The following is a 144,179-nucleotide window of genomic DNA, read 5'->3' on the forward strand; positions in this document are numbered from 1 at the left end:
CAGTGTAGTGCCATATTCGCTTCGGACCCCAGCCTGATCTACTCAGTCCTCAGAGTCAGTGTCCCAAGGTTACGGATCTGTCTTGCTAACTTCTCTTACCTACATTATTCTATCGAGTTGAGGCTGTTCACCTTGGAGACCTTCTGCGGATATTGGTACGGTCCGACACGAAAATTGCACTCTCTGCCTCGTATTTTCAAGGGCGCTCCAGACTCCACTACAGGCGCAGTGTTTTACGAGGATAGCATAATTCATAATTCATACATGTAAATTAGCTGTATGTGAAGAACGTTGCTTTTGTTTTTTATGAAAACCCCAAACACGAAAGGTATTGGAACTTGCAATACCGTAGATTGAAGGCTGAGAAGACAAAAGAAACTTGTTGAGATCAGACTTGAGTTTCTGTAAATTGTAAATTTTCAAGAAATACATGTGAAGGAAGGTTGAAAACCTTCCTTATTCCTTATCTCTTCAACTTCTATTCCAGAAAACAGGGGTTAAAGAGAAACGAGGCATCTGTGTGTTCGATAAATGAGGATGAAGGAAAGTTAGTTCTGTGAGTTTGAATTTGGACAGTAAATGGATGCTGACTAGTTGCTGCACGTATTCAGACTGATTTGGAAGAAAGTAGGGCTATCACAGATGCCAAGTCGGAAGAACAGTGCCCATATAAGTATCTGCATAAAGGGATGGAGCAGAAACAGAACGTCTATAAGACAAAGATGGAGAGACTTGGTAAGAGATGGATCATTAATTAACCTGACTGTCCTTTTTTTGAATGGATCCAGAAACCTGGAAGAGATTACTAAGGGCATCGTCACAGATGTGGGAACAATATTCCGTGGTATTAGTATTAGTAACGGCCGTATGGTGCAAGAAAGCCTATGGCTTATGCTGCACCAGCCAAAAAAAAAAAAAAAAAAAATCCGAACAAAACAATGATAAAAACAAAAATTAAATAAATAAATAAATAATAATAATTAATAAATAAATAAAAATAATAAAATGAAATTAAAAATTAAATAAAAAGGAAATTAATCCTATCATCCTATGCGCTTCCCTTACCCGGAAGTACTATCCAGATGGCCTTTGAATTTCCCCAAACTGTCGGCCTCTACCACCCATGAAGGCAACTTATTCCAGTAATTTATAACTCGCTGGCTAAAATAAAACTTCCTGCAGTCCAATCTAAACATTTCCCCGCGTAACTTGAATTTATGTCCCCTAGTTCTAGCATCATTTATAATCTTGAAAATTTTGTCCTCATTCAGTTTACTGATGCCTCTCAGAGCCTTAAACACCTCAATCAAATCTCCTCTAAGGTGTCTAGTTTCCAAACTCTGCAACCCACATATTCGAAGTCTTTCTTCATAAGGACGCCCTTTTGCCGATCTCACCAGGCGAGTTACCCTTCTTTGCACCCTTTCAAGAAGCTCGATGTCTTTCTTTAGGTGCGGTCTCCATACTTGAACACAGTATTCCAAGTGTGGTCTAACATAGGCCTTATATAATGGGATTATCACGTCCCTATCTCTACTTGCAAAAGTTCGATAGATCATCGATAGGACACCATGGGCCTTCCTTGCAACCTGTTTACAATGCTCAGAGAATTTCTTGTCTGACCGTATCGTAACACCCAAGTCCCTTTCCTCCAGTACTGGGTTTAGTTGAACTCCACCAAGTGAATAAGTTTTTTTTGGGATTACTGTTTCCCAGGTGTAATACCTTACACTTTGTTGGATTAAAGCACAGCTGCCATTTTTCTGACCATTCTTGAAGTCTATCTAGGTCTCTCTGAAGAAGCTCAGCTTGACAGTGATCATTAACTACTCTACCAATTTTAACATCATCTGCAAATTTAGACATCACGCCCTCTATCCCTTCATCAATGTCGTTTATGAAAATTAAAAACAACAGTGGTCCTAATACTGATCCTTGGGGAACCCCACTTCTTACATCAACCCAATCTGAGGAATAGCCATTTATCACAACCCTCTGCCTCCTGCCCTGAAGCCATCCTTCTATCCATCTAAGGATTTTCCCAGTGATTCCAACCTGTTCCAGCTTATAAAGCAACCGCTCATGTGGGAATGAGTCAAAAGCTTTGCTGAAATCTAAATAAACAATGTCGAAATTATTCCCTAAATCCAGCTCGTGAGTGACCCTTTCGAAATAGCGAACCAGATTTGTTAAACATGATTTTCCCTTTACAAAACCATGCTGAGTATCCTTGAGAATTTCAATTCGATCCAAATGATCCTGAATTCCACCCTTGATCAATGCCTCCATGATTTTCCCTACTACTGAAGTCAGACTGACAGGTCGATAATTTCCCACTTCACTTTTAGAACCACCCTTATGTATGGGAGATACATTTGCACATTGGTAGGGCAGATCTGTGATTTGTACAGTGTGAGTAGTTGCTTAGAAGAAAAGTAACGCTGACAGCGAAAGAGAAATCCCAGTTTTTTTAGATGCAGAGGAAGCAATATTTGTGATGTGCTTATGTCAAGAGAAATTAATAGTCAGGGTAATCCCCATTAGAGATATGTGATCTTGTCTAGAAATCAGAGTATCATCGAAGATAAGCATAGGAGTAGAAGAATTCTCTTTGCGAGATATAAGATAGAACTGAGTTTTAGAAGGATTGAAATTAACTAAATTATCTTTGTCCTATCGGAGAATTATCTTGAGATCAGCATTTAAGGAATTTATGGTGGATATTTGAGAAGTTGAAGCGGATTGTGCAGATCAATGTTTCTCAAACTGGAAGATGCTATCATAAGCAGAACTATGGATGGGCTTTCTAGTCAATGAAAGAAGGTTATTAATATACAACAGGAAAGGAAAGAGAGAAAGAACCTTGAGGAACACCAGCATTAATGGAGGAGTTAGAAGACAGAAAGTCATCTACCATTGCCTGCAGAGAGCAATCAGTGAGAAAACTGGATACCAATTGCAAAAAAAAGAAAAAAAATGCGTCTTATGGACTGCGGTCAGCAGTCCATAAGATGAGAGCTTGTTTAGAAGACCTTTGTGCCAAACTCCATCAAAAGCTTTAGGAATGTCAAGCGGTATTGCTTGAGTTTCATCAAACTTTTCCATTGAATTTGTGTACAGGTGGCTAACAGAAGCTAATACTGTATATATCATCAGTGGATGGGCATTGATGGAATCCGTACTGGCGATCATTGATTACATGGAAAGTTTCGAAATAGTTTAATAGTTGATGGATTTCTTCAGCGATAATTGAATGGAAGAGACTTATCATCCTTTTTTTCCAGCTGGATATAAGCAAATTTACAAGAAGGAAAAAACACCTGTGAAATAAGAAAGCCTAAATGGGCAACAAAGAACAGGAGCAAGCTCAGAGCACACGTTTGGAAAACAAGTGGAGAAATGCCATCAGGACCGGAGCTTTCTTGGTTTCAGGAACCGAGACCACGTATGTTTGTGAAATGAATGAAGAATTTTTGAGAGGTTTAGATCCTTTCGCAGTTAACTTTGTTCTATTAAGCTGACTATTCATGACACATTCAGTGGATAAAGTAAAGTTAGAAAGGGGGGGATATGCTGTATAAAGAAGCGAAATTTTTGGATATGGCGTACACACGGCAAAAATATATCCAGAACCATGACATGACCTGAATAGTCTCTCGCATACACAGTACTCAGACTCCCTCCAGTTATTAGCTGGTGGAGAACAGGCAGCGAGAAGGTTGCTTTGTTACAAAACAACTTTCGTATCTTGTAACCGCATGAGGTAATTTTTTTGCTATTTTGACCTTTGGATTTTACTAAAATTCGAAGTCGGTGGTACTCATCCGAATTTAGGAAGATTTATTAAGATTTTCCATCATTTCTCCCTAAAGGCTAGATTAATTGGCTTCAAGAAGCAAGATTTTCCCCTGGGTATCCCTACATCTGTCTTTTACCCTTACTCCGATCTTGAACAATCAATTTACAAGAAGCTCTGTGCAGCACAGAAGGTAATAAGAAAGTGCTCCATTATGTCCTTCACCAGAGAACTACTGGGATAGTTTGTGCAGGAGGTCACGGGCTCTCAATCATGAGAGAGCATCAACAAGCAACATGATATTAAAGAAACGCCATTAAGAAAAAAAAAAAAAAAAAAAAAAATAGAAGTCAGTTGAGCAATCACAAAACTCACTTTAATAATACTGTTCACGGCCATTGACTGATGTCAGAGACCACTGTATGCAAATATTCTATTGTTATCAATAATGGCCCATTGTTGGTACACTCCTAGAATTTTAAAAACTACTTTTAATTTCGAAAGTGCTCGAAATACTGAACTCTTCCATTTCCTGTCCTTCATTAAATCTGTCCAAGGAGATCACAGCACTTGATACTAAACATAGGTTAGAGGAAATGAAAGTTTTCTTTAACTTTGATTTAATGTGCCAAAAGCGTGCTTATTTCAGCTATAAATATTCAAAACTGTAACAGAAAATACATTAACAAGCTGGAGTATCGGATATCTTTCAAAGAGGATGTTAAGGGAACTTCTTGTTTGAAGCAGAATTATATTCTTTTAATGAGCATTTATAGCGGTCGTTCAAGTTAAAAAGTTATTTATTACGGGCAAACACGTAATCTGGGTTAGGGTTTTCATGTATAAGAAAGAGAGGAAAGAGTATTCTACATCTTAAAAGTGAAAGCTTTTTACTCTTATTGCTATGAACCATACAAATAGAAACATCTCTAAAATCATGCTATCGTTTATGAGCGCATGCGTGTTTGACTTCGATCATGAAATGTAAATTAACTGCGCTCAAGGTATTGCATAAAAGCCTTCGAGGAAGTATTATTACTTAAACAGTGAGCTCTTCTCACCTATAGTCTAACCTGTAAAACTAATTCTGATTAAGATGCATACACGTACTCTAACTTTCTGCTGGGTTTACCTCACTGCTGTGTAGAAAATTCTCTTATGGTAAAGTAGCTCGACAATCTTTATTTGATGTTTCTTTCGTTGTTATAATGCCTCTGTATTTTATTCGACTGATTATTAACTTTTGTACAGTTTTGCTTATCGACATTTATATCTTTAAGTCAAGTGCTACCACATTTAATATAATTGATGACGAAAACTGTATTAAACTCCTGAAAGAATTTAATACAGTTCAGTATGGCAGAATTTTTTCAATGTTACGTTCCTTATTGCCCGTTAACCAACCCGCTGGATTCCTCCCCTCCTTTCCCCCCTTTTTTGTTCGAGTACATTTTATTTCCTTAATATTATCGCTTCAGGTTCCCAAACACAGTAATAATACGAACCAATCTTATCTTAGCGACCATTCATTTTCTTGTATGAGCAAATGGTTGTTCAAACTGTGCCCATACTGGATAATTTAACGACAAAACAAACAGGTGTGGATTAATTTAATAGGCAGATTGTTGGGAACTTGTTCCAAGAAACAACCTTCCCCAAAACGACGCCAGCGTTCTTCACACATGACGTTAAAGTGACGTTCGTACTTCGGTGGTCTTCGGTTACGTTCGTATACCATATTTGGACATCGACGCTGTTTCGTCGTGAGTAGTGAGAGAGAATTATTCGCAGTACAGCACGAGGTCACAGCAGTACGGTGTGCTCCGGATTGACATCTTAACGGACGAAACGGGTAGAACGGCTAGTGTCGTCGCGATATTTAGCGTGCGGGTGAAGGTTGGCAGCGAGAAGTGAAGAAGGTGGTGTTCGTAGCCGACTGCAGAAGATGATAACAGTGTCGGCTGGCGTCTTCAATGAACGAAAACTTTCATGTTGTGACGTCATTTTGACGTTCATGTCGTCATGACAAACTGCACGTTCCTGTCCTCTGATTGGTAAGACAGACGTTCTGACTTGCCAAATATGGAAGAACTCACTAGATGTCCTTCATTCACTAACAACGAACTATAAAGACGAGTTGTTCACTGAAATGACGTGTTTAAGGTACTGGTACAACATGCAATGCTGTATTCTTACATCTTCAGAATATTACGAGACATTAACCGCCAGGGACGGGAAGTTGGAAAAGAGGTGACATAGTTTTAGGGACCTTGGTCTTCACCACTCCATCCCCCCTGACTTTGGTCACGACCCATATCACTGTGCTGGATGATTATACAGAGAAAGCCAAAAGCATGATTATGGACGGTTTAGGAACGTTATCCCAAGTCTCAACGGACACACAACATTTCAGCATCAGTTTCGACACGTACAGGCCTTCGGTACATGTGTCGACTGTGGGTGCCGATACAGTCGAAACATGTGATGCTGATTCCGAAATGGCTACTGTGGATCGCCCCACCCACACAGGTGATGTCGAAAGAAGGAAAAGAGTGGATGACACTCTGAATACTCCAGTTTCTACTAGCGCTGACGTCACTACTTTTTTCTGTGCAGATACTGCGATATCTGACCCAGTTCCGATTACAGGTAAGTGGGATGACGTTAAATGCCGTTAGCTATAAAGACTTAGTTTTGAATTCAGAAACCGTTGCGGCAATCCTACTGGTAATTCCAGTTTGCTGCTACATAACGAGCTGTTAATTAGGAGGTGTTCCTACGAGACAAAACACGGTTTTAACTATTTATGCCCTCATCTAGTGAAGTTTTATTTATATTAATATTCTGAATATTTGGTTAAATAATAATATACGCCCCTCATCTGTGCCCATCTGAAACAGACTTTCAACTGGTAATGAAGGTCCTAGGAGTTCCGAAAGAATATGTAACTGGTCTCTCCCTTTCTCCTTGTGCGTGCGTGTGTTTGTCTGCGAGAGATGGTATGGGCGGGAGGGGAGAAGTTATAATTTATTTTGGAACCTTTCGTTTTGTGAAGGAAATCGGTGGCATATATGGGGGAAGAAATCTTTTGAACAGATTTCGGAGAATTGCCAGAGCTTCAATTAGATCTCACCTGCTTAAATTACTTTAACTTAGCGAGCCACATAGACCTTGCAACGTGACACTTTGTTACTAAGTTCGCAAGTTTCTTTAGGTGCTGTTGAAAACTACCAAAGATGCCAACTTAGGGTGACATTTGGAAGGTCGTGCATTTCGGGTTGAAAAAGAAAAGAAAAGCAACGAAACCACAAAAGACTGTCTACTATTTAGACAAAGCGAAATACGACATCAACCTGAATAAAATTTAATAATCGTAGCAGCAGGGTGTTGATATCTTCCATTCTTTATTTTGAAGAAAGTTTGTTACGTCACCTTTGCTGAAAGTCGCGAAGTTTCATTTTCATCCCAACCCATACACGCGAACACTCGCCTGCATTTCTACAATTTCCCTTTATTTAGGCCTCATTCGACCCCTTAGTTGTATTCTATTTCAGAGCCGTAATAACTAGATATGTATGGACAAATAAAATATTTTCGCCCCTTAAATAAATATTAAATGAATAAGATCATTAAACACCTTTTTATCAAGTGAGCGTATTGCTGAACCAGCAACCAGTTTGCTTACAAGGAACAACTGTTACCTGTATATAAATAAATACATTAATAATTTATAACTTCAGGTTTAAGCAGAAAGAAGATATAACTCAGATGGCAAACTAGTAATTAATCATTTTGTGATAATACCATACATGTTTTATTTATTTTGATTTAGCGACTAAATAAATAATGAAATACTCCAAAATTCGTGTAGCCTCGTTAATTTTTTTGACATATAAAATACAAACAAGTAATAATAAATAACTTTTAATTCTTTGTTTTTTGCCCTGGTTTTGATGCGCCTGGGACGAGTGTCCCGCTTGTGCCTCGCCCTGGTTATGACCTTGTTTTACGTCCCGTCAAATGGAATCTGAAAGGTTCACTCGAATCAAGTATTCTGCTCTTTATATATAAAATAAAAATTCGTTGGTGGTTATAAAATTTTTAAATAATTTCAGGAGCGCGCTTGACATTTAATATAGTATTTACAGTTTTAAATAAATATTAAAAAACTTATATTTTATTAAATATGAGTGTAATCAGTGGCAGACTGGATTTTATGATATCGAGTTTTTGTATTGTAGTAGTAATAACGGCAAATAATGCAAGAAAGCAAGCTTATATAGCATCAGCCAACAACAAAAAAAAAAATAAAATAAAATAATAAATAAATAATATAACCTCTACACAGTTCACCCATCCATACTCTCCAAGAATTTGTCTAATTCTTCCTTGAATTTATTCAAACCATCCACTTCCACAAGAACAGATGGACGCCTGTTCCAACAATCAACCATCCGCTGGCTGAAGGCAACACATCTATCCTGCAACTATCCTTACTCAACTTAAATTTATGCCCCCTCATGTGTGTAGTCTCAGCAAGTGGAAGAATGCCATTAACATTCAGCTTACCCAGTCCATTCAAAGCTTTAAACGCCTCTACCAGATCCCCACCCACAGGTGCCTAGTCTCGAGACTGCAATCTATGCGGAGCAATATGGCCTTAGTTGCTAATGCTCCTAAAAACCAAATAACAACAACTGCAATCTACAGAACTGAAGCCTTTCTAGGTAAGAGCACCCTTTTGTTCCCTTCACCAATCGGGTTGCCCTTCCAGTAGATATACATCCTTCCTAAAATGAGGCCTCCAGACCTGTATACAGTACCCAAGATGTGGTCTTATACAAAGAGATAGTCACCTCCTTATCCATGCTAGCAAAGTTTCTGTTGTTGTTGTTATTTGGTTTTTAGGAGCATTAGCAACTAAGGCCATATTGCTCCGGGATATGCGGTGGTCATTCCCTGACCTTTCCGCATCCTCTATATTTGGTGGTGACGGGCTCGAACCCCGGTCTAATCAAGAAGCGTGTGCTACGCACTGCTGCTCCTTCCCACCTGGCTACGGAGGCGCCTCCAAAGTTTCTGTATATCATTGACAGAACCTCATGAGCTGTCCTGGCAACATGTCCGGAAGCCTCACTTTAGGAAGGATGTAGCGATATACATTTAATCATATATGAAAACTATTTTTTTTTTTTTTTTTTTTTGCCAATGATTTGTGCTTGTTATCAATATTTGAGGGTTCTGTCATTATTGTCCAACAGTATTCTGCGAATACCATTAATTCCACCTCCTTTATACAAAATGTCGAAATATATTGATAAAATCTTTTTCCTTATTCGTCACTGATGTCCTGAAAAAAAAGTTTCTAAAATGGAAATGCAAAAATTGCATTTTTAATAATTCGTGCATTATATTTCTTATAGGCTTCCAAGACCTCTTCAACTTATTGTTCATAGAATGCAGCTTTATTAGTTCACTGATTTTTTTTTTTAGGGGTTTCTAGTATCAGAAGGATTAGCAATTTGAAATCCGCTTATAAATTACATAATTTTTTTTTTTAGTAAAACAGCGTTTTTGCCATAAACGACTGTAATATTCATCAGTAGGGATTATGGAAACATTGCTTTTCAAATAATTTTTTAAATATCGAAATTAAACCTTACAAAAGAAAAATATGAAAACTGAAGATCATGCAGTTCATAAAGGCCTAAGTGTTGATACTTGATTTCGAAGAGATTTATTATGCAGTCTTCCATTATTAAACAGTATCACAAAGTAAATATAAAGCCAGCTTAAGAAATAGTTTCCAGTCTGCTAAATCATGTGACCACAGTCGGTATTACATATGTGCAATCGATGTGACTGCACCGGGTATTGTGCAAATTTGAACTTCGTATGAATTTACTTTTACTAAAACATGAACCTGACTGAAATAATTTCCAACCTACACTGAAAAAATCAAAAGTATGATCGACTAAGCACCTGCACTAAATTCTCTAAAATTATGGAATAAAATTCTCACTGTCCTTCGCTCAGAGTCAGTAATATATCTCCTGTCACTCCCCCTTAACATTTATTTTAAGAACAATTATTTTTAGACGTAAATTGCAAAGAAAGAAATATGAGCGAAAAAAGAAATAAATATAAAAATATTTCAAATACGTAGCATATAGTTTCATTTAACCAGTATTTGCGTAATTGATAAATTTAGTAGCAAGTTTAGGGGGAGGCAAAGAGTCGCATTTTGTAAATCTGAATAGCTGCTATTTTCTAGATACGCAGCGGTTTCTCATTTCTTAAAAAAAGTAAATAATTTTTTTAGTGGTTTTTCAAAACCAGTTAGCAAATGTTCGGAATACCTCATTCGTCAGTTTGTAAGCGAGCGAGATCGAATGGGGTTGGGAAGGGGTATTTAAAAAGGCTGCTCTGGGTCTAGTGCCAGCTGTGTGGGTAACGTATGGTTTCAGGAAACTCACGCTGCCAATCACACATTCCGGTCTTATACGAAAGAGAAATTGATATACTATTAGGATCTGTGCCATCAGTTCTTCCCCTTTTATTTATTTATTTTTTCTTACTGACAATCCGTGGCCTACACTAAATGTCAATCAAGATGACCGACCGAAGAAATACGTTATTGAAAGTAACATTGTTTTTAATAAGAGCTATTTTTGAATCTGCCGGCCTTTACTGGATGAAAAACTCTGGGAGGGAAGAAAGCAGGTGGGGTGCAACCCTCATCCAAGACTAATCTGGCCATAAAGCGAAGAAAAAGTAAAACTGATGTCTTAGAAAAAGAAAATGTATCTGAATAAATAGGCGTTTGGTAACTATCAAAATTTGGTTTTCTTTTGTGGTTATTTCCTTTGGCAGCTACCATTTGGAGTGTCTACGTGCTCAATTCATTTTGTCCCCTAAGTCATCATTTTATTATAAATTAGCTCTTCTTTTAACTCAGTGAGTATTTCCTTTTTTTCTCTTAATCAGTTTTGTGTATCCAGCAGCCGGTCTCAGGAAATTAACCTCAGCTGCCCTTACTTTGATCACCTGCTTTGTGTCCCTGCCTCGCAGTCATACTGTAGATGTCTGTATTGCCAGAAGCTGTTCTTATGCATCTTCTCTTTGAGTTAAAATTATAAAATATTTAGGATGTCTTGTCTTCTATAAATTATACGTTGCTTTCTTACACTCCTTTCTATAAATTGTAAGTTGAGTCACTTAAAGGTGTTTTATTGTTAAATTTTTTAATGGCCATGTTATAAGGATTTCTGCGTTTTCCATTCTTCCACCATGTTATTTATACAGATAAATATATTAGACAGAAAGACTGCGGCTTTGCCATACTCCTGAATTTATCTATATGAGGATGATAATCCAGTTGGGATTTTCATGGCCCACTGTTCCCTGCGTATATACCTTTTGAGTATTAAAGCAAAGATTCGATAGTTTGATAAATTACAAGAAATAAAGATCGGATTTCAAATCGAAAAGTTTCAGTTGCAATTTCTGAATTTTAAAAATCGGTGTTTTTAAAAACCCGATATTCAGAAATGGGTATTTAATATTCAACTGAATGAGCAAAGAATGAAGAACAATTTGAAGAAATGAAACTTGCGAAGTCTCGCTATCATTTTTGTTTAAAAATGTTTAGAGACATAACAAGTATGTATTTATTTATTTTCGTTTCTTATAGTAGATTTTAAAAATTTTACGTTTTTGTTGCCATTTTACTAGGATCAACAACTGGTGAGCCAATTTGTTTCGTGAGGGGGGGAATTTAACCAGATGTACCTGAGTTAAACAGACATGTGACTTCTTAAAGGGAATTTTGTTAAATATGATGTCTCTCTTTGCTTGAAACGCAGACTGCAGTACCCCATTTTGTATATCTTGTATTGGTGTCGTATTTAATTCTTTGTTTTATGGTAATGCCAAACATGAAAAGTTGTTGAATCTATACACCTAATTCTGTGTCCTCGCTGCCAGCACTGTTGGTAGAATTTCCTCCATCGCCACACTGAGTGGAAAAGACCTGAGGTTGAATCCCGTCGATGACGTGAGAAATTGTTACGGGCCTTTTTCACAACGTGGCTGGTTTAGTTGGTCTCAGGCGAGGGTAGCACGGTTTTCTCTTCCGGAAACTCGGATTTTGCACCTAGCAAGCAGGCATATCGACCCAGGAACGCACGCAATTTGCAGACATATATATACACGCCCCAATATGGCCTAAAACCCCTACAACAAACAGACTAGTGCTGGAGATAGGGTTCCTCGTTGGGAAGACAGAATAAATTTGTTATGGTAAAAGAAGATTACTCTAAAGAATGCAAGTCGAGAGAGACCAAAGAAGAGAGAGTTGAACTGTGAATGTATGCATGGCAGATGTTCGCAGCAGTTTTTTAATCTATTTATAATAAAAAAAACAAAAAAAAAAACTGAGGTTTAAAGATGCATCAGGATCAAGGATGCATCGAGATTAACTATTTCCAAAAGGAATGTTCCTAAAAGACTAATCCAGTAAAGTGAAAATATATAGTAGGAGAAAGATAATGTTACATAACCTTTTGTTTTACAAACCGTATTTATGAATACGTACTGTATATACACTATCTTCCGACATGTATTGGGACACGTTATCCCTGGGAAGTTATGATTAATTTCAGAGGTTATAAGGCAGATGGAGGAGGAGAAATCTTGTCTTTGGCATCCCAAAAAAGTGAGTATTAGAATTTGGTGTTAAAGCGGGCCAATGGATAGTATTACTTCCTATACCCCACCTCCAAAACGGCACTACGCCGAAATCTTATCTATACCCTTTCAATAATTTCGCTTTATATATACTTTAGAATTAAGTACAAGATATAATTCCGTGTTCTTAACTTTAGTTCTGCCTTATGATCACCTAGCTATATCGAAAACCGTAGGTTGGAGAATTCCAGCACGTGATCTCAGAAGGTTGACATCCCTGTTTTCCAAAATAAACAGGCTCACCATTTTCAAGGTTCACCTTAAGAATGTTGTTTAAGTATTCTTGAGAAATTTCAAGTAGACTTTGACCTGTGGTCAACGGAGTGTAACGACAAGTGGATACACTACAGCAGTGTTTCCCAAATGGTGTTCCGCGGAACGCTGGGGTTCAGTGAAGTGAAAGTGTGGGTTCCGCCAAAAAAGTTAATTTTATAAATGATTAAAATTTGTAATTAGTAATAGTATTAAAAGTATTATTACTTTTGATCCATACTTATTCTGACTTATTTTCTGGTTCCTTATATTATCTACGCATACCATTGGGGTTCCTTAATTTTTTAGAGATTATGAAAGGATTTCGTGGCCAAATTAAATTGGGAAACACTGCAATATAGAAAACTAAACGACTATAATTGAAGTTCGTGTGGTATTTTTAAGCCATTCGTGTGAAGTATTTGCGGATATTGCAATGACAGCTCAGGCTTATTATAAGTGACTATTTTCTTATTTTGAAGAATTCAAAGCGGACTTCGGATCATTGGTGCTTTACGTGGTGGACGTTTTTCATTAAAATCCCTTGGCAGTTATACTCGATATTAAAAGTTTCTATTTTTTAACCAGGTGTTTCTTTCATTTAGTGTCCCAGTAAACAGATGTATAGAAACTTAAGCCTAAAATATAAACTACAATACATAAAAGGCCTAAAGTATAAAACTGAACATAATATAATTAATTAATTACAGACATTACAAAATATAGAGATTAAAATTAGAAACTAAGAACCAACTGAACCATTATTTTTCCACACAATTTCATTTTACGAACTGCAATAAAAGATCAGCTATACGGCAGCCATCCATCTGATCTGTCCTCCTTCGCCCACCAACCGCCATTAAAGTATCGGTTACTTGAAGTATTTATATCGTCATATTTACAAGCCATCCATCTGTTATGGTATCCAAAAAAGTTCAGAAAGTCGGTGAAACTTAAAACAAAAACTGGATATTTGTAGAACCCTAGGAAACGGTGAAAATCCAATGTACTCATGAAGGAGTATGATCTTTGCATTTCAATAATTGGCGATTTAAAACCACAATCGGTGATTAGTTTTCAAGAAATATGAAAATATTCATTTGAAATTAAGCCAACGGAAATAAAGTATAATGTAAACAATGGTGTGACTAAGGAATTTAACTTTAAATTTAGGTATATAGGGTAGGGATTATAATAATAACATCAACCCTATTATTGAACGATCATTATTCTTATAATTAATATAACCATCAGTGCGATTAGCGCTCATCCAACTTGTAACTATGTAAATGGCACTCTCCAATCGTCCATAAATTCCAAATAATTGGACTTCTATTGTTAATTCCGTTTTTTCCAGTTTCTAGGACAGGGGTCGGCAAGAGCCATTTTTGATCTAATTAAAAAAAAAAGAATCAGAAGAGCCGTGCCTCAGCTCAAGAGGGGAGGGGGGAGTTTTTTAAGAAATGGAATAGTGGGAAGATGTTTTATTAAAAAAATATATATATTCTGAAATATTTATTAATACTGAAAACACGTAAAAAATATCCAATAGGTACGAATTAATGTAACTTTTGCTGCAGAACTTCTTGACTGAGCGAGTCTCTCAATATCAGGCGAGTATGCCTTAATTTTTACCTTTAAACATGCTGAGAGACTCGCATTGTTCAGAGGGTTTCTTGATTTATTTTTAATATAGTTCATGTTCAAAAATGTTTGCCCGCATAAATTCGTCGAATCAAAAACTGAGAGAAGTCCAAACGCAAATATTTTCAAATTTATATACGTGTCCGGTAATCTACTCCACGCATCGAAAACAATTTGGTCTTTCTTTTTCAACTCATCTATCACCATCCATTTGTGTAGAATTTCAAGGCAGCTTTTTACCCCTCCAAATCCCCACTTTCAGTTTTAGGGCATTTTAGTCGTGCACTCTACATGTCCTGGATTTTTTTCCATTTCAAATTGTGCTTCACGTGGGCTAAAAGGTAGAGCCGCAGGTTGTCGACCCCTGTTCTAGGAGAATAAAATCATTCAACTCTCGCATGAGACTGACTAACTCAATCCATAAAAGTTCCTCGAGTCATTGAAAGGAATTCGAACTCGGGATTTTCCACCAGGCCGTAGACCAGATGGGGGTCTGTATACCTTAATTAAACCCTCGCGTTGGTTACAATCACTGGCCTCTCCCATCGCATAGAAAAGGCCTGGGCTCGAAGGCTTACCGACGCAGGAATTTTTATAATTTTCACATGGTGGCCTAGTTAGTCGATTTCTGACGAGCTTAGTGTGCGTTTTATTTATTTATTTATTTATTATTATTTTATTATTTTTTTTCCTGCCCAGTTAGGCGTCTTACAGCACAACACCGATTGTGAACGTATGGTCTGAGAACCGATCGGCTGCAATCCAACCCTACATCTTTGGGATTAACTTGAATGAAGAAATTGGGAAAATCCTAGAGGGCTCTCTTTAGTGCTGTACTGCTCACTTTTGTTCTGCACTCCTCACGAAGGAGGAGTGCAGCACATTTAATTTTGAGTAAATATGATTTATTCCTAAATACAAGTGACTTATGACTTACTCGGCTACGTCAAGTGGCTTGACGTAGCCGAGTGGTCAGGAGCGAGTGTACATAGTATGCGTTCCTTGAGTGGATCGGGGTTCAAGCCCGTGATTACTAAATACGATGAATATTTGTATTGACGATTTATTGTAAACTCTACTGACTTGGTTGTCGTCCCGGAGTATAAACAGAATGTTTATTTATTTTAGTAGGACAATATACATTATAATAAGACCAAGCTGCAACTGTAAGACTAGATGAATGTAGATATTTCACATATGACAAGAATTGCTTTCAAATGCTAATGTTTGGCCAGCCGAGTATATTGGTTTCAATGTTCTGCGCTTTATTAAACGATTTATTTTCTTTAAGTTCTGTTGGTGGTACGAGTATATTACTGGCAATCCACTTTGAGGAGAATAATCATGTATTATTATTAACATCCTTTTATTTTCGCATCAGTGGGCACCTCCGGAACAGCCTGGTTCAGCTAGAAGGGTGTACATTATGCAAATTCCAGTTGATTGCATTGATTGGAATTACAAAAAAAAAAAAAAAAAAAAAAAAAACGAAAAAACACGTCCAGGGAAATCCTTCCACATAATGATTATTGTTCATGTACCTGATCACGCACCAAATTTATTTATTTTTTAAAATTTTCTCTTCCAAAGTTATGGACAAGTATAGAAACGCAGTCCTTTGATACATGATCAGGTGTAGTCCCCTGATGAAATACCTGATCATGTATCAACTTTTATTTTGCTGATATCAGATTTATTTGCCCTTTTTCCTTTTTGATCTATAGCCAGATTTACTCACCCTTATCTGATACTAGCTACTGTTCCTTTTAATTAATTATTCTTTTCTTTCAGCTTTAGGCAATCTGTGTAACCTACATTTCCATCATTATATTTATTAAAAATATTATAAATGTGTGCATTTACATTCTTTGCTGCTACTTTGGTGTATTTGCCATATCCTATTTATTTATTTTTATCTCCTCACCTTTCCTGGTTTTAACTCATTATTATCGTTATATATATATGGCTGTTGAAAACAATACTGTTCATCAATTGAAACCGAGGTCCGTGTGCGAGATCACATTTTCAATATTACCTTATCATGGATGGTTATATCGATTTTCTTTGGGTATTGGTTGAGAGAATATCAGACAAGCCATCTCGTGAATGCAACAAGTTCATATAAAGATATACATGATTAAGAGTATGTGGTAATAAGTATAAAATGAGTAAGTCTGAGGGAAAATTAAACTGTGCATCATTCATTGAGTCTCTCATGTATCAATGACCTTTCGTCAATTGGAATTGCAATGCATAGTTTTTCTTACTCTCATTTTGTAGTTTGACCAGCCATGACCTGCACAAACACTTCTAGATTGCTTTCATCCAACGCAGTTCATTGCATGCCTATTTCCAGGTGAGGTAAACTTAATTTCAGTTTTTCAAAAATTGATCCTGTCTTATCTACTGCAGAAAGAAATCTTTCATCTGTGCTCATCTTTAATAACCCCAGATGTCTAGACAGAAAGCATTTTTTAAACTTGGATTAAACTAAACTTTTAACCTTTTTGGCATGAACGTACTAGTCAACCTCGCGTATCAGTTGACTTTCCATTAACTGTTAATTCCTTCCGTAGTTTTCTGACGACAGTACTTTGCACAGCCATAACTATTGCTTCCTTTTCATTCAAATAATTTTTCTTCCTCCCAAAGTTTCTGCTTTCTGATCTGTTTTAGCTCAACTCATATGAAATCCTCTCTACTTTGGTATGTTTTTTTTTTTTTTTTTTTTATGAAAACCCAACGAAGTATCAGCACCTATAGTACTTAGTACCGTATTTGAGTTGGTGGTTGCGAAGATAGGTGTGATATGTGATACAGGACCAAGGTATGTCTACCAAGGGCAAAGGTTGATGACGTTAGAGCAAATATCATCTTTTAAGGACACAAAAGGTGATATTGTGAAAAGACACGATAGGAGGGAGTATATGATAAGAGCCTTGTGGATCAATTCGAGATTGTTCAAGACTCAAGGGGAAGAATTTTTCGCAGCTTGGTCTGCGCTTGTTAACAGGGGAAACTGCTTCTACAGAGATGGGATACACTTAAATAGAAAGGGTGCGAGAATATTTGCTGATGTTATCAAGGCAGTGTTAGGTGGGTCAGAAAACTGCTAGCTTGGGGAGGGATACACGGGCTAATAGATTAGCAGTAGCCGCTGGCAGAGGTGAAAGTGATTCTTGCACTGCTTCTATTAGAATGAGCAGCAGCCTGGAAAACAAGGCATAGGGATTTCCAGGACTGTTGGGAGTCATAGTGGAACAAGTAAATACATGGGGTGTGTGTTAGGGTAACCAAGAGTAGAAACAGGTGCATATACTTGCACCTGTTCATAAATAGAAACAGGTGCATATACTTGCACCTGTTCATAAACACAAACAGGTACATATACTTGAATGTATATATACTTGCGTGTACACCAATGCTAGGATTTTGGTAAATAAATTTTATGAATTTGAGGTGTTGGTCAAAACATCAAAGGCGGATATTGTTGGGATAGCAAAGACGTGGTGTCACACAGACATAAGCAGTGCAGAATTGGAATTTGGGGAGTACGATGTGTACAGGAAGGATGGACAAGAATTGGAACTTGGGGAGTACGATGTGTACAGGAAGGATAGACAGGACAAGAAGGGAGGAGGGATTATGCTGTTAGTTAAGAAACACATAAAATCCAAGGAAGTACAGTCAGTCGACATGGCTGGACAGTGCAGTGTCAGTTTGGTGTGACATAAGCACTGGGAAATCAAAATTGAGAGTAGGAGTGTGTTATAGGCCTAATGACTTTGATGATTATAATAAACAAATGTACAGGGATATAGCGTGGGCCAGTAAATTATAATGGGGGGGGGGGTTATTTTCCGAGATATTGCCTGGAATTTGTGGGTTGGTCACTTACACACTAGCAAGGCTTTTGTGGATTTATTGGATGATTGTTTTCTGCATGAGCATGTTCGGGAGATAACTAGAAGGAGTAATACTCTTGATCTGATTATCAATAGTGATTCTTCAGGCAGATAAAGGAACCACTAGATGGCAATGATCACATTGTTTGTTTGTTATTTGGTTTTTAGGAGCATTAGCAACTAAGGCCATATTGCTCCGGGATATGTGGTGGTCATTCCCTGACCTTTCCGCTTCCTCTGTATTTGGTGGTGACGGGCTCGAACCCCGGTCTAATCAAGAAGCGTGTGCTACGCACTACTGCTCCTTCTCACCTGGCTACGGAGGCGCCTTGATCACATTGTGCTGAAGTGGGATTTACTCAAAGAGGTAACTACCACCAGGGGTAAAGGGAAGGGTTATTTGCTTTCATAAAGGCGACTACGGAGGTCTGAGACAATATTTAAATTCTATGCGGTGGGACCAACTGATGATGTTACCAACTGCAAATTCAAAATGGGAAGCATTCAAAGAATTAATCTTAGAAGCTACTAGTCTTTTCACACCAACTACGAAATATTGTTCAAGGTTTAGACCTAAGTGGATGTCAGATGAACTAATGAGACATATGGCAGAGAAGAAAAAAGCATGGGATACGTATAAATTAATGGCTGGTCTGTAACCAAGTCAGAAAGGACGTTAGGCAGGCGAAGGCAGATTACGAGAAATCTTTCGCAAAGGATACAAAGAAAAACAGCAAATAGTTTACTTATGTAAACTCTAGAGGAAAAGGGATGAATCAGATTGGTCCACTTTATATCGATGGTTCAACTGTTGATGATCCTGCTCAGATAGCTAACAAACTAAATCAGTATTTTTCATCTAAATTCACACATGAGGAGTTATTTAGAGAGGGAAATGCGAGAGGTGAATTAAACTGTGGCGGCGAGCTAAGTGATTTTGTAATAACTGAGAGCAAAGTGGTGAAGAAATTGTTGAAGATAAACACAAGAAAGGCACCTGGGGTGGATAGGATCTATCCAGTTATATTAAAGGAGGCAACAAAAGAAGTAAGCAAACCCTTAGCTATAATTATGAGGGTTTCCTTGGACTCAGGGGAGGTACCCATGGATTGGAGATGTTCAAATGTGACCCCAATTCCCAAAGGAGGATCCAAAGGCTACACAAGTAATTACAGACCTGTTAGTTTAACTTCTGTTCCAGTAAATTAATGGAGGCACTGGTTAAAGAAGCACTGGAGGATCATCTAGACAAGACAAGACTTCAGTTATAGCTCGAACACAGCCTGGTTTGTTAAGGGGAAGTCTTGTCTGACCAATTTGATTGGATACTATGATGTGGTCACAAAGGAACTGGATGCAAAGAATAATTTTGATATCGTATATTTGGATCTTAGAAGGGCTTTTGATACTGTTGCACATGGAAGACTGCTGCACAAATTGGAGCAGTGTGGCATTGGAAGCAAATTGCTGCTATGGATAAAGAGATGGTTGAGTGGGAGAAGACAGAGTGGTAATCAATGGACACTGCTCTTCGTGGACCAATGTTATTAGGGAAGTCCCTCAGGGTTCAGTGTTGGGTCGATTGTTGTTTTCTGTATTCATTAATGATATTGATGATGGTATATCGGGCTTAATGTCCAAGTTTGCAGACGATACGAAGGTCGGCAGGGTTGTTAATGACAGTACGCTGCTGCAACAGGATCTAGAAAAGTTGAGCAGATAGGCTGAGAGGTGGCAAGTGAAATTAAACATTGACAAATGTAAAGTAGTACATATGGGAAGCAGTAACCTCAGAGTAACGTATCAACTCTGTGGTACTCACTGACAGTGGTAGAGAGTGAAAAGGACCTGGGGGTAATTGTGCAGGCGGATACGAATTTTTCTGAGCAGTGCAGACGGTCTGCAAGAGTAGCTCATGGTGTGTTGTCAATGACATACAGGAATTTTTCTAGCAGGATAAGGATGTGATTATCTGAAGCCCTCATTTTAAGAAGGATGTGAAGCTGTTGGAAGGAGTACAGAGAAGGGCAACAAGATTAGTGAATGGAACAAAGGGTTGCTCTTACGAAGAAAGGCTTAAGTTTTGTAAATTACAGTGTCTGGAGACTAGGCACCTGAGAGGTGATCTGATTGAGGTGTATAAAGCCTTGAATGGTTTGAGCATGCTCAATGCTGATGGGATTCTTCCTCTTGCTCAGAATAATCGCCTGAGACTGCATAAATTCAAATTGAGGAAAGACAGTTGTAGGATAGATGTGCGGAAGTTTGCCTTTAACTAGCGTGCAATTGATTGCTGGAACAAACTTCCATATGTTGGGGAAGTTGATAGCTTAAATAAATTCAAGCAGAACTAGACGAATATTTGGAATGAATGGATCAGTGGAATGGGAAGGTTTTTTTTTTTTTTTTTGGCTGATGCTGCAATAAGCTTGCTGTCTTGCATCACATGCCTCTACTTTTGCTAATGTTGCTTCCTTAGGGTGATGTCACCAAATTTCATAATTATACCAAAAACAGAGCAGTCCTGTCCTCCTGCCATATGAAAAATTCGTTCGGTATCTTGCTTTTTTTTTTTTTTTTTTTATTCGTGTTCTGTCACTTAGAACACGTGCTGTAATCAACCAATCCATTCGGTATTCAAATTTACAACCTGCCAAACTAACTTTTCTTTTTCTGGATTAATTCCCTCAGCTTCTCTTCTCTAGAATATCCAGTTGTACGCAATTTTATATTTTATTTCTTCACAATTATAAACCACAAATTTCAGCAAACTTTCGTGTTTTGTATCATCATTAAATGCGCTATGTGCAGTAGAATTGAATACGCTATGTGTATTAGTGCAGTACTCATACACGTGTGGTAAAGTCCTGCGTTCGGTTCCCGTTGCCTGGCCAAGTGCAGAAATACTTTTCTCCAGGATGGGAACAACTTTTATGGGTTTATTCACACCATAGTTGAGTTAGTTAGTTTCGGACAAGGGCTCTCATTTTTTTTTTTTTTTTTCTTTCCTACAAACTCGAGTTTTTCATCCACAAAATAGGCCACCAACCATGGATATGTGTATTTCTTATGCAGGACGGCCCCTAAACGTTAGTTCAACTCCGCTTTATTATTCTGTGATGGTATACAAACCTCTGTAAAAAGGCTAGAAATGAGTGCAGTGCTATGTTTGTTCACTATGGTGTTTGTTGTTTTTGGCTACTTTGCTACTGGGAAGCAACGATCACCAGGAAGGCCTTCTCAGACCAACTAGCCATAGAAAACATGCAGTTACAAGCACTGTCCACTAATACTTCGTTGTCTTAATTTCCTCGGCGCAAGTTCTAAACAAATTAAACCACACCATCGAAATCGTTGCTCAGTACAACTGCTTTTGTTGCAAAATCATAGTAATTTCCCTTCTTATTGCATATCGGTTTTGATTAAATAAGTACAATTAAAACGGCAAAGCTTAGCGTAGTTCGTATGTTATAAGCTAGAGCTTCATGTCATAAATTTAATAACATCATACTGGGAAAAGTTTATTCTTACGAACTTTCGTACCAGCTGTCCATGTAGTGAACAGCACGCTATGGCATATGGTTTTCAAAGCAAGCGGACTTAAACTGAAAATTGGACATCTGTGGCAATTCGGAAAGAATCACCAAAGATGAAACAGACGTTGGCATTCCTTATATGGGAAAAGCTAATCGCTTACAATTTATGGCATAGGACGCGCGATAGTCAATTACGGATAAGGATTAGGAACTCCTAATGTGGTATCGAGAGAACACTCTCACCATTTAAAAGATTCGACAACTAGAATGGAAGTTTTACGAATTTCAACAGCCAAATAGCAGGCGCTTCTGTAGCAAGAGTCATTATCCGAAAGTCACATGTTTGTCGCATGACCGCATAGATGGAAGTAACGCCATAATATGTCGACCAGGCATATCCTCCTGGAAACGTAGGTATCTGCCTAACTGATGTTTTACCAGAAAAGGAATTTTAAAACGTTAAGCGTTAACAGGTTAGATTATTTTCCACATGATATAATTATATAACGTTATTGTTGATTTATAAATCGTGACTTAACCGAAAAGGAAAGCAGACGAACCTGTCATGTCTGAACTAATCGATCAGCATGATATGACCCCTCTTTTGTCGTTATTTGCTCTTACATGTTACCTGCATTTCATCTTTCGCTAAACGGACTATAAAATCTAGTTCTGGTTGGAACAATCGAAGATTGTTCCAATCGAAGATTGTTCCAACCAGATTTCGATACGATTTGTATATTTTGAGTTATTAATTTTTAAAAGTGGAAAAGGTCTTTATACCCACCTCCTACTTTTACAATACGAATCCTGATTATTTTCCACCGCTCAAAGTTTTCACTATGTCGGCTGATATTCGTATATGAAAAAGACAGTTCAGAAATGAAGATGTTAAGTCTAATAAATGTGAAAATGATTGGTCATATTAAGCTGAGCAATTTCTTTCCATCTCGTAAACATAAATGATGATTTGATTAGAAGGCATCTTCCATTCTATCATTTTCTTGCACCTTTCCTGAAAAGACTGTTTATTGGGATGTTAAACATTAATTGCAGCGTTAATTAACTCCAACACACAATTGGAGACGCTCTGAAAGGTACGGCCCTCAAATTTGCATTTCTAAACATAACTTAAGAGGCTAATTACTCAATGTAATAACTAAAACTGGTGATTTTGTTTAGCAATTTATATTCGCTTTCAAACAAAGGTAATGACTGCATATTTTTCTCGATAGAAGTCACGATATTTAAATTAGACGTGTTTCCCTTATCGCTGGCTTAACCAGTGAAACGATCATTTATTCTTGCTTTTGTTCTCTGTTTACCTCGCTGGATTGGATCTATTCATATTCTCTTACTGGGAGACAAGAGGCAGTAAATTTACCAATGAAGATAAAAAGTGAGCAGTATGTGGGTGAACTGCGTAAACAAAATGCAATGCTGGATTTAAGTCTGGGGCCCTGGTGTCCATATGTTTAGAAGCACTAAAATGAGATTATAAGGGGGAGACTGCAGCAATTGCGACATTGCACCACTCTAAAACCGCCTTGTTCCTTGGATATCTATACATATAATCAATCTTTCAGCAACAGGTGTTGCTTCTGTTATAAACCAGCGCCTGTGAAAGAAATTGTTCTTGCTACTCGCGCGTTTGATCTCGAAAACGTGGACCTTTTTGACAACGACGTGGTAGTGAATTAGTGTGGTAACTTGGTGTAAAGAAGAACTTGTACAATTAAGTTGCGAAATTGAATTGTCTAGGGGATAGTTAAAATTCAAATATCTAATAAAGAAAATTACCTATCGCTTGGTGAGCGACTGTGATGTAAAGTGGGGGGGGGAGGGTTCTCCCATTGTGGAAACGAGTTAACAGATTTGGACATTCTCTGTGTGTAGCAAAGCGGAATACCTTATGGGCACGGACCGACTGCCGCGTCTTTCGTTGCCATACTGGTTGGCATAGTAACTGTGAACAGCCAATTTCATAGTATCTTGTTGCCATAGTAATGGAGCAGCGTTTTACCTTTCCTTCTTATGGAAAGAAAGGTAAAACGCTATAAGGTGAAACATCGTTTTGGAAACTTAGTGGGTATTCCATTATGATGCACACGTACATCATAACGGAATACGCATAAAGCTTAATTCGTTTTTGGAAGTTTCCAAACTGACTGACATAGCTTTGGTATCCTATTTTACACTATTGGTATTATTACGAATCTTAACACGATTCTCAACACGTTTCGATTTCTTCTCGTTGTGAATCGAAATTGGAAACTTCTCATCGAAGTTTACAATTTCGATGATTTATCAAATATTTTTTACCGTATTTAGTGGCGTAACGTGGATTCGAATATACGGCGTTACCACGCTGACCACTCAATTTCGCCCAATAAATGTTGAGTCATCGATCCTCTTAGTCGAATATCAGATAAGCACGCTTTGGATCTTTTATACGCCCAAGATTCCATCGGCGTACTCTTCAAGAGACATTTAAATCATATGGGATAGATTATGGAGTACTCGCATTCAATTGTGAACCTTTCATTCTATGCGACTTTCATTCTAAGACAGATTCCCAGTGGGAATCTGTCTTAGAGTTCTCCGAATTATTTTCTTTTATGCTATGAAATACTCGCATGGTCTTATTTTTATTTATATTAATTCGAAGTGTCAGGAAATTAAGATATAAACCGGAACAGTACGAAAGAGTTTAGTTATTTAAATTCTCTGTATCAACCAGATAAAGGGATTTCCAAATCATTTTAGCAATTTTAATTTCCTTGGAAAGATTTGATGTCAATCGGATCTGATTCTCAAAATTCATTATCAAAATTCCTCAATGTATTAATGTAATTATTCTATGATGTACTGAGTCATATTTTCTCTTTTATAAATATGCATTTATTTCATTTCTAGGGCAAATATAACTTAAACATGGCGAAGTTATCACTATCCCATTTTTTTAACTGTCCCAAATTTTGAGTTATAAAACGTCCTTTTGCCTGGTTCCTGCAGTCAATGTGGTTATCCTATTGTAGTATTATATAGGTTTACTTGTTAACTCCTCGAAAGAGATCATGGCTGCAGCAACAGCGTCTTATCTTGCTTCGCGCCGCATACAGACGCAGCAACGTTTAAAGCGGTACGGGCGTGCGGCTATGGCACAGCTCCCACATATCCTTAAACTGGTGGTCAGCAACCTGCGACTTGCGGATCAGTGAGTGACCTACCACCACGAGTTGAATCTACTAATTTAACTCTTTAAAAAACTTAATATTTTAAAAATTTAAATATTGGAAAATAATAAGAATAATATGAAGGTAATACACTAGAGGCTCTTGTGAAAACACCCTAAATGTATTCTTCTTACATGGTTCAAACCGGATTCATTTATTATTCTGTTTATTCTAGCAAATATTTGCTTTCACCCCTTTTACACAGTCGACCTGCTAAAAGGGTGTTAAAAAAAGAGGAAAGAATAGCAATTATTTAAAAAATGCAACTGACAATATTACAAGACGCAGTTATTTACAGTATCTTGCAGAAATAAAGGTTCAACAGTAATTATGTTGCATTAAGATTTGATTACTTGCTTATTACATATTTTTATATTATTTTACTGAACTCGCTTATTAATCATGCATTTATGGAAAAGGCACAACCGTATAAACGAGAATATTCTTTTCCATTGACTTTTTTTCTTTCTAAAGATTAAAAAAAAAACTCCATGCATATCCGAGTGACCTCGCTGATAGTAAGATCCTCACATCGCTTACATAACGTCAGTTAAAAATGAACATAACCGTCTCGAAGTATAAAATTTATTATTATTATATTTTTTAATACGCGACCAGAAATATACCATGTGATGACAGTTCCTTGAACAAACTGGATAACTGCTACTTATCCAAGCATGTCCGAGAGAGTACAAGGTGGCTCTAATATCCTTGATGTGGAGCCTAAATGTATCAAAAATTTGGCAGTGGGTAACCCAACAGTATGCAGTGACCATAAATGGGTTGTGTCTGTTGTGTCTAAAGAAACCTATCTGGTCAAAGGTAAAGGCGAGAGCTTCAATTTCAAGCGAGGAGACTTTAATGGAATGTGATATTTATTGGGCTCTATTAAGTGGAGAGCTGTCGGATACAAATACGCCGTGGAGGATATTCAAAGGATTTATCATTTATTCTCGAAACCACAAGCATGTTCGTATAAGTGGTCAAGTTCAGTAAACGTAAGGTATCAAAATGGATGAAAAGTGAGATTAAGAGTTTAATTAAACTAAAGAAACAAGCATGGTACAGTTACAAGAAATCTCACGATTGCGATTTCTTGTAACTGTACTTGTAATTTGTATGAATATTATAAGAGAATATGTAACCAAAACCACTGATGAGATAAGTAAATGAAATAGGCGCCTTAACTGGTTGCAGTGAAACGTCCACAGAAAGCCCAGTAGAAATAGCAGATCAGTACTTCTCAACGATGTGTGGTCGGAAGCACGCTGGAATCTCTCGTGAATGTTAAGGAGTCGGACTGCTGTAAACCGAGTGATATAATGCACTCAGAGAAGTGTTTTTAGAAAAGCTACCGAGGTTAAAGAATTACGATATATATTCAAGTATAATTAAAAATGCTACATGTAAATGTATCAAAGCCTTAGGAATGTTAATTATTATACTTCGGGAAGAACTCGTTGTACTGGACAGTGTTAATGTCTCTCCAGTCCACAATGGAAGTGCTGAAGAGGAGTTGGGTAAGTGGAGACGAACGAGTTTAACTTTTGTTGTAGGGAAGACCAAGGGGTTTGTGGTTAAGGATGCGATTCAGGATATGGCGCCCTGAACGGTATTGTAGAGTCGTGGTACCTGCGTGTACCGGCGAACCTTACAATAAAGATCTTATTTATGAATGGAATCTTGAAAGATCCCAGCATCGGTTTGTTAAAGGAACGGCATGCCTGACAATCTGATAAATTTATATGTCATAAAACAGTTGGATGCAGGTAAAAATTTTATATTATATAGCAGACTTCAGTAAAGCTTCTGATACTTTCCCACGTGGAAGGCTGCTAATTTAATCATGACTGTCCAATCTGGCAAATACACATGCTAAGAATGACTTCGAAGGTGTGGACTGAAAAGCTTCACAACTAAACATCAAAATGGGAGATCTAACTGAGGTACATAAGACACTGAAATGGTTGAGTAAAAGCAATGAAGATCTGTTTCCCCTCGTAGGTGAGACAAGAACCAGGGAGCACAAAACAAAATTTCAGAGGATGACAAAAGACCGGATCTCATGAGATTCACTCATCGGTTGAGGGTTGTCCAACACTGAAATGAGTTGCCTCCCAAAGTGGCACAGGCAGTGAGTCAGGCAAAATTCAAAGCAGAATGGGATGGTTACCGTTTGGAAATGGTATGAATATTTTGTTTTATTATTATTATTTTATATTTTTTGACCGATGCAGAAATTCCATTTTCTTGCATCATTTGGTCTTACTAATACAACGTCACTATCACTACAGGTTTCTTGAAGCCAGCTTTATACGAGGCTTTCATTATTAGCGTACAGTTGGCCCTTTCATCACTATCTTCCCATTTATTACTGTTCATTGATGTTTATCTTTGCGGAGGCTCTAACTTGTTTGAAATATTGCTGTCAATTCTAACACACAAGCAAAACCCACGCGATCCAATAAAGCACGCATTCTATGCCAAATTGCTACGTTGCCATTTTGTCTCCCACTACTGTTTGCCACCGTAATCATCCCCCAGTACATGTTCTTATAAAATACCCCGCGAGAAATGGATGTAAAAGTATTCTGCGAGAGGCACTTTGCTCCGGTCTCGTACAAAAAGGAGTGAGGTGTACGCCGTTATGATCCTGTACCGTGATCGTGCAGAATGGGAGGGGTGTTCCTGACCAATGCCGCCCATAGTTGCTAGGACAATGGGATAGGCCAACCGTGGAACTGGCGTGGCTTCGTAAGATACGGTTACTTTACCTGTGAATTCCCACAAGAGTACAACTGTTGTTTAAAGTCAAGTCGAAAAATGTATCGCTTCACTTCTTGAAACGGGGAGTAAACGCTGAGGATAAATTTCCAGACCCTTCGTAACAAATCGATTGAAGCGCCATTAAAATTATTTTCAAATTTCTAACTGTATGGATAAGGTGGACGTAAGAGGTTCATTTATAAGTCACCCCTGATTCACTTGTGTTTATTATGGCAAGACCTCGGCCAAGACCTGTTCCTCCCCTACCAAATACCCATCATCGGCCACCACGAGCGCTGCCCTATTATAGGTTTCCAGGTAAGTTCTTTAATGGCTGACCAGCTGAAATCATTAACAGTTATTATTAATTACAGTTTTCTCCCACAGCTGCAGTGTGTGTGTTCAGCCTTGTCTGTCCGAGATCATAATAAGCAAAAAGCAATTAAGAACATGCTAAAAGCAATAAAAACATGCAGAATAAAATAAGCTAAAATCGCAGATAGAAAACTCCCAAGGCAGAGTACCTCCTTATCAGGTTGTTGCAATTCTTACTGAGCATATTTGCCCCTTACGAATTGTATTTAACACAACCCTCATTGCTGGGTTCACAATTGAACGAGAGCTGTTAACTGCTAATATTTAAAGAAAGGTCCCACCCACAAGGGAATTGGCTTTAACTGGATTACTTTAAACAAAATTAAATTAAGCGTATTTCAATAATTAATTAACATTTGCTTTAGAACTTTTCATATCCCATAATTAGTTATCAACGATAACTAACAATAACTACTGTCCTGTTTCCTCTCTTTGGAGTAAGATAAGTTTCATAAACGATTATAATTCTGCACCCACTTTTGAAAGGGGAAAAACAAATAAAATTAAACTTGAGATTACAAGTCTTATTCACCATTCTGAGTATACGTTGTTGAAAAATGGAAATACGTATTTCATTTATTTCTTGGTATCAGTTTAATACGGATATGAATTTTCTTCAGTAGAATTAAAAGTATTGCTAAAATTACACTTAAGTCTCCTCATTGTTTTTCCGGTTGTCTTAGGTATTTATTTTTTTGTAGTCGTTTTTGAGGTAACTAAAGTTATAAAGCGACAATATATTTAGCTTCTATTGTCGATCTACCTGTTTTCGGGATGAAAAAACCCGGGTTTCCTGAGACAGAAAATGCATGCAGCCCTCGCTGATTAACTTGTGCAGGGTGTTGAAAGGGCACATATATTTCCTCCCATCTAAGTGGGACTTGAACCCAGGCCTTCCCCCACGATGTGGCACGAAAAAAAGCAGTACAGTATCAATTCTCTCCTTCATAAAATTCGTCTTATGGTATGTAATTTGGGATGAAAAATGGCAGATCAAAGGCATTCAACAAGAAGAAATGACAGCGTATCTTGAAGTCCAAGTACAACATTTACTGAACAGACTAATACTCTCCACGCCTTCCCTCTTCCGACATCCGCTTCTCAAGTATCTTCCGTGTCTGTAGATCACCTCGCTTTGTATTTTTATGAGAATCTAACTTGTAAACAAATACTGACTATTACATGGGTATCCATTTATCGCGTAGTCCAAGTGTGTTCTGAGGTAACTATGGCAACAGAGTACGTCAACTGATAGTGACCAACATGTTTTTGACCGGTGCCAGAAGACGGTTTCATTTTTATGGTTGCGCTATTTTAGAAGCAAAAGAATATTTTTTATGCGGTGCGTAATACGAGTTTTTCCCGAGCACAATGTGGGTTTATTTTGGAACATTATTTTGCATCAACATCATTTTCGCGAAGAGTGAAAAATGTCTGCACTAGCGAAGTAGATATTCCAGCACATTCTGTAACAGTTTTAATTCTGCATTTATTTTTAATTTTGATTAGGAGGGCTACAAATATATAGATGAACCAAAAATTACACACAGTAATATCTACAAATATATATCATTACATTTATATATATAGTTGTATAAAGTGTTGCATAAACTGTTTCGCACAGTATGAAAACCACGTGTTCCTGGAACAGAAAAACATGCCCAGAGCACTGAACTCAGCTACAAATATACATCATTACATTTACATATGCGAAGTTATATAAAATATTATATAGACTGTTTCACACAGTATGAAACTTATAGTATTCCTGTAACAGAAAATAAGGTTACACAGAATATTATACTCGGCAACTGGTTAGAGTTGAGAAATTCTGTATGTGTTCCTTATTAGATTGTAGTAAGTCGTGTATGCGCGGTATCTCGGCATCAGTTTTTTGTTTTTTAGTTCAAACTACAAAATTTGTTGATCATTAATATTAACAAACATTATGGGATAAAAAAAGGGCCATATACAAACTGTATATGTATATTTATCAATTGTTAAGCGATTTAATGAAATATTTTTAAAAAAAGCACAGATAATATAATTTTGCTCTCATTTCGGAGACAATTTTTGAAATTTAATTTTTCTTCGTTTAGAATAGATGTCGCTCGTTTGGAGCGAATTTTGAGAAATTCTTAATGGCTGTTAAATTGGGGCTGTAATTAGGTTATCGTAGGTGGAGGGAATAGATTTTTCAGGCCTCGTAGCATGCAAATCCAGTGACATTATTTTTTTTTCAGTTGTTGATTATATTAGTTTTGAATCCATTAACAAAATAATTGTCCTCTTCGGCGAAGAAGACAAAACAATTATATTGAAAGCCAGTAGAGTGAAGTATTACCCAAGAAATTAATAGCATATCTCTTATTTTGACAATCTATTCCTTCATTTTATTTCGTTTATCTAGAACAATGCCACACAAACGTTTTTGTCCCGAATCCCTTTGGTTCCTAGCATTGGACAGATCCCCAAAATATCATGTCGTTTTATTTGTTCTCAATGATCAATATTGTGATCTCCAAACAAAAAATATTAATTTAACTTTCCTTCGAAATTTGCCCTTCCATGTATGCAGATTTTAAAAAAAATAAAATTAAATACTAGATACAATAGTTCTATAACTCATTCGAAATCCATGGTGTCCCCTGACCACTACTTTTATGAGTTTCGTACTAATTTCTGAGTTAATTTCCTAGAGTGGCTTAAAATTGACTGCGGCAGTGCTTCAAAATTTTTACTATTCAAAGCCCTTGCCTCATTGACTTCTAATTTTCGCAAGTGATTCAGAAAACGCAATATTTTATCATATATTGATTGTAACAAATCGAATCGTTCAATTAATTCTGTTGTGTTCCAACGAGTTTTCCAATTGAACTGTTGCATTTTACTTTTTCTGTAGCTTTAACCAGACTTTGAATAGAGCTGTAGGCAGTGATGAATTTCCGAATAATTTGATTTGCATACAATTTTGTAGATAATTTTATTTACATACTTTACGATAAACATATTCCTCTTCACTTTCATGCTCAAAAAAAAAAAAAAAAAAAATGACATCTTGGATTCATCAGCTGAATCCTTGCTGGATTTCTTATTTTTTCCATAGCCAATAGCGTTATTTACGTTAAACCAGGGGTAATTTTACATTTGGCATGGTCCTAGTTCCATCACTTGTTTTAGAAACGACGTGTTTGTCAAAAATAAGCCCGAAATGTTTACGTTTTGAATCAATTTAGTTGGTTCTTCGCTGTGACAAGGACTGGATCTGCGATCTAGTTCTTGCGATTTCTGCGACTAAATCTGCGATTTCCTAAAATAGTCCATTCATCTATGGAAGTGCTAAACTGTTTGTTTTTTACTTTTATTTCATTATTATTTAATATATTTTGTTCGATTATGTGACATTACTTACACATTAAATCACTACATCGAAGGGACGTTCCAGCATTGTGAACCACGCGATTGTGGTTTAATGCAAAATCACTTATTGAGATACTCGAGATAATTTGAGGAACGAGATTCTCACGCTTTTTAAAAATTAATTTTCTCCAGAAACGAAAGTCTGAAACAACAAAACATTCTCGAGAATTCTCCAACATAATCGAGTTGTAAAAGTTATTTTACAAAATTATCATTTCCGACATTACCATTATGATTCATCCTCAATGTTTGATTGTTTTCTTGCGATCATTTCCAGAATGAATAATTCAGTTTCTTGGCGCGTTCATTCTGACGTTGATTGTATTCGAGTCTATCCTTTCTCATTCTGTTACCACTGTTTTGGTTTTTATCCACATTGTATTTCTTACAATCCTGGTATAATTTCATAAATACTGCTTGTAGTTTTCTTCCCATCTGTCAAGATGACTATCGTTGTATATTTAGTACGGTTCGGGTTTGCTCCATTTACGAGGACGCCCTCAAGCTCGCTCAATGTTTCTTTTATCATCTTGTCTAGAAAGATGTTGTACGGACAGATAGCAGTCTTGCGTGACACTTTTTTTTTTTTTTTATGGCTGTTTTTTCCGTCTCCACGTTTCCAAATTTAACTGTTCCTTCCGAGTTGTAGAAGTTGCTTAAAAGTTTAGTATCTGTCTAGACCGTTTCCAATCAAAAATTTCAGCAAAAGGTTTCAGTTCATTCAGTCGAAGGATTATTATTATTATTATTAAATTATCATTATGTTAACAGCACTCAAGCGTGACTTATATCCATATAAATATGTTCTGTCCGTTGAAACGTGTGTTCAAAGGCCGATTTGCATATTATGCGGGATGAAAATCTGGAATAATGAAGGGAAAATCCTACTCCCTTCGCCTAATATTGGCTAACTACCCTTCAGTTGAAGGGATTTAGAAATTCCTCCAGTCTACGATGGGAATCGAACCCGGGCCTTTCCAAACGAATGACCAGTCGCGAAACCTCAGTATTAGTGCGGGAACAAGGCATTGGTGCCAGTTCAAAAAAACCTCAGTAAGAATACACTATGGGAGTAGGAAACTTTCACAGACGTAGCATGGCCCTGGTCTCGGACACTGCTCAAAAACGGTGGACGTAGAAGAACTGGAGGCAAGTTGGTCCAATGAGTCACCAGTGGAGGAAACCACACGGAACCATCTTGTTGCGTACCAATAGTACAGGCTGCTAAAGGAGGTGTAATGGTGTTTCGTGGCGTTGCCTTGTTCTTCTAATCCCACTGGAGGGCACGGAAGTAGCAAAATAATCATATGCACTGGCAGTAAGTAAAAGTAAAGTAAAGTGCAGCCATTATCAACCCACTGCAGGATGGAAGCCTCCTCAACAATTCATGTTGAGGGAAATGGACCATAATCTGCCACGCTGGTCTAGTGCGGGTTGGCAGATCGACCGTATTCAGCAGTCAGGGGCTTGAACCCCGGTCTACTCAAAGAGCGTGTGCTACTGCACTCCCGCTCCTGCCCACTCGGCTACGGAGGCCTTGCACTGGCAGTGTTGCTTGTTATCGCTACGGACAGAGGTACTTTCAAGATGACAGTGCAACTGCCCGCCATTTCAGATGTGTGGAAGGATGGTTTGAGGTACACGAAGAGGCCGATTCCCGGATATCAGTACCATTGAGCATCTGTGGGATGAAATGTAAAGCCATGTTCGTTACAGTCCTCTGTTCATGTCATTTCTGGAAATCAGGGCAGTTTAGTTACACGGATGGTCTCACTATACTGTGGTATGAGCGATTTTTTTGCCAGATGTAGAAAAAATCCACCTTTCATCATTTAGCTAATATTAATTTCCTCGTCACACCATAATCCTCAAAAAGTGAGAGGATATCTTTTTTCAAATTTTCATCCTGTAAGTTTGTATCTACAAACACGTCATTCGATAGGTCTTGAAGAGGATCGAGTTAATAATAATAACCACAATCGAATAAATAAATTTTTAATTACGTAAGTGGATGAGATAGAATCACTTTCGCCTTAAAGCAGTTTCGTAAATGTCTGCTTGAGTATTAGGTGTGGCAGCTAATCTTAATGAGTCTAAATTGATATCAACTTATTTAATGTCAGTTAGCAAAATTCATTGCGTGGATGAATGAGTTCTGGGCATATTTTTCCTTTAGACAAAATCAAATCTTAATGCGAACGTGTTTCTCTTTTCCTATTTTTCTGAATTCTTTTTTTTTTTATATAAAAAAAGTTATTTAAGTGGAGTAATGGAATTTAAGTGGAGGAAGTAATGGAGTGAAGATATTTCAGATGTAAATGAGGCCAAGGAAAAGAGTTTTGGATTAAACCATTTAACTACTGAACGTTAAAGCAAACTATTTTAAGAAATAAATTATGTAAACGTTTGTGCGAAAATGTTATACTGAGGAACTATTTATAATTTAGCCATTTAATTAATATAACGTAAGCACTGGGTTACATTTCGTGCGCGTTCTGTTAGTTAATTGAATGTTTTTCTTCTGTGATTAATAGAGATGAAAAGTAAATAATTAACTAACTTGAAACCAATTAGTTATCTCAATTAAACCAATTTACTGGTTATTATTGGTTAATCGATTACTAATTGGTTAACTGTCTTTTATATTACCCGATATAGATATTGTATTAATCTGTTATAATTGCCTTTGCCCTTCTAGCATTTGATTGCTGTCCAGGGGTGGATGTAACTTTTCCATTACCTCAATCAAATAAAATTAAATAAACTAATAATTTATAAAATTAATCGTTTCACTTCACTGCACAAACCTCACAACGTAATTTTCGTTCAATTTTTTGTAATACTTTGTAATCACAACTCACGAAATGAAACCCCCACTGTCATATCCAGATATCATCGTAAGGGGGACATGAGGACCAAGTTTTTCAGTGTCTTTTAGATAGACCTAGGAACACTTATTTGCATACACTTATACGCATGGCTAACGGGGGCATATGCCCCTTTTGCCATCCTCTGAATACGCCCCTGGCAACACCTGTTTTCTTCTCTACCACGCATAAATTAAACAACAATTTTCAGATTTCAATATGTTAGATACTACCATCTATGGTGAAGACATTAGGCGTATTACGCATATACATGCAAACGCGCCTAAAATTTTTTTGCAGTCTAATAACAAGTTGGGTTTTAGACTTTTATGCGTGAACCGAGAGCATTTTCTTTCTTCGTTTTCGCTACACATCCCATTCATTTGTCTAACAAGCGCAAGGAAACAAACGTAATATCCAGTGCTTCAGCTACAAAATGCGGTATCTGGATAACCTTACGTGATATCCTGCACAGTTATACAAAGCGAACGTTGCTGCTTCCTGGGATTAACAGTACTTTAAAGTTGGTTCTTTATTGATAAGTGTCCTCCTAAGGGTTTAGGCATGGTTCAAGCGAGGTTGCGATACAGGTTCTCATGGATTGCTATTTTGTATGCCATATTTTCAGTACGTTTATGAGTCTATGTCATGTTCATTGAAATATTTTATGGTGTTCTCTAGAAGCATATTGTTGAGACAGGCAAGGTTGTTAACTTTCATTTTTTAACGGAAAGATAGGATTTTCTGTTCCTGTGACGATATCATTTATATTAGGAACATCAACTGGTTTGTATAAATTACCCAACTTTCGTCAGTAATTAAGACGGAGCAGCGATTGTGCTCCTAGAACTAGGAGCTTCCAAGGAGTCATGTCGATGTTAGCGTGTCGTTCGAGATGTAGTGTACGGCATTCCTCTTAGTCGTTTAGCCATCTTAAAATCCAATATTCGATGCCAAATACACTTTCTTGATGGCATGCCGTGCAGAGGACAAAATCTGTGAAGTATATAGGGGCAATGGGTACGAGCCATCTTGTTATTTATTGCCATATTAGGGACACGTTATGACAACCTGTTAACTCCTGCCGGATTGCCCAAATGCCGCATATGTTTTCTTTCTTGTTTGTTGAAATACTCCTGAAAAATGAGGTTCTCATCCCAGGTTAGGCCAAGGTCTATGTGAGATGAGCCTTTTGTACTATATTGTCATTTATGGACGGATGGCTGGATATTGTTTTAAATTGTCATTTTGTGAAAGTCATCTGCAGTTCTTCATGGTTCATTTGCGGCTCAGCCATTGCAAGATATTTGACAAGATCTATTTGTACAGAGAGATTATGACTGATTTCCGATGCCCCCGCCCGTGTGGACTATCAAAAGTGACAAATAGCTTTAGGTCATCTGCATAGCAATTGAATTGGGGATATAACGCAGGGAACGGCTATAAAACTACAGCAATGTCAGGCGGAGCATCCCTCCACCACAAGGAGGGATGACATTGATAATTGCTGAGTTTTGGACCCCATGCAACGATTAATTTCTTCGATTCTAGCAAAAAGGTAAGGCTCTTAAGTAGAAGAGCAGAGTTTTAAAGTAAAGTAGGGTGTAGATGGACACATTATCGAAGGCAGCTTTGATATCAAAAATTACATCAATCTGCGATTTGTTGCGTGTAGTTCTCTCTATTCTGAAGAGAGTATCCCAGTGATTGAAAGCAATGGTTGATTATTGCGGGTTGAAAGAGTTTTTCGTAAACATTTAGTAAGTTGCATCCTATAGAGATTTTGCGGAAATATCTCAGTGATTTTGGTTGATTGCGTTTAGGAACAAGTTTTACGTTGTAAATTTGGCAAATCAATGGGACAGACCAAGTTTCGAAAAATTCTTGATAGATGTGTACCAAAATATCGACAATATACAGTATATTGAACAGATTTTAATTGCAAAGGGTGAGAAGCCTTCTGGCCCCACTGTTAATTTGTCGGATAGATCTTTTATCACATTTATTAGAGGTACTTCGAGATCACAACGTTGTTCATCATGCTTGGAGGTCCAACTGCTCCGTTAGGTCGAGTAGAGGAAATATACTGGTCATCTTCTCATTGAAAGATTTATACAGTCTTTGAAGTTTCTTTTCCATGCTGTGCAAGTATTCTGAGGTTATGGTGGGCTGCCGTTTTTCGATTTGAGAAATTTTGCCATGTTTTTCCCCCTCCGTAATTCTTGAAAAGCTATCCTGATTGCCTGCTTATAAATTACCCAACTTTTCCCTGTCCAATACTTAGCATTTTTCAAGTCGTGTTAGTTTCTTAATGTCATGCGGGTCACCTTGTAATAGTGCCGATTTTAACCTCCAAGTACCCTTTCCCAGTTCTACTGTGATGCCTAGCGGCAAATCCATCATAACTAATTTATGGTGCGTTATAGAACGTATTCACGGGTAAGACATCTCTTCTGTTGATGTATCTTACCCGTGTCACCTTTTCTGCCGCCTCCCTCGGGATATACATCCAGTCAATACGGGTCCCTACGGTTCCCCTGGGCCAGGTAGCTCTGTTACTTATAAGGTATTTTATTTCAATCTCCATACATCTACCAGATCATACTTTGAATACAAACTCTTAAGCTCTAGAGAGCCCCCTGTGCCCCTTGTAGGGTCACCCATGCCTGTCTTGATATTATGATTTAACTCTTGATATTATGATTAAAACTCTTAATATTAACACAAGATCATGCAGTGAAGAAAAGACAAGAAAGTTAAGGTACTAAGCTAATGGGGATTTCCAAAACCAGTAAGAAAGCAATTTACACAATTTAAAACATCCAATTATTATACTAAACATCCAGCAACAACTAAGTTAAACCAGAAATCACTGTCTTGTGATAATCGGATAACCTCTTTATCCCCATCACGACAGGTCAACTCTATTGAAATTTGATCTAAACCTAAGTTATAAATTTGTCAACAAAGAGCTCAATATCTATCTAATTAAATTTCACAGAGATTTAAATTTCAATTTAGCAAGTCAGAAATCCTGATCTCACAACAAGAAAACAGTAAGTCAGATAATAAAATAGACTATACCCAAAAATACTGTAACCAATCTGAGATTTCGGCATTAAGAAGCTGCAAGGCAAAATTTTCTTTCCAAGATCTGTCATCATCCCGTGTGGGAAGTCAGTTCAGCAATTATGTCCAGAGCCACCCAGAACACAAGGACAACCATTTACAAAAGGCCAACTGCTTGAGCACACAAGGTACTCATTTTAAAATTTTCATAAGTTCAATATATTTTTTGTCACCAATCTTTAATTGACTCGATCCAGTCTCGTCTATAATTAAGCAAAATTCAAAATTGCTGCAAACCTCAGCAATGAAAGCGTTATCATTAATTTCTAATTAAGACAGTTTCAATTTTTTTTTTTACACAATTTTCCCCAAGTCTTTTGAGGAATCAAAATACCAAGCACAAGCTCTGTGCTCAGTACAAACATAATGGAGAACATCATGTTCTCAAGGGACACGAGTGTTTTTGCTAAGGATCAGTTCCATTCAGAGTAAGTGTACTGAAGTCTTGCTGTTTATCCTTCCATGGATGAGAAGTTCGTTCTTTTTTTTTACATTTTTTTATTTTAAATACCCGGTGTGGCATTTCCGACCACAATTCCTTCGTCAACAACCTGATTCCAGAGATCGGTAAAGATATGATCATTAATTAAATGCTTTTAGTTATTTTTTAGCACATCCCCACATGTACTAGCCAGGCATGTCAGACGCCAGTAAGGATTGTGTTCATCTAAACCTCTAGTGAAGAGTTTCAGAGCTCTTCAGACTGAATAAACTTAAGTCACATTTTCCACTGCCATTGACGACACAGTAAATTTTAAAATTCTCCCACTCAAAAAAAAAAAAAAAACCCTGCAGTATAACACAGTATTACAACATTAATGCAAAGCTGTTTTAACATTTTGTTTCTTAGTATAGCACTTTTTCTTGCAACTTCGACGAAAGTTTCTTTGGAGTTTAAAGGACAGGCCTTACTTGAAGTAGTCCGTTATAGCGAGGTTTTACTGTACATAACGATGAGGTGCACATACAGCCAAAAGCTGGAGACTGGTTTTTTACAAATCAGTCTAGTGGCTATGAGACCAAATTGTGAATCCTTTGTTTTGTAATCGTGGTCGTCTTCATCCTGCTAAGGATTGGCATGACTTTCAACATCTGAACTGAGACTTTGATTTTTTATTTTTTGTTATTTTTGACCCTGTCATCGCGAGAGACCGTGTAGGATCTTCATCTCTGTAATTGAAATAAATGACGATAGTAAATGGGCCTCTTCCACTGAGCAAGGATGGTAATCAATAGGATGCACACTCTGCACCCTGCTCGGCTGAGAACCATGAACAACATAAACCTATGCTACAGTGCACAAGCACATTTAAACATATTCACTACTGTATTTATCGGCTTCACTGGGTACAGCACCTTCATAAGCACACGGTGGATTGCCATAGTTCGGCTGGATCACCTTACGCGAGAAAAAAAACACTACACGGTTATTTTCACTTTGTCATATGGAGGAGATTTTCTACGTGGTAGCTGTTCCATAAGGTCTTTTTTTTTTTTTTATTATACTACCCCTTCCACCCACCAGATAACTAAATTTTCTCAGGGGACATCTAGATCTGTGAACATAATTGTCAAAGCCCTCTAATAACTACACTACTTTCATTCCAATCGTTCTCCAATGGGAATCACTGCGAGTACTGCAGTTATGATAAAAACAATGATTTTTAAAAATCACTTCAAACTAAGTTGCGCTGTAGCACTGAGGAAAACAACTTCCTTAAAATCAGTACTCTAGTAGTAAATTAATCACTGTGACAGAGGTCAGACCATGTATCTACGCGCTGTTTTGATATCGTACATAAGTTATGAGTCTCTATAGTAGAGAATATCTTTAGGGCGATTCACTAGCTGTTCCACGACGCATTCATGCTACAATTCCACCCTTCTCATCGATAAACTGTTGGTCTAAGAAACGCACTGCTTACATAAGCAGTCGGTACCACGAATTGTGGGTGAAAGGTATACGGAATGAGAGAGAGGGCAGCTGATGAATGACCTTTAATCGCTTACGAATATTTCTCTACTATAGCATCTTTTATTAGGAATTCTTGTAGTGCAGAACTCGATGAAAGAGAGAATTATTGTACCTTATTATTAAGGGAAACGAGGTCGCAGAAAGCCAGCCTTATTTTCACTTTTATGAACCCCCACACGAATCTTTTCTTTTGTTATTATACGACGAATAATTTAAAAAAAAAATCGTTAAAGGTGATAATTTAATACACTTGTGGCCATTACTGTATGGCCACTATTGTACGCGTGCTATAAGTTATTTCTGGAGCTTAAGCAAACAAGGAAAAGCTTCCAAGGTGGTTAACAGGAAAAGTAAAAGTACAATGTGGTGCGAAACTCAAGGGCGAACGATAAATTTGCGCAGAAAAAACAAAAAAACTTATTTTATCATTGCGTATAAGTGGTGAATTATTTGCTGTTTAATTTCCAAAGAAATTTATTAAAGAAATCGCCCATCCCTCACGAACATCTGCGAGGATCTGAAATTCCAATTGCAGTAAAGCTGCTGAAACACAGCAGCTTTTGTAATTACAAGAAACTTAATGGTGATGCTTTAGGAGGCTTCCGGGTCAGCTAGTGAATAATCACGCTGCCACTACCCAGCCAATGTTCGTGCTTGGAAGGGGTCTCAGTAGTGGAATGCAGAGGCCACGCTTTGTCGAGGAGTTGGGTATACTGTTTCTCTCCATATGTACAGCATAAATAAAGCTTTCACCACTTAATACGTCACATCTTTCTCTCCACTTTAATCCTCTCTCTTAATAAACCACAAATAACGTACTAAGAACAAGCAGACAACCTAAAAAAAAACAAAAAAACTTTCAAATGCACAATATACTGAACAGTACACTTACGTTTGCAGTTTTCCCTCTACTTTCTTCGCTTGCCATTCGTGTCGAAAGCTCTAGGTTGGAAATCTAGTCGGAGACTGGAGGAATTCTTTAAATCCTCTTCAATCGGGGTTCTAGTTAGTCAAAATCTGATGGAAGGACTCCTGCCGCGAGTTATTTCAGCTCGCACAACATGCTACTTAGCTCGTGAAGACGCATTTGTACAGACAGATATGTGACAAACAGAAATGGTGCACTGTGGCGCTCGATGCCTCAAAAATATCCAGCAATAAGAACTTATCTCCCAAATACTGTCTAAATTCCTTCCGTTGATATCCACGACCATCTTGCTTGTCTGAAAAGAACTCTACAGTTCCTTTTGTCTTCAAGGTGGAATTTGTGCGTACGTTCGTTCTGATATTTAACCTCAGATGCAGTCTAATTATTCGATTTTTCTCTTCCAAGGGGCGGAGACTACATCTTTTTCCAGAGCTGTCGGGTCTATTTGCTGCCTCTATTCTAATTCAACAAATAAATCATTCTGGACAATTTTAACCTTATTTCCTCAAGTGTAGCTTTTTTTTTTTTCGCAGTCCGATCTTCCTAACAGTGAAGTAATTTTTCTCAAAAGAAGTTTCCTTAAAGTAATTTTCCTTCATGGCAGCAACTTACTAATGTCTCCATCTGTGTGACTTCTGTTTTTTTTTGTACTTTTCACTTTCGTTGTCATCTAAATGTTGGTTATTATGAGTGTATTAAAGCTTATAGCTAACTTGCATGAAATGTTTTGGTATCCTTTTCTACAGAAACAAAAGTTTATTTGCAGATAAATTATATTAATAATCTCAATGTTTTCGAACTGTATTTGAAATTCATTAAGCAGTAGTTTGATGAACAGTGCTTATCTACGCTTCAAATTAGTTGGTCTTATTTTTATCTTCAAGTTGGGATATAAAGGACTTAGGTATATCAGCCACAAGTATGCACTGTTATAATAAGATGAATTCCGAATGTGGTTTGTGAGGCCACACTGCAGGACTCCAACAACTCACATCTCACCATAAGTGTACCCTCACTGGCACCTCATCAGTCCAGGGTTAACTGTTTTTGAATTTTTGTTAGACAGAGATCAGCAAAATCCTAATCTTGTTACTGAGAAGCCTTCTGGTCGCCATTGAGTATCTCCAGTTATTTTAAAGATTCTGCTTCAGAGTTAAGTTTTCTCTTGGCTTTGTACACTCTTCTATTTTACTTTTTTTCTTTTTTTTTTTGAAGCATATAAACAAGCCGGTATCCAGCCCTTAAACAAAAAGGGAAAATAAACCTTCGCGAACACTAGTAATGATCGTCGATCAAGTCTTTCTAAAGTAATGGAGAAATCCATTAACACCCAGTTCCTAAACTATCTTGAAACTTCCCGCCTAAATTAATGATTGCCAGTACAGATCCCATCGCCGTCGATCTGCAGGGAATCTTTTCGCTTATGTCATCCTTTTGGACAAGTGCCACGAAAAAAATTCGTAGAAACTCAAGCGGTTGCTGTTGACATTTCAAAGGCGTTTGATCGATTATGGCAGGAAGAACCTCTTAGTAAGATTCCATATTATGATTTTGTTTTTTACTTTCCTGCGTGTAATTTTTCAACTAATGCTGGAGTACCACACGGATCTGCTCTTCCCCTTTTTTTTTTAGATATTGATGATCTTCTTCTGTTGACTGTAAATCCTATCCACAGTGTCACTGTTGCAAATATTTGGCATTATTTTTTATGTGATAACCCTTGTCCAGGACAACTCAAACTCGTTAAATATCCTATGTGGTATCATAAAACGTTTATCTTTTGACTATTTTCCAATAGGCTTCGACAACTTTGAATTTCAGTGCTAGAGACTTTCAAGCATACTCTTTCATCTCTTTAACCTATAATATCCTGATTTCTATGAAGGGTCGAATTTTTCTGTGTGAAAGAATATTGACCTTACTTATCATACACATACGAATATTACAATTACTTCCTCTGTATCTTTTCGCTCTCAACTTGGCTTTTTTTGAAGGACTACTAATTTTCAACGAATCTCATATCAAACTTGCCTTAGAACTGCTCTCACATCTCAAGTAGTATTTCTAAGAAGTACTCCAACGATCGTTGATACTGAACGAACAGAGCAATCAGATAAATCAATGAACTTGGCACTTCTGGTTCACTCAGTATCTTGGAGAAGTTCACGTTGTACAACACTCTTTCGTGATAGTATATTATAGCGGGCTCGCCAAGAGAAGTCTGGGTTCGAATCCAGTTGGAGATGGAAGGAAGTCATATAGACTTCTCAGACAGGAAATGTAGCTGAAAAATTTTAAAATAAGTTCGGTCCATATAGAAAACAGAAAGAGAAAGAAAACGCCAAAAATAGTGAAACGGTATATTTCTTTGCAGGTCGAGGATTGGTCGAGAATGAATGGAAGAAAATTTTCCAGAAGTAAAACTCCGGAACACCAGTGAGACAATATGCCTTCTTGAGCGGAAAAAGTTGTCACAAGTTGATATAAAATTTGAGAGAGAGTAAATTGAAAAAACGTAGGTCGCCTATTGAAGAATAAACGAAAATACTTTAAAAGAATGGAATTCGGCTGCCGATGTTCCGTATTTTAAAGGGGAAGCTACAAGGCACTCCAGCGGGCGAAGGACTTAGTGTTACAATAACCTTACAACCCAGAAGAGTCTGAGTTGAGTGGCTGTAGCCCCGACACTACACAATCAGTAAACAGACACAGTACAGGCAGGCGAAGTCCTCGAAGCTGTGAAAAATTAAATAGATAGAAAACATGCCAACAGAACAAATTGCACAATGGTATAATCATCGTCTTCTCTACAACAGATGGAAAAGGCCCGGGTTAGAGTCTCATGAATGGCGCGAGGAACTTTGATGGGTTTTTATTACTTCGTGGCTGAGTGTTAGTTGGTCGCAAGAGTGGATAGTTAAGTTTTTACCCCCGAAAATTGATTTTTGGTCAGCAAAAGGGACATATCGACCAGAGGACATGTGTCACTGTTAAAGGTGGTTCCTAGAAGGTCACTTCAATTCTTCTCGTGTCACTGTAATTTTACCGACCCTGTAAAAATGGGCCAGACATGTAGTAGTGTGTGTTTGATTAGTTAGTGTGTACTGTAAATATAAATATTTCATAAAGTATTTATACTATACATATTCTTATTCCTTATATAAATTATTAACTATCCATTCAAAATTTTTACAACACACTAGACTTCATCGTGTTAGTAGAAATTTTTACCTTTTAAACACCTGATTGGTGAACACATGAAGCGCATTTAGATTAAAGGGAGTTTCAATAAGTTTCGTCTCTTGACCAGGAGAAATTGTTCCCACAACGGTTTCAAGTTCTATCCTGATGTCCAAATAATGTGGACAATCATACAAAACATGGCTCCAAATCTCGGCCTCTCCACAACAGCAGTGAGGTGAATCGCTCAATCAGAACTTTACAGTTTCTAATTTAACCAGAGAACTCATGCAGTTTATGGACATATGAGTTAGTTTTTGGGCCGTCCTCATATGACAGTTAATACTATGTTGGTCTTTCACCAGCTGGAGAGCCTTGTAGCTTCCCCTTGATAGGTGGGGTAGCCCAATTCCTCTTCTATTCTTTTTTCAGGTATTTTTATTTATTCTTCAGTAAGCGACCTTCATTTTTCAATTTGCTGTCTCTAAAATTTCATTTCCGCTTGTGACAGCTTTTGCTAGCGGAGACATCGTCTCACTGGCGCTCTAGAGAAAAGTAAAATGTCTTGTAAAATCACGCTAAAACAAGTCAGTGTTGTCGAAAAGAAATATTTATCGTATTTTACTCCGGACTCTTAAGAAAAAGGGCCATTTGATAATCCTCATGAGTTGTTCTGGGTTTTTCAGTCCACGCAGCATGCATATGACCAAAGCCGTCGATGTGCCAAAAACAACAAAGACAAAGGTAAAAAGTTGCACGTTTCTCTATTGATTTATCTATGGGCATTGTCTCTCAATTAACGTCTATAATTCTATCTTTCTTTTTGAGGTTAGTGGTTCTCAAACTTTAGTGGTCCCCCTTAGTCATTTCTACTAATGCTGCTAATAGTGATTTGTATGGTGATTTATAGTTAATAGTGATTCTTACGATACTATGGCTCATGTGAAAGTACGTGACTTGTTTTCTTACGTACTTGGTCGTGCTGACGATTTTCACATTTCTAAGCTCTTTCGCTAACTTCTAACTATACGCAGGACACAAAAGGATGAGTTCATAGAACAGGTATGGACAAAGAACTGTAAGGACTGTGGAGTGTCTAAAAAAGAATTCTATGAAAATGTTGAAGTTGTCTCAATAAATAGTGCAAAGACTGGTAATGTGTCAAATCGGATACTGGAGGTCAGATCGAGGCTGAGAGAGAGAATGAGAATATATATTTGCCAAAAGGAAATATTCTCAGTGGATATGGACACGTATCTAAGTACTGCAGAAGAGATACTGTATGTGGATATTGTGCTCAGATTGGCCATGCATACAAGGACTACAGCAAAAGGTGCGATGGACCAGTAATTGTAAGAATAGAAATAGGAAGTGTGACCACACTGCTGTTGATAAGGACTGTCCTAAGTACAAAAGAGCTTGGAGCTATATAAGAATAAGATCAGATGTGGCTGAAAAACTTAGTGTATTGCAGCTAAATGCACAAAGAGAAAAAGCTGTGGCCACTCAAATACACTTCGAAATGGAGAAGGGAACATGATGTGTCTATTGCAGGAACCTTACAGGGAACCTATTGCAGGGAAGTTGTACAAATGTAAACCCCTGGCTTTTTGGCCGTGAAGGGCATTAAAGATTATCTCTCTCTCTCTCTCTCTCTCTTACGAATTAGAAGGCAATATACGAAGATATCCAAAGACTTAGAGTCCTATCAGATGGTGATCATCCTAAAGTTGCGATAGTGGTGAGGAGGCCTGATTTGGTGATTACTAAGATTTTAAGTCTATCAAATGAAAATATGATTTGCATCGAGATCATTGGCGAGATTGACAGAGTATATCTGGTCTCATTGTATTGTTAGCACTCTGAAAGTATAAATCCTTAAGTAAACTGTTTGGAGAAAATACGAGATATACTCCAAGATTGCCATATTGTAATTGCAGTGACTCCAATTCTAACTCCATTCTCCGGGGTAATGGGAACTCAGATGACAGAGGCGAGATCGTTTAGGACTTCCTGTCTGCCTCGGGGATGGTTGTTGTCAATGTTCCAGGACATATTCCCACATATAGCTCTGTTCACGGCTAGTCCTATATTAATGTTACTGTGAGTACTCTGTCTATGCTTGATAAGATACGTAATTGGAGAGTTGTAAATCAACTCACTGCAAGTGATCATAATGGTATTTTGTTTGAGCTGGGTTGCATTGAGAATGTTAGAAAAATAAAGGAATTAGATAGATTCTCTGTAAGAACTGCAAATTGGGCTTGCTTTGATCAAGACTTCATTGCCTCAGTGAATGAAATATCTTGGGATTCACTGTGTTCAAGATTATGTAAATAAATTACAAGACGCTATTTATAGAGCCTTTGATCTTAGTATCAGAAAGAAGGAGCTGAGATCAAGACCGGTTATGTGGTGGAATGAAGATCTACAGCAGAAATTGGAACTACGAACTGTGGGAAAAAGATTTCAACATTATAGAAGAGTTTGATGCTCAAATGATCGAGTTGTATAGGACCTTAAAGAAGAACTTGCGTAGAGAATATGTTAGAGCTATTAATGTGTCCAAACAGACTTCTTGGAAGTCGTGTGTGTCGGAGAAAGGTTCGAGAGAACCCTGGAGTTCTATTTTTAAGCTGATTACAGAAAAATATATTTTTAATTCCATAAATTTCACAGTGAGAAATGTTGACACTCTTGGTTGAAGTGAGTCCATGAACATGGTCCTGGATGAGTTGGTCCCGGATATAGATTTCCAAGAACTAAGTCAGGAACAGCATAGCATGGTTGAAGGCAATACTGCCTATTGTTCTGTTCCAATATATGTGAGCCAGTCTTCTCTTTGAAAGAGATACACAACGCCATTATGCAGGTAGTGGATGGCCGATCACCTGGCCTTGATCTAATTGAAGAAAAGGTTTTTGAAGAGGGTGTTTCAAATAAGATCAGATTTAATTGTGAGTATGTTTAATAAGTGTTTAGAGTTGGGTTCCTTCCCTAAGGCATGGAGAGTGGCCGTTTTGAAATTGATTATTAAAAGTCCAGATAAGTTACCAAGTGAACTGGATTAGTATCATCCCATTGCCTTACTTTCTGTGATAGCTAAGACTTATGAATGACTGTGTATCAGTTGATTAATGATTAAATATGATGAGAATCATATGTCCTCAAGTAACCAGTTTGGTTTTAAAAAAGGAAAATCGACTGAGGATGCTATTGTATTGATATGTTTTTGTACTGGCTGATTAAAGCCAACTTTAGGTTTACCTATAACAATTCACACTAGTTATAATTGGTGTGAAAGGCCAACTTCCTACTTTAATTCATTTTCTATTAGGGCCTCCGACTGCTGAGGAAATTCCAAATTCGTTTTTGAACACAGAGTAGGGTGAAGCAACTTACACTAGACAAAAGTATAATTTCAGGAAGTTTAATATAATCATTTCAGACATTAATTATATAACATCTCAAATGGGCAATTTTCTCCTCAGTAACACATATATATGTATAAGTAAATACCTTCTTCAGTAAAGTTAAGCATCCTAATATTTATAATTCACACAAGAATTATTCACATTAATCCAAATCTTAATTCCGCGCACACATCAATAAAATGATTTTTATAATTTCAATCTCGGGTTACAGTTCTTACACTCTAAATTGATACATCCTTTACCAGAGTTCAAACAAATAATCCTTAAAATTTAACTACAATAAAACGTAATGAGTACACAGGAACGCTGATCTCTTTCTAGGGAATTCCTTCAAATGCTTAATTCTGCTCCTCTGGACATATTTTTGGGAAGAAACTGTATACGGAAAATTTTTACTTACGGTTTCCATCAGGTCGGGCCAGCTTACTTAACAAAGGAGATATCTTCCATTTTGGATTTCCTGGGACTTTTTCTGCTTTTTCCACTTGTCTCCAGACCTCCAATTCGACTCAGATACTGTCAGGCTTCTAATTGTTCCTCATAATTTTTCGGGTCCAATTCCCAAAATATCGCTACACTTTACACCACTAACCAAGACACGACTCCCCACCAAAACGTCTCTACTCACTACGTCTATACACCACCGCACTTCTCTATACCAAACGCGACTCCAACAAAACTCTAAAACAGCACACCAAAATCGCCAAGGTCTCATCCGAAAGAACGAACCTCTACTCAGCTCCTCATATATCAAATTACTCTCCCATTTCTCCTCCACTTATTTTTCTCTAATATCCATTATTCCTGTGGCCCTTGACTTGACTATCTAATACAATTTCTGTCCATTTCGCCGTATAATTCCCCTGGCTCGGCCTTTTCTAGGAAATCGGTCTTGACCTTCTCTGGATCAAAGTTCTCTTTCCTTTCTAGGAAATTTGCCTTGCCTTTTAGGCACCTTCTTAAACAATTACCAGTTTCCTATTTTATTCAATTATTTAGTGTATTCAAATAAATATTTGCTAAATTAAGCTAAGCTATATTAAGATGTAGTACCCAAAATATATATATATATATTTTTCTTTCATTACTAAGTAAGCCACTATCTATCAGATCGTTAAATATGTACAGGGCTACGAGGGGCAGTATATCCTGGGAATCTTTGTAGATTTTCACGGCGAATTCGACATGCTCTGTGGGAGGGCATCCTCTCTAGAATTAGAACGATTGGCTGCTCAGATAAACTATTCAGTATTTAGAGAGCATTTTTCCAATAGAAGTATTGTTAGAACTGGATCGACGAGATGTTAAACGAGGTTGTCCACAAGGCTCAGTGGTTGGTCCCGCGCTTGGACGATTGTAATGGATGATTTCTTGTGTAGGAATCACGTTGGTGTGAACGTGGTGGCATACGCCAATGACCTGCGTATATTAGTCTATGGGAACGCAAGGCCTCAGTTAGAGACTCCATCTTCTCAAGTAATGGAAGAATTGCTAAAATGGTCTGATTTATATAAATTGCAGATCTCTAAAACAAAGACTGTGCAATTATTACTGAAAGGCTGATTGAGTATGAATAGATGTCCGGTACTACGGGCATCGATATATCAGATATCAGTACGATGTGTTACTGTTGTCAAGTATCGTGGGGTGTGCGTATGTGCGCGAATGAGTTTTGTTGAGCATGTTAACTATTTGAGGAGCAAAATACGAGTTTTGTATTTCAAGCTCAGAAGAGTGATAAGAACTGACTCGGGGACTACGGGAAAATCTTTGAATCTTCTCTATGATTGTCTGTTTGTCCCCATTGTTACTTACTCTTCTGTAGTTTGGCTGCACAGAATTACAAACACAGTAATAAAGAAATACGTGCTCCACGCTCAAAAGTTCGCTCTCCTATGCACAACCCTTGCTTGTCGTACGGTTTCCACTGAAGCCCTTCAAGTAATAGTTGGACGATTACCAGCTGATTTACAAATTATATTATCACCGTTAATGTATTGTACCAGAACAATATTTGGAAGTCTGTGTTGAACATAGTCTCTTGTCCTGATGCTGAAATGTTCTATAGACAGGACTTAAAAGAAGAAAAAGTAAGGATTAAGAGTGAATTGGTGGTAGATTGGCAAAGAAGGTGAGACTCGACTGAAAAAGGGCGAGTTACCCATATGTATCTACCTAGAGTAGACATTTTAGATGTCAAAAAGAATTCTTGGCAGCAATTTGGATTGTATGCTATGCTGCTTTCTGATTACAGCACACAGACTAGCAAAAAGACAGTTAGGATTGGTTGATAATGACTTACTGTCTTATAACCAACAAGAAACAAGTGAGCACGTAATGTTGAATTGCAACTGTTATTCAGATTTGAGAAATGAATTGGAGCTCTGCTTTGGCAGACTTGAACAACAGAATCTATGGATCATGCTCACGGATAAAAACAATTTTGGGTACTTTAACAAATTTGTTAATTTTTTGTTTAAACGGAGAGCACAAATAAGGCTAGACAGAATTACCTGCCCCCTGTTGCTGGGGATGGAAACTTAATCCATTAGGATAAGTGGAATAAGAGCTAGCCGATAGTGTATTCTCCTTGGTCATGGCCAAGAATTATAGTGCTCTCCTTTTTGAGTTGTGTTGAGTTAGTTCTTAAAATAGTTTTTGATAATTCAAGTGAAAGGTTTAGTTGCAGCTAGGAATTGATCACTGAAGTAGCATTATCCACATATAAGCTTCGGCTTGGGAGGTAGGTGTGCTCAAGGTGTTTCCGAATATGCCTAGGACACTCCATGGAACTCTGTTTACAATTAAAATATTCGTTTCAAATTTCTCTCCTCGTATTTGCTCCCTGTCTTACAGTTATCTGCGACAGGGTTTAACACGTGGCTAGTTTGACATTCCACTCTAATGCTCGCAAACGGTTTGTTGCAGACGTCTATCGTCCTCAGTTCCCGACTATGATAACGACGTTGACATCTTTAGCCTTCTTCAGATTAAAAAAAAAAAAAAACATGCAATCGAAGTGCTTCTTAATCATTTTTTATTGCCGTTATTTTATAAAGCATGTTTTGCCTTTTGTCGCTCTTTTATTATATTTCACATTATTTAAGCTTTTTCCCTCGCATTTTCTATTTCATTTGCATGTCATTTTGTCGCCCTTCATTTTGTCATTAATATGAATATATCAGTGTTACTATTAGTATATATGAGTGTTAGTATTAGAATAGAAAAGGTCATCGATCAAGATCAGTTTGGCTTCAGAACTAGACGTAGGACAAGGGAGGCGCTTCTAGCAATGAGAACAATTCTTGAAAGAAGAATGGAAATGAATAGGAGAACATACATTGCTTTTGTTGATATACAAAAAGCCTTTGATAACGTAAATTGGAAGAAGTTGTTCAGAGTCATGAAAAACTTTGGCCTGGACTGAAGAAACAGAAGGCTTATCCTGCGTCTGTACAAGACACAATGCACTGAAATAGATATTAATGGTACCATAAAGGAAGCAAGGATCAGGAGAGGAGTGAGGCAGGGTTGCTCTTTATCCCCGTACCTTTTCAACATGTTCATCGAGGAATCCATAACAAAAATGAAGCAAGAAGCAAAGGGTATCAAGATTAATGGACAACTGATTCACTGCATCAGATTCGCGGACGACATAGCATTATTAGCTGACTCAGAGCAGGAGCTGTGTAAGATGTTGGAAAGGCTATCATTAAGGCTACAAGATTCACATCTAAAGATAAATGCACAAAAGACTAAAATACTTGTCACTAAGAATGAACAACCTCAAACAAACATCAAAATGGGGAATAACAAAGTAGAACAAGTGAAACAGTTTTGTTATTTGGGGAATTTCATTACCCAGAACAATCGGTGCGCTACAGATCAGAAGAAGAATCACCCTTGCCAAGCGCTTTCAGTAACAAGCAAAATATTCTAACCAGCAGACACATCGACAGGGAGACCAGGAAAAAGTTTGCTAAGTCATTCTTTTGGAGTATGCTGCTGTATGGAAGTGAAACCTGGACATTATGCAAGCAAGAGACTGGAGGCATTGGAGATGTGGGTCTGGAGGAGGATGTCGAGAATTAGCCGGACCGAGCGTCGATCCAACGAATCTGTCTTGAACGAGATGCAAGAAAAGCGACAGCTACTCACGACGGCGGCAAAAAGACAATCTAAATTTTTAGGACACACCCTAAGACATAACAAATTTTTAGTGAATATCTCAGAAGGAAAAATATTGGGACGACCAAGGAAGAAAATTTTGGAAAACCTAATGAGGAAAATGAACTTTAGAGGATATGAGGAAATGAAACATTCAGCAGTAGACAGAGATGTATGGTTGCAGCGACAAGGCGAAGCCTTTAGAGTTTGATGATGATGAGTATTAGCCATATGGTGAAAGCGAGCTGAAGGCTTCTGCTGAACCAACCAAAAATTAATTAAATAATAAAATAAAAATCTTTTTCTGCCTCCTCGTCTATGTTTCTATCCAGCTGACCTGTAAATTTTCCCCAAGCTGCCAGTGTTAACCACCCATGAAGGTAACTTGTTCAAGTAATGAACAACTTGCTGGCTGAACAACAGCTTCTTCCTACAGTGCAGTCTAAACCTCTTTTCCCATAATTTGAATTTATGGCCCTAGTTCTAGTATGATTTAGTATTTTATATTAGTATATCAATCATATTAGTATATGATTCTAGTATGTATTATAGCAGTGAAATTTCGCTCTTCTTCATTTTACTGTTGATTCTCGAAGTCTTAAACATCTCAATTAGGCCTCCTCTAAGGTGCCTGGTTGCCATGCTCTGTATGCAACATAATCGAACTCTTTCCTCATGCAGTTGCCCTTTTGCAGATATTGCCATGTAGGTAGTCAGTCTTTGGTTTCAAGAAGCTCGATGTCTTTGGTTAAGTGCGGTCTCTATACTTGGACACAGTATTCCAAGTGCGCTCTCACAACTGCCTTATATAGTGAAATTAAGACAACCCTATCTATACAAGCAAATGTTCGATAAATCATCAATAGGCCATCATGGGCCCTGCTTGCCGCCTTTATATACTCCTGTATATCATCGCGATTCCCAAACCCCTTCACTTCTCTACTGTTTTTAATTCATGTTGCCAGTCTCCAAATATACAATCATAGACATGTATAGTATCTTATGTAGGACGGCACCTGAACGTCAGTTCAACTCCAATCATATCATCTTGCCATTTGTTGCATTAAAATATGGCTGCCACTTTTCTGACCATCCATGAAGCCTATTCAAGTAATCTTGAAGGATCGATGTTTGGCGCTGATCATTATTAGTTTTAAATTTGTGATCTAAAAATCATAACTACCAATTACGTCTTTATTATTCTATAATATTCGTGCCATCCATTTTGTTTTTTGTACACATTTACTTCGTACATATGTTACCAACATCGGTCTAGTTGTTGATGATATAGGGTTATCCAAATATCTAAATCCCATCGAACACATATGGGACGCTCTGGGGAGACGCCTAGCGGCACGTCCACACCCACCAGAAAATGTTCACCAGTTGAAGATGGCGCTGACAGAGAAATGGACGTCGTTACCTCAAGAGCTTATCAACAACATTGTTCTTAGTTCTAAGTATGGACAGGCGGTGCAAAGCCTGCATCGACGTTAGGGGTGGCCATATCTCCTACTGAGGACCACCTCTTCCCTTCATTCCATCTTTGGCAGTGATGCATCTGTATCGTGGCAGCCAGTGCTATGTTGCCATTTTTGAATATTTGTTTCCGTTGTTGTGTCGATGTTGTTTCCTTCATTTCTGTACCTCACGAGGTTCCTTTGGTATGCTTTTCCCATATCCAGGCCACCCTTCTGAGAAGCTACAGGTGAAAACCTGACTGGTCCTTAAATTTTGCACACCAGTGTAGTAATTCCAAAGAAAGCGTAGAGCACACTCCATTTTTAAGACATCGTGCTATGTGACATGCATTTCATATACCTAAGTAGATAATTAAGGAGGAAATAGAGGCCTGTGATGAAAGCCAGAATACAGATGACCCGCGTAACAACGAACACCGCAGAGTTTAAAGAGAAATATCCCTAACGAGTGATCCGAGACCTTGAGATGGTAGTCGATAAGGGACGCATCCTTTTCCAATATTGTAGTAAAGTGCGATGGGTCAGTAAGAATTGTTTGAGAAATTTGATTTTTAATATGTCCCCAACTACTAAGACACCATTTATTCTCTAAAACAAAGGCGGCTTTGTGATACTTCCACTGACAATTAAATTATGAATGCCAACAAGCGTTCATTTGGAACGAAGGTAAATTTTTAATTTAGACTAAATAAAAGGGGGTTAAAAAGAATAATTCATTATACAAGACAGGCGTTAATATTTTAATCGGGTGAAATGAAAGTAAAAACATTTGCTGCAGATTTTTAGACAATACAGAAAAAAAAAAATATATATATATATATATATATAGTCACCGTGTTATTCCTCCATTGCGTATATATAATTACTAAAATGAATGAGAGTGACCCAAATTTGCTGCACTATATGACAATATGCAAATGATGTATTCGTTCTTCTTTACATCGAAGCACCCTTTGCAGACAATGACAAACTGGGTCAATAAATAAATAAGGGATAAAGGAAGTGTGAATTAAACTTGTTGTAGAAATGTTATTGCAAACTAAACTCATTTACAACGACTCCCCTCCCCTAGAAACTGTATGCATCTCTTTAAGCTTTCGCAAATTACAGGGGTCATTATTCAATGTGTCCTGTGGACTTCCGTTAAAAAGATGTCAGAAGAATTTTGAACAATCTTTATGCCAAGAAAGCTTTAGGTCTTGATGGTATTTCTCTACTAATTCTCAAGACCAGTGCTCCTAAATTTGCTTCTGTTCTTTTTGTACTTTCTTATTCCACCAGTGTTTTCCCGTCTGCTTGGAAATTTGCTCATATCCAGCCTGTTCCTAAAAGGGTGACAAATCCCTCACGTGCAATTATCGTCCCATCGCACTTACCTCTACTCTTTCCAAAGTAACGGAAAAATCCATTAACCGCCAACTCCTAAACTATCTAAAATCTTGCAATCTGATCAATGATCGATAATATGCATTCCGTTTGTGCAGATCCACTGATGATATATTAATTTATGTTACTACCTGTGAACAGAGTCAATGGAAAAGTGTGAAACTTAAACAGTTGCTCTTGACAATTCAGAGGCTTTAGATCGTGTTTTTTTTAGATAGTAAGTCTTATAAACAAGCTCCAATCTTATGGATTGTTCATTGCCTTTTGTAATTGGGTATCCAGTTTTCTCTCTGACAGTTCACTGCGAGTGATGGTAGACGGCTTTCTGTATTCTAACTTCTCCATTAATGCTGGTGTTCCCCAAGGTTCAGTTCTTTCTTCTACTCTTGTCCTCTTATATTCCTCTTATAATGATCTTCTTCCGTTGACTGGATATCCAATCTATAGTTTAGCTGATAGTACATCGCATTCTAGTTTGAGAAACTTTGATTTGCACAAAGCTTCTTTTTTAATATCCACTATTAATTCCTTAAATGTTGATCTCCAGGTAATTCTCCAATGAGGAAAGATAACTTACTTAATTTCAATCCTTCTAAAACTTGGTCCTGTCTTGTATCTCTCAAGAAGGATTCTTAAGCTCCTGTGCTTATCATCGATGATACACGCAGATTTCTAGACAAGGTCACACATCTCTATTAAAGATTACCCTGATCTCTCTCTCTCTCTCTCTCTTTCTCTCTCTCTCTCTCTCTCTCTCTCTCGCGTGCCGTAAGCACATCATAAATATTGCTTCTTCTGCAAAGAAAAAACTGGATTTTCCCTTTCGTTCTTGGCACTATTTTTCTTCTAAATAGCTACTTGTTCCGTACAAATCTCGAATCTGCTCTACCATGAGATATGGTTCCCACATTCGGGGCGGTGCCCATAACCACTCCCAGCCTTCTAGACTTTATTAAAAAGAGGGCAATTAGGTTAATTAATGACCCATCTCTTACAAAGTCTGCCCACTCCCTGTCTTATGGAAGTTCTGTTTCTGTGGCATACCTTACTTTCATTTAGGTAAAAAATAAATAAATAAAGACAAGCGGAATAAGAATGTGTAAAACATGATTTAGAACAGGAGCAAGCACAGAATTTTGAACAAATGGAGACATGCCTGGAGCTGGAGCATTTTTTTGGAATAAAGATTGTTCAGAATTCTTCTAACATTGTTTTGTCGGAAGGCCATGGGAGGCGTTGAGTGGAATGTGTTGAGTATGACAGGAGATGGTTTACCAAGGTCGTCGATTAATAACGAGTTCTTTCTGGCCACTTTGTCACCTGGAAAGCCTGTCGAGTGTTCGTCTACACCAGGAGGTGGGCCACAACTATGCATGTACTGCAGCGGACCTAGACTAACTCATAATGAATGCCCAAAACGAGGTTGGGATCATTCAAAGAATAAAAGAACATAAAAGAATAGAATATCAGATTGTAGCAGAAGTGGGAGTACAGATGGACAGATCGGCCAATATCTTTGGTAAGAGATCAAGAATGCTCTCCTGTTTACCATTTGGACAAGTTGAAAGTTTCTACTCCCAGCCTGTTCAAAGTCGAGCTTGAATTATTAATAACTGTTTTACAGTTGTTGTGAACTTTAGTATAAGGAGAAAATGAAGCCAAAGGGCTGTATACATCGATGACCCAAAATGTTATGACCACCTACCTAATATGATGTTGGTCCTTCGTGTGCAGCCAAAATAGCTGGTACCCGGCAAGGTATGAATGCTACAAGATTTCTAAATGTGTCGGAATTTGGAGGCCACGGCAATACCTGGAATTCTTCCTCATGTTCCGCGAACAGTCCGGACAGTGTGGCATGGCGCATTATCCTGCTGAAAGAGGGTACCGCCAGAGGGGAAGACCGGTGCCACGAAAGGGTGTACCTAGTCAGCAATGATGTTTACGTAGGTGGTAGACGTCAGAGTACCCTGCACATGGACTGGACCTAGGGTATCCAGGCAGAACATCGCTCAAAGCATGACACCGCTGCCACCGGCTTGTTTTCGTCCCATGGTGCATCCGGGCGCCATCACTTCCCCAGGTAAACGACGCACACGAACCCGGCCGTCCACATGGTGCAACAGAAAACGTGATTCATCGGACAAGACGACCTTCTTACAATTATTCAGATCCAGTTTCGATGCTCGTGTGCCCATTTTAGGCACTTTTGCCGGTGAACCGTGGTTAGTATTGGCACTCGGAGCGACCTGCAGCTACGCAGCCCCATTTTCAGCAGGGTTCGATGTACTGTGTGTTGTGACACATTATTCTCCTCACCAGCATTCCAGTTACCGGGGGGATGCGCCACAGGCGCCCTTCTCTTGCCATGTACTATCCGGGAGAGCCTTCGCTTACCTCGAGCATCGATGAGCCATGGTCGTCCAACACCTCGCCCGTGGTTCGTGGGTTTCCCCTCCTCAGATCACTTTCGGTAGGTACTAACCACGGCTGACCGTGAGCATCCCAACAGCCGTGCCGTTTCGGATATGCTCTGACCCAATTGTCTGGCCATCACAATTTGTCCTTTGTCAAACTCGCTTAAGTCCGCTGCCTTTCCCATCTGAAGAACAAGAGTAACACTGATTAACGGAGCTCAGTATCAGGTGTTTTTTATACCGTGTCCCCGCACGCGCCGTAGTTCACCTGCAGTTGCTTCGATTTGCATAACGACTCACTGGTCGTAATGTTTTGGCTCATCGGTGTTCAAGCTAATGGTCATATGCTGGATTGTCATCTTGAACAGCCTTAACACTTTTATTGAAACCAAATAAAAACAAACGTTTAGAAAGGACCAGATTTCAGCTGGAATAAAGGATTTCGTTCATACAAGAAAATTATTGTCACGATCTGAGCAAACGTTGGGATCGTAAGAATGAAAACAATAATCCAACTAAGGAAAAGAAGAATAGAAATCGCGCTGGTGATTTCTATTCTTCTTTTCAACTAATATCGTATTCTTGTAATGCCAAAATACAGGAGGCTGAGAGTGTCCACGAGAGAATGGTTCCATGGAGGAGATCATCAGTGTTGTGCTGAGGGGCACAGAGGACAACTGACCTGAATCGTGTACTTTGAGGGTAGTTCGTGAAAAAAGTCTAACCATATTGCCTATCAGGGTCCTCATAACTAGAACTGGAGTCGTTAAAATTACCTAGAAAAATTTCCTCACTGTTAGGAAATTAGGAAAGTTAGACTGGAGAAAGTCAAGTTTCAATGAAAGGAAATCAAAGAGTTGCAAGAGATTTTGAGTCAATGAACAATAAAGGCAACAGACGAATTTGACAGAATGGAGTAGAGATTTTTTAGCTAGAGAAGGTTATCTAAGAGGGAATATCAGAACGGACATATGCACAAACACGAAGTTTGAAGTGAAAGGAATCATACAGCGAATTAGGACAACTCGGATTTTGCCAGAAATTAGTAAGTGGGAGTTCGCAGCTTGTAGGTGTAAGTGGAAATCATCGAGATTGGAACTGAGACCATGTACATTTGTGAAATAAATGGAGTTTTGGGAAGGTTTTAGATCTTTTTGCAGATAAGTTTGCTCTATTAGTTTGACTATCCTTGATGCGTTCTGTAGATAAAGTAAAAGTAGAGAAGAAGATGAATTAACGAAATTTTGGATATGGTGTTTGTTTGTTATTTGGTTTTTAAGAGCATTAGCAACTATGGCCATATTGCTCCAGGGATATGCGGTGGTCATTCACTGACCTTTCCGCATCCTCCGTATTTGGTGGGCACGGGCTCGAACCCCGGTCTAATCAAGAAGCGTGTGCTACGCACTGCTGCTCCTGCCCACCTGGCTACGGACGCGCCGGATATGGCGTGCATACAGCGAAAGTATACTTAGCTCCTTTAGAAAACGTGGCCTCGACAGTACCTCCTCATCACACTGCTCAGACTCCTACATTCGCTAGATGGAAAAGTGAACACGGCGAGGTTATTATACACTAGTTGATCCGAGTGCCACCTAGGAAGTTGTCAGTGGTTCGGTCCGGTGACTATCTAGCAGCCTGCTTGCGAAAACCGTTTTAGTGCCTTTCCCTCGAAATGTAAAGAATATTGAATCTCGCAATGATGTCCATCATAACCTCAGAAAACGTGATTCATATTAAATGATATAAAAAATGATGGGGGGCAGTTGTTGAGCTTCGCTCTGGAGACTAAACATGGATTCCCCACTTCAAGCCTCCAATAGGCAAAGTGGTAGTACTGTGTCGGATTCATCTATCACCATTAGGTGGTAGATTATCTGATGACAGAAGGGCGGAATTCCTTTGTGTGATTGTCGATATGCAACATCTCTACTCCTGTTTAGGTTTTTTTTTCACATTTGGGTGGTCAACTGCGGTGTTTTAGACCTTGCACAATGGGGATATATCCAAGGTTATTAGTAGTGCCACCGTCGTGAAGGTGCTAGAAGAGGAACTGGTTGCCGCAGAACGACTAGATTTCATAGAAATTCGATGAAATCTGGTCGTGCTTGACTCAAAGTGAAACTGAATATCAATTTCGTCAGCCTTTTAGACACCCACGTAACAAACCATAGCTGTCATACCTGGAAGAATGTCTCTGAGAAGCTCGTGCACCAAAATAGTGACTAGACTACAAAGCTTAAATTTATTGCAAAATAACATCACTTATTTTACGATCCAACACAAACTACCAAAGAACAATTATAAAGTTTATGGATGTCATCCAACTACCGAAGATGAGAAAGACTCCGTGCGTCCATGCATGCCCACGTCATCAAATCAATGTCTCGATATCTGTCTATTTTGTATTGTGTATAGAGATTATAGCGATTTTCCTGTTCCTTCTAGATGAAGTACTGTCCAGAATTGGTCCGTACTACGAATCTTGATTCATGTGTGAAGAGTACACAGTGGGCTGTTTTCTTCCGAGTTGAGTCGTTGACAGCTCCATCTCCATTTGGGCCTGTTCTTTGAACAGGTTATAGAATTGTTCAATGAATGCAGATGATTTTATACAGTTTGTCACGCATAAAAATATCCTTATTAGAACTTGTGAATAGTCTTCCTCGAAATAATCTTTCTTGTAGTGCCAATAAATCCCAGTCCACGTTGATGTGCACTCTAGACCCTACAGTTTTATTCGGTTACAACAGTATCTGTTGTCCTGTGGCGAAGTGACTCTAGGCCGGCCTTGGACAGGTTTTAACTATCCATTCCCTGTTTTATGGAATGCTTTCTATAATTTCCTGTTACACTGAAGTGACATTTAGCCACTTTTTACTCTTCTACTTAGGGTTTGGCCTGTTTCCATTCTCTATCTCAGAGAAGGATATAACCATGTCACCTTGACATTTTCAGAAATTCTTATGTGAGAAAGTTGGCAGTTTGCACTTGAAACGTGAAACAAAGACAGTTGATTTTTAAAGTATTTTCCTATCTCCTGTTTGGCATGCTTGGAAGAACTTTTATGCGCTGTGTATCGATGCAATCGACCTCTGTATATTGAACTTTTTTTTTATTTTCTGTATTCCATTATTTGTATTTATTACTTTCAGCTCATAGAATTATTGGCAGAATGCGTTTTTGCCTAACTTTTGGACATTGTGATTCCAAACGTAAAATTTATTTAAACTAATTATATTCTAATACCGTGATTGGTCAGCATGGCACTAGCGACTAACAACGTGGTAACGTGATGATAATAACGCACTCAAACGTACCTTAGCTTAATTATGTTTATTTTCGATATGGAAATATGAACATAATGGAGTCAAACGTTTTGATATTTTCTTACCACTTCTTCAGTGACAGCTGTCTTTGCAATATCACCGTCCAAAAGATCACTTAGGTCATAAGAACTAATAAATTTTTGTGACCTAAGTGATCTTTTGTAACGTGAATCTTAAGTGATCATGTGGTAAAGGCTTGCGTTTAATAATACCACAATTAGAAGAATCTAAAACCCACTTTTCATTGTATCTTAAGTCGCTGTGAGCACAGGTTTGCCTTCTAGACGAGAGAAACTTTTTTTTAATGGAATTTTTTCATACTGCGGTCAAACTACTCAAGGAATGAAGTCTTTCCATCCCATAAAAGTTGGTCATGGAATATGCACAAATTATTGACACAAATATACTGTCGTTTCATGACCTTAGTTGACTCCGTAAAATATCTAAAACAAAAGAAAAAGATTTCTATCCAACAACCAGGCCTTTCACTTAGCCTTTTCTGCATATGCTTCTGAAAAATTACATTAGTAGTATATGAGTACTGGAATGGTTAAATGATAACTAATTTTTTCTGAATCTGCTAAAAAAAAGATCAACCACGTCGTGTTCTCCATCAAAAGAGTAACCATCCAATTCTACTTTGAATTTAACGAAAATGTCAGCCTCGGTCGCTTTGGCAAGTAATTTTTTCTAATGATTCAAACAAGCTGACCGAAGATGAACTTCATGAAGTCGGACCGTCTTACTCTCTAATTTTTATTTTTATTTTTATTTATGCTTCTTGGATTTTGTCTCTGCTGCCAGTGAAAATACGCTTCCCTCGTTCTTTTAACTGATTCCTCTCTGGGCCTTTATTATAAATTAACCAGCTAATAGATCCTCCGTATTTCAGCATTACTACTCCTCATCTCATATAGTCAGCAGTATGAAAGAGTCCAGGGATGAACTGGAACCAAAGTTTTGAGTGCAGCCAGTACGATTCTCTTTTGAGGATTGAACACGAATTCCTGCTGCCCCTCACAAGGAAGTGGCCAAAGAATTCAGCGGAAGATAGATGTCTTTGAGGATAAACGTAGACCTGTAACTTAATTTGTTCATCAGAATTCGTCTATTTCCAAACATGATGGCGTCCGAATACTCTTGCAGGGTAGCACACAAAAATTATGATTGTAATTTAGGATTATCTTTGTTGGTGTTAATTTTTTACATCTGCAATGCTGCTTCTCTTAGTCATACAACAGCCTTCAGTTAACTAAACGGTTTCTTATTTGTGCTTTGTGGATTGCTTTAAGATAATATTACGCCTTAAGTAACCCCATATATTACGAAGTTGGGTTTTTAGGCATGTAATTTATTTCGGTTTTTCTGTCTGTTTTGTTACCTTCGTGGGTAGCACAGGTGGTATAATCATCGTTTTCCCACACCGGCTGAAAAAGACCTGAGTTCGAATTCCGTCAACCAATTCCAATTTTTATGGGCCTTTTTCACAACGTAGCTTAGGTGGTGATAGTATGGTTTTTCCTTTCCGGAAACTCTAGTTTTTTGTCCACAAAACAGCAAATTGACCACAGAACCCTACGATAACCAACCCTCTTCTGTCTATTATATATGCTTTCCTCTTTCGATGTAATTTAAGACAGACAATTTCTGTATTGAAATGTTTTGATTATAAACGATTAGTTCTTCTATTGATACAGGATTTTATTGGTCTTTACAGACACTGGACAAAAAATTGCTCACTTATTGTATTCAGGATATATGTATAATAGATTGAACACGTTTGACCTCTAGGCTTATTTGTTTACAACACTAAAATTAGAGTATGGGATTAATCCGTTTTCTCTGTTTAGAGGTATATCAGCTGTGATTGAAGAAGCAAGGGTTTTCACCACGTAAAATGAGGCGCAAAAAGAACGTTAGTGATTACAAAAATCCGATAAGTCTAAAATGCACTTCCTTTTAAAATTTGCTGGTGTTTCAGAATGAAACAGTAATAAGAGTTTTTAAGGGATGATGAGCCGAAATCAGCGGCAGAACTGTGGTGGAAAGTCTGTTTTAAGTAATCGGCGATGAATATCTTGTCTAGTTAACGAAAAACGATTATAAAGAAGAATAGAACTGCTGCAAATAGTTAACCTAAGACCTCATCACAGAATTCTGACATAACGTTGCGATGAGAACTGAGTAAGATTTCTCGAAAAAGACCATGTTAACAGTTGCACATTAAAATTATCTGCTAATAAGCTAAAAGATACAAAAGCTGGACTGTTGATGACTGGAAAGCTGTGATGCGGTTTGACGAATTCAATTGTATATCCTGTAATGATGACAGCCACGAGTTCAGAGGAGTAGTGCCCTCATGGGTAGCGTAGTTGGTAGAATCGCCGTTGTCCCCATACCGGGTGTAAAGGACCTGAGTTCCAGTTCTATCGATGATGTGAGGAATTTTTATGGGCCCTTTTCACAACGTGGCTGAATTAGTCCATCTCAGACGAGGGTAGCATGGCTTTTTCTCCCGGAAATTTGGTGTTTTCCAGCAAACAGAAAATCGATCATAGAACACACGCAATTTACAATGAGGCATTTCATCTAGACTATGTGCAAGATGGTATACAAGCAGGTGGTGGGTCAGTGATTCTTTGGGGATGTTTTAACTATTATGAAGTGGGTCCCCTACTTGAAATACCAACCTAGACGAATCAGGCTGGTTATACAAACATTATGGATGATCAGGCTGTGCCTTTTGCTGAACATATGAGACACGCTCATCGTTTTGATATCACAGAGCCTCAACTATTATAAACTGGTACTTGGAACACGAAGGAATGGTAACTCATTTAAACTGGCCAGTCAGGTTACCAAATTTAAATCCTTTAGAGAGCGAAGGGGACTATTGATTAGAAAGTGAAAACACTTTCATAACACTTTCACAGCATCCACGAATCCTGAATGAATTCCTGATTCAACTGTTTTCAGAATGGCCTGATATTGATGAATGATTGATATTGAAGTGGCATAGTAGTAATTCTACCAAAGAGAAATCAGGTTGTTAGGATTTCAACTAGACCTCTTATGAGTGATTCGTGCTGAAGGTGGGGTTAACATTATTAATTGGAAAATTACATCGTGTGAATAATTTTTTGTCCTGTGTCTGTGTTATATAATATAATACACGCGATTATAATTAATAATATATTATGTAATATAATATAATAGTTTAATTTAATTTATGTAAAGGCGAAATGGGTTCCAAAGAGGATTTTCTCTTAGGGGCTGCGAAGTGAAGCCTTTTTTTGTTTCAAAGATCATTGCCATTGAGAGAAACTAGTATTTTTTAGTAGAGATATAGATTTATCATTAGGTTAGCATTAGTCCAGCTGTTACTCGTATTGTTCTACTTAAACTTCTTTTTCTAGACCTTTAGAGCTCTCTATACTTCTTTTTTTTTAATAAAAGCACGTAATTAATGTATGAACCAGACATAATGGGAATTGGAGAGAGCGAAAGGCATTTTAATGGTAATTGGTTTTTATCACGAAAACAGTGCCAATGAACAAAAATAATTTACTTATTATTAAGACTTGAACCTCAAAAAAAAATGAAAAATATGTCGTTCATATCAACGTCCTGTTGGCGATGTCTACAGATCATTGATTTCTGATGAATTCACCAAGTAGAACAACGGATTAGATTATAATAAGTAGTACTGCTGTGAATTCATTCCTAGATTATTATTTTTTTTTCTTATCTCTATTAAAACAGGTTAATGAAGTTGGAAACAAGTTTTCCTTGTGCAGGTACTTCGAAAATACGTATTATTTTTCAACATACATGTTACATTAAAAAAAATAAGTGAAATCTTGAAGAACACGGTGAGAAGAATGGAGCCATCATATGTACTGTACGAGTAACGTAGGTAAAGTATGCTAACACGACCTACGCGTTGGTTAATCTGGCTCTTTCTCTTTGGCGACTCACCAACAGGACCAAAATAGCTTCTCCAACAGTCATTTTCTCTTATTATGTTAAAAGCTTCTAAAAACGGAATGTCAATGATCATAAACTTTTAAAGATAATCAACAGTATTGCGTTCTTTTGAGTTTTAATAAAATAGTGAATGCTAATCGCTTCGACTACGATTAAAATAAAAACAGTTGTAAATGAAAAAGGTGACATAGTGAAAGGTGACAAAAGGTACACTGCTCAAAACAATTATCGGGGGATATTTCTAGACTCAGTTAATTTTGCAATAAAATCTATGCTCTTTCTCGAATATGAGGCTGAAACTAGCAGTTGCGCAAATCTTTCTGTAACATTTTCCAGAGGACTCCAATAATTTGGCCACTCATGTGTACTGTGTCTGGAAATCACATTCGCAAGTTGCTTATCTGCTTACTTATTTATCACTTCTCACTTACTTATCTGCTTAAAAGGGTTATACATGTGGTCCATAATCGCTGAGAGTAAGATTGTTTATTAAGAATGAATTCAATATTTTTCATATCACTTTATACTAGGGCTTTCGAAAAGTAATTAACAGATGTTTTTGCGAACGAAGCATGTCCTATAGTGAAATGTGGAATGAATAAAGGCACATCTGTAACTTGCATTTTCAACTCGTAACCAGACAATATACTTTTTTTTTGTTTGTTTATATAGAAAAACGTGAACTTATGAAGAAATACACACAACCTTCTCAAAGGAGAAGGATGAAAGAAATAGGCCTAAAATAAGAAGTCAGTGTTCACTAAGCAACATCGGAACAGGCTACTTGGGCTAAACAGCACCAGCAATGGTCTGAAGAAGAGCAGCAGAAAGAGTTGGTTAGTGATGAGACAAATTTAATTTTTCTGGCAGAAATTTATGTAGAATTTTCTGGAGTTGCAGTAAACCATACAGCTGCATGATTCCTCTACTATGAAGATCGTGGTTTTCCACCAGTGCGACGGTTAGGCGATGTTTGGCGCAGTTTGCTTGATCGTCGCTTTCTCTTGTGCAATGAGGTCAGTCAATCCCCTCCCTCCTTCCTTCTTTCTGGGCTGTGGTCAGTCTCTCAATGGCCAACTTCTGGTGGTGTTGGCGGCTATTCGTCGTCATTATTCAGGTCGGTATCCTAATTTTCTCAAGCTGTATCGGTCTAATCCAGTGGTTCCCGATCTTTTTTTTCACTCAATTCACACTTTAAGTTAAAAGACGAATATTAACGGCACACCGAAATAGCGATTGCCATTGAACTCAATGGAATTTTTCCTAATCTCGCGGCACACTGGTTGGGAACAACTTCCAGTGATTCCCAACCTTTTTCGCGCAACGGCACATTTGGGAACATAATTTTTGTACGACACACAGAGATAAACTGGAGCAGATTTTGATGTGTCTATAAGGCCTTTGCGAAAAAATGTATTGCATTTGCGTTGTATTATATGCAAATATAAATACTGTGGAATATAATTAAATATTTAATACTAAATTCATACAAAACTTCAACTTAAAATATTTTCAATTTTTTTTTTAATGAGAAACTTGGGCTTGCTTTTGTGAATATAACATTTTTATATCAGGTTTTTTCTTGAAATGGCTACGCGTAACTCCTAATCCAGACTTTTTAATGATGATCTCTTCGAATTCTTGATAGTCACCATCGATGAGAAACACTTTGTTCGCACAAATAGGTGGTATTTCTTTTTCTTTCATTGATAAATGTAATGCTGGAATTTCTAGGGATAAATCAAATGGATTTCGAATCCAATCAAATTTTTTTACATCAAGTATTTCAAAATAGTGAAGTATTTCCTCAAGCAAACACAAATGTTGCTCTACTAATTCCAGTAATTCTTATTTAGGATTTAAATTATAACACCGATTAAACATCATTAGTGGTCCTTTTTTAATCTCATTTTTCCAAAGTTGAATTTTTTCTTTGAATCCATAAACTTTGTCCGTACTCGTTAGTTAGTATGTTTTCAGTGATCCTTGAAAATTTCGATTTAGCTCATTCAGGTGCTTAAAAATATCAGTTAAGTAAGCTAGTTTTTGGAGCCAATAACTATCCTTCATTAAATCAGAAAAGTAAGAATTATTCACAAAAAAAGTTTTTTCACCTCTTCTCTTAGCTCAAACTCTTGATAAAACCTTTGGGCAGCCAACGTACTCCACTGTGAAATAGCAGAGAGTGGTATTTTAACGGCTTGGATTTTATTAAATTCACCAACCTGATCACATGTAATGTGGAATTCAGATCCACAGGCAAACTTTTAGATATGAGAGCTTCTCTGTGGATAAAACTATGTATAACCTGAATTTCTGTGTTTTCAAAACAAACTCTTGATGCCTTTAACTCTTCCAGTTATTGCAGATGCACCATCAGTACACAAGCTTAAGCAATCTTTCCATAATATCTTATTTTTCTCAAAGTACAATATTCATTTACCACTTTGAATATTTAATCCCCAGTAGTGTGATTTGGCAGTTCTTTGCAGAACAGATAATGTTCTTTCAAGCATTTCTCTTGTGATTCTAACTAGTGCTATTAATTGAGCACAGTTACTAACGTCTGTAGAGTCATCAATTTGCAAAGAAAATATTTTAGATGCGATAATTTTCTGAATTAATTTTGTTTCAATGTCATCTGATATATCTTCAGTTCGTCTACTAATAGTGTTATTCGAAATCGGCACTTTTTCATTTTCCTTTGCTTCTTTTGCCCCAAGCATAGTGTTAACAATTTCGATGCAGGCTGGTAAAATAAGCGATTCTGCAATTGCATGAGGCATTTTGGATTTGGCCACCATTTGGTCGACCTTATAACTAGCCTCTTGAACTCGATCTAATACTGTTGTAATCGAATTCATAAAATAACTTTGTTTCCTATTTTCTGTTTGAAGACGCTTAAAAAAATTCAAATATTTTTTCTGCACATGATGGATGTTTCGTGGTAAGGTGCCGGCGTAGTTTATTTGGGACCATTGCTTCATTTTATAATTCTTCTAAGGCAAATAAGACATATGAGTCGAGGAAGAGACGAATTATCAGAGCATACAAATCCACATATTTCTCATTATATTGCCTAAATAACGGCTTTGTCTTTTTCTTTGGACTACTTTGTTTGTCCGTGAATCTGATGACTTTCTGGCTCTCTTCAAAAAGCTTTCCATTTTGGGTGGAAAATAAATATCTGCAAAAATTAAATTTTGGTTAAATATAAACTACTTAATGAAGCAATTTAATAAATATATTTTGAATAAGTATTTGTTTTTAGATATAAACGTTGATTTTTATTTCTAGAAGTAAGCAAAAACTTATTATACGTAAAATGTGAAACTGGTCCAAAATAATTCGAAAAAACCAATTGGCAAAACAAAAAACAAATCGGGACTAGAGTAAGTAAAATCTCATTTTTTCGCGTTTAAGCGTGAATGTGAAGTCAGGTTACTTTTCCACCGGGGGGCAGCCAACACGTGGGAAAATGCAACCTGGCGCTCATCCCTGGCATTTAAAGCCAGACCTGGGCCTAATAAATCTGTCAGTGCAATCCAGCACTGTAATCCCGCACCCACCAGCAGTAGTGCAAGGGTGGTGGGTGCCGGCAATCCCGCTCCCAGGCTGCCTAGACCTGGAAGCCCGCAAAAGAAAAAAAAAAACTTAGTACAGCTATCAAAAAAACTTTAAACATCACTTATTGACAATAAGTCATAAAAACAGACTTAATGAATATTAACAGTCAATAAAGACAATCGCCTTCTTTTCATGAAGACCAATCTGACAAACTCCTGTAAAGCCATGCAATTAACAACTGATTGTAAACAGACATATTCATAACCTCTTTCCAAATTTGGAATTACCTCCTTCAATTTTTGTCTGTATTCCTCATACAAGGAACAATCATGCAACACATTGTCCCAGACTCAATCGAAGTACACCTGCAATATGGCTAATCGGCCAAACCAAATTTAAACAGTTTTAGCATGATATCGAACTAGACTTTCATATAAAAAATGGATTTTTATCAAAAAGAAGAGAAAAAACAATATTATATATATATATTTAAAGTGTTCTGCCGATTTTAGAATATTACAGTTACAATTATAATTACCAATATTACAATTACAATTACCAATATTACAATTACAATTTGCAAATTACGATTCTAAAGTATTAAGTTCTGAATTGCAAGATTAATTCCATTGGCCTATAAATAGGCCAATCTTGCAATTGCCATCGTTCGTCGCTTTTAAAGACAACTACCTCCATAACGTTCACCAACCTCGTGCACCTAATTCTGTCTAATACACGACAACACCCGGCATCATTTGATGTTCCATTGTAACGTTTTTTGTATATTAATAAGAAGAGACCCATCTTACCGATATGGTTTGTATATTTGTAAATTGTTTATTTTGTAAATGTTTTAAATATTTGCATAGTTTGTAAATATTTTAGTTCTGCTCTTTCGGATGCAACAATATTCCTCATGCATTATGGAACCCGAAGCAAAATGCCTATTCCTAAGTGACTTATGTAAACACAGGTAATTACATAATGATATTTATTCTACTTTGAGAATGCTGCATGGTGGGGTAGCCAATGGGAGAAGAGGGATGCCGGTCACGTAGTACGAGTGGGCAGGGCAATTGTCACTACAAATGCACAGGTAAATAATTATATAGGTCATTTCCTAGTTAGATATCGATCAGTGCGTGTCGACAGGTATATCTTTTACGTAGAAAAGATTTGACTTGCTTCGTCATACCTCTACATTTTACATAGAAAAGCATGCGCGGGGGTTGATGAGCTGGGGCAAAGCCCTCTAGTTATTATTATTTTTGCTCTCATATTATTTCTCCTTGATTTGGGGTTCAACCCCGTGACAGGTATTGCTACCAAGTACACAGGGTGGTTATGCTTGGTGTTGTGGTTGGTGAGGAACTCTCTAACTGTCCTACAGGTGTTCAGGATTGTGACTTTCCGGAGTTCCTTGTAGGTGTTCTCTGGAAGACCTTTTGCTGCTAGATTGTTATGCACCATAATGTGGTTGACACGATGATCGGGATGGTCGTTACTTGTTGCATATGCCACATCTCTTTGATCTCCAGTCTTAGATTCCTGTATTCCTTGATATTTCTCCTCATATGTTTTCTGAAGGTTGCCAGCGTTGGGCACCACTATGTCAATCAGATAAGTAGCCTTTTCCTTCTTGTCGACAGGAGCTATGTCTGGTCTGCTGTATGGGATTGTATTGTCCATTTGAGATTCCACCCCATGACGGGCAGCAATACCCGTCATGGGGTGGAACTGCAGTACAGCTTTTGGGTTGGGGTCTCTAGTACTGCCTGGGGTTCTTACTTGCAATATGGCACACGTTCTTTAATAAACTGATAATTCCTTGTTAGCTTCTGACGTATTATCCTGGCGACCTGATAGTGTCTACGAGTGTACTCAGTCTGAATGATCGTCTTGCTTTCCGCGGTGATATGTTGGATCGTTTCTTGAGACCAGGCGGCATTGTCGACATGTGCCATCTGACACTCAGGGCTCCTTGGCGATGTATTTTCTATAGTTTCTGTTGATTACCTGGTCTTGTATGGCGAGAATGAATCCTTCGGTCTCGGGGAAGAGCGTCCCTCTCGTGAGCCATGCATTGGAAGCCATTTTATCTATGTGAATCTGATGGAGGTCAGTGTAGTGTCTTCCATGGAGTGCCTTCTTTGCCCATCTTTCTAGCTTCGTTTATGCCATCTGGGTGGGAAGGTACTCTTCGCTTAAGTTGGGTGGAGCATACCGCTTGTCTCCCTCTCTCTCTTCCTTATGGCCTGGTAGAGTGCTGCTGTGTTTTTCTGGAAGTAATCCTACAGGTTTGCTATCGCTGTTTTTTGTTGCACGATGAGGTCTATCAGGCCCCTTCCTCCCTCATTCCGAGCTATTGTCAGTCTCTCCACGGCTGACATCAGGTGGTGTTGGCCGCTCTTGTTCATTATTACCCTTGTCATGATATCCTCCATCTCGGTGTTAGTTCAATCTATGATCCCAAAGGAGTATGCTAGCACTGGGACTACATAGGTGTTTATGGCTTGAACTGTGTTCCCCACATTCAGCTTTACTTTCAGCAGGCTTCTGAGTCTCTGGTGGTATTTTTCGGTCAGGCAAGCTTTGATTTCCTTGTGCTGATACTGCTGAGCCGGCATCATCCCCAGGTATTTGTAGGTCTCTTCTTCTGTCATGGCTTGGATTTTTTACCCGTCTCCAGCTGGTAGTTTTGGCCGACTAATTTTCCTTGATGCAATCCGTGGGTCTTGCATTTGTCTAGACCAAATTCCATCCTGATCTTGTTGAATTCTTCGGTGATCCGGAGTAGCTGTTGGAGTTGCTTCTCGCTTGCCGAGTAGAGCTTGATGTCATCTATGTACATCAGATGAGTGAGGGCGTACAGGTTTTTCCATCCATCCTTGAGGTTATATCCATACTTGCTGCTGTTGGGCATGGTGGAAAACGGGTTGAGTGCTAGACTTACGGAGAACCTCCTACTCCATCCGCCTGAGATTGGCTAGCTACAGTCTCTATTGAAAAGGACGTTAGATATTCTTCCAGACTCTAATCTAGACCTCTTCAAACCAGTGGCAAGTGGTGAAACCACTATACTGTCAAGGAGGATAGCTCTGCGCCATACAATCACGTCAGTGTTGGAAGAACGGCGTTTCTATGATGCCACAATATGGATCCTTTTACAAGGTGGTTTGGCTGATGGTTTTCTACCAAAAGAAACCATCAGCCGAAAAACATACCACGAGAAAATTCAAACCGTTAGATTGTAACGTCATTATGCTTCAGAACTAGGACATGCATTCTTCTTCAAAACATATTCTGACTGAGCACTACATCAAAAGTCTTCCTTCATCCCTCCAGAGAATCATTTTATCTTCTTCAGAAGCCGATTCTTTCGACCATGATATCATTTCACCTTTCTGCATTAGTTTTCGCAATTAAGGGATTGTGGGCTGCAACCCTTCCTTAGTACCTCTGCTGGTGCAACGCTCTGTATACAATATGCACTTTGACAGTTGCTTCTATAAGTTTCTGAATTTTTTTCGAACATCTCTTACTGTCAAAATGGTCGATATTCAATTTCGGCATGGCCAATTTTCTTCCACTTACGTACTCTCCCACTAGCATTCTTCTGAGCTCCTGGATGTAGATAAGAAATTGCCAACTTTCCCTCAATGTTCATTTTGTTGCCGCTCCCGACACTGCGTGATAGTGGCCCCACCCAGACGCTAATAGTGTCTGAGTGCGGCCGCTTCCATATTATTTCTATTCTGATTGGATTCATCAAAAATAGTCAGCGCAATGTATGAGGGAAGAGACATAAAGAATAGCAATTATATATAAAACGTACACCTTATTACATGTATTTGTATTTTGTTAATTTATAGTATATTTATAATTTAAGATATAAATATATATTTATATAAAAATAAAGAGAAGTTATTTCAATTTCAGATTATTTTCTTTAGCTACTTTATTGTATTCTCCATGTATCTTTTATTAATTTCAGTTTTTTGCTTCTTCCTTTCTTTTCAGCCGAGGCAAGCGTACTTTTACAAGAGAAAACGGACAGAATTATTTTCTCAAATTCCGCACCTCACCATACCAATCACACCATTACTTCTCCCCAGAGGATAAGTTATCGTGGCAGCTTTACCACTTCTGCAACCTCTGTTTCTTCATCACAGCCGGTAAATTCTGAAAGCAAACCTCCGGTATACACTCCTTTCTTGAATATCCTTAGTCCAACCAGCCCGACTGCAGTGCCACTAATCCACACCGCTTCAAGTCCAACAGGATCGCCTCCACCGCACCACTCTTCAGGCATTCAGCTGTCTCCTTCCTCTCACCACGACGCTGCTGTTCGCGTGGAAAATACAACTCCACCGCATATGAAAAATTCTCCACTTCACCAGGAAGTCCACCCTCATTACGACGTCTCATCTTTCGCCGTCAAACAACAGCCTACGTATAACAGTTGTGGTGCTTCGCCTTCTGGATATACACCTCTGACTTCAATCTCTGATGATACCGGTTTCTCGCGAGTACCGCAAATGGTGTGCAAGTACCAATGGCCTGGTTTTCAATCCACCAAACTTCCCGACTATTCAGGAAGTATCTCACTTATCCATACGTCTGCTGTCCTATCAGACCAAGAGCCTTTGCAAGATTCCCAAATTTCCGTGGGTGAATTCGACCAGTCTATGAACAAAGGACATGGGTTGTTGAATAACGCTTACCAGGACAATTCAATTCCCATGAAACAGTTGCCTCTTAAACCACGGAAGTATCCCAATCGACCGAGTAAGACACCTTTGCATGAACGTCCTTATGCGTGTCCTTTTAATTTATGTGACAGAAGGTTTTCTAGAAGCGACGAACTGACCAGGCATATTCGCATCCACACAGGTCAGAAGCCATTTCAGTGTCGAATATGTATGCGTTCTTTTAGTAGGAGCGATCACCTTACAACTCATATACGAACTCACACAGGTGAAAAGCCATTTTCCTGTGATACTTGCGGCCGAAAATTCGCTCGAAGTGATGAGAAGAAAAGACATGCCAAAGTGCACTTGAAACAAAAGATTAAAAAAGAGCCGCATCCAGGAGAAACTGTGAATGAAAACTCCCCGAGAAATGCCTCTTGTGAATTGATTTCGACGGATTCCTCGAGCCATAGTACAAATAACAGCCTGTCCCTTCTCGCTGTTGCAAGCACGTGCAGTGATGTAGTGTCATAAGTTTTGTTTTTAACTCGATGCAAATGAAATGAATACGTTTAAGATTCATTAAAAAGAAGCCTCTTCAAGGTGTACGATGTGGGTGAATTTGCAGAGCTTCAAAAAGTGTATTCCACACATGTAATCTGTGTAAGAAGAACAATGTGGAATGCTTACGATGAGTTTTTAATATGGCGAAGAGAAAAATGGACAGAGCAGCCTTTGAAAGTTATACATTATAAACTTCCGTGGCAGGAGGATGATCAGCACATCGTACAATAAACAACGTAGATTTTAAAGAAATCAATTATTTTCTTCTTCTGAAAAAAAGGTGTCCATAATTAATCCTCCGAACATCCTAAAACAGAGAAATCAGAATCTCAGACTCAAATTATTCACATATTTTTCTTCAAGCAAAAGAGACATGGAGTACAAATACTTTTCCATATATTGTTGATAAATGGTAATATTTAAAAATAAATCGTATTTTAAAGATCTATATATGTATGTTACTTGCTTAAGAGAGGTAAGGTTATTTTATTTGTAATGTGATGATATACTGTAGCTGTAGTTTTAAAAAAGAAAAATAACTTCATGGGTAATATTAGCCTTAATAACAATAAATAAGGATCTGACTAAGTTATAGACATTATGGTGAAATCAAATGAAAGAGTAATTAAAATTTGTATTTTGATATTATTATAGTATACTCGAAATGGTTCAATGTTAATTGAATCGTTTTCTCCATACTCGGAGAAGTCAAAAATTTGCTGCTTTAGAACTGATGGTCTGGAAATAAGTGTTTTTTGTTTGGTTAAATATATGTTAGCAGTCTTATAATGTATTATTACACTGTTGATAGAAAAAGGTCAAACTGTGAAGGTGTAGTCATTTTGAAGAAGTGTAAAATAGGAACGTTTTTACCACATTACTTTTCGACTGAGCAGAATCAACAACCATATTTCAGTAGATTGGGGAGCAGTGGAATAACTGAAATCCCTTTGTGGATGGTGGTAAAAATTTGGAATTTTAGTATCATGTTATAGAAACATGGCGATATTCATGACAGTGGTACTGTATATCGCATCTCCAAATAACAGATATTAGTAACCAAGCAATACGATGAATTCGAGATCTGCTATACACTTATGAATTAAAATCTTTGCAGCTAGACTAAAAGGAAGTTCTCAGATGAGCAGTTAGATTTGCAAGGACCTTAAAATGACCCCTCCCCACAAAAAAAACCGTTATCTTCCATTCTTGGCTTTAACAGACATCTAGATGATTTTATATCTAAAAACGAAACAACGTAAAAGGTGCAATTAGAAAAATCCCATCAGATTTGTCTGAAAAACACTTCAATGTTTAATAGAAACATTTTTATAACACGATGAAGGTTTAACATATTAACTACGATTCATGGACATTTTCTTCAGGCTGAAATTACTCACTCAGTAGGCACCACACAAATAGAGAGTAAAAATAATGTACGCAAGAAATGCATTTGGTCGATGCCATCTCCACTTCAGCCATTAAAACTTGACAAATCTGAAGTTAATGTGTCTGAACTGCTTGATATATAATTTTTTTATAATCAGATATATTCTTGTGAGTTTTTGATATTTCATGAACTCTTATTTGTGCTTCCCCCCTGCCCTCAACCTGCACTGTGCTGTACTTGTTTTTAATTTATTAGAGCTCTCTAATTTCATCGGGTTACATTGCAACATTACAGTTTAAGGAACGTAATAAAAGAATAAAATAAAATAGTTTTCTTAAATGTGAACGAAAGCATTTTTCATACAAAGTGAAAAGGTATCTTTAAATGAAATTACGTTTACTGTATTTTAATAGCGAAGTTAATTTTCGCCATTCCCAGTATATTATTTTTAAACTAAATCAACTGGAAAAAATAAAAACGAAATTAACTAAACGAAGTTCTGCGATATAATTACACGTATTTTTGTTAAATTAAATATTTTTTTATCTCTTGCATTAAAAATAATGCGAGTTGATTCGTATTTTTACTATTTGTAAATTAAGATTCACACAAATTGATGAATCGAAGGATATTTTTCTAAATGAGCTTTCTATAACTGCTAAGTAACCTGCTTAGAATATTTGCGGTATTAATTACTACAAGAGTTGTCTTTTTAATATTTTTTAACTTGAACTACTTTTATACGAAGTGCTGTCATTGCAAGTGTATGTAATTCTGAAAACGTCCACAGATATAGTAGTCTGATCGTACTATACTTATACATAAAAGATTTCAGCGATTTATTGACTGCCCTATAGCTATTTTCTAATACAAGAGTTTTTCCTCCATGAGGAACATTAAGCCCTCGTGCGTAGCACATTTGGTAGAATTGCCATCCTCCCCAGCGGTGGAAAAGACAAGTTCGAATCCTGTCAATGACGTGAGGAATTTTAATGGGCCTCTTTTACAACGTAGGTGAGTTAGTCGTCTTCAGACGAGGGTAGCATGGGTTTTTCTTCCGGAAACTCAGTTTTTTCGTCCACCAACCAGAAAATCGACCATAGAACACACAATTTACAGACAACATATATGGCGCAATATGGGCTTCGTTGCCGATGCGCGCCTAAAACCCTACAACAAACAAACATGAACATTAAGGAAAATAATTTTAACGTCATCTAAAAATAAGTCTAATGGGAAAGACCTACTTCACCTAAAGAAAATCCAACCGAGTTAATCTCGGTTGGATTTTCATCCATTTTTTCTCTGCGTGGCGCCTTTCGTCTCTTTTTTTTCTTCTTCTTCTTCATATTAGGGGTGTACAAGAATAACTGAGAGTAAAACATGAAAACTTACTTATTCAGTTATCCAGTTGTTGCTCTTTTTTCCAGTACCAGTACCTTCAATTTTCTGAGATGTACTTATCCTATTGTTCCTTAGTTCTGCTTTAATAGCCTCCATATATGATTTTAATCGCTGTCCAAAAGCATTTCTGTTAGACAGGATACGATAAAAGATCTGAATTGTATGGGAGATGCTATAAAAACGAATGTTATCATGTCGTGAAAACCCGAGTGTACGATAGGGGGAAGTGAACTGTAGCATTGTTGTGATCCCCACTCCTCCAAACAGTGGGACACTCCTACCAAATATGGTCCGAAAGCTTTTCCAGAACCATATGGTACTAAACATTGGTTCCATCCAAAAGTTTACAACACAGAATGGAAAACAGTACTCTTTGTCTTTTCGACAGATCCGATTGTTTGGTTTCTATAGAAAGGGGTGAAGAGAATGAGGCCCTGTGTGCTTCCAAATTTTTTTAAGCTTTGTTTTGAGATCATAATGAAAACCCAGGCCTCGCCACCTGTCCCTCTTTCCATCTGGTTTTCACTTTCAGGAAAAATGGTTTAAAATATACACCAGTTGTCACTTCAAAGACAAAAACAAATACAGTATATTTGAATCAAATTCCTGCACTGTCAACAATTTGTTGACAGTGCAGGAATGCTCATTGTAGTGTCATTCTTAAGTCATTTAAATTTCTTCCACGAACTTCAAGAGGAAAACACTTATTCTGAAATTCTTCCTAAATACATAAATTCTGATACTTATGTCGAAGTGAGAAGAAAATGTATATCATGTGAGTTTTTTGATAATTTATTTCAAATGATAGGTCATCTGTTCGTAAATGATTACCAACATTTCCCCCCTTTTATTCTAACAGCTCATCACACTTCACATAAAATAGGTCTTAAATAAAAGCAAAGTAGAAAATAAATTTTCGACCCTTTTCTCGCATTTCTTAGTGTTTTTACTCGTTTCTTATTCCGCTGAGGTTTTTCTGAAAAACAGAACATTCTTTCCCGAAGTATTAATGCTTATTTGATATATTCATACAAAGGCCGAATTTATCGAGATTCAGTGGCACACTTGCTCCAGGGACCTAAATCGCAAAGATCCCAGACTAACAGAATTTCCTTTGATCCAGAAGCCTTCGCGACCTTATTTTAGATCATCTAAAAATGCCCTAAATCTGGCATTGAGTAATGCTGCTTACTAATCTCTGTAGTGCAATTTGTAATGGTGGAATTATGTTTTCGATAGTTCTGTTATTTATTTACTATATATTTTTTTTCAATAATATCCACCGTCCATCTTCTGTTAAATGACATATCAAAGTTTGCGGCCCTATCTGTAGCAATATATTTAAAAGAGTATATGACGTTCGGGTTAATCAATCAATTTTCAAAATTTTCGATTTGCTTTTATGCAATTATAAATAAATTTATTCAGCGATTCCTGATGTTTTCATTTTAAATCTGAGTCGATTTTCATTTCTATTTGATTTATCGAACACAGAAATTGCTGTATAGCAACTAAGACAAATTTTTTTCCCTTTTAAAAATGTAGAATATTTATTTCAGTAATACACATTCAACCGGATATCGTGTTAAAGTACTTTCTAGGAAAAAATGTACTCACATCCTCCCACACACACGCGCGAATAAACAGATGACGAACGACATTAAATACTGCAAAGTTTCATTTAAACCACATTGTATCTTGGAGTAGTTTTCCCATTTGAAAGTACCACTTATAGAAATGGCCAAAATGTAAGAAGGAGTAGGAAGTGGTGGATCCAGGAGGAGACAATTGCCGCACCCTAAAGGTTAAGTAAATTGGAAAAAATACTGTGTTTTTATTATGTGAAGTTGCACATAAAGGTTGGTCAAAAATTCGAGATAAATTAAAGCTAAATTCGTGATTAATTTTAAATTATGTACATCATCTTGGTTACATCGTCCCCTCTAGAAAAACAACCTGGATCCATCACTATAGGGAGACGGGAATTAAGGAGCTCTCTATCTCAGTGCTTCTTCGTTTTGCTTTTATCATTCTACATTGGTTTCACCAAATACCATGTATGTGGTAAAAGGTTTCAAATTAGTGTTAAGAACGCCATACTGTATGTATCAGTATAGGCTACGTACTGGCTTATATACTTATATGAACTAACTCATTCTGACGATCAACTAGTCAATAAAACCTGTTATGAATATTCTCGCGTTATTTGAGAGAATATTTAGGAGCTGACTGTTTTCTGTTTATACTCCGGAATGACTAAAGGCCAGAGGAGTTTATAAAATAAAGAATATAATTTTGTTAGTTAATGGCTAATTGTATGCGATGGAGTATGTAGCCAGCAATTTCAACAGTGCCATATGCTTTATTTAAATACTTTTGTTTTCATAGGATTTCAGCACCTCTGGACTTTTTTTGGTACTAAGCCATCAATCTGTGAATGTGTCATTGCCAATTTAGGGCTAATATTTATCTGCTTACGAAATATTACTGATTAGCAGTTTGGTCCAGTGCTGCCATCTGTATGTGAATATTTAAAAATGCCATGACTGGGTTAGGTAGCATATTCCATAACTTAAGTTTACAATTACAAAGAGAATCTCATTTGGATTAAAAAAAAAACTCCAATAGCTTGCTGGCCAAAGCTAATAAATACAATTTATCTTTCATGCCACTATTTAAAACCAGACGGTAGTTTCGAAATGAAGCGTGTTGTAGCATTTTCATAAATTAGAAAGGTTTATGATGAAAACATGGTGGCACGTGCACTTGCAAAGATGCAGTTTCTTTGCTTTTCTAAGATATTCACAAATTTTCTTAAGTACATCTTCAGTGATACACACTATCCATATATTATTCTTAAATAATAGTTTTTATATTCCTTCGTAATGAGTCACAAAACAGACGAATTGCTGTTTAGGAACCTTTATTTTATGGACAAACCAAATTTATACTCTTAATTATTGTACATTTTAGAGAGTTTATTATTTTATAGTTCATTCAACAAGTATACTAAGCCCAGCCTACTTGTCTGACTCATAACTAAACATTCACTCACAGATAATCGAATTATATTCGATTGTATTTACTGTTTTATAACTGTACTTATGATTGCTTCATCAATCTTTGTTTTTTAATCCAGTACTGAATTCTCAATTATGTGCCACTTATATTGTTTTTATTTAAAACTGTCTTATCCAAATAATGGATTAAAAAAACAAAAAAAAAAAAAACATTTCGGGTGCTAGAAAAGTGTTCTGTTCATTTTTGTGAAATGTGCTGTAAATATAGCGAAGATAACAACATATTTTTCTATGTTTCTTGTAACACTATTTGTGTACATAAATCTGTGTGCCTGTATATAAGATGCCTTCCCTGTATTCTGTATATATTAATTATAGCCTATATTACTGTATTCGACTAATTATTGCTGTTGAATCAGCTTGACTGAAAAGTACAGTCGTAAGTTTTAAAGACCCAACCGTATTTTTTTGTGTTATAATATCTTTGTATAATTTTTTTCAAGATAATTAAAATGTTTTTGAGATTCATTATTAATTCTAGTGTTCATTGAACCAAAGAAGTTCATTTCTTGTGTTCAAATATGAAAATTATTTTAGCGCTTCTTCTGTGTTCGAATCTTTTCGGAGATTGGTGGCACGATTTACGTAATTATCAAGATTGCTTAAAAGGACATGTGGCATAAGTCAGTCAAGTTTAACAACAAAGTATTAAATAAAAAAAGTGGCATAAATGCCACATTGATATCTGGTCTTACGGGCTACGTGAATTAACCCTTATCTACAAGTGATTTCGGTAATTGCAATTCATTTGGAGAGGCCTGGTGTCCAATCCTCTCAAAGATTGGGGATTTCTTAGGTAAAACAAAAAAATCAAAGTTTCATTGCCCTAAAACGTTGAAACAATATTTAAAAATAAGTAATAATAAAAATATGCTAATTACGGCAGAATGACAGAGCAAAAATGACCCTTGACCCCCCCTCAAATTATATTTCTGATTGTTTTTTTTCCTTGTCTTCAGACGAACGAGTTCTGGGATCACTTGAAGATCTTAGGTGTTGTTAGAATAGAGAATGATGCTTTAAAAATTGCGAATTTAATCAAGAGTTCTGCAAAAGCAACGCACAGAAAAAAGCATTTTTTGGTAAGCGTTCTTATTTTTTATTGGTTATGGAAATAAAACCTTGTGTTCTATGTATTTACAAGGAAAAAAACACTTTTTTTTTCATTAGTTACGTTTTAGAATGCAGAGCTAATACTCTCAGCTTGTAATAAATTTTGAAGTTCCGTTATGTTTTGTGCAAGTAGGTCAGGGTTGCCAACCGTCCATAAATTTACAAACAATCCATTAAAAAAGAACAACAGTTTCACATATGCGTAAGGATACTAATGAATCCTAAGTGATTTAAAGGATATTCATTATATATTTTCATTTTGTCTCATTTTTGAAGGTTGGATTCATTTTTTTTAATGGACGAAGTAAAAGTGCGAAAGAAGATGATAAAAATGCATTTTGGTGGACTGGTGTAATCGTACAGACTTCGACACGTTGGAATGCGCATCATTGAGTCCACCACAATTTTTTTTCTCGATTTCCGGCTGTCACGTGTCTGTCTTAGTGCTCATTACTTCCAGCCCTTCAAGTTCTACGTCCGACCAAATACCAACATGGCTATAACGTATCTGATTTGTTTTAGTATTGGTGAAACATTGAATATTATTCTTGGATATCCTCTAAAACCATGTAGATATTACATAAAAATATCTCTGTAAGACGTTTTTAATGTCAGTATTTTATTTTTTGTATTGTTTCCACAAAAATCATTTTCAGTGGTCACAACTCCGGCTCCCACGCACAGTAAAATACAAAGCATTCCTTCTAATAAACAGTAATAAGCACCACAAAGCAACTGGAGATGCAAAAAAGGTTTTAAGAATTAATTTAGCAAAAATTTGGTCTTTGAGAAATTTTGTGGAGGTTGAGTCACGTGATTCTGGCGTAAGGCCATACCATCTAGTAAATCGCTGTTCGGCTCTTTGAAGTAGGCAGAAAAGCGCTCCGAGGTTAGTGCTGGAATAAATTATAGGGCAAAGAATTCCTCAAAGCACAAAAATGAGGAAGTGGGAGGAATCCAGTTGGACGCGAGAGATCGTGTGGTCTATCCCTAAAGTAGTTATTAAATTAATAAAAAAAATCGCTTTTATTAAGATGAGTTAAGGTAAAAAAGGATGTGATACAGTGACAGCAATAATTTCATGTCTTCTGTGAAATTCATTTCCCTTTCTTCAAAAGAAGGAAAAAATAAAACAAAAAACGCTTGTTTATATTTAACTGTTTGTTAAATGTATTTTGTGTGCTGCATCTAACAGCAGCATTGGTTGTTTTCTACTGTCAATATTTTGGCAGCAACTGAAAGTTTGTTTTTTCGAAGTTCGTTCGCAGCCGAATCTTCCAAATCTGACCACCTATTTTCCTGCTGTGTTTAGAAAAATGAGAAAATCCAGGAAACCACTGAGAATCAGCAGTTTTACTTCTGTTGTTGGTTATTTTGTACAAGTGTGCGTATTTTGTACAAGTGTGCGTTCTAGGGCCAATCAATACGGTGCTGTATTGATTTAAAAACCCGGAATAAATTGCAGAGAAACCATATTTCCTCAGCGTGAGATCGACTATTTAGTCCTAATCGAATTCCTCCATTTTCCGACAGGATTTGAACTTAACTTTCTCCAAACGAGTGGTTAGTGGTAAAGCCACTACATCATGGGGGAATTTAGCTCCTGGATTGTCCATCCGTCAAAGCTGCGAGTTATAATTGATTGTGAGAAGTGAAGATTTCTCCTCGGGGCCAATTATTTTCTATTGCAAAAGATATGGTATAGTGTGGTATATTTTGGAAGGGCAAATATTTAATTTTATTTTTACTATATATTATTTATTCTGTGTATTGTACATTACCTTTCTCTCTTAAGAAATAAAGGCTACACTTGTAAGTATTATGCACATTAAGTTGCGGCACAGAAATACGGTGTTCGCATTTTTTATGACCACTCGAAATCAGAAAAATTCTAAGATCCGGAAAAGATCAGGCCATGAGGGTGCCCAATTTGGAATGTATGACTATACCAATCCTGTGACATGTATTAGTCACAGACGATATTTTCATGTCGATTTTGACTAATAAAACAAGTTTTCAAGCAAAAGTTTAAAAGCTGTGTTGCTTCACAATTGGCATATACACTGAGTGATCACTGAATTATGACCACCTACCTAATACTTCGTAGGTCCTCCCTTTGCCATCAGTACAGCAGCTGTCCGACGTGGCATTGATTCAACAAGATGTCGGAAGCGTTCGGGAGGTATGGCCAACCAAGCTGTGTAATGCGTTCAGCAGTGCAGGTATGGAAGTGATTGGTGTTGTTATTGTTATTTGGTTTTCAGGAGCATCAGCAACTAAGACCATATTGCTCCGGGAATATGCGGTGGTCATTCCCTGACCTTTCCGCATCCTCCGTATTTGGTGGTGACGGGCTCGAACCCCGGTCTAAGGTGATTGGTGTATCCAGACGCCTGATATGCCTTTCCATAGTGTCTCACAAGTGTTCTTTGGGATTGATATCGCTGGAGTTCGGAGGCTAATCGATATGCTGGAAGTCAAAACTGTGTTACTCAAACCATTCCTGCACAACAAGTGCCCGATGGCTCGGCGCATTGTCATCTTGGAAGACACCATCGCCATTCGGGAAAAAGTGTAACATAGCGGGGTGTATACAGTCAGCAAGCAGTTGACGACAGTGATACGTTGTTCCACATGCACCAGGGGTCCAAGTTCCTGCAAGTGAAACATGCCTCACACCATACAACCGTCTCCACCGGTCTGCACTTTTGATACCATGCATGATGGATCAAAACCCTCATGTTATTGATGCTAAATCCGTACACGACCTTCCACGGTGTGGAGTAAATAACGTGACTCATCCGACCAGCATACCTTCTTCTAAGTCTTCTAACGTCCAACTTGCATGCTCTTTGCACCAGGCGAGTCTTTTACGCCGATGAACCTTGGTTAGGAGAGGATGCCGTATGGGTCATCTACTGGTGTAGCCCATACGTGCGAGCGTGCGACGCATGGTCAAGCCAGATATTATTCCGGGTTGGCCCATGTTATATTGGGTAGTCAATTCTTCAATAATGCAGCGCCTGTTCGCCTGTACGAGTCGTCGGACCCGGCGTTCACCTCTAACATTGACCTTTGCAGTTTTGCCGTCGGGTCGTTGTTTGACCATTCTGACGCCAGTCCCGGTACACTTTAACAACGGTGGCTCTCGAACACCCCACCAGTTTACCCGTTTGGGAAATCGAGGCACCATCTTGTTGAGCACCCACAATCTGTCCTTTATCAAAGTCCGATAAATCCTTCCTTTTACCCATCACGCTCGGAATTTTACGACATACTGAATCACTGACACCTTATCTATGCTACGTAAGTCGACTAACTCCGCACTCTCGTACCTCACGTAGTCAACGGATCGCATTCAGTTTTCATAGGGGTGGTCATAATTCAGTGATCACTCAGTGTACATCCGTCGATTCCTTCACACTCTGTTTAGATCAAAGAAGACTACAAATGTGAAGTATAGGTTAGAGAGTTTGTTAAAGCATTGGGTCCTAAAGGTGGAACCTTCAAGTATACACAATCTTTACAGTATTTCCAGAATAGGTATGTATTTCTCTTTTCTGTTTATCTGCGCAGCGACCTTAGAAATAGAGACCATGAATCCAGTCTCTGAACACGCAATGATATCTCTTCTGGGACAGCTGACATGAGCCGCAGCTTACGATGAGAGATAACTTATTCGTAGGGAGGCTGTTGATTCCCATCCTACCACATGCGACAGTTAGTAAGTTTACCACCACCTATTTAATCCGATTGCATTGGTACGTCCTTAGTCCCAAGTGGCCAGTATACTGTTAATCCTTCTTTCTACTGTGTATTGACCTAAATATTTTGAGCTGAAGGATCGCAGCTAAATATGGGAAAATGCTCAACTCCTTGCACGGAAAAGAGAAGCTGTGAGCTTTAAAGAAATCGGTGGAGAGTTAAATTGTTAACCTTTAACAATAAGTTGTTAATTAGCACGTTCAGATATAGCACAGATATCCAAACACGCAATGAAAACAAAATTCCAGCTTGCAGGACACTATTGTAGAGCCAGCCGAACGCAGTCTACAGCCTCTGCGCACATTATCGCAGATAATTTGCGAAGAGCCACAGGCCACCATAGAACTTGCAGCCTACTCATTTTCCAAAATATCCTCGATGTCTAACTAGCAGTTGCAGTCTCACTGGAAAAGCCAGAGATGACTACATCGTTCCCAAATGTCTTTTTACAGAAAGATGTGTCATGGCTACATCATTTATCTCTTGGAAATCCCTGAATTTATCACAGAAATTCGTGTTTTTCATCCAGCAAACTGACTAAAAACACGGGCAACTTACGGATGCAATATATTGACATCTCATAGCCTTGGTTGCTTCGACGCTTAACACGCAAAAACCTAACCATTCTCTGAATAATGTGATCTTGATTTTGCAGTGTACCTCACCAATTCTGGTGAATGCACCAACATAGCAAGTCATTTTGGGACGATATTCCATTAGAAATAAGCAACTGGCAAGAGTATAAGGAGAATCGTGAGCTATTTTTAACTGGCTGAAAACGGTGACTATCAACGACCAAATGGAACACGCTTTAAACTTAAACAGCCATTTTTCAATTTACCGACTGCAAAACACTCCTAACAGTTCAACCTAGACACTTTATACCGGATCGTTTCCTGGACATCTTCAACCATGATCACGATTTTCACTGCACAGAACTTCATATACCATAATGATACTTTTAAAATAACTTTCACCACGTAGTTAAGCAAAATTAGATCGATACCATTCTCTTCCTGCCTTCTCAAACCTTTCGATAGAGCACTCCTGGTCATTTCACTTCAGGTATACCAGACAGCAACCGATTCAAATCAGGTGATGTTGGCCCCTCTTAGTCATCATTGTCCTTGTCTTTCTCATGATATCCTCTAGCTCAGTGTTAGTCCAATTTATGATCCCGAATGAGTATATTAGCTCTGTTATTGCATAGATGCGTGTGGATTTTACTGTGTTCTCTCCGTTCCTTTGAGCAGACTTCTGAGTCTCTAATGGTATTTTTTGGTCAGGCAGGTCTTGACCTCCTTGTGTTCTTACTGCTGAGCCTGCATCATCCCCAGGTGCGCAGTTCTTTTCCCCGTTATTGACTTTGATCTCTTTGCCAGTCTGCAGCTGGTAATTTTGGCTGACTAATTTCCCCTGATGCAGTCCGTGGAGCTTGTATTTGTTTAGTCCAAATTCCATCCTGATATCATTGCTGAATCCTTCGGTGATCCGTAGTAACTATTGGAGTTGCTTCTCGGTTGCTGCGTAGAGCTTGATGTCATGCATGTGCATCAAGTGGAAGGGTGTGCAGGTTTTCTTTCCTTCTGTGAGGGTATATCCATACCTGATGTCGTTAAGCATGGCGGATAGCTGGTTGAGTGCTAAACAGAACTACAGTGGGCTCAGAACATCCCCCTGAAAGATTCCTCTTCTGATGGGGATCGTTCTGGTTGTGATATTCTCAACCTTGATGGTAGTACTCCATTTCGTCTTGTTTATTCTAGGAAGTTTGTCGCTTCGGATTGACTTTGTAGATCTTCAGCGTCTCTGTTAGCCAGGTATGAGGCACGGAGAAAGAACACCTTGCGATAATCGAAGTGGGTCGAATACAGGTTGTGGTGCTTCTTGTAGGCTTATTCTATAACTATGGTATCAACGATTAATTGCTGCTTGCATCCCTTCTGCTGTTCGGCCACGATGTTCTGGTCCTCCAAGTGGTCTGATATCTTCTTAATTATGCATCTGGTCAGGATCGTGTACATCGTTGGGAGCAGGTGATCGGCCTGTATTTCGCCGAGTTTCTTGTATTTTGATCTTTGACCTTCAAGCATGTGATCCTTTGAGTTAGAAACTCTGAGAGTGTCTTTGGGTGCCTTGTCATCTGGGTAAACTGCCCTACTAGGTGCTTCTGCGTGCAAGTGAGCTTATTGTACCGGTAGTTGTGGAAGTTATCTATTGCTGGGACTCGCCGGTTGTGGGACTTCCTGATCGACTGTTGTACTGCCTCCTCCCGAATATCACATTCTGTCATGTCTTGTACGTCCTTTGTTTTCTACCGTTCTATTTATATCCAGGGAGCTCGACTTCACTGCTCCATTTGTTTCTATAGAACTCCGCAATCGTCTTCTGCTCGAGTGGTCTGTTGCCATCTTTCCCGTCTTGTCCGATACTACTGTAGAAGGCTCTTTGGTTTTCCTCGAAGTCGCTATTGTTTATTTTCCTCTTGGGACTCTCTTTATATCGGCGTAATTTCTTGATGGGTGCGAGGAGGTTCGCTTTAGTGTGTCTAAGTATTCTCCTATTCTCTGATTTTTTGTCTCATTTTTCAGTGGACATAGTTATTTTGAAAACCGTACAGTTTCTGTTATTTCTGGATCTAACTCTATCTCCCGCTCTGTCACTAGGGGCTGTCCCCAAGGCTCTGTTCTTGGACCACTTGTCTGGAACATCGTTCTTGACGAATGGCTCCTTAAAACTATTCCTTATACTTCCAAACTGGCCTATGCAGGCGATATCATCCTGCTGATCCAGGGCAATTCCCGTGCCTCCCTTGAAAGCACTGCCAACTTAGTCATGTCAGATCTCTCTCAATGGTCCACCACAAATAAGTTATCCATATCCTCATCGAAAACTAAAATGATGCTGGTTAAGGGTTCGCTTAATATTTCAAGGCCACCTGTTGTAAAATTTCAAAACAAATCACTTTCCATGGTTTCTTCTCTAAAATTTCTTGGTCTGATCATTGATAGTAAACTTACATTTACTAAACACTTGGAAGATCTCTCAGAGATAGTCAAAAAACTTACCTTCTCACTTCTGCGTCTCTCTAAACAATCTTGGGGTCTTAATTCTCGTTCTCTACGGTTATATTACAAAGCTGTGTTTCTACCAATTTGTTCCTATGGCACGGCCGCCTGGTTCTGGCATGTAAAGAAGGTTTCAGTACGGAATAAACTTCACAGAATTCAACGTAAAATGCTTTTAGCAATGTGCAGGGCCTGTAGGATTGTGTCTACTCCTGCTTTGCAGGTCCTTAACGGCTGTCTGCCCCTCGATCTCTTTCTTATGTATCGAGGCCTGTGCTTCTACATTAGGCACGCTGTCCGTGTCACATTTCTTGGCATTACCATCGATGACACTGTGGATCCCAAGGCAGAGAAAAGACGCTGTTGGAATATTTTGATGCAGAGCTGGCAAGAAAAATGTTCCGCTACCTCTAGGGTCTTGTTACTTTAAAGTTCATCCCTAACGTCACCTTTGGCACGTTAGAGTCCACTCAGAATTGGTTTCATCCTGGTCTGTACACTCTCTACTTACACTCTGGTCATGGCTCCCTTAATGCCAAACTTGCAACTTTCAACCTTGCTGAATCACCTCTCTGTTCTTGTGGCGACCCAGAAGACTGGGAACATAATTTATACCACTGCCATCAATACCAAGATCTTCGACAGAACCTTCTCTCCACCAGTATCACTGTCCCCGGAAATGAGCTGGACTTCCTGAGCACCACAGAAAACTTCCAGTCCCTGCAAGAATTTGCTCGTCATGCATTTGATCGCCGGAGATGTCTTCACACTCAACTACGGAATACCTCCCAGCCTTCCTAGACCCCTGCTGGCACTGGCTTTTGGCCAGTGCGGGATCAGATATATATATATATATTTTTTTTTTTTTTTTTTTTTATCTTCAATTTTATATTTATTTATTTACTTTTATTCTTATCTATTTATTATTTTTATTTTTTTATTTTTTCTTAATTTTATTTTATTTTATTATTACTTTTTTTTTTTTCCTCACTTTTAATTTGTATTTATTTATTTATTCATTTTTGCTGGTTTCCTGGGTTTGGGCTGCCCGATGGACAGGATTTTATTATCTAGTTTTTATTATTTTCTTAGATAGGTGTGTATATATATATATATATATATATTTTTTTTTTTTTTTTTATTATTATTATTTTTTTCTTTATTTATTTATTTTTTATTATTATCTTTTTTTTGCTCTGATATTAGGGCAGTAAGAGCTGGTAAACCAGGGAGGTTGCGATACATGCGTAGTTGTGGCCTACCTCCCCGTGGTGTAGACGGACACTGAGCAAGCTTTCCAGGTGATCGCCTGCCTGGTGACAAAACGGCCAGAAACAACTAAACAACACACACACACTGCACGAACATAACGTTACACACATTTCTGGCCTTTTACAGTGCTTTCTGTAATCATCACAGTGTACAAAGGCGGAGATGAATTGACGTTCAGGTGCCGTCCTACATAAGATACTATACAAGGACAAGGACACATACAAGGACATTGTGCCCGAGTCTGCGCGGTAGCACAGTGGTATCGTCACCGTCCTCCCCACACCGGTGGAAAAGGTCCGGGTTCGAATCCCGTAGATGACGCGAGGAACTTTAATGGGCTTTTTTCACTCCGTGGCTAAGTGAGTTGATCTCAGGCGTAGATAGCAAGGTTTTTTCCCAGAAAACGGAGGTTTTTCGTCCAAAAAACAGACAAATCGACCATAGAACACACGCAATTAACAGATATAAGACACACACACGCACAGCACGGCAGATGAATTTAATTATTCTGGTGGCCTAAATATAATAGTTTGGACATTGTGTCCCTTGAGGATGGATGGATGGCCTTCACTTTTCCAATTAACTTCTTACTTATATCACCTCGTTGATACTGGGTAAATTGGCCTATCTTAACTCTTAATTCTTCTCTTTTCTGCTGAAGCTTTCTTTCCCAAGCGTGTGGTTCTTTGTTTTATCATTTTCTCTGGTCTCAAGTTTCTGTTTCGTTGATCTCTGTTGCTAATACGGTAGCACAGTAAATGGCTGTGTGGATGGCCTGCAGCTTTGCAACTTTATTGTCGAGGTAATGTAGTATTATTTGTCGACTTTTTTTTTTTTTTTATGTGAGCCCCAAACACGAGAGGTATTAGAACCTATAGTACTTAGTACCGTGTTTGGGTTAGAGGTTGAGAAGAAAAGAAGATATTTGTTGACACTGGACTTGAACTTCTGTAGATTGTAATTTTCAGGAAATACGTATGAAGGAAGGTTGTTCCAGAAAACGGCAGTCGAATGAATAAATGAGGAAGATGAAAAGTTGGTTCTGTGGGGTTGAAGTTGGACAGTAAATGGATGTTGGCTGGTGGCGGCACGTGTTCGGACTGTTGAAAGAGACAGTGGGAATTATAGAAGCCAATTCAGAAGAACAGTGCCCATGGAAGTATCTGTAGAAGAGGCATGCAGCAGAAACAGTGCGTCTATGAAACAGCGAGTGGAGAGACTCTGTTAGAGATGAATCATTAATTAACCTAACTGCCCTCTTCTGAGTGGAATCAAGAAGCCTGAGAGAGGTTTTGGGGGCACCACCCCAGATGTGGGAACAATATTCCATGACAGGGCAGATTTGCGATTTATACAGAGTGAGCAGCTGTTTGGAAGAAAAGTAATGTATAGAGCGAAAGACAAAACCAAGTTTTTTAGATGCAGAGGAAGCAATATTTGTAATGTGCTTGTGCCAAGAGAGATTAGAGGTGGTCTGTGACTTGCCACAGGATTCTATTAGATCTTTGCTTCAGTATAGCATGGATCTTTGTGGAGTTCATTTCCTGTTAGGGTTTGCTTCCACTCATCTTCTATTCTTGATATCAATCTCATCTGTTTTCACTTTAGCTGCTCTGGGCTGTATTTCTTCTTGCTCTTCTTGGTCTGGTTCCATGTTCCCCAGATTCTTTTGTAGTTGGTCGCTTGATTTTTTTCCAGGATTGCAGGAGCTATCAGGTTCTTTGAAATGATTGCCTTTCTCTGGTCTACTATTCGCTATTTGGTGACCTGAACATCCAATAATCGTTCCAACCACTTGGTATGTAGTCTCGTCCTGTGCATTGCCATATTAGTCTCTAGTTACTTCGTATTATGTTTGCATGACGAAGGTATTCATTTCGATTCTTCACTTCATGCGTTGGCGTTTTCTTCCCTCCTCGGGGGTCACTAGTGCAGATGCGCAGGAAGCACTTCTAGTTGGTTAGGCTTGATGGTCTTGACATTTCCTTGTGGTAGCCATATTTTTCGAGACTCACCGCCTTCCGGCTGGTGATATGGCTTACTGGCAAGGCTTAGCGGATTCGTATTTCTGTTTATTTCCCCTCCTTTCAATATCTGATGAAATAATTCAGTCAATTTAACATTCGCCTGTGTGTCTCTTAGCTCTGCCAAATATTGACTGTATTATTGCCATATGTTTGGTTTTTAATTAATTCTGTGCATTCCTAAATAATTCTGAATTAATTGTTTCAGTTAGTTGAGTTTAATACTAATATTTTCATTATTTGAATTGTGTTGGAATTACAGTGTGTTAACAGAGCACTAGTGCAGTGTAGTGGCCGCTATACTGGCTGAATATCGTAATCGTTATTTGTGCAGGTGCAGGTGCAGCTTTAAGCTAAGCCTGCATTCTAATTTGAGAGATGAGAGTTACGTGAATTGGTAGTGACAGAAGCGTCACAGATTCTATCTGTGGAGTGCATTTGAATGAACTGGTCACTTCAGCATTCGCCCGGATTTCTGAAGTATGGATAATAAAAAGAAAAATGAGCGAGGGGGGGGAAAGGAAGATGAGATTGGTGCTTTCCCTCCTTGTCTAGAGTGCCTAGGATGCATACAGAGGGTAGTAAAAAAATTCCTGACAATAAACTCCTGAGAGGAAAGAGTTTCTAGTGGAATAGCTGCTGCTACTACCAGTACGATTGCAAGTTCTAGTAATGCTATTAGTACTGGGGAAGTTGGTGTGCAGACATCAGCAGACAGACAAGTTGAGGTAATTGACCAGGGAATTCGCACAGGAAACCCTCGTCCTCAGACGAGGGTTTCCTGTGCGGACTTGCCTTTCTGCCGCTCTTGGAACAGAGAAGTTTTTTCTGATTTTTTTTCTGCTTTATTAGTTTAAATTGACATATTAACTTATTTCTAGAGTAGCTTTATATTCCTATTTACGGTACTTAAAGTTAAAATAACTTAGAGATTTTGTAGGTATTACTTAGTATCGGAAAGGGTATCAAATCCACGTGTTTACCGTTCATAAACAGCCGCCATTGTTACGTGAAAATTAATCAGTAAGATCTATTAATCTTGTCGAACTTCATTGGCAATTAAATTGTACTTTTAACTATACATATAACCACTTAGGTTACGGAACATAAATAATTAGTAAAAATAAATAATTAATACATAACTTGATACGGAAGTTATGTAAAGGGATTTCGTAGATAACACTCGTTACTGAAACGCGATACAGCATATCCGGAATTCGATAGCATTAGCTTGTATAGTATAGTGCATAATATAATATTGTCAATTAATCAGTACATCTATTAATCTTGTTAAACTTCATTGTCAATTAAATTGTACTTTTAACTATATATATATAACGACTTAGAGTACAAATGTAACAAATAATTAATACATACTTGATACGGAAGTTATATAAAGGGAACTCGTAGATAACACTCGATACTGAAAAATAAATATAGCGTTATAACTGTGTTAAGATACAAGTTTAAGGTTTTAATTTTGTTATGAAATTGTAATTTTATTGACATTTAAAACGAAATCATGACTCTGACCAGAGAAGCAAAGCAAAAGGCTCAAAATAATGGGAGTGCTGTGACTCAGGGGAGAACTAAGGGGGGCGGTTGCCCTCTGAATCACAGCCTTTTAAGATGCACTGTTTGCTTGATGTTTGCGGAGCAGTCGGGTACGGGACATGATACTGCCATGGGGGGGATGTCTTTGTGTGTGCACGATGCAAGGAGTGCAAGGAAATTAGGCGACAACTCGGCATTGTTATGGGCCTATATGAGACCTTGAAGGACAGGGTGGATGCCCTCGAAGGAAATAAATTAAGGGGCCCATCAAGCTCTCAGCTGCCCACATCAACGCCAGAGCTTGGACTTGGTCATCTTGCAACACAGAGGCAGCCCCCAAGGCAGAATGCGCTGGTCCAACAGGAACTAGTAGTTGTTGGTGACTCAATTGTCAGGGAAACGGGGAACATGCTTTGTAAAAAGGATAGGTGGAACAGGACCATGGTATGTCTGCCAGGGGCAAAGGTCGATGACGTTGTAGAGCAGATATCATCTTTTAAGGGCACAAAAGGTGATATAGTTGTACACGTTGGCACTAATGATATTAAGAGTAGGAGACTAGCGGAATTACTTAACAAGTACAGGTCACTGTTGAAAAAAAGCCGTGAAGTAGGGTTGAATTTGAAAGTGTCTGCAATTCTGCCCAGACACGATAGGAGGGAGTATATGATGAGAGCCTTGTCGATCAATTCGGCCCTGGAAAGATTGTGCAAGGCTCAAGGGGTAGAATTTTTTTCAGCCTGGAATGTACTTGTTAACAGGAGAGATTGCTTCTACAGGGATGGGATACACTTAAATAGAAAGGGTGCAAGAATATTTGCTGATGCTATCGAGGCAGTGTTTTAGGTGGGTCGGAAAACTGCTAGCTTGGTGGGGGGGGGATACACGGACTAATAGATTAACAGTAGCCACTGACAGAAGTGAAAATGATTCTTGCACTGCTTCTATTGGAATGAGCAGAAGCCTGAAAAACAAGATGCAGGATATTTCAGAGACTGCTGGAAGTCATTGCGGTACAAGTAAACACATGGGTTGTGTTAGGGTAGCTAAGAATAGAAACAGGTGCATGTATACTTGCGTGTACACTAATGCTAGGAGTTTAGTAAATAAATTTGATGAATTTGAGGTATTACTCAAAACATCAAAGGCAGATATTGTTGGGATATCAGAGACGTGGTGTCACACAGATATAAGGAATGCAGAACTGGAATTTGGGGAGTACAACGTCTACAGAAAGGATAGACAGGATAGGAAGGGAGGAGGGGTTATGCTATTAGTTAAAAAACACATAAAATCCAAGGAAGTGAAGCCAGTCGAAATCGATGGACAGGGCAGTGTCGAGTCAGTTTGGTGTGACATAAGCATAGGTAAATCAAAATTGAGAGTAGGAGTGTGCTATAGGCCTAATGACTCTGATGAGTATAATAAGATACTGTACAGGGAAATAGAATGGGCCAGTAAATCAGAGAGTCTTATAATGGGGGATTTTAATTTCCCAGATATTGACTGGAATTTGTGGGTTGGTCACTCACACACTAGCAAGGCTTTTGTGGATTTATTGGATGATTGTTTTCTACATCAGCATGTTCGGGAGGCAACTAGAGGGAGTAGTACTTTTGATCTGATTATCAGTAGTGATTCTTCATGCATTAAGAATCTGCAGATAAAGGAACCACTAGGTGGCAGTGATCACAATGCGCTGAAGTGGGATTTACTCAAAGAGGTAAGTACCATCAGAGGTAAAGGGAAGGGTTTTTGCTTTCGTAAAGGCGACTATGATGGTCTGAGACAGTATTTAAATTCTATACAGTGGGACCAACTGATGATGTTACCAACAGCAAACTCAAAATGGGAAGCATTCAAGGAACTAATCTTGGAAGCTACCAGGCTTTACATACCAACCAAGAAATATTGTTCAAGGTTCAGGCCTAAATGGATGTCAGATGAACTAATGAGACATATGGCAGAGAAGAAAAATGCATGGGATACATACAAATTAATGGGTGACATGGAAGCCTATGATAGATATAAGTTGGTCTGTAACCAAGTCACAAAGGAGATTAGGCAGGCAAAGGCAGATTATGAGAAATCCTTGGCAAAGGATGCAAAGAAAAACAGAAAAGAGTTCTTTACCTATTTAAACTCAAGAAGGAAAGGGGTGAATCAGATTGGTCCACTGGATGTTGATGGTTCAACAGTTGAGGATCCAGCTCAGGTGGCTAACAATCTAAACGAGTATTTTGCATCTACATTCACACATGAGGAGTTATTCAGGAAGGGGAATGTCGTAGGTGAAGTAAACATTGGCAGTGAGCTAGATGATTTTCTAATAACTGAGAGGAAAGTGGAGGAAAAATTGTTGAGGATAAACATAAAAAAGGCACCCGGGGTGGATGGGATCTATCCAGTTATATTAAAGGAGGCAGCAAAGGAAGTAAGCAAACCCCTAGCCATAATTATGAGAGCTTCTTTGGACTCAGGGGAGGTATCCATGGACTGGAGATGTGCAAATGTAACCCCAATTCACAAAGGAGGATCAAAGGCTGACACAAGTAATTGTAGACCTGTTAGTTTAACTTCGGTTCCAGGAAAATTAATGGAGACACTGGTTAAAGAAGCACTGCAGGATCATCTGGACAAGAATTCAGTTATAGCTCAGACACAGCATGGGTTTGTTAAGGGCAGGTCTTGTCTGACCAATTTGATTGGATACTATGATGTAGTCACAAAAGAACTGGATGCAGGGAATAACTTTGATATTATATATTTGGATCTTAGAAATGCTTTTGATACTGTTGCGCATGGAAGACTGCTGCACAAATTGGAGAAGTGTGGCATTGGAGGCAAATTGCTGCTATGGATAAAGGGATGGTTGAGTGGCAGAAGACAGAGAGTGGTAATCAATGGACACTGCTCAACGTGGACTAATGTTATTAGTGGAGTTCCTCAGGGTACAGGGTCGGGTCCATTGTTGTTTTCTGTATTTATAAATGATATTGATGATGGTGTATCAGGCTTAATGTCCAAGTTTGCAGACGATACAAAGGTTGGCAGGGTTGTTAAGGACACTACTGATACTATGCTGCTGCAAGAGGATCTGGAAGGTTGAGCAGATGGGCTGAGAGGTGGCAAATGAAGTTTAACATTGACAAATGTAAAGTACTACATATGGGAAACAGTAACCCCAGATCAACGTATCAACTCTGTGGTACTACGCTGACAGTGGTAGAGAATGAAAAGGACCTGGGGGTAATTGTGCAGGCAGATATGAAGTTCTCTGAGCAGTGCAGACGAGCTGCAAGAGTAGCTCATGGTGTCTTGTCAATGATATACAGGAATTTTTCTAGCAGGGATAGGGATGTGATTATTCCCTTGTATAAGGCATTGGTCAGGCCACACCTTGAGTATTGTATACAGGTCTGGAGGCCTCATTTGAAGAAGGATATAGAGCTGCTGGAACGAGTACAGAGACGGGCAACAAGAGTAGTGAATGGAACAAAGGGTTGCTCTTACGAAGAAAGGCTTAAGTTTTGCAAATTACAGAGCCTGGAGACTAGGCATCGGCGAGGTGATCTGATAGAGGTGTATAAGGCTTTGAATGGCTTGAGCATGCTCAATGCCGATGGGATTCTACCTCTTGCTCAGAATAATCACCTGAGAGGGCATAAATTCAAATTGAGGAAGGACGGATGTCGGATAGATGTGCGGAAATTTGCCTTTAGCCAGCGGGCAGTTGGTTTGTGGAATAGACTTCCATCGCTTGTTGTGAAGTTGATAGCCTAAAGAAATTTAAGGCTCAGCTGGACAGGTATTTCGAACGAATGGAGGGGTGAAATGGGAGTAGTGGTTGTTTTTTTTTTTTTTTTTTGGCTGATGCTGAATAAGCTTGCTTTCTTGCATCATATGCCTCTACTAATGCTAATGCTAATGCTAATGCTAATTCAAATTGAAGAAATCAGAGAAGGTATTCAGGACTTACAGTTATTTTCAGAGCCACAGTCCTCAGATGTTTCAGAGGTTCATTTGGACCTTCTGAATCTTGATGTAGACAGTTTCTTTGGTGATGATAGTAGGAAAAGCACAGGAACAAATGTGCGAGAGAGTGATATTATTGTTGCTAATATCCATGAACAGAGATGTGGGTATGGTGATACTAACGCCATTTATAAGTTAATTTCAAAATTGAAGAAAGTGGTGGTGGATTATACCACTAATGATGCCAGCAAGATAACTAAATCGACTTCTAAAATTTTATTCTAGATAAGTGGGTTGATATGGAGATTGTCACAACAGCTTTATTAATTGATAACGAGCGTTTGAAGGCAAGAATAGACGAACTACAGATGAGAGTTAATTGTTTTGATGATCTTGTTAAAGGACAGCCTATCATGCCTGGGTTGGGAGAACATCAAATGTCTTATGCTGATAAAGTTAAGTCTGTAAGAACACAGGAGATGACAAATAATCGGTATGTGGGGGTAGATTATACCGAAGGTGAAAATAACAGGGCTACTGTTAAGGGTGAAGGGCAGGGAATTAAAACCTAAGACAGGTAACACCTTGATATTGAGAGTGGAGAATGAAACCACGTACAGTACAGCCAGGAAGTTAAAGAATTGGTGGTAAATACTTTAAAACAGGATTTTAGGGATATAAAAGTTAGGAACTTGAGATTGATTCGCAACAGGGGGGTGTTAATTGAAACTGATACAGTGGAGGATTTGAATAAATTAGCTGTTTCTGAGAATTTGCTGGGGAAAGGGTTAAAGTATGATAATGTCAAGTTAGCCAATCCGACAGTTCTGATTTATGATGTACCTAAGGAAGTTACCAAGGAAGAAATTGTGGAGGATTTGTACTGTAAAAAATTTAAAAGACTGTGGTTTTATTGAGCAGGAAGTAAAAAAAGGCGTTTCTTTCAGATTTAATATTGGATTAAAATCACGGGTAACTAATTGGGTTATAAGCTTAACTTCACAGATGCACAAGTCTTTATTTGAATCTGATAGAATTTTTATTGGCTATAATTCTCATAATTTCAGAAACTTTATTGTTGTAAATAAGTGTTTTAAATGTCTTGGTTATGGGCATTCATCTGTTCATTGTACACACAAATCTGTAAGTTGTGGACATCGTGCACAAAGAGGACATATTTTTAGAGATTGCCAGCTCAACCTCCCAAATGCGTTAATTGTAAAAGGAGGGGTAAAGACTGTGAACATTCTACAAGAGACTCTAATTGTCCTGAGTATCTTGGAGCTTTAGATATTGCCAGTACGCACATCTGTAATGAATAATACTAATAATAATGTAACAGGGTTAATTAATGGAGGTTTCATACAGATCATGCAGTTAAATGGGCAGAGATCAAGAAGTGTTATGGATGAGGCTAAGGTTGTTATGATAGAGAAAGGGTATGATATCTTGTGTCTTCAAGAACCGTATGTAGGAACTTTTCCAGATTCCTTTACGATTACAAGTTTTCCTGTATCTACTAAAGTACATACATACATACTCAGGACATTAAACCAAAGACAGCTATAGTTATTTTTAATAATAAATTAAATGTAACAGTCATTTCTAGTTTATGTATGCATTATGCTGCATGTATTCATATTAATGCTATGGTAGTATCATATTATCTTGTGTCTCTTTATTGCCCCCCTGCAGTGAGTTTTGATCCTTCTATTCAGTATTTAGAAAAATTGATGGCTTTTGTTGCTGACAGTAATTTGATTATAGCTATGGATTCGAACGCTAAATCTAGATTGTGGCATAGTAATTATGTTGATAGCAGAGGTGTACAGTTAGAAGAGTTTTTATTGTGCCATAATTTAAATGTGTTAAATCTACCAAATAAGCCATATACTTTCGATAACACACACGGAAGTTCTAACATTAATTTAACAACAGTAACTCAACAGTTGAATAGAAGGATCTGCTGCTGGGATGTATATACAGAGCATACTAATAGCGATCACAGATCAATTGTGTTTGGCTTAAGTTTGGTAGATGGAACTTTAAATGAACCTGTAGTGCAAGACAATGTTAGATTTAATTATAAAAGGATCTGTTGGAGAAGATCTGGGTTTAGCTTGTCAAACAGTTTTTCAGATATTGTTACAAAAGGGTTATCTGCATTAAATGCAGTTGAATATGCTTTTTTATGTACAGACAGCACTTTATAATGCTTTACATTTTGCTACTAAGAAAAAAAGAGAGTTAATACATAAGGTTCCTTGGTGGTCTGCTGAGTTGACAGCCCTAAGAAAAGAAGTATTTGATCTGAGGAAAAGGTATCAAAAACACAGGGGATGGAGTCTTGCTGAGGCATTAGTTTATAAAGAGTTGTACAAAATTAAGAAAAAGCAGTACCATAAAGCTATTTATAATCATAAATTTGAAGCTTGGAAGAATTTGGTTTACACGGTTGGGAATAATGAACCCTGGGGACTTCTTTTTAAACTTACAAGAAACAAACTGAATATTAATCATTTAATTAGTACAGTTGTTTCTGACAGTAAGGAATCTTTCAATTGGCTTTCCACCATCACGACAATAACTGACAGCTTGTTTCTGGTTGACTGTTAGTGAGGACACAGTTATGCAGAATAAGGTTAGAGAAGAGAATATCAATTATACTGGCGGTCATGATATTGAATTATTCAGTGTTACTGAACTTAGGATGGTTTGTTCCAAAGTTAAATGTAAACAAAACACCTGGTCTTGATAGAATTGAAAATAATAGTATTGTTAAATTTGTTGAGCTGTTTCCTGAGATAATGTTAAATATGTTTAATAAATGTTTCCTTCAGGGTATATTCTGAAGGTCTTGGAAGACAGCCCTATTGAAGCTGCTTCATAAACCAGGGAAACCATCAACTGATCTGAGAGGTTATAGACCTATATCGTTGCTTGCAAACCTCGGGAAGATTTTTGAACGGTTATTGCTAATAAGACTTGAAACTTTATTTTGTACAATGAAATTGGATTTTCCCTGTCAATATGGATTTAAAAAGATATGTTCCACAGAGGATGCAATTCATGACCTTGTAGATTTTGCTACTTGCTCTAATTTTAAGAATGTCCTAGCCCTCTTCATAGATTTTGAAGGGGCTTTCGATACGGTTTGGTACCCCAGTGTTTTGAAATCGTTGAGAGCTTTGAATTGTCCTGATTTGTTGTTTAGGACAATCAGCAATTACTTATCAGATAGAAGAATTATAGTTAGTTCTCAACATTTGAAATTTGAGAGAGGAATTAATCGAGGGTGCCCCCAGGGTTCGGTGTTGGGATCGATTTTTTTGGAATCTGGTCCTTAACACTTGGTTAGAACAAGACTGTGTGGATTGTCACAAGGTGGCATATGCAGACGACCTGATGCTGTGCGTGCAGGGGAATCCAGATGAATAACTGAAGGTAAACTAGAAGGGGTAGTCGGTGGCCTGAGGAATTGGACTATGAATAATAAACCCACAATTTCTTCTAATAAGACTGTAATGATGTTATTAAAAAGTAAACTGGACTACAGGAGACCACCCCGATTAATTATTAATAGTAAACAGATACTTTGGTGTCTCAGGTCAATAGGCGCCTCCGTAGCCAGGTGGGAAGGAGCAGTAGTGCGTAGCACACGCTTCTTGATTAGACCGGGGTTCGAGCCCGTCACCACCAAATACTGAGGATGCGGAAAGGTCAGGGAATGACCACCGCATATTCCCGGAGCAATATGGCCTTAGTTGCTAATGCTCCTAAAAACCAAATAACAAACAACAACAACAAACAACGTCTCAGGTCAAATACTTAGGGATTTTGTTAGATGACAATTTATTTTTACACCCCACTTGGAATACTTAAGTGGAAAAGTAAAGAAATACACAGCTTCTATAGTCCAGATTATAGTCCGCACTAACACCCTGCACTGCCTCCGGTGGGTGTGGGGTGTTAGTGCAAACAGCACAGACAGTGAAGGAGACCCTTGACCGGGCTTCACGTGCGTAGGGATAGGCACCAGGTAACAGATATTTAGGTGGTGCCTGCTCCCTGGTGGCAGAGAGGCCTGTTTTTTTTTTATAACATAACACACACACTTTAACACTCACTTTACACTACAGGCCCATTAGTAGAATACCTGAACACCGAATATACAGGTGGAGATGGACATTAGTCTGGGTGCCACCTTAGACAAGTACATATATAATGAATGTGGTAGCCATATGGAGAACAGCGCCACTTGCTCCATTGTCTTCCTTGGAGACTGCCTCCGACTTTTCGAACCGAACTCTCAGACTAAGGCATGAACGGGAGTGACTTATTCTATGCCATACTGTCTGCGCGTGTAGCACAGCGGTATCGACACCGTCCTCCCCACATGGGGAGGAAAAGGTACGGGTTCGAATCCTGTCGATGACGGGGAGAACTTTAATGAGCTTTTTTCGCACCGTGGCTGAGTTAGTCGGTTTCAGGCATCGATAGCAAGCATTTTCGTCCAGAAAAACATACAAATCGACTAAAGAACACATGCAATTTACAGACACAATACACATGGGTATATGAAATAACTTTCTGGGTGGCCCTAATGTAATAGTAAATACTTTATTGCAAGTATGTATTCGACACTAGCAATACCCGGTCATTGCATAATGCCAAGGGTTTACAGATTTTCTTGGTTAGCAAGAAATTGAAGACTTGGCAATTAATAAAAGGGAAGTATGTAATAATAAGAGTTAGAATTCAAGTTCTAAGTAGTAGCAATAGGATTTTAGGAGCATTAGCAACTAAGCGACACAGCGTTCTGATGGGCGTCTATGAGAGCCTGAAGAGTCAGATGGATGCCCTCGAAGGAATTAAAATGGGGGGGGGGCATCAAGTTCTCAGCTGCCCAAATTTCGGCGTGGTCTATGCTTATTAACAGGAGAGATTGCTTCTCCAGGGATGGGGTACACTTAAACAGAAGGGGTGTAAGAATATTTGCTGATTCTATCGAGGTAATATTAGGTAGGTTGGAAAACTACTAGCTTGGGGGAGGATTCACATTCTAATAGATTAACAGTAGCCGCAGGCAGAGGTGGAAATGATTCTTGCACTGCTTCTATTGGAATGAGCAGCAGCCTGGAAAACAAGGTGTAGGGGATTCCAGACACTGCTGGGAGCCATTGCGGAACAGGTAAATACATGCGCTGTGTTAGGGTAGCTAAGAATAGGAACAGGTGCATGTATACTTGCGTATACACTAATGCTAGAGTACAGTAAATAAATTTGATGAGTTTGAAGTGCTGGTTAAGACATCCAAGGCAGATATTTTGGGATATCAGAAACGTGGTGCCACTCAGATATAAGGGATGCAGAATTGGAATTTGGGGAGTACAATGTGTACAGAAAGGACAAACAGGATAAGAAGGGAGGAGGAGTTATGCTGTTAGTTAAGAAACACATAAAATCTAAGGAAATGCATCCAGTTAACATAGATGGACAGTGCAATGTTGAGTCAGTTTGGTGTGACATAAGCACTGGTAAAGTAAACATGGGAGTAGGAGTTTGTTGTAGGCCTAATGACTCTGATGAGTACAATGAACAGTTATACAGAGAAATAGAGTGGGCCAGTAAATCAGAGTGTTTTTGATCTGATTATCAGCAGTGAGTATTCATGCATTAAGAATTTACAGATAAAGGAATCACTAGGTGCAGTGGTTCCTTTAAGTAAATCCCACATCAGTGTACTGATGTGGGATTTACTTAAAGATGTAACTACCATCAGGGATAAAGGGAAGGGTTTTTGCTTTCATAAAGACGATTACAGTGGTCTCAGAGATTTTTTAGGTTCTGTACAGTGGGATCAACTGATGATGTTACCAACAGCAAATACTAAATGGGAAGCATTCAAGGAAATAATTTTGGAAGCTACTAGGCTTTTTGACATAAACTAAGAAATACGTCTCTAGGTTCAGGCCCAAATGGATGTCAGATGAACTATTGAGACTCGTGGCAGAGAAGAAAAATGCATGGGATGCACATAAATTGTCATGCGACACAGAAGCCTATGGCAGATACAAGCTAGTCTGTAATCAAGTCACAAAGGAAGTTAGGCAAGCGGAGGCAGATTATGAAAAATCTTTGGCAAAGGATGCAAAGAAAAACAGCAAAGACTTCTTTACTTATATAAACTGTAAAAGTAAGGGGATGAATCATAGTGGTTCACTTGATATCACTGGTTTGATGGTAGATGGTCATTCTCAGATAGCTGCCGAACTAAATGCGTATTTTACATCTAAATTCACACATGAGGAGTTATTCAAGGAGGAGAGGGCCAGATGTTTATCAAACTCTAACAGGGAGTTAAATGATTTTGTAATAACTGAGAGCAAAGTGGAGGAGAAATTGTTGAAGTTAAACATAAGAAAGGCACCTGGGGTGGATGGGATTTATCCAGTTACATTAAATGAGGCAGCAAAGGAAGTAAGCAAACCCTTTGCTATAATTATGAGAGCATCCTAGGACTCGGGGGAAGTTCCTGTGGACTGGTGATGTGAAAATGTATTTCCAATTCACAAAGTGGGATCAAAGGGTGACACGAGTAATTACAGACTTGGTAGTTTGACTCTGTTCCAGGAAAAATAATGGTTAAAGAAGCATTGCAGGTTCATCTAGACAAAACAGCAGTAATAATTCAGACACAGCATGGGTTTGCCAAGAGGAAGTCTTGTCTGACCATAATTGGATACTATGATGTGGTCACAAAGGAAGTGGGTGGAAAAAATAATTTTGATATCATATATTGGATTTCAGGAAAGCTTTTGATACTGTTGCACATGGACGACTACTGTACAAATTGGAGAGTATGGCATTAAGGGCAAGTTGCTACAATGGATAAAAGGATGGTTGTGTGGGAGAAGACAAGGGTAGTAATCAATGGGTACTGTTCTACTTGGACTAATGTTATTAGTGGTGTATTTCAGGGTTCGGTGTTGGGCCCATTGTTGTTTTGTATATTTTTCAATGATGTTGATGAAGGTATATCAAGCTTAATGTCAAAGTTTGCAGATGATTCAAAGGTTGGCAGGGTAGTTAATAACAGTATGCTGCTGTAATATAATCTGGAAAAGTTGGGTAGGTGAACTGAGAAGTGGCAACTGAAGAACGAAAGTACTACATATGGGTAGCAATAACCCCAGAGAAATGTACCAAGGTAGTGGAGAATGAAAGAGACCTGGAGGTAATTGTGCAGTCAGATATGAAGTTTTCTGAGAAGTGCAGACAGGCTGCCAGGTCATGGGATCTTGTCAATGATATACAGGAATTTTGCGAGCAGGGACAAGGAGATGATTACCCTCCTTGTATAAGATAATGATCAGGCTACACCTGGAGTACTGCGTACAGGCCTGGAAGCCTCACTTGTTGGAAGGATGTAGTGTTGCTAGCACGAGTACAGAGAAGGGCAACAAGGCTGGTCAAGGGAACAAAGGGGAGCTCTTATGAAGAAGAAATGAAGAAAACAATGAAATTGACTGAGGTCATGCGAAGCTAGCTATAGTTCCATATCTTGTCCCCGGGATGTCTAATTTCACTAGCCATAAATTTAAAAATTCTCTTGCTGATCAAAACCTTGTTAAGAGCCTGACCCAGCCCTCGAGCAGTACATGTACTCTAAAACTATTAGAAATGAAACATATTTCGAGATATTTAACTCATAGGACAGCGATCATGTGTAGTCTGTCTGATACTCTAAGTTTGGAGTATTTGCTTACTTGTACACATTGCTATGGGGGGGGGGGCTTCTGGTTTCAGCTCCTCTCAAAGAGAAAGAGACTCGATGAAAACGTAAAAACAAAAAGATTGAATGATGTTTCAATTCCCCCCCACCAAGAAAAAAGTTGGATGAGGCGAGAGGAGTTGACGACTTCATTACAACCATATTATTATAGCCGACATAACAGCGCAATATTAGGAATTCTACAAATAAAAAATGCTCATACCTATATCATATTGCAATAAAAAAAATTAAGCTAATCTTATACGCAAATAATCATATTATGATAAAAGGAAGAACCTTTGATGCATTCAAATTAATAGTAATAGTATTGTTGATGCATTTAAATTAGTAGCAAAACCGGAAACACTGATGCTGATGACCCGGATCTAAATTTCAACTGTATTCTCCTTTTAAAACGACATTTTGAGCATTTTTGCTGCAAAATTTGAACACGTGGTACCTAGAATTTCACTCATGTTTTAAATATCCTTGACAAGATGAGCTTTCCGGTATTGCTGATTCTTTTTGAATGCATTGAAAGATTTAGTTTTGTATATTTCGGTGATTTTTATGCCTTTCAGTTTTATTTTACATTTTAGTGGTTTTTAGGTGCACATTATATCGCTTCTCCTTTTTACAATGCCTGCTTTAGAGTTCAAACGAGTTTTTCATTACTAATACAACTAAATATTTTACGACTCTAAAGGAGATTTTTTTGGTCAAAAATTTCATTTTTAAATCTGGTGAAAATTATTGTTGTAGATAACTTAATAAAACCGGGAGTCTGGAGCTCAAAAAAACAAAAACCACCAAGAACGTAACTGTTTAAAGTACAGCAAGAATTTGTCATGTGATTCCAAGTATCTTCGCACGTGTGTACATGACTGTGTTTTCCGCCATTGCACATAGGTAGTACTGGATCATCAATCCCCATGAGGTAAGCTTATCTAATATTATCGATTAATTTCATGTTTTATAGTAAGTGCTTGTTTATAGATGTATGTTTATATTTGGTGAAAATTTGAAATATTTGGTCACTGATTTTAAAAAAATGATTCGCAGTGTTAAGCTTTTGTTAACCTTTTTTTAAAACATAATGATAAATCCTTCGAGATTTAACAAATCCGTGGTCAATCACCCAAGGAAGTCCAATATCTTGTTATGGTCATTGGATCAACCAGCCAGTGTCACTGAGCGGGCCCTTAAAATTTTATTTTATTATTATTTAAATTCAAAGAAAACTGTTTGATTTATAATCATTTTACGGAAACTTTATTAGATGGTATTTCGAAAATATTTCCCAATGAATTGGTTATAGAAATAACAACACTATCGCTGCTACCACTTCTTGACTAGAAATTGGGAGAAAATGAAATAATTTCTAACGAATCTTACTATTAAGAACACTTAATTTTCTTCTGGCATCCTTGTGCTTCAAGAGCGCGTTGACAGTAAACCAGTCTGCTTTAGCGAATGACTGATTCATGCCAGATAAACGGAGAACATACTGGGCGACAAAGGATCAAAGTAAACTCAGGGCCAACCCCGAGTTTCCTTTGATCACGATCTTACCAATAAAAACTATGGACAGCACGTAAACAGTTACGTTGGTACCAGTCTCCTTATGACTTGCACAACCGCCGTGGTGCAATCACAAAGAGTATATAGGTTGGATGTATTATACCAACTCTAGAAAGGGGCATTCTGCAACCTTGATGGCGCATGGCTGCACGTCGATCTTGCCAGAGTAGGGAGGAAAATAGGTCGTTGAAGAACACTCACTTCGCTTCCCACTCGGTATTAATGCTGTGAAAGAGAAGGAATAGTTAGTGACCTTGCGCTGCCTGTTGCTTTTCTCCCTAGAATAGTAATACATGTTTATTGATGTCTCATGGTGGCGCATCTTTTACAGAAAAGAAAAGGTACACAGGACAAAAGATTCAGAACGCATATGTGGAAAAAATAATTGTTCCTGGAATTTGAGGTTGTGTTGCATTAATTTATTTAATTAAAAATGTTGACAGGTTATATTAACGTTCGTTGAAAGAACAAGAATTCTGTTTTCAAAGCAGGGACGAACCAAATCGACTTATATTGTTACGTGAGATTACAAAATACACTGTTCATCGGTTTACCTACTAAGAATGGATGTATTTACCCTAAAATTTGCATGTCTAACTGTGACGTATATGGATGTAAACGATTAGCACGCCAAGCCGATTGGTTGCAGAAGAGCGTCCAATATCATACCCGCTTAAGTAGGAACCCCAAAGTGAAATGAAAACAAAGTGGTGAGCGAATGACCGTACAATGATTTCAGCACCTGTAAAGCGACATTATGTACAGCTGACGGACAACCCAATGATCTTACAAAAAGGTCAGATCATTGGGTTGTCAATAGCTGGATGGTCAACATGGCAGATTGCTGTTTGCGGTTCTTACTAAGAAATATCAGGTAATCAAATAATTCCATATTTTAAACAATTCTTCTATATATATGTAATTAGATTAACAGTATTACTGATTTAATGAAATTCTCATTTTTATTATGTTATTATACAGTATTGAAACAAATTTTAAATTATTTTAAACACATTTATTTAAATTAGTTAAAACAAAACTGTTCTGTGTACCCTATGTTTCGGAACATAAGTTAATCCGTGGGCCAGTTTTCTTGCAACTTATATAGAAAAATCGACAGGTCCTAAGATTATTGCATATTCATTTCGATGTGGTTCAGACTTCCAGACTGTACCGAAACTGGTCAAACAAAAATAGGAACTGAAGTGGCATGGGATGAGCTGTGCATCAAAAGCAGAAACAAAAATTGCTTTTGGAATAACCTTGGCTGTATTCTCCTGGCTGTGTATCGAAATGCAAGTCAGAAAGTAACCAAAACATAATTTAAGCATAACAGAAAAATTTTATACTATTTTTACAGCGTTTTCACTGGGATTGATTAAAATATATATATATATATATATATATATATATATATATATATATATATATATATATATACTGTAAGATCGCAAGAAGCCAAATCCCCCCACCCCTCTACACCTGGAAAAAGACCTTCGTGGGTAGCAGTTGGTATAATCTCTGCTCTCCCCACGCCAGGTGGGTGGAAACGATCTGGGTTCGAATCCCGTCAATGACACGAGGAATTTTTATGGGCTTTTTTACAACGTGGCTGAGTTGGTCTCGGGCGAGGATAGGTTTTTCGTCCAGAAAACAAAAAATCGACCACAGAACACGCGCAATATAGCCTAAGTTGCTGATGCACCTAAAACCAGAAAAAAATATCGCAGTTTCTTCTGTTGAGACACTGGAGGCATTTTATGTAATACCAAAAATGCACCTATGAAAAGTGGACTTATTAGGTTGGTACTATGTAGCATGTGAACAGGGGTTACAGAAGCCTGTCTCCCTAAATTGAATTTTCCTTTTCATGTATTTCATTTACAAATTGGGAGACTAGAATAAGGGAGTTGAGGTAGCAGGGCAAAACTGGAGGGAGACGTGACTGTACAAAACATTACGAACACCTGTTGTAGAAGTCGTCCTTGTTGCTGCTACCGTTGATCACTTTTAGTTTTTGAACTGTTCAATCTATTGTGGTAAATACCTAGAAGAAAGAGGAAAATGGAATTTCTGCGTTTAATACGTGCCAAATTAGAAGAAAGGAGGAAAACAAATTTATAGGGACCACTATTATGCACAAATGTGTGGGGATGAACAGCCCTCTTTTCCATGAAGGACGAACTAATCTGAAACTGTTTGTGTAATTGTAGACAGCATAAGTCCCCAAGCATCAAGGTCATTTCGAATGTGAAAATGGTAACCCTACACTCGATGTAATTTAATACTTTATTAACTTAACCTTGCGATGACAGTTTTGTTTTTGTAGCAAGTGGCCTTTCCAAAAATAAGAAAAACCTGTAATAGGAAGGTTGGATTTTAATACACGTAGTTTGTCGCTTCTTAATACAAAGGCTCGGTGTTCGTTTTACCTCTGCTTACAAGAACGATTAAAGTTATTGAGATTAATGGGATGTTGCATCCTGCAAAGGGTCATTTGTCCTCTCATAGGAGAAATGTTTCAGCTGCACCACAGTGAAAGCTGAAGCATTTTTCGTGCTGACTTCAATTTCCATGTACTTCTGAAAGATCACTTCCTTTCAGTAGTGCTTTGAAAGAGTAAAATTTCAAAATACCACATTTTAATATATTTTTAACAGACTACAAAACTATCTCATTAAAAGGTTTCGGAAGTAGTTTATATTGCGTGTCTTCAACTACGCTAATTTATTTGATATGAATTCTGCGTCGAAGTTTTTGTACGTGTCCCTTTGAAACGTCATGTATTCTGATTCTGTCGCTATTGAAGCATTTCCCTGGCGCCTGTTTTGTGATATTCTTCAATATATACTCTGAGATTTTTCCTGTATGTGTGAAATGTCATTCAACCTCTATCCTTTGGTGAAGAAACTTTTTGTTATGAGCGCAAAAACAAATCACAGGAAGGTTGATTAGGTGAATACAGAAAGTGGGGAATCACAGCCCTAGCGTGTAGTCCATTGTTAACAACCAGCACCGTAAAATAACATTCAGTACCACACCCGTGTTTCTGGCTTTTAATGCTTTTGAGAATATTTCTTTTATCAGTAGCGCTAAGCATTAATCGTAGTACTGAATTAGAGAAACGCCATAAGTAATGAATCCTGAAGGTCAAAAGAAAAATGTGAGCGAGATCTTACTGACTTTAGGCAATTCGCGACCATTTTTTGCCAGCAAACAGCTCTGCTGACCTGACCTCCTCCTCCTACTAATCGTGCTCCCCACACTGGGTGGAAAAGACCTGAGTTCGAATCCCGTTGACGACGTGAGGAATTTTTATGGATCCTTTTCATACTGGGGCTGAGTTGGTCAGGCGAAGGGAGCATCGTTTTGCCTCCAGAAACTCTGGTTTTCGTCCAGCAAACAAGCAAGTCGATTACAGAACACAGGTAAGATACACTGGTGTTCAAAGAAAGAGCATCACCTAGGAATTTCATATTTATAACCTATTTCGCGATGGTACGTTACATTAATTACTAGCATCACAAATAGACATATAAACAAAAGATATTCATTAATAGTTAAGGCAAAGCTAAGTAATATTTGACAGGTGCTCTCAAAATATTCCAAAATGAGCATTTGCAACCTTTATACAATAGTTTTTGTAAACACAATTATGGCTGAAATGCTATCGGAAGCCATCAATTTGCTTCAGTTTATCATTTTGAATGGAAAACAAAATGGAAAGTTCACCAGGTGCAAACTAATATTTAGTTGAACCGCCTCTGGCCCTGATGACAGCAACACACCATGGAGGCATTGACAAGATCAATTTCTGAAGATAATCAACTGATAGTTCGTGGTTCCAAACACGAATTATGAAGTTCACGAAGGGTCTTTGGTTTCTTTCTGGCAACTGCAGATTCCACACGATACCAACAGTTCTCTATAGGATTCAGGTCCGGGCTGTTTCCTGGCCAGATAACAGTTGTAATGGACCGTTCTTCCAACCACTTTTCACTTGTAACAAATGTAAACACATTACTGTCGAACATCTAATGCAGAAATGAAGCTAAAGTAACTACAGCAGTGCCTACTTACACTTTTCACCCGATGACAAGGAGCAGAGTCGTCCTGAAAGATTCAGTTACTTGGCAGGTTGAAATGGTCTCTAATGGTTGGCAGAAATTTGTCTTCCAATATAGCCAGGTATCCATTGGCATTTACGGAACCTTTTATAAACTGCAGGTGATACGAAATGCACCCCAATATCATTTGGCTGGTAGGAAATTTCACTGTAGACACCATACAGTCTGGATGGTAATTTTCACCACGTGTACGGCGAAACGTTTGTCTCCCATCCGAGCCATGCAGGTTGAATTTTTTCTCATCCGAGAAAATAACTGACTTCTACTGCTCGGGGGGTCCATTTCACATGCTCCTTACACCAAATTAATCGGTCCTTCATTTTTTGTGTGAGGAGGGGCTTCTTCTTAGGCTACAAGTCTTCTGACTTATTGCATTTGCTACCACTCCTGTATGTTCTTCCTATTCTCTTTTCAGCTCAGACGAAGAAGCTTTACGGTTTTTAAGGCATAAGCGCTTCAAAACGAGGTCCTGTTTTGGTGTAGACTCGTTTGCGTCCGGTTCCTTTTTTCCTATCAGCAGAACCAGTATTCTTGAGTTTTGAAAAATCTACTCATTGTCGACTGATTACAAGATACCCACACCGGGTGGAAAAGGCCCGGGTTCGAATCCCGTCAATGATGCGAGGAACTTTAGTGGGCTTTTTTCACTCCGTGGCTGAGTTAGTCGGTTTTAGGCGTAGATGGCAAGGTTTTTCTCCCCAGAAACTGGGGTTTTTTCGTCCAGTAAAAACAGGCAAATCGGCCATAGAACACACGCAATTTACAGACACAAATATGGATTAATGTATTCAATTACGGGCAACCCTAAAATAATAATTTGATTACAAGATACTCTATAAGCAATATGACGGGAAGAACATCCTTCCTCACGTAAAGCAAGAATAGCACTCTTTCTTCGTGGCGTCAACTGCACATAACTCGCCATCCTGATACAAGCAAGGAATGACTGCAACTCTTGCAGAGCGTGCTTATATATAGCTGAAAGTAACAGTTGATGCAATATTACGTCATCACCTACGCGTGCCAATCTTATCTGATGCAATCTGTAAGAAATATTTCCATATACCTACGTTATTCCGACGACAATTATACTTTTAAGGGGTGATGCACTTTCTATGAACACCAGTTTATATTGAGCAATGTGGTCTAAGGTCGCTGATGCTCCAAACCTCTACGTCAATCAACCAGTACACATATTGGTAGTAGGTAGACGTGAACACAATCTTCTGATTGTCCGTAAACAATTGCCTACCTTTTCCCAAAATACAAGTGGCTTTGCCTTTTGGTACTCGGTACCAGAACATATTCACTGTCTTACACAGTATTTTGCCTAAACCAGTGCATCTCGTTTTACAAGTCTTGCATCTAATGACAATGTGCTGGTCCAAGCTGTTGTAGGTCCGCGGTGGGCCGAGGACAGTCTTTCGTATTATCTCATACCACTTGCAGATCGTTGTTTTCCTCAGACAGTGCTTGCCACAAAACAAACCATATTGATATGGATTAATCCATCGCTTGCATGGGACAGTTTACACTTCAAATACCAACTCTGCACATTAAAGTTTAATTGGTATGTCCGCACTTTAGCAAGTGTACATGGCTTTCGTGTATCAGCAGTACAAATGTTCATTCTAGGTTTCTGTATTTGTTTGAAACAACTTCATAGAAAGCTGATCTAGAAAGCAATAAAGTTGTATGATCATGTCGGTGCTTTCAAAAGGAAAGGACCACTAACTACAATTTTTAAAATCCTTTATTAAAATGATAAAATTAACAGTTAGGTAGATAGGTCTAAACTAAAGTGCAATCTATATTCAACCTGCAGTGTGCAAGCATATACATCTATTTCACTGTTGTAGTTTAGAAAATAATTTGAAGTGGAATCCAGTATGTTCAATGTTATTTATTGCAATAAAATTCAATAAAAGTGGGAATTATAAAATCTCACGTGTTTAAAAATCTCAATGAAATGACAACATTAATGGATAAAAATTACAGGAACTAACTATACACAAACTAACTGCAGAATAAGTAGATGCCGATCAAAGGAAGAAAATACCTGGTTACAGGTCATTAGCCGGCTCCTTAAGCACCTTCCCTGAAAGAGAAAATGTTATCAGTTAAAGATCTCCATTTTATAAATTCTACAAAAATGAAGCTAAAGAAGCCATTGACGAATATGTATCAATGCAAACAGGTAAGATAACCAGCTACTCGGTTTAGCTGCATTCAGAACAAGGCAATTTTCTTAAAAATGCAAATCATTTTATATTGAAGACTTATGATATTAAATTTAATCCAGTACATAATAAGGTCCTCTGGGGCCAAAAAAAAAAAAGACTTGGAGGTAATATCGCCCACAGTGACATCATACACACTGCTGTGTGAATGCATGATATGGAATACTGGATTTAAAGTTATTATATGTCAGTCATAGCCTCTTTCTGTACATAACTGTGAGAAAACTGGGTTAGCTACTTAGTGCATTGATCTCATATTGTGGAGGCGCTTCGGTACGAATTGTCTTGGTAGTGCACTATTCTATATAAAAGGTACTGCTACAATGGAGAAACATTTTTGTTTTTTATTTAAAGTGTATGCCACTACACAGACCCAAGTTTCGACTCTTGATATTAACGTAGTCAAACTCACAACTTCAATTTAGTTCCGGTTAAAAAGTCTACCCAAAATCTAGTTAATTTTGGGATAAAAAGATAAACACTAGACGAAAGAAAAAAAAGTTGGTAGAAAGGAAAGAAAGATAGACATGAAACGTAAACCAATGGAGTTAAACAGAAGAGACCAGAACAAACTCACAACTTCAACGCCCACCCAGACTCAAGTTTCGACTCTCTGGAGTATCACTGGTGAGCAGGTATGAATTCTGAAGACCTGCTAACTCAATGACAAGATATATCTGCACTATGTAAGAGATACGAAATGGTGCAGTAATTAAAGTAGATATAGTTAAGTCTAGGACAAAAGCCTGAAGCTATGAAAGCTATATAAAGTCATCTACATGCCAGAATCTGGGTAGTGGAATACACTTTAAATAAACTGCAATATGCTCTTCCATTGGGGAAGCGCTTTTAGTTAGAGTAGTGCAATACCAAGGCAACTCTGGAAAAGTGCCTACAGAATATGAGATCGATGTACTAAATAGCAAACAGTTTTTCTTAGCTGTGTAGGGTATGCCCGACATGTACAATGACCTTATCAAGCTTTCGCAGCTTGAGGCTTTTGCCCCAGATTTAAATGTTCCGGATTTAAATCTGAGACCGTGGTGCATATATTTTTATGGGTCCTAAAAATGAAATCGCGGTGCTGTACAGAAAAAGTAATTGTGTTCTTCTCCTCCCAAGACCTTGAAACCCTGGCACAACTGCACCATCTCGGTAAATCCAGCCTTTATAACATGCATTAACTCGCATGTAAAGCTGGCTCGCAGGAGCCAGCTTTTCCACGAGAGAAGATCAAATGGGTTTATTTAATTAATTTATTTATTTCACTTAATTAACAAAATAAACCAGATGGACCACCACGTAAATCAGAAGTTAACATTGCATACGAGGTTATGCGATGCATGATATGGAATATAATCAGGGAACGACTATGTACCTAGGCAAGGTGAATATTATGAAGCTGTATTTAAACTGTTAGACGATACTATAAAAATGTATATTTAATTTTGTCAAAATTCGGTAAAAGTGCTCCATCTTGCTCCTGCCTATGGACATCCATGGCTGGATACAATAAGAAATTTTCTTGCTTATATCTGAATACGTGGCTTGCATGTAACTATAGCGACAAATAATAAAACGATTCAGTTGTTATGAAAGTGCTACGTTATTTGAAAGTAGTTCGGGTGGATTATCACGCTTAAATTACAAAAATGCACTGTAAAGAGATTTTAGAGTTAGTGATTTTTTTTCTATATAAATATCTAAATGGAAAGTATAAAACAATCTGAGTAACTTACGAGGAGCATCAGTGACAAAAATCCTAGCTGATGCTGAAGCTTCACCTTCGTCGTTACGAGCAATACACCAGTATGTAGCGTCATCTATCGGGGATAAACTTATCAACTGAAGCCAACCTGTTATTTCAAAATGGTCTGGTCCACCACGGGATTGCACAGCAATTTTCGGATCATCACCTGAATTGAAAATAAATAACAATTTAGTGGTTAAAGGGGCGTACAGATGTACCCTTGTATGACTATTCTGCTATGTTGGCTGTATTGTGAGGGTAAATCAAGAACGTAATTCCAATAGCTTGCAGATACTCTCACGTTCCTATTCACTGATCTAAAGTGCTAATAAAAAGTTTGAAGATGGTAACTTAATCCTCAAACCTGCTTGCTGAAAGAGCCAATGACTCGGACGGAAAGGACGAACTTTTAAACGTGGAAATAAATGGAAGGGAGGCAAATGATTCAGCAGACGGTGACTTAACAGGCCGCCCACCTTAGAGCAAATTGTTGTTCTGCCACCAAATATTACATAACCTGGACGGAGAAAAGAATTTCGCAATACAAACAGAATCCTTCTTCAAAATGTGTGAAACGAACAATGAGAACTCCGAATGAATATACAGAACATAAGAACGGGTATGAATAAATGCACCATTGATTCCTGCAACCAACTAGCTGAAGCATTCAATTTGTTAAGCACCAACTAGAGAAAGAATTTTATTTCTAAGTTGTCTGCCACCATAAGGAAAGATTTATGAGGTCTTCATCGGGAACTGAAGTGTCGCACAATAGCTGTTGGGCTCCCATGACTCCTCGGATAGCCCTTTGCCCCTGAGGTGACGACGGACCTGAAGGCGGGTCAATTTCGCCATTGTAGTAGGAGCATGGCATGCGATGTAAGGAAACAAGCGTATGAGCTTATGTAGCATCAGCCAAAAAAAAAAAACCTGTTTCACGCATTCATCCCCCCCTCTAAAAGTTTGTCCAGTTCCTTCTTGCATTGATTTAAGCTATCAACTTCTACAATGAAGGCAAATTTCTGCACATCTATTCTACAACTGTCTTTCCTCAATTTGAATTTATGCCTCCTCAAGTTCGTAATCTGAGCAAGAGGAAGAATCCCATCAGAATTGAAACTGCTCAACCCATTCAAGATCTTATACACCGCAATCAGATCACCTCGCAGGTGCCTAGTCTCCAGCCGCAGCAGTTTGCAGAACCTAAGCCTTTCTTCGTTCCCCTCACCAATCTTGTTATATCGTTTGCCGAAAATCTGAAGACAGGTAGATTCTGTAGTCACGGGAGACCTGAATATGCCAATACCCAAGCGAAGAAAAGTTAAGCTAGAGCTGTGTTAAGAAATTACGTATATCAACGGAAACTTATTAACTTGAAACAACAACAACAGCAAGCAAGGACGCTTTATTTAGATCTAATACTTGTGTACCACAATACAAAGGATATGCAGTTAGTCAATAGTCACTTAATTTTTATCAGATACCAGTCCTCTGATAGCGGAAGCCACTCTGAGAATGTAAGGAAATCCAAGCTGAGTGTATTTCACAAACACACAAACTACGTCTTCTTCCAATGGCATATTAAAGCGGACATCATTCAAGTATCTCTCCAAGTTTAATTGGCAAAGTTTATTTTTTAAAGCTATTGATGAGACTTTAAAAAGCTGTTTCACAAGAGCTGTTCTTTATTGCTTTTGAAGGAGCCGCCTGCCATCTCCAAATGAATAAATCAAAAACTATTAGATTACAAGCCCATCACCAATTGTTGTATCCTATGGGCATTTGAAAAACTGAGAAAGCCATGATACTTATCCCCTAACTAAGAAATAGGTAATTCCTCTTCCACTACACACAGATTTGTTCCCCAGCACCAAAAGCCTTCTTTGACTTCTAATTCTGGCTTTTGAGATGGTCATCGTAGGAACAGAATATCAGGCAAAACTTTTACCATCTTGAGAGATATTTTATAATTTAGATATTATGGTTTGGAGACAAGGGTTATACCTAACTAACAACTAACGCTCTCCCAAACTGATAACGAGAAGATGTTCCTAATATTGAGCACTGGATCATACGAATCGGAATAAGAGGGCTTGAGGGTGTAGAACCTCTGAGGAACAGGTAGCACAGTCCAATAACTTTCAGATTCTTCCCCGCGAACATATTGAAGGTTTTCCAGAGATTTAAATATCGGCCCTGAAGCTTTGTGCACGAACTCGCTGCATAAATAGCACTGCAGAAGATGTAGTGATGCTTCATGCAAAATGAGTATAGATTTATAGATAAAATATTTAAATACTTAGTAAGCGACTGCTTTGTTAATTTTATGATCCTGAATGTAAGCAATTTTATGAACTGAATTTTGTAAACCTGTATAAACATGCGATTTCCTTTCTTCTAATCCGTTGGTTTCCAATTTTTTCGCTATTAATGGGCCCCTTTTATTATTTATATCCATGTACCACAAAAAAGAAACAAAAAAAAAAAAAACCGCAGCCATTATCAACCCACTGCAGGATGGAAGCCTCCTCAACAATTCATGCTGAGGCGAATGGACCGTAATCTGCCATGCTGGTCCAGTGCGGGTTGGCAGATCGACCGTATTTAGCAGTCAGGGACCTGAACCCCGGTCTACTCAAGGAGCGTGTGCTACTGCACTCCCGCTCCTGACCACTCGGCTATGGAGGCCGCTCTACGGGGGGGGGGGAATAAACACCCTAACTAAAACGGGTACCATATACTGAAGAGGTCAGTTTCCAATCACTGCGAGGAAAGCAACGAGTAGGAGGGGTTAGGCCATGTTCAACAGCGACCGTTCAAACAATCCTTACGATTCATAAAAGCTTATTATAATTATTAAATAAACTGATTGCACTTTTGCTTCACTCGTAGAGCCTTCAGCTATAGAATAGTTCTTTATATGGGTGTTTCTTAGTTATTTGTGTATAATTTTATTTGGCAGGTCGAGACCCTTCCCCCCTCAGTCAACCAAGGATCTGTTTGAGACACCCTGAGAGATGGTACAGCACTCTTTAACCACTTTTTACAAGTTATTGACAACGGTAAAATAAAATGATCGCAGTGTTGCATCATTCGAATGCTCAGCAAGTGTGCTGATGCACTGTACCCACTAAGTATAAAGAAAAGCAATGGAGACTCCACAGGTACTAGTCACTGTCTCAGAGCATAATGTATTGGCAACAATAGGGTATATAGTATAATTAGTAGTTTACTTTCTTTGTGTTGAAACTATATCAAAGGACAGTGGAAAAATGAATAAAATTTACAATGAACTTAACAGTGGCCGATAGAGATTCAGTGACAAGCAACTTTAACATATGCGTTATTGAAGTTAAATTTTTTTTAATTATCTACAGCGTTTGTAGGGCACATAGAATTATCCAAAATTCAAGTCAGTTTGGATAATTCTACGTTTAAAGCGAAATATGTAATAATTTGTTTATGTGGTCAACACATCGAAACTTAGGGGAAAGTTCAAATCAAAACAGCAAGTTAAATAAAGAATTCTTTATTTCAACCTGTGGCAAGGAACCTTAATTTTTCAACATAGTCTGCTTCACCAGCAATACGTTTTCCTTCCATCAGGAAACTGATTGGCTGAGCATCAACAAATTTCTTTAGGTGCTTGCTGAGCCACTCGTGCACCTGAAACACTGACGAGTTCATGAGCCCTCTGTCATTTTGGATCAGTAAGAAGCTAAAGGGGATGATTTCCTAGGTCATATAGCAACTGCGTTTGAGTCACGGGCACATTACTTTCAGCCTGAAGAGTAGCATCATGTCAACTCTCAAAGCCGAAAAAATTTCGAGCCATGCTGACATCTGCTGGAATGGTGATGCGTACCTATTCTGGAGAAAAATGAAGTTATTTTGGAGAATTACATGAACGACTGTCAACGGTACTCCTTATTGCGTTGTTTTCGAACTATTGGAACCCTAAGCTGGACCGAACGTCGAGGGATTAATCTCAAGAGGTGTTAGGGAGAAAGCACTTTCACCCTGATGACGAAGTCCAAAACGCAGTGCATGAATAGCTTAGCATACAACCAAAGAAATTCTTCTTTAAGTGTATTCAGTTATCATTTTGGCGATGGAAGACTTTCATTGAAAGAGGAAAGTACGTTAAACAGTAGAGTTCTTTATCATAGTTTTGAATAAGGAATTCTTCATTTAACTTGCTTTTCCGTTTGAACCACCTTGATAACTAACCGTACAAGGTACTATTGCTGAGTTTCCATCGCTGGGTGCCACGTTCGCTGTTATGGAGGAAGATTGTCGAAGTAAAGGTGGGGGGAAGCATTGATTGATTGATTCTAGTTACTGATTCATGCTTCCAGTCATTTTGTTTGTTGCTTCAATGCAATGTTTGTGTTGAAGAAACAAACACATCGATATATGTGAATAAAACTTGCATATGTGGGCACACAAGTTGGAAAAAACATCCCTGATTTGCTCACACGTGCAACAGTCGGTCACACGTTTTCCATTCTGACACAAAATGTAAAACTGGAGAACTCGTGATCTTTCAGAAAATGTACAAAAAAAAAAAAAAAAAAAAAAAAAGAAGCTTATAATGCCTGGAGTATGCAAATGTCGAATTCCCTCTAGAAATGAAAGAAGTCTTGCATTATTCCAGTGATGTTTTTCATTTCATTCTTGTTAGAGGAGAGAACGCGTTGGATAGTCCCTCCCCCCTCCCGAAACATACAACTTCGTAAGAAAACGTCATCTGGATGATTTCCAACAATGGAGAGTCGTTGGAAATATGGAGATGGCCAACCATAGACGACCGATCATGGAAACAATAACATGCGTCAGACGTATTTTCACGCCAACATGCATTAGAACTCTCATTTGCTGCTGGGCTTTCTGCATCAAAGTGTACAGTATATGGTTGGCTTAAACATAGGAAACTTTGTGCTAGAAAAGCTACCATTCACGTTTCTCCAACCCCGTGGTTTTCAACATTTTCATCGAATATGGGGTCCTATGTAAACTCCTTTTGTTACTCATTGTTGTTGCCATGGACCACACGGTTTTAAATGATTTTTTTTTTTCCTGTCCATCAAACTGTTTTTATTAAAAATATATATTTCGTCGTTTTCTTATTTTTCACCGCCATCATTTTCTTCACCACCGAATTTCATCAAATAATGAAAATAAAAAGAAAAAAACAATTGTAAAATCGTGCACGGATCAATTCAGGGATCTGCGAACCACGGGAGGCTAACAATTGTTCTAGTCCAATTCCAAAAGACAGCCCGCTTATCATGACGTGCACAGAAAATAGTGTTCAGTGACAAATGACACCAGGGGTCTCCCCCAAATTCCGCGCAGTAACTCTGCGATGCATGCAGTTCACTATAAAGGCCAGGATGTGTATGTGTAGGGTTTGAGGTGCACTGAGGTTTACCTCAAAGTTTGAGGTTCTTCTGGCTGTTTACCCGCGGGATCCAACGTTAAGGTAGGCTAGACACTCGAGGAGAGGCAATAATACACTAAGCATGGAAAGCTTAGTCGACTAAGCTTTCCATGACTGGTCTTACAAATATAGAGTCGACACGGAGATATACACTGAAAGAACAGAATTCATGGGATACCTGGTTCCTGACCAACGCGAAGCTGTCACCCCTCTCGCTAGTGGACGAACCCACAGCTTAGTAGGTTTATAGGTACACTGCATTCACTCAGACGGTAATTCGATGTCAGTATGGATAAACGTCATGAGTTAACAGACTTTGAAAGAGGGATGATAGTGGGTGCCCGACGGAGGTGGTGCAGAAATTGCACTATCCCCGTTCGACAATATAAACCGCAAGGGTATATAGGGAATACGCCATTTTCGGTATAACATCTCATGGTGAAGAGCGCTGTGGGAGGAGAAAGGTGGTGGATGAACGTAGCCGTCGACGTCTGGCTCGCTTTGTTTCAGCCAGTCGGAGAGCGACAGTGGCACAAATCACCGCCGACTTCAACGATGGAGGTGCCAGAAACGTCTCCACCAAGACCATCAGGGGATCATTAGCAGCAATAGGTTATGGGAGCTACCAACCCACCAGATTTTCATTACTAACACCACGACACAGGAATCTACACCTTAACTGGGCGAAAGAACATCGGCACTGGACCTTGGATGATTGTAGACCGGTCTCCTGATCCAGTGAGTGCCATTTCCAGTTATTTCGAGCGGACGGGAAGATGCGTGTCTGGGGAAACCGCATTAAGTTATGTCATGTCATGTCAACAAGGAACTGTTCAGGCAGGTGGACGGTCGGTAATGGTCAGGGGCGTGTTCAATTGGCACACGTTGGGACCTCTGGTACGTCTAGAAGCATCTCTGAACGGTCCAGGTTACGTGTTCATCCTTGCAGACTATCTACATCCTCTCATGATCATCGTGCACCCACAGGGCAATGTCCTCTTCCAGTAGGACAATGTGCCTCTCCACAGAACCGTGGTGACTAGAACATTGGTCGAAGAGCATTCCACAGATTTTACCACCATGGAATGGCCTCCCCGTTCACCGGACATGACTCCTGTGGAGCATATTTGGGATTCTGTGGACAGGTCCGTTCGAGCTTTGAATCCTCCACCCAGGAATGCCACGGATATTATGGACAGCGGTGCAGCAAACATGGTTGGAAATACCTGGGAAATGCTTTCGTGAACTAGTGGACTCGATGCCTTGCCGTGTGACTGCCCTAATCCAGGCGAAAGGTTGGCCTACCTTTCCTACCGTTCCTAGGTGTGTATCCCATGATTTCTGTCCACAGTGTAGTGCAAGAAGGGAGTAAAGCTGGGAGAAAGTGTAGCGGTTGTAGAGAAGGCAGCCGCCCGAGTTCAGTGGAGCAAAGTTGATTCACCAGGCAAAAGAATGGGAAGGGGACAAACCACGGGAAAGGAAAGAAAGTCACACAGCAAGGGAGCTGAGTGGTGATCGCCACAGGTATAGTAGTGATCAAAGACACTAGAATCCTACTCTCTCCAAAGTCAGGATTAGCAAATCCTACTCCGATAAGAACGGAGTTAGCAGATATATTGAAAGTTTGATCGGCGGAGTAGAGCCTGCAAAGCATATGGTAGGGGAATTCAGCTGGCATTATCGTGGTTCTCAGTATGAGTAGGCTGGAGGGTCATCCGTCTTGAGAACACATCTTGGGTAAATTTGGTGAACTGGTGATAGTACTGTTCTTCTGTAACGAGCAGGTGTTCATGTTCCTATGGTAACAGTTAGATCCTACTGTAGAAGATGCTACGAAGGCCCTCATAGATTGGACAGATACATAGCAAATGGTTTCAGTGCTCGACCTGTCTACAAGAACAGTAGGGTTGTCTATTATGCCCATAGAAGTCAATTTGTGATTGATGGAACCATGTCCAGTTATTAGATACGTTACGTTACGTGAAGACCTGGGGAGAATCAGGACGAAGCTTTGAGGGAAAACAATAAAGTCGGGAAGAAATTTTTTGGTAATAAGACCCTTGTCAGTGTCTGCCAGGTCTGTAGAAGCTTGTTTACGATTAGTTTCTTCTCAGTCTTGCTGTAATTGAGGATGTTGATGGTATACCCGAGGATAGAAGTTTGTAAACCCCTGGACAGAGTAATAGTCTGTCCAGGGGTTTACAAAACTCTAGATCGAGTGGAAGGACGCACGCGAGGACTTGGAGGGCCGCAGAATGGTGATATTTGGTAGCATACACCGCTGGATGGTTTCTAGCTTGCGCTGGTTGCTGTTCAGTGAAATCAAACCCCGGAGCCGTATGTAATAATTGATAGAAAAATGGATTTGTAGAGCAACTTGAGCGTGCGGCGGTTCAATCCCAAGCAATGAGGGCTGTATAATTCCTGACTTTGGTATGGAGATGAGAAAGACGTGGGAAAGAAAAGGATGAGCTTAGATTCCATGACGATGCTCAGGTGTGGAACACTGACCAATGGAGTTAAGTTCTGTTCTCTGATGAGCCAAGGTTCAGCCTGAATGTATAAGCGATATCGAAGGAGAGGATGAGATATATAAATAAAACATTAACAGTGTATACAATCTTTCAATAATCTGTTTACATTCTATGTACAAAAGAGATAATAAAATAAGGAAAATTTTGGAGAGAAAAAAAAAACCATTTCAACTTCGGGAATTAAGAAGACAGTTTCTTGGCAGTTGATCAGTGTCATTCTTAAGGTCATAAGTTGATGGTGAAGAGGTGACCGCCGCTGTTCCATTCACTGTTTAGATGATTCAAAGTTTCGGGTCTTTTATGGTGGAATTGGAGTAGGAGTCTGCTCTGCAACTTTCTCGTAATAAGCCCGTTGTGGACAGAGAGCCTGGGTTCACAGGACAAAAAATAACGCATGCACACCAATATTACTTGAATATTAAAAAAATAATAAGTAAATAAAATAAGGTACTATTTTTACAAGATAATTAACATATGAGAGAAGATTTGTTGGTACTTATTAAGTTAAGAGGTATAAGTTTACAAAATGTAATAATTTTTCATTTTGTTAGTACCTCGTGGATATTGTCAGTTCTTCGAGAGAAATCTTTTATAATATAATTTATAAAATTCTCCTTTGAAATTATTGTTTACTGGATAGTAGAGCAACATACATAATCTAATCGTTAGACAAACTCTTCCTGCACTACCGAAAAACTTGGTCCATTGACCTGGGATTATCCATTCCTCATTTAGAGCTTTAGACTCCGAAAGGTTCAAAGTTTCGAAGGCTTGTATAGCAGAAAGGCTTTTACATAACTATTAAATCAGTCTTTGATGAAAATGTAATCTAAAATGAAAATCTGAACATAAAGAATAGCAATAAAGTAACATTTCCTACTAAGGTTAATAAAATCAATCCCTTCAGAATTTGAATATTGATTTCCTTCGCACTTTTTTTTTTTGTAAATGGTAAAGAAACAGAAAAGATACCTTTCGCTCTATACTTACTAGGTAGAGGCACCGTATCGCCATCACCGTGGTCCACTCTCCATTCGATTACAGGAATTGGCCAGCCAGTTGCTTCACAAGAAAGTCCAACACGTCCTCCAGTTTTATTTTTAACATTTTCAGGTGGAGTGATTATCTTTGGTGCTAGAAAAGAGGATTTTTCACCATCAGTTGTTAGTAGATATTTTGCATTAAATTTATACAATTTCTAAATGTCTGGGGAGTATTTAACACCACCCCTATACACGTACTACTCCTTTTTACCATGTTTCTTTTCTGTCTAAACTATTTTGTTTTCAGTCTGGTAGTTTTAGAACTGTAGGCCTACGTTTCTTCGGTTACCTCTTCCAGAAACCCTGGACGACATATTTTTGATTTCTGATAGTTGTGTTCCTCCAGAAAGTGGAAGCATGTTTCCACTTTCTGAGGGAAAGACGAGGTGGTGATATAAGTATGGAGAAATTGGAATGGTAGCAGGTCACTGGTGGAAATGCAATTAAATATAAATAAATAAGTAATCTTTGTTTTCATCAAGGCACTTTCCAGGGGTTGACGAATAAATGTATTTTTTAATGTTCAATAAAGAATGATCATAAATTTTTCATGAACAACTGTACTGCTTGCTATTCCTAGCTGAGCTGCTAAATTTAGCAATAAACCAAGCTGCACAACATAGTAACTGCGCAGTTGACTTGTGTGACCTTCACGGTCGGTCAGATTTATACCTGTTCAGTTACGCTTACTTAATGATGAACGTGATACATGAGGAACGGTATGCTGCTCTCAAATTTTGTTTCTGTCTCAAGAAAGCATCAGCTGAAGAGCATGAAATGCTAAAAGATGCTTCTGATGAATCTACGTTTCCATATAGAGCTCGTAGATGGTTTAGAATGTTTAAAGATGGACGTGATTCAGTCACAAAAATCGGATGTCTGGAGCTCCAACCACTGCTGTCCACAGAAACCATAAACGCTGCTACTGTAATCGTGAGAGAAGATCGTCGTATAACAGTAAGGAAATTGGCAGAGATGTTGAAAATTTCAGTGGGAAACGTGCACGATATGACACGTGGGTTTGTGCACGATGGGTTCCAAGACTACTCACGCCTGAGCAACAGCAAGTTCTCATGGAGATTTGTCAAGAGCTGCAACCGATGGCTACTAAAGATGGTGAGGTTCTGCACAAGGTGATAATGGCGGATGAGACGTGGCTTCATCATTTCGACCCAGAAAGTAAGCAATAGCTCTATTTGGAAATATATGTCATTACCAATACTGAAAAAACAAAAGTTGTGGCTTCAGCAGAAAAAGTTATGGTCATCTCTTTTTTTTGACATTCAAGGATTAGCTTACCAGCAGCAAAGAAAATAAATACAGTATAAAAATGCTTAACTCCTGTGGTGGAAGGTACAACATAATGGGTTTCTATAAATAGAAGAGTTAATAGTCCTCGGAAACACTGGAAGACGCACATAGTCTATCCTAGATTGTGGCAAGTTGTCCGTCCACAGCAGGAGATGCTAAATCAGTTGCGAACCAATCGGTGTTGAATGGTTCGTAGAGTCATGATGCTGAACCAGCTGGGGAGCTTGCTGTACGAAGCATATGTAGCTGTGTTAGTGAAACGTAGATGGAAGTTAGCGTCCAGCTCTTGGATTCTTTTCAGCATCTCACTGGGCAGCAAACGGTCTGACCAGTCCAGTTTGTTGGAATGCATGTTTTTGTAGTAGGGTTTTAGGAGCATTAGTGACTAAGGCCATATTGCACTGTATATATTGTGTGTAAATTGCTTGTGTTCCGTGGTCGATTTTTTTCTGGACGAAAAATCCGTTCACTTTACCTGGTGTGAACACATGCATATTTTACCATTTAGACAGAGGCAAAAAAAAACTATTCTTCTGCTAAATACTTGAAACAATCTCTTTCCAGATGAAAAGAAGAACTTAACAATGCCATGGTTGACTTCGTGTGTGGATGATCAGCGGGTTTGTGATTTCCATAGTAATGTGAAGATCATCGAACGTCCATTATCAACAGCTCTCCTAGGCATGGTTGAGAACCACTGAAAACTATTTTTACGAAAAGTATTAAAAAATAAGGATATATTTTTATGTAATATTAAGATAGCTCAATATAACAAATCCATAAGGTTTAATCTCGAAAATTATGTAATAAAAAATTGATATTTAGCCTCGTCGATACGACTTGTGCTCTCCACCAAGGTTGGGATGGAAAGAAATATCCCCCCCCCACGAAAAAAATATTTTTGGACTGTAATTGTATCTGGGGGTCTTATAGATATCTCCCACGTCTCACAGAAAAAGAAATGGATTCAGTTAAACCTCTGTGGAAGCAGATGTGCGATACTACTTCGAGAAACCTAGAAGTTGGTAAAATAGTGAGGGAATGGACTCAGTCATGTGCATTGCACGTTCAGCTTGTGGAGCGTGTATAATTAAACAAGTGTGTGTGTGTGTGTATATATCTCACTTAATGTTAAATGTTTCTTCAAAAATTCTATAGTTTATTTATGGATTCAGGTTTGCCTGCGAACTCTGTCAATCTTTGAAATTTCGACGGAAAATAGTTTTATTTTAATATAATTGGAGAAGGACGTTACGTAGTGGTTTTCCATGGAATCGAGATTTCTATAATGACCACTCTGAATCATAATACTCATCTTAATATTCATCACGTGAATATTAAGATGAGTTCATAAAAGTGGTCATTATAGAAATCTAGATTCATACTTAATAAGTTCGTTTACTTTAATTACTTTACAAAGCCTTTTTTATTATAATATGCACTCTCCAACCTTTTGTCTTAAACGGAACAAAAAGATAAAAAGGGGGGGGGGGATTGGAGACCGGTTAATAACAAGGGCTGAACGCAAGCGCATAGAAGGTAGTGCGTGAAGTGAGACAAGACACTACATGAATGCCTAATCGCAGTAATTAATTTGGTTATGCAAAATAAATGTAATAAAAACTATTAAATTGTGTGGCAATGCTTTGTTTCCCTACCGTTTTAGTTATTCATCAGTGAACAAGTAATTTTGTATAATGGACTATCAGTTACTGTTGTTATGGTTGTAATATATTTAAATAATAAAAAAATTACATATTCCGTGGACCACCATTTGGAAACTGCTGCTCTAAACTGTGAAAGTATGCACCTTTATTTCTTTCAGAGTATCTACTTACAAGGCTTTCAGAATCGAGGGAACTCGGGTAGCTGTAAAATACTCGTATCTGAGCTAAAAAAGAGGTGTTCACAATTGTACAGACGTGAACATATGAAACCAAACAAATTTGTTCAGATGGCTATTGACCAATTGTTTTGTTGCTGTTGGGTTTCGGGCGCATTAATAACTTAGACCATATTGCTCCATTGTACATTATATCTGAATAACGCGAGCCAATTTCCTGTTGAGGGATAAAAACTTAGAATAACTCGCAGAGAAAAACCTACTCCTCCGTCTCAGATTAATTAACTACAGCCCGAGGTGAAGGCCGTAAATTCCTCCATACGACGGGACTCGAACCCAGACCTCGTTGTAGGGAGGCGAACCAAGTTGTTGTAGTAGGGTTTTAGGATCATCAGCGACTAACACTATCTGTAAAATTGCATGTGTTCTGTGGACAATTTCCTGTTTTCTGGAAGAAAAACCCAAGTTTCAGGTAGAAAAAAACCATGTCACTCTCGCGTGAGACCGACTAACTCAGCCACGCTGTGAAAAAGGCCCATAAGAATTCCTCGCATCATCGACAGGACTCTAACTCTGGTCTTTTTCACCCAGTGTGGGTAGGACACCGGTTTTACCAAGTGTGCTACCCACGAGGGCAGGCGAACCAAGTGGCGAAACTTATACTGTTCTGGAGCACTTGATGTCTTATATACTATATAGAACCTTCAGACCGAATAGCATATTTAGCAAAATTTACCTACACTAACACAATCGACATCTTCGGTCTTTTCTTGCTGTCCCTTGGCAGTTCATGGTGCTGTCAGCATTGCTGACAGCACCATGAACTGCCAAGGGACAGCAAGAAAAGGACAACGGACAGCGGTGTTGCCAAAGTTTTGGCAGGTACCGCTTCATGCAATAAATAAAATGCATTAATACTATGGGATTATCAGTACGAGAGTCGAGGTCTGCCACAGTTTATGCTTAGTTGTAGTCTATCTTCTCGTTGTGTAGACTGGCACTGGGCAGGCTTTCCAGGTGATCACCCTCCTGGTGGCAAAGTGGTCAAAAACAAATAAACAACAAAACAACGTCCACACATTGCACAGACATAACATTACACGCATTTCTCGCCTTTGTACAGAGATCTGTATTCATCGCAGTGTACCACAGCTGAGTTGAAGTGAAGATCCTGGTGCCTCCTTGCGTTAGACACTCATACTGCACTAACACTATTCATATAAACTAAGTGTATATTATCGACTGAATAATCTTGCTAGCAGACAATGTCTTAAAAGTATATTATAAATGTCCAAAATATGTCAAGAATCTTTTGGAGATTGGGACAAAGTAGTGTATACTTTTGAATCCAAAATGATTACTTCGTACATTCATAACCATATGTTTCTGACAGTTCCTTATGATGTACAAATTTTGTCTTACCTCAGAACAATCTATCCTGACCAGTTTTTCCTCCCAAAATAAAAATGGACATAGATATAAAAGTAGCATTTCTCTAGAAGGGGCGAAAGTCACACTTTCAAAACCTTGAGTAGTGCTTCGTATTTCTTGACGAATGAACATAAACACAATGTTCAGACCCTTTCTAGATTTCCGTATTCATATTATGATGTCGGGACTGTCACCATATAGTATAGTGACACTAAATACAAAGATTTTTCCTTTCATCCTTGTGTTGATAGTACGCGATTCTGTTATTTTCTGGGCAACCAATCCAGCGATATAACGGGTCAAGTATTAGCAGTCATATAGGACTAGCAATAACACAACGGGCGAATAGTTTTGGATTTTGTTCTTTATTCACTATTGAAGACTTGGCTACCGATAAAGAATTGGACTTCTTTATTCATGAGAAATTAGGCTTACTTCAGTTATGCATTAAACCTGACTGCTTACATTCCTCGACTATGATATGTACAATCCTTGCTTTTTAGACATACAGTATCTGCGAAAGTAATTTCAAAAGTTTTTCTGCGTACGATCAGCACACATCTTACTTACGCAAGATCGACAGCGTGCATCTCTTTTACTCACGTAACTACCGACAAAGTCTCGCGCTTCTCTCGTTAATGAGGCAACGATCAATCCCAATTGTAATTGGTCACACTTAGGTGATGTAAGAATCTCTTTGATAGCCTTGTCGGCGTCTGCAGATTCAAACTGCTGTCCCCGAAAGGGCTCGTTCATTGCAGTGTGCAAAGATAGAGCAAAACGAATCGGGGAACAAGGAGTATAGTGCAGCAGGCAGCACTTCCAACAAAATTCAAGTCACAATGCTGGTTTTAGTGTGGTCATCCAATTTCTCTCCAAGCAGAGAAATCGACTCCAGGTTACTTTAAACCAGACATTAGGAAACTGATATCACTCCATCAATCCCGTCTATCGCATTAAGAATTTATTGAACAGTGAAGTTGCTACTAAATATGGTATCTAAGGTTCTTGCTAAATAACTATCAGGTTTTGAAAAGGTGGTATCACCAGATCAAGTTCATCATCAATTTTGTTGAATTAAACTCAAGTTTCGATTGATTTTGAGTAAATGCGCAATTAATTATCACAGTTTTGAATTTTATTTTGTTATTATCTTCCTTAGTGGCTCGTGCAAACCGCTAATCTGAATAATGATTTTTTAGGGCGGTGGGGAGCACTGGGGATGAGTTTATGGAATCAAGGGAGTAGTAACCGAAAACGTTTGAGAAACATTGGTCTAGGGCAATTGCACATGAGTGAAGACCATGATGCAGCACTTGTAGAGTGCCTGAACCGTGTCATACAGTTTTCTTCTCTGAGTAGGTCGGAATGCAGATCACTCGGTGTTTCTTCAACACATTATGACACGTGTGCAGTTTTTCCTAACACCACTTAACTCTCTGGACATTTGCAAGTAGCATACTTGCACTGTTTTCCTATTTAAGCTTGTAAACTGGACCAATGTTAATTGAACTCGTAGTCAGTTACTTAGGCTAAATTGTGTTTAGACTGGATTGCAGGAGGTTTTATTTTAACCAGGGAGTTATAAATTACTGTAATAAGTTACCTACATGGGTGGTAGAGGCTGACAGTTTGGGGAAATTCAAAGGTCAGCTGGATAATTACCTACGGGAGGAGGGAAACGCTTAGGTTGTCCATTTCCTTTTCTCTATTTATTAATTATTATTATATATATATTTTTTTAATTTTCTTCTTATAATTTTATTTTTATTTTATTATTATTTTTTCTATTTTATTATTATTTTATTTTATTTTGGCTGGTGCAGCATAAGCCATAGGCTGCCTTGCACCATGTGGCCATTGCTACTTACTGTGCTCTCCATGAGGACGAAAATAAAGTGATTATGAAGCAAAGATATTATGGATACGAATAAGAAAGCTTATCATTAACAGGAAATAGTTCAATGATTAAATAAATTAACTACCCAATATTAAAATGTAAACAATTTATTTCTACAGTAGGACTTAGAAATAAACTTTTTTTTTTTATATAGAACAGGCAAGCCTCTTCAATGGTAATTCTCACTCAAATTGTGAGATTACTCAACTTCACTAAAAGAGAAGTATATTAGTGCATCTACACAGGAAGGAGTGGGGGAGAGTATGAACTTGGTTAAGAAGCGCATAAAATCTAAGGTAGCCCACGCAGTTGACGTGGGTTGCTAGTGTAAGGTTGGGTCAGTTTAGTGCGACTAGGAAAACAAAAATGAGAGTAGGAGTTGACTACAGGCTAAATGACAGAGATAAATATAACGAACTATACAGACAAATAGACCGGACCAGCAGTCCACAAGTTCCAGATATTAATTGGAACTTGTGGACTGGTCACTCACAGGGTAGCAGACATTACTTGATTTGCTGGATTACTGTTTTCGACACCAATATGTGTAATAAGAGAAAGCAATATTCTTGATCTGGTTATTAGCAGTGATCCTCATTCATCTATTAGGAATCTTTAGTAAAGGAACCAATAAGAAACAATGATCATAGTGCACTGATGTGGAATATGTTCACAGGTATAACTACTATCGAGAGTAAATGAAAGGGATTTTGTTTTCACAAAGGTGATTATAATAGGTTCAGATATATTTTAAACTGTTTTCGGTGGGACCAACTGAGGTTGTTAACAACTGCAAGTCCTAAATGGACCTGCATTGTTAAAGCTCTTAACGTTTTTTTGTACCAACTAAGAGATATTGCTCAAGGTTTAGACTCAAATAGATGTTAGATGAAATGATGAGACTAGTCACAGAGAAATAAAATGCATGAAATTATTATAAATAACCAAGGGACAGAAGCCCACAGTAAGTACAAGCTAGTTTGCGATCAAGTCACTACAGGGATTAGGCAAGCTAAGGCAGATTATGAGAAGTCTTAAGGTAAGGAAAGAGATGAACTACATTGGTCCATTTGATGTGAATGGCATAACTACTAATGATCCTGTTTGGATAACTGACAAACTGAATAAATACTTTACATATACAACTCAATACAGGCACCTCCAAGCCAGGTGGGCAGGAGCAGCAGTGCGTAGCACACGCTTCTTGATTAGACCGGGGTTCGAGCCCGTGACCACCAAATACAGAAGATGCGGAAAGGTCAGGGAATGACTACCGCATATCCCCGGAGCAATATGGCCTTAGTTGCTAATGCTCCTAAAAAAACTAAATAATAACAACTCAATATATTTGAAAGCTGTGATATTGGGACCACCCAAGAATTAACTTACATGCTCATGTGTATTTTGTCCATAAATTGTGTGTTCTCTGGTGGATTTGCTGTTTTGCTGAAGTGAAAAACCTAAGTTTCCAGTGCCAAATCTTCCTGTCCACGCATGAGACCGACTAACTCTGTCACGGAGTTAACAGTTAAACCCATAACAGTTCCTCGCGTCATTGACGAGACGTTTTCCCACCCGGTATGAGGATGGTGATTGAAGGGCTAATTCTAAATGGGAGCTAAATGATTTTCGTGATAACCGAGAAGTGGAAGAGAAACTGTTGGGGCTAAAAGTAAATAAGGTGTCTGGGACTTATGGAATCTATATAATTCCCTAACTGTTAGCTATAATTATGAGAGAATCCTTGGAATCTGGGGAGTTACCTACAGATTATGACTGTGATGTACAAAGGAGAAATCAAAGGGTGAAGTGAATAATTTGATATCTGTAAGCTTAACTTCTGTTCTAGGGGAAAATTACGGAACTGTGGTAAAAAGGTAATGCAGGATCATCTTTACAGGAATCCAACTATACGACAATCATAGCAAAGACGTGTTAAGGGGAAGCTTGTTTGCCCAACCTGATGAACTATGGCCTATCAAGGAACTGGATGCAAAGAATAACTTTGACGTCACACATTTATATTTAAGTAAAACTTTTCATATTCTTCCACTCGGAAGACTGCTGTCCAAATTAGAACAATGTAGCATACGCCTTGTTGAAGGCATAAGAAGTATAATGTATTGGTTTGCTGATGACACAAAGGTTGGCAGAGTAGTAAATAGCAGGAATCAGGGTATGTACCATACCCTGATTCCTGATAGTAGATAACATACCAATTGGGTGTACCTAAGGGTAATTGTACAGTCCGGCATGAAGTGCTCTGAGCAGTGCAGATAGGCTTCTAGGACAGCTCATGGGGTTTTGCCAGCGATATACAGGAATTTTGCTAATAGGGATAAGGAGGTAATTATTTCACTATATAAGTCAATGGTTAGGCCACAGCTTGAGTACTGTATACAGGTCTGGAAGCCCATTTTAGGAATTATCTAGATCTGGATGCATGCAGAAAAGAACAATAACATTAGTCAGAATACAAAAGTCAGAATATCGTCTTTCCAAGAAAGACTTTCAGTTCTGCAAATTGCAGCTTGGAAAATTGATACCTGCAAGGAGACCAATGAAGCGTTTAAGGCTTAAAATAGCTGCTAGCATTCTTATTCTTGCTCAGACAAAGCACATAAAGGGTCATAAATTAAAACCCATTGGTTGCAGGATAGATGTGTGAAAATTTGCTTTTACAGAGAGAGTAATAGATTGTTGCAGCAAACTTCAACCGTCTGGTGTCACGCAATTGGGGTACTTTGTATAAAAATCCTTGCTTAGAGGGAATGAACAAAGAATGCGCGCGTGTATGTTTTTTTTGGTGGATGCTATATAAGCTTACTTGCATCATTTGATTCTACTAATAATACCACACTAATATTTTGCTTCTCTTACCACGTTAAATGGTCTCTTCGGTTCTTACTGGCCTGTCATCAGTGAGCGTCTAGCACCCATTTGTCAGCACTTGACAACCACTGATGATTATAGACTATTATTGAATAATTATTACGCACAGAGCAAAAGAGCATTTAATAATTCAAATTTAGGAACAATTTGTGCGAAACTGTTATAAGTTTGTTTGAATGATTGCGTGCAGTTAGTAACCAATCTTTCTAGCAGAATTTCTGGAATCTGTGATCTATACAATACATATTCTTTTTATAAAATAGATATGTAAGGCACTATTTATACGTACAGTACTCTTCTTCTTACTGGCTGTACCATGAGTTTCTATGATAAACTTGTTACTTTTATTTTGAGTGTTATTTTAAGTAAGGATGCACAATCAGTAAATTCATAGAAAGAAACTGGTTGGATATAAGATATTTAGTTCCCAATTCTTGATACTGGAAAGCGTGTATATATATAACATATTCATTGAGTACAAATGATATGGAAATATTTTGTATTTCTTTCGCTGAAGTTGCTTTTCTCAATTTCTAAGGAACCACAATCTGCGAACCCAAACATGTGAACTATATATGCCAACTTTTGTGGTTCTATGGGAAACAGTATATTCTCGTGGAGTATACATTCTGTCTTAAGCTGATAATGATCTTAAGCTCATTGGCCCATATCTTCAAGTGAAAATCGGTGCATGCTTTGTGTAAATTAATGTTACGTAACTTAGACCATTTAGTGAGCAACATGCTGTTAAAGCTCCGTTTACAAGTCACAAGAGCCATTTCGACTAATTCATACTGTTTGCCATAAAAAAAAAAAAAAAAATGCAAAAGGCGTGTTTCCTCAAACACATCTGTCCCATTCTCTTTTTTATTTTGGATCTCATTGCAGATTATTTGTTCAAAATGTTACAAACTGTCCTTGAGGCAGGAAATGTAAATAGTGGTTAAAGGTATGTGTGGACTATGTACCTACTCCATATCACGCTTCACTGCGCAAGTGAAAGTCGTTCGATGAACTTGAGCATAAAGTAAACTTCAGTGCGATTCTTCAACTTCTTCAGCAGTATGCTAAAGAACGAAAGATCCACATTATCTCTATTAGTGCGTAACGAAAAAGTAATACCGATTATTTCTTTTCTATTATATTTATTTCTTAAGTAGTAATTAAAGTTGGAATCATCTCTTGTTGGTTCGGGGATAGTATTACCTAAAAAGAAAGGAGACCTTGCTACAATGAAAACTTTTCAACTATCCACGAAATTAGCATACTTTATTTATTGCTGCTGCCACCTAACTTAATTTATTTTACAACTGTTTCTTCAGTTTCAAGTCATTGTCCCTCTGCACATATAAATCAGCTTCGTTACCTGTCAAAGCCTGTCTTCAGGACAGAGAATTCTCTGTATACAGCCCATTCTGGAATTTCCTAGATCTTTGGAGTTTTACCTCAAATGATAAGAAAGGAAGATCGAAATCATTTTTAATGTACGATTTTTCGAATTTATTTAATAAGAGTAATATAAATTAAAAATGATTTTGAAAACTAATACAAGATAAACGATAGATTAATCTTGGTTAGCAATACATCAAGTAATATTTTATTTATTTTTTTTTGGTGTTCGTAACTCGGAGAGTGAGCCGGTGAGTTATCGTCTCTTGTGGTTTTTCAGTTTGTGTTGCTTCGGTACCTTGGTAATAGTCAGTATATCATTTTTGATTCATTTAATGCAGAAATAAAAGTTTATCAAGCGAAGAAATTTAAAAGCTTTTAATTTTCACATAATTTAATTCTCGATTACTGCTCAATATCGTAACATATATTTGATTGATATAGGTTGGTTTTTGAAGTTGGAATTATTTGAATTGAACGCTGGTATTTTCACCCCATCTAGTTTACTGAAAATAAACTAAATAAATAAACATTTTTCTGTTTATACTCCAGGATGAACACACAGTCAGACGAGTTTACGAGATATAGAATACAAGAAACAGTACCACATCAGTAGTCAAGGGCTTAAACCCCGGTCAGTCAAAAGCACTTGTACTTAGGTACCCTTGCCTTTGACCACTCGGCGTTTTATTATTTTTAGTTTGTTTCCATTCCCTCCGATTTTAATTAACTTTTGACAAATGTGCCTAGATCTGTCAAGACCTGATCATATAAAGAAAATCGGTTGCTTTGGTTACCAAAAAAAAAAAAAAGAAATAAAATAAAACAAATCAAAAAATAAATGATGAAATATTTTTTAATTTTGAAAATTACATCTTAGTATGCAGAGCTTATCACCTTGACAATAAATCACTCACTTAAAATTTATTCAAAAGTAGAGCACTTACCGAAACATCACTTTTACTTTCACTTAAAAAATGGACTGAACAGAGACAATGTGTGTGCTTCTCCTTAGGATGAGATGAAAAGCAATATTGGGTAGAGCCAGCGGTTAGTCCTTTAAAGAGGAAGTTTTATAAATTGTACTGTACGAAGATTTCAGAATTCATCATTATCATATATTCTCTGTCGCATGGCAGGTACACAACAGCCAAAACTTAATCACATCCTCATCTTTCCGTCAACCCTCTCTTTCAGCCCACGATACCCACCATCTATCAAATCATCAAAAATTCCCGTTCTTCTCAATCTTTTCCTCATCTTCCTTCCCTATGATACCTATTACCTCTATGAAATTATCCAAAATTCCAATTATTCTTCTCAATCTCTTTCTTTCAAGTGCATCCCTTAGCAAATTGCCCCCTTCCCAGTATAAATTCAATTTTCTTTTCCTTATAGCCTTTACATACTTCTGTGTTCTCCTACCCTCCTCAATACCTTTACAGCCCTACTCCACACCCCACTCTTCGAAGGTTTTAATTTTACTATCCTACTTCTTTGAAGAAACTATTCAGGAAATTTTTTGCTACCCTGAAAAAAAATCATCTGTTACTTCTTGTTGACCACAGATTTCATTTTTTTTATAGCGCTGGTCTTCTTTCCGCCTCAGATTTACTTTTCTAGATTATAAATTTCTTTTACAAGAGATGGATTTGTGTGATAAGAACACCGCTTATAAACTTTTAAAAATTTTTATAATTTTAAATGAGAAAATACTTAATACGGCAACAACCCAATAAAGGCAGCTGATTACTGAAAGGAGCACTACCTCAACATTAATTATTAGACCTAGGACCCTTGAACTCTAGGACCGGCCCTACTGTACTAAATAAATAGATCTCAGTAATATATTCATTTTGCTGTCCTTGAGAACTGGAACACGATTTCTATGTTAACACGGCCCTACCTGCTTGATTAGTAAGTTGCATTTCTTTTATTGTTTAATTTTTCCTATCTTTCGCTATTATTAATATGAAAGACTTTTTTTTTTTTTCTGTCTCTCTCCTAGTTTATCTATTTTCTCAACTAAAATGAGTTTTCGTTTCAAGAGTTGTTGACAAGCTAATATTTCGGAATGCAATTAGACCACCGCCCACTGTTCTACTCTTTCAAATGTTCGGTAGTTGGGTGGTACAAACAGTACCCGGAAAACAAGACTAAATTATTCAATATGATCTTAATGGGAAAAAGAATAGTAATTGGTGGAAAAGGGCTACGACTGAAACAGCAATTATTAATTACCATTAGAATAAGTGCAGTTTTTACCCAGTTTCCATTACAGCCAAACATAATAACTTGGGATATGTTAAATTAATCATTAGTTGTCGGTTATTTACCTCGTGCTACAGTTCACTGTAGAAATATTAAATTTAAAATCATATTTCGATCAATTAGCCGAAATCAATATCAAGAATGAACTTGATACTGAAATGAAGTTGAATTTCAAATTCAAAGGTTACTTAACAATCTTTAACTAAATCATTAATAGATAAATTGATTAAAATTAATAGATCAATTTCTAATTAATATTAGTAGATCAAATATTAACAAACAACAAAAAATAAAATTAAAAGATTTAATAATAAATACCAATAAACCTGAATTTTTGTCCTTAAGCCACCGTTAATTTCATACACTAAGACATGGGTCAGTCGTTAAGTTGTATTTATATGAATGATTAGTTAATCTAAGAATAAGATTACTCTAAAACAAAAGTTTTAGGTTAAAAGAACAATTTAGAACATTTCATCTGACTTCTTCCTTTATTGCGTTACGCAATTTGTGAATGACTCCTTTCAGAAAATATATAAATAAATAATTGTTCTCGATCGTAGATATTTTTTAAAAATATTTCAGTACGAACAACAATTCTTCGAGCATTTGAGATTTCCTTAAAGGTGTAAATCATAAACATATAATTATTAATAAATTAGGTTGAAATTTTGGCGAGTTCTGTCCAAATTTTCTTGGATTTCGATTGATATTTTTGTTTGTAAATGAATTTCTCTATTTTTTACATCACGTTGCTAACCGTATGTTGTTCACTTATAAGCATTCTTTACTGTCTTCAATAGTGAAAAAGCGAAGCAGTCCAAAACTCAATTCTGAGATAGCGATTAATTAATAACTTTTAAAATCTGTTAATATTCCCGGCACATACGTCAGCAGAGTTTATAATTAATCATTTTGACAAGAACATTATCATTACATTGTATTTAGCTGTCGAAAATCTAATAAGAATCTTTAGAAAATCTAATAAGAATCTAGATTCTTATTAGATTTTCTACATGACTATAATTTTGATACCTTTATGAGAAATTTATCACTTTAATTTTTTCCTCTTTAATTTTCATTAATATTTCATGCCTTTTCTTTAACGCGAGTCTCTAAGGTACAAGAACGCACACCTGTCACTTTGCTGCGTGGCTGATTTTATACACAGATGGTGCAATACGCAGTGGAGAAGGATATTAAAAAATAACACACTTAAATGAAATAAAATGAGCCACCAAAATAAGTACATTAATCATTTGTTAAATGATTTGTTTAACAGATGAAAACAATACAATCCGGCTTTCATTGAATTTGCTAATCTGAATAAAAACAAGTCCTGTTGTGTTGTAGTTATAATTTGAATTTCATTCTCGACTTAAGTCTATTTGTCAACTTTCCAACACAGCTAGATGTTAACTAAGAACTGTTTCCTCTGACCTCACTGTTTCTACCTCAAAAGTTCTTTCTCTTATCAGAAAGAAGAGTAGAAAGGAGAAAGAGTATATAGAGAGAAAAAGAAGGGATTGGTTAAGGAAGGGAGTTCAATAACCTCATTGTTCTTAAGTTAGGACAGTGACGTCATCTGTTCACATATAGTAGAAACAGAAAAACAGAAATGGAGTATTCTGAACATTTCTGCGATTTCATATCATGGTTATCACAACTCGGAGAAAGTCAAGAGACAGTACTTTATATTTCTGAAACGAAATCCGTTTTTTATAGACTTAAGAAACTCGGTTTGCAAATGAAAATCGCTTGCAAAATATCTTACCTGACCTGCAAGGCCCACTGTGAGAAACCTGAAGTCCATCTCGTTGTCGATATCTGGCTTCGGTGAGCTGGCACTGATTCATGTAAGTGCGGCCATCACTTCCGCAAAGCGGCTCGTTGCTAATGCACACACATGTGGTCTCTGGGGTATCAGAAGGCGGAAGGTCCGTACGAAGTCTGCACTCGAGATGTTCTCCGCATTTCCCGTACTGGTGTCGTCTGTGAGGGAGAGGCAAACTGTCATCGTCGCAGCGCTCGCCTTCTTTGCGTCCACATAAGAAGCAACAGCCACAGTAATCCCTCACCATGCCAGCAAAACAGTCCACTGGCGGTACACATGCAGACGGGTTGCACACCCCGCATTTTGTTTTTGCGCCTCTGTCGTGTACCTTAACGGCTGTGACCACAACCAGGTAGGTCAATAGCTGCCACACGCGCAACATATTTGCGCTAAAGTTTCAAGACTAGTGTATTTACCAAGCTCTGAGAAGTAATTTTTGGTAGGAAGATGATATGTCCGGGGTGTGGCAAATGTATATTGTGCGCATGCGCTTAAATAATGACCCATGTGGAAGTTGCTACTCAAACAGTTCTTGCTCACGCCCACGTACGGAAAAGAGAGCTTCTTGTCACTGTCTTTATCAATGCTGCGTATGGCTCAAATAAATAAACATTTTATATCTTCTTATGTTTCTATATTGGTTATAGCGGATTCTTGATACTGGTTTTTATGACGAGTTGCACGTATTAAATATTTAACCAATAATAATTTACCATCTCCGTCGCATCAAAAACACCATCTGATACCAGAATATAAGATGGTGTTTTTGTACTATTAGATATTCATTAAGCATTGTAATGTCTTGAATAACTGTATATTATAGTTAATCATGCAGATGCTGTTAACCTTTTTTCCTTTTCGGTCAATTATAAAATAACTTTTTATTCATAGAGTAACAGTTTTTTTTTCTCCACAATATTTGAAGCTAAGGATTAACTTATGTATAGGCGTGATATACAGGAATGTAGCAAGTTAGAAAACAAAACAATTTTTGTATTCATTTATAGCATTTCTTTGTCTTGTTTGTTAGACCACGAAACTTTCAGTTCCAATATTTATAACACTGGAAGACTTCTCTAGACTTCAATTTCTTTTCTTTTCTTTCTTTCTTTTTTTTTGAGGAGAAGGAGGGGGTGGGGTAAACACTTAGGATTGCAGAAATATAGACACACATCCCATAATGTGCCAATGTCTCACATAAAAAGTTATTAAACAAAATGGATATGTTCTAATTTAGTTCATTACCGTGATTTCAGCTTTATTCAATTTTTTTGTGGTTTTTGAAAATTGTTTTTGTTTTCTTTACACGTATGATAAATGAGATTTAATTCTTTACTATGTACAAATATCTCTCGAGTTAGGTGAGTTCCAGATAACGCTTTTTTACATATACGCGAATTATAATCTTTACAACGTTCCTTGACTTAAAGTGAATGTATACTCGACCAACCATTTTGAATTTTAGAGTTCAGAACTGAGCACAGTAAGCGGTATGTATTCGAATAAAAACGTTTAGAACTAAACAAATATTCTTCGAACTACATATCTGCTAAGAATTGCACGTTAAAAACAAAACGTAAAAAGAAATGGTCTTCATGAGGAAGCTTTATTTGGTTATAGGATCAATTGGGAATGTAGAGTGGACCGCATTTTTCCATGTTCCGAAATAGAAGCGCTTGCCATTGTAGAATATACTTTCACTGTGATTTTATCCATTATCATCCGTTCTTCTTGAAAGCCTAAGATAATGACATACAGCTTTCTCCTTTCATCTAGGGTCCTCTAATCAACTAACATTACAACAGATTCTGGGAGACCGACGAGACATTAATGATCTTTCCACTTTTTTCTTTCCTATAAATTATAAACATATACTATCTCATCTGAAATCCACTAATTTAATAGACCAAACCCGTACCATTTAAGATTGGCCCTAGTTCCATTGCACTAATAAATCAAACAACTGCTGTTACTTTTGCACGATGAGGTATTGCTGTACATTACGTACAGGAATGTATAACACACACGAAATGACTTTTTATAATTGTTAGTAAAACATTAATACGAAGGGTAATCTGTAAAATTAGACAGTCCGATAAACTGGTCAGAATACAATATTGAATTGTTTTACACTGTTTACATTTTTATTAAATGCTTTCTGTGGACAAACGATTTTCGAAATACACGAAGATTTCCAGGGATACTTGTAAAATTTCAAATGCGTACAAAATTAGCAAATCCTTTACCTCTTTTAACTGCAAAGTTTTATGTATTTGGAAACGCGAAAATTTCTTTTAATTCACTTTCGAGATTTTTAATATTACTTTTCTGAATGCATCACATTCTGAAGTTAAAGATAAGTCTCATTAAATGATATAAAAGCAATTGCTAATTCACTTATTTTCTTCTCAGGCTAAAGGCTTCAGCGATTAATATACAATAGTGCTAAAAAAAATTGCATCATCTCATTTTTTAGGTTGTTTATCCTTATACTGGCAGCCACTCTGTCAGAAATAGCTGAAAAAATATAAGTAATAGCAATACACTGAAACTATTAATTTCAGAAAGTTCAATTTTGATTCATCAGAGAAAATAACACATTTCCACTGATCTTCAGACTTTCACTGTAGCAGTACTTGCCTTTACTCCTGTATCCTCCTCCCATGTTATTTTGAGATCTGTCGATGAGGATCATCTGTTTCGGACACACAGACGGACTAGAAACTTCTTCTGCCTGCAGAAGATATTCGTGGAGGCCCACTTATCTTTTGTTTGGACTCCCAGTTTCTGATCATTTTCGTAATAAACGTGCCTGTGACTGATTGAAGTGAATCCTTTTTAGCTATTTCATGTTTAGAATGTCGCTCTGCATTCAGCGCAGCAGCAACACTTTTCTTACGTGGTGTTAATTGTTGAATACTTAACCATTGCAATGGCGCAAAATACTGGGCTCGTGTCATATGTACTGTATTTATACTACCTCGTAGGACGATGCAATCAGGTATGGCACGTGACATCATCCAAGAGAGCTTGTTAGAGATGGATGATGCAATAAGGTAATGCTATTACTAAACATATGATATACTGCCAAATTTCACAGAAATTCGGTGAAATTTGCAAGCGATGCAATTTTTTGAGCCCCACTGTACATCCTGCATTACAAAAGCATTTTGGAATTGTAATTTCCCCATAATTTATAAATAAATGTTTTTCAGTATTATTCTTCTTTACTTAATAAACAGTGTGATACGAAAGAAAAACACCATTTTCTGGTCTTATTTGAAGGAGCACGTTATGGGTGCATTTCAGCACAGAAATATTTAATTTCATTTTTTAAAATTGAAAATAAGTGTGTTACGCTTACAATATATTAAATATAATATACATATGCGTATTAATACTGGAAACTATATACGTTTGAGGCCCTCGGCTTTTATTTTCCCAGAGGTATTTTCTTTCCAGTTTCGTGCAGTTTACTGAAACTAGTGTAACTGTCATAGTACAAAAGCCTACTGTGTGTAGGTTTTCTATCCAAAAGTTACTTCTGCAGAAGAGGGGAGTCTAAAATACTCGTTATGGAGCCCCAAAACTCCAAGTTCCTCACTTTACATAGAAAGTCGATGTTCTTCTAAATTTATTTTCTCATATTTAGAAGTTTTCAATACTCTTTTTTTTTAATTGTCGTTTGGGCAGCCATACGTCGGGAACCCAAGTGTATCGCGTCTGCTGTTCCCCTCTCCCCTCCATCCGTTTTTACAACTCTGCTGCTGTTTTTATGCAAGACGGAACATCTCTGTATATCGGAAGATCTGTACAACAACTGCTGCGATAGCATTTTAACATTGAAAGGGTAATCAGCTGCTCATTTCTCAACAGCATGGCCGCATCGATCGTGCAACCTCACTCTTTGCGACGTTTGGCTCATGAGTTACCTGAAGAGCAATGTGTATCGTGGCAGCATTCCCGAACTAGCAGCTCTGAAGGATAGCATCGCATGGCACGCGAGAAACATTACCCCAAATATGTTCCGTTCTTCAGCTAGCCATGCCTTTACTCTGACTCGGGTTCTACAAGACCCCCAACAATGACCACATCGAGGTCACATTGATCGGAAAATCCTATATCGCCACTCGGAACAGGAGGTACCATTCCGTTAATATTGTGCTAACGTGCTTAATAAAACTCGGGCCACGTGTCATGTGTTGCCGGTAATGCTTCTATACGAAAACGTCAAGCAGTAAAAGTGACACCCGTACCATACCGGTGTTACGGAGTGTTCTTCATTTGCAGTATACAGACACAGATGTGTAAAACGTTTTCCTTAGTGCTGATTTTAAGAACTAATAGAAGGTCGTTTAGGTAGCTCTTCCTAAATAAAACTATAATGCAACTTACTGAAATTGATTTGAAGTATATCTGTAGACAAAATAATAGAAATAGCTGTGGTAAGTAGGTTGGTTGGTTGTTTTAGGATTTTATGGCGCATTAGCATCTAAGGCTATAATGCGCCAAATCAATCTGTGATAAGAGTTACAGGTATGCACTAATAAGGTGTTGGGCTACTTTCTGCTTTTAAAACAGCTTGTATTCTACGCGTAATAGATTCAGATAAATCTGAAACTGTCTTAAGAGTTCCCTAAGAATATTGGACCATTCTTCATGGGAGAACGTTTTAACCTCCTTGAGTGATGAAGGCGGAGAAAGTCTCTGCTTCTCACTCTTCCTCCAAATATGCCCACAGTGTAGCAATTACGTCTGGTTATTGTGCAGGGGATGATGGGAGATGCTTAGCCTCAGTTTCATGCTCCTCAAACCAAAATCGGATACATCTGTGTGTGTGTGTGTGTGTGTGTGTGTGTGTGTGTGTGTGTGTGTGTGTGTGTGTGTGTGTGTGTGTGTGTGTATTAGATCATTATCATATTGAAGCATCCCATCGTTTATGGGAAACAGTGTTTTCGCCATGGGATGAACTTGTTCTCAGAATGTCAACGTAATCAGTAATAGTAATTCGCCAAGGTAATGATAAGACCTAAAGAATACCCAGATAATGCCACCCAAACCAGTGTTGATCCTCCATGTTTGATGTTTGTCACAAGGGAGTCAATATGATGCGCTTCCTCTGGCATTCGCCAAACGTAAACTGTCACTGATGTTGTAAAAAGTGTGAATGATGATTCACCTGAAAATATGACCTTTACAATCGTTAAGTGTCCAGTTTTTGTCTTTATGTTTCCGGACTACAATCTTTTTTAGTGTGCTGCTGTGTTTTTCAGTCAGCTTCGATTTTCTGCCACAATTTGTCCTATCAGATTTTGTTTTTCCATACTTGGTGAATGATACATCACTTTCTATACAAATACTCTGGATAAATTAAACAGATTAGCAGTTTTAGTCACCGATGTTCCCACTAAACGTGCACCAACAATTTGGCCTCTTTGGAATTCTTAGAAGTCAGTAATTTTCTTCATGGACCTTTTTTATATCACCTCTAAATAAACATCAGCGTTTATCATCTTTCCCTCATAGTACTGCATGCAAGAAACAACAACAAAAATCGTCACTGCATGTTCATAAATAAGGCATACAGCCATTGCGAAAACTACTACTTTCATATGAGGTGTTTCTATTATTTTGTCCAACTCCTGTACGTATATATGTATGTTTTTGTTTTTTATTTGTTAAACATTACAACGTCAATTCCGCTAGTGTATTGAGACATTTTATTAGGGTAGTCAAAAATATCGATAGGTCTGTATTTAACATTATACAAACATTGACCGATTACCATTCTTAGATTTTCAAAGAGCCATGTTAAACAAGACAAATTATATACCCCCCACCCTCAATGCGTGCGTGCGTGACCGAGGAGGCATGGCCAGTTTGCTGAAAAAGAGTGAGAAGGTTAAATGTACGAATATTTCAAAACGCTGTTCAAAATTGTACTTATACATGAATGAATATGTTACTGATTCAGTATAAAGCAGACATTTTATTTCTATTACTTATTCAACAAAATTCAGCCTGGTTTTCAGGTTTACAACATTGAATCGAATTTCTCATAAATAGAAATAACGGGAGTACCTTCAAAGGCTTCAATAAATTGACTTCCATTTTTTCTATTCATCAATTTCATCCTCAAAAGTACTAGGAGGATCATAAATCGTTGTTTATAACTTGTATCTTCAACATTATCTGGTATTATTAGGCACAACTCTTCCATTACGGCATTTTTCTCCAATATTCTTCTTCCAAATTCGATACATGAGCACTTTTTTTTTGCAATTTTCTTCGATGATCGAAATTAGTTCATGAATAGTTAATTCTAACAAGCTGTCCATAGATATATCCCCAGTAATATTAAAATTTCTAAATATATATATATATATATATTTTTAAATATGTCCATACATATGCAATGGTATTAATATCAGTGGTACAGCTGCAATCTTAAAACTAGAAATCCTCTTTTTCTTCGAGAATGGAATAAAATTATATATTTTATTTCGAAAATAGGGTTTTGCTTAATCTGAAAGTTCAATTTTTCTAAGATCTTAACTGAAAGCAATATCATTTCGGGAAAGCCAATCCTTTATTTTGAATTTTCTGATGAGTTAGGAAATTTGTTTAATGGTTGGAATGATAGGGTGCGTTGTCTAGATTGAGTAACGGTTTATCTTATGTCCATTTTTCGATTGTGGAATTCATCTGATCGATCGCGATAATTCCTCCCTTGTTGCGTTTGCTTTGTACGCTGAATTCGAATTTGGAATAAATTCCATTTCTCCACTCGTACATAAAACAATAAGTCGTTTTGAAGCATTTCCTGATTGATAGATGGCTCAAACATTTTTGACTTTTCCAGCATTTACTAAATGTCATCTATTCAAGTTTCATCAATATAAACGATAAGCCTAATTTCTCATATTTGTCGCAAATGTCTTGTCCTTTTTTTTTTCTATTTAAAGCTTTTTTTTTTGTTTTGATTTTTTTTACAAGAAAATCAGAATTCATGAAGAATGGACAATATGGCGGATGCGCATAAACGAAATGTTCTCGATTCGTTCATAAAGCAATTGTTTTTTGTTCTCCTTTTGTTATAAATCATGAATTATTGCTATTTGTTAATGAGTTTGAAATGTAACCTATTTGCATATACTAAATAACTTGTTATTATATATGTAAGTGATGCTTTCAGATTTATCTGTTAGACGGAATCTATAATTTTTAAATTTATTCATGGATTTTGCATTAATTATTTAAAGTACAGCTGTAATTACTACTTGTTCTTTATTTGCTTACTTCAAGAAACAATGTTTTAGGCATTTTGTTCTGTCTTGCTGTATTCATTCCAAAATTAATCTCAGTTTATATAAAAGGAATCTTTATTATTA

The 144,179-nt window shown here is 37.9% G+C and overlaps 2 protein-coding genes across 2 annotated transcripts; one reads left to right on the plus strand and one right to left on the minus strand.

The window, feature by feature from the left end:
- The first annotated feature begins 5,597 nt into the window (after positions 1 to 5,597).
- LOC150083308 (uncharacterized) lies at positions 5,598 to 73,210 on the plus strand. The gene is made up of 2 exons (XM_090377964.1): positions 5,598 to 6,445; positions 71,546 to 73,210. Exons 1-2 carry the CDS (start codon positions 6,151 to 6,153, stop codon positions 72,748 to 72,750), a joined length of 1,500 nt encoding a protein of 499 aa, XP_090234090.1. The 5' UTR covers positions 5,598 to 6,150; the 3' UTR covers positions 72,751 to 73,210.
- A 37,432-nt stretch (positions 73,211 to 110,642) lies between these two features.
- LOC150083309 (insulin-like growth factor-binding protein-related protein 1) lies at positions 110,643 to 137,267 on the minus strand. Its single transcript, XM_090377965.1, has 4 exons — positions 136,729 to 137,267; positions 121,865 to 122,008; positions 112,887 to 113,063; positions 110,643 to 111,005 (listed from the first exon to the last, which is right to left on the minus strand). Exons 1-4 carry the CDS (start codon positions 137,168 to 137,170, stop codon positions 110,971 to 110,973), a joined length of 798 nt encoding a protein of 265 aa, XP_090234091.1. The 5' UTR covers positions 137,171 to 137,267; the 3' UTR covers positions 110,643 to 110,970.
- Between the last annotated feature and the right edge of the window lie 6,912 nt (positions 137,268 to 144,179).

This window comes from Mastigoproctus giganteus, chromosome 7, assembly GCF_048544385.1.
Source record: "Mastigoproctus giganteus isolate SK-2022 chromosome 7, ASM4854438v1, whole genome shotgun sequence".
Lineage (NCBI taxonomy): Eukaryota > Metazoa > Arthropoda > Arachnida > Uropygi > Thelyphonidae > Mastigoproctus > Mastigoproctus giganteus.

What these genes read in the sequence shown, in the direction of transcription:
- LOC150083308 (XM_090377964.1), top strand. Translation starts at nt 6,151, where the DNA reads ATGATTATGGACGGTTTAGGAACGTTATCCCAAGTCTCAACGGACACA. An exon ending in TGACCCAGTTCCGATTACAG is followed by an intron (nt 6,446 to 71,545) that starts GTAAGTGGGATG and finishes CTTTCTTTTCAG; the next exon opens with CCGAGGCAAGCGTACTTTTA.
- LOC150083309 (XM_090377965.1), bottom strand. Translation starts at nt 137,170, where the DNA reads ATGTTGCGCGTGTGGCAGCTATTGACCTACCTGGTTGTGGTCACAGCC. An exon ending in CAGTGGGCCTTGCAGGTCAG is followed by an intron (nt 122,009 to 136,728) that starts GTAAGATATTTT and finishes CCTCTTTTCTAG; the next exon opens with CACCAAAGATAATCACTCCA. An exon ending in TTTTGTCACTGATGCTCCTC is followed by an intron (nt 111,006 to 112,886) that starts GTAAGTTACTCA and finishes TTTCTCTTTCAG; the next exon opens with GGAAGGTGCTTAAGGAGCCG.